Raw genomic sequence first — 144,179 nt, 5'->3', positions numbered from 1 at the left:
TGCTCAATTCAGGTTTCTAATATTTTGAGGATTTTTGCATCTATCTTCATCAGGGGTATTGGGCTATATTTTTCTTTATTTGCAGCGTCTTTATCTGGTTTTGGAATTAGGATAATATTGGCCTTATAAAATGAGCTTTGGAGCCTTCCCACCTCTTGAATTTTTTTGGAATAGTTTGAGAAGGGTAGATGTTATTCTTTCGTTGAATGTTTGGTCAGATTCACCTGTGAAGCCAACTGATCCAGAACTTTTGTTTGTTGGGAGTTTTTTTTATTACTGCTTCAGTTTTGTTGGTTTTAATCAGTCTGTTCAGATTTTGTGTTTCTTCCTTTACTATTTCTTTCCTTTTGCTCACCTTGGGATTTGTCTGTTCTTTTTCTAGTTCATCTAGGAGTAAGGTTAGATGGTTCACTTGAGATTTTTTTTGTTTCTTAAAGTAAGCCTATAATGCTGTAAATTTCCCTTGGAGGACTGCCTTCACTATGTCCCATAGATTTTGGGGTTTTGTGTTTATTTTCATTTGTCTCAAGGTATCTTTTTACTTAATCTCATTGTTAACCCATCTCATTGTTCAGTAACATGTTATTTAGTCTCCATGTGTTTGTGTGTTTTTCAGCTTTTTTTTTTTTTTTTTTGTAATTGATTTATAGTTTCATACCATCGTGGTCAGAGAAGATGCTTGATATGATTTCAATATCCTTAAATCTATAGCGATTTGTTTTATGGTCTAACATCCAGTCTATTCTGAAAAATGTTCCATGTACGCTTGAAAAGAATGTATATTCTGCTGCTTGGGGATGAAATGCTCTGAACAAACCATCAGGTTCTTTAGATCTCAGTCCATTGCTGTGTCAGTCTCCCTCTGTGTCCTTAAAGGACTGTGAAAGGAGTGGATCAACAATGACTGAAGGTTATTACCTAGATTCTTTTTACTGTTGCACATCTCATTCAAGTTACCAGGAAACACTGTGCCCGGCATTTAAATAACTTCCCCAGGCACTATCCCCACGCTATTGTAAGTTTTTTGTTGATTTTGTTTTCTAACTTACATTTCAAAAGATGAAAGGAGCTCTCAGTTGAGGATATTTTATCTATTTTCAAATTTCTGACCAAATCCCTAAAGTGAAATGAAAAAACAAACTACCCTCTCGAATGTACGTAATTGTTAGGAGCAGAAACAACCTAGGAAATGTTTGTTTCTCAGACAGTGTCTCCATAATATAACCTTTTAAGAACTGCTTCAAGGGTAGTATTACTCACTGTGCAAAATGGGGAGCAATTTTGATACTGCTTTCAGTCATGGAAATTGGAGCAAGGAAAGCTTTTAAGGACTATGGTTCCACCTCTTTCCACTGACACTTTGCTCACCAGAACTTCACAAAGGGCCTCTCACCTCGGTGCTGGGTGGTGGAATCATGGGGCTGGGTGCCTGCATTGTTTGTTCTGTGCCTTTGAGCAAATGATTTGATCCCCTTTTTGACTCACTTAGGAAATGAGAAAGAATGAGTGAGTGCTTTATAAACATAGCTCTCTCATGTGACAGGACACGAAGCATCAAAAGATTTTTTAACTCAGAGAATTCACTCAAAATAGTACTGGTTTTATTACTTTTTAATACCTTTACTTAAAAATGGATTAGTTGAAGAGTGTCATTTTTTGATATAGGGTTCTTGGGGTTATTAACATATAAATATATAACACAATATATTTTTACATGTAATGCAATATTAATGTGTTGGTCTTTTCACATCTATCTCTAACCACTACCAAGGTATCATGTTGGTGAGGGCCACTAGTAAAAATACTGCAAATCAGAACAGTGAATGTCAATCGAATCCCCTTCCCTAGAATCGAGCAGGCTGATCAACAGAGTCGGAATGGCATGGACATTTGCTTTACCTACTCAGTTTGTTCCTTCCTCCTCGATTTGACGGAAAAGGTGCAAATAGGGGGTGCTGCCCCCTGGAAAGGGGCCTCCATGTTACCCAGGGCTAACTGGAGAATTTCCTTTTTCAGCATCCACCATGGATTAATAAATAACATTCTGAATCACGCCTAGAGCAAAGTAAGTGATCAATGTTTGTTTTCTTAAAAAGAGAATTCAAGTTTACACAGTTTATTTTACATGTATGTAGGAGTAGAAGGAAAGATTAGGGGAAAGATTAGCTAAAAAGATGTTGTAGTCTGAGGAGTACAAAGTATTATTGAACTAATACTTTCATCATTCATTATACATATAATTAATAAGCACTTCTTGTTTATAAATATATATACCATCAGAAAATTTTCGTATGTCTTTCTGGGTACAGCACAGTAGACAATAGTCGTAGAATGCTGATGTGATGGATATTAATAGATGGCATACATCCCCTAGAATACATCACACACTCCAAAAGTCAGTCATTGTGTTACATGCTTGGCCATTTTAAGGAGGAATCGTTCTTTCATTTAAGAAGGATCTTGGGAAGATTCTAAAATTAAAAGAGCTAATCACTGCCTTTGACCAACTTTCATTTTGGTAGGAAAAACAGTCCTCTCCCAGATTTCTCCACTATGAATTAAATTGAATAAGTTGTCAGTGTTTAAATGTGATTGATGAACCGGAAACTTACTATTCTCATTTTATTGCATTAAGTAGGGTTCCAGCCTCATCTATATAACTACAGGCTCTCTGACTTTAGGCAAGTCATTTAATTTCTTACTTTCCGAAGTTTGCAATGTAGGCGCATGAAGGGTTGGTAGACAGGTTATACAGGGTCAGCAAGAGTGAACTTTGGGAGGTCCACGTGAGTGGATGTCTCTCATCTTTTTTGCTAAGGGCTCAGCAATTTGAGGATTCTGACTTTATGCAAAAGTCTCGGTTCCAGTGCCCTACTTCCTAAAAGACAAAATCACATCTGTATGATACACTCCCATTTCCTTTCTACTGGGGCTTAAATCAGCATCATATTTCTAGTATTGTTGTTGTTGTTGCTGTTGTTTGTAGCTGTAGATTTTTCATTCCATCTGGGGAGTTCAGCTAAAAATATACAGCACACACACACAAACAATTCATGCACATCTATCTATAAACGTCATACATACCATACTTATTAAAAATTCAGTCTCTCTAGGTGCTTGCAAGGAGGATTTCTGTGTTATTAGTCTGCATTTTGCCTGGAACATCAAAAGAATTACTCCTCAAATGAACATTAACATTGATTTGACACTGTTTTTCTTACATCACTATGTAAGGTTTTCTATTGCAACAAGCCAAGGAAATTGTGTATTCAACTTTCATATTACGCCAGATGTTGATACGAGGAAAGGCATTTGTGAAACATGCACAAGAAGTCTTTACCTAACAGAAAACGTCTTTACCTACCAGGGGAGAAAAATGAATTGACTAAAAAATAATCAATTCAATTCTATGAAAAAAATAAACAAAAATACAAACTTTTTCTATTTTGAGGTACAGTTTTCTTTATCTGAATCTTTACTTTAAAAAGTAAAAACAGAATTAAAAATACTTAAATTGAAGAGATATGATAATAAATTTAGTTTGGGCATTAATATACTTTTATCTACTTTTTTAGCTTTCAAATATTTCCGGCATTTCTTAGAATGTGGGGTAATAAATGTGTTCACTAAAATCATCTAAATCAGCAAAAGAAATAGTTAAGCAAAAGAATTGTTGTATAATATCATTGAAAACTCAGTTGACATGGTAAAATGAGAGATAATATAGAAATTTGGAAAAAATAGAAAAGATCAATAGAACTAAAAGCTGATATTTTAAAAAAGATAAAAAATTGTCAAACCTTTAACTAGACTAATTAAAGAACAAGAGAGAGAAGACTCAAAGAAATAAAATTAGAAATGAGAGGGGAGAGAGGAGACATTGCACATGGTACCATAGAAACAGAAAAGATTATACAAGACAACTATGAACAATTATAAGCCAACGAACTGGACAACCTAAAAGAAATAGAAAAATTCCTGAAAACGTACCACTACTGAGACTGAATCATGAAGAAGTAGCAAATCAGAACAGACCAATAATAATAAGTAAGGAGATTGAATTAGTAATCAAAAGTCTTCCAACAAACAAAAGTCCAGGACCATACAGCTTCACTGGTGAATTCTACAAAATATTTAAAGAATTACTACCACCATCCTCTTCAAACTTTTCCAAGAGTATTGAAGAGGAGTGAACACTTCCAAACTCATTTTACAAAGCCAGCTTTACTTTGATAACAAAGCCAGACAAGGACACTACAGGAAAAAAATAAAAAACTACAGACCAGTGTCCCTGATGAGTATAAATACAAAAATTATCAACAAAATATTAACAAACCAAATTCAGTGGCACATTAAAAGGATTGTAAACCATAATCAAGTAGGATTTATTCCTGAGAGGCATGGATGGTTTAACATATGAAATCAAACAATGTGATACATTACTTTAACAAGATAAAGGAAAAAGATCATATGGCATATATAATGAAGGTATTCTTTATTCATTCACCCATCAATGGACACAGGCTGGTTCTGTGTCTTGGCTGTTGTACATAGTGCTGCAGTGAATGTGGGGTGCGTGCATTCTGTAGTGGTATGCTTAGACTCTTTCCTCTTTAGCTTTTGTACATCTACTATAGGTTTTTTGCTTTGTGGTTACCATGAGGCTTACATAAAATAAATTTATACATGTAACAGTCTAATTTAAGTTGATAACTTAAGTTTGGTCACATCCTAGAGCTGTACATTTTTTTGCTCCCTCCTCACATTTTATGTTCTTGATGTCACATTTTACATCTCTTTATCTTGTGTGTCCATTAAAAATTATGGTTGATATAGTTATTTTTACTACTTGTTTCTTTTAACTTTCATACTAGCTTTATAAGTGATTAATCCACCACCTTTAAAAATGATTATTGTGAATCTTTCTATATATTCACCATTACCCATGAGATTTATACTTTCATATATTTTCCTGTTACTAATTAGCACCCCTTATTTCAGCTTCAAGAAGTTTCTTTAACATTTCTTGTAAGACTGGCCTAGTGGTGATAAACTCCTTTAGCTTTTGCTTGTCTGGGTTTCCTTCAGTTCTGAAGGACAACTTTGCTTGGTAAAGTATTTTCAGTTGGCAGGAATGTTTTCTTTCAGCACTTGGAGTATATTATGCACTTTCTGGTGTGCAGAGTTCCTGCTGAAAAATATGCTCATATTCTAATAGGAGTTCCCTAGTAACAAGTTGTTTTTCTCTTGATGCTTTTAAGATTTTCTCCTTGTCGTTAAGTTTTCACACATTAATTATTAATGTGTCTGGTGTGGGTCCTTTGAATTCATCTTATTGGCAACTCTCTGAGCTTCCTGTATTTGGATACTATTTTCTTCCGCAGGTTAGGGAAGTTTTCTGCCTTTTTCTTTCTCCCTTTTCTTTCTGAGATACTTATAATGAAAATGTTGGTCCACTTTATGTTGTTCTATAAAGTTCTTAATCTATCCTCACTCTTTCTTATTCTTTTTTCTTTTTCTTTTTGAAGCACTGATTGGATGAGTTCCAGTGCCCTGTCTTCAAGTTCACTTATTCTTTCTTCCACTTCATCTAGTCTGTTTATTGAACCCATATAGTATATTTTTCAGTTCAGTTGTTACATTCTTCAGAACTATGATCTCCATTTGGTACTTTCTCATGTTTTCTGTTTTCATTTGAAGCTCTTACTTTATGTAGTTTTCTTCTATGTTCAGTGAACATCTTTATAGCTGTTATTTTTTGTACTTTATTGGGTAAATCACTTATCTTCATTTCATAAAGGTATTTTTCTGAGGTTTTAGCTTGGTCTTTTTGTGTGAAATATATTCCTTTATTTCTTCATTTTCCTTGCCTCTCTGTGTTGATTTCTATGCATAAGATAAAGTAGCCACTTCCCCCAGTCCTGAATGAGCGGCCTTGTGGATTAGATAAATCTTATGTTCAACCCTGCTCCCGCTCCTGGTTGTCTCTCAAACATTAGTAAATACCCAAACAGCTTACTCGTTTAGCAGTTCACAGTAGTTGAGGGTGTGCCAAGACCTGTCAGTGTCCCAAAGGGAAGGATTTCAGTTACCACCAAATTCAGGCTGATAGGAAGTTAGACTCTCAGTCAGCAGCTTTTAAAGTATGCAACTATACCTATTTCAGGGGAAGACTGAGAGATTGGTACTTCTGTCTGCTCCCTCTGCAGCGAGCCCCAGGTAATAGTCAGGTAAGGACTATTTCTTTGTTTGTTACTATCCTGTCAAACCCATGAACATAAGCCTTGCTGCCCACCAGAGCCAGGCTATCAAGGGATGTGTCCTCTGAGAGGAAAACACAAAAGCCAGGGCATCAGACGTTTACACAACCTCCTTTCTCAAAGACACTGATGACCTGGGTGGGGCAGAAGGAGAGAACAAAGATGACAGCTGGCAGACTTGCCAGTCTATAGAAAAGATTGTAGCTTGCCCCTATATGTGTGTTCAATTAGAAGTCTGCCCCTCAGACCATAGCTATGAAGATAAACTAATAGATCTCTTTCTCTTTCACAGTAAGACTAGAGATAAATTTCGGTCTGCTCTCTCTGTGCTGTGCTTTTGGAGGAGTAGCTGGTTTAAAACAGTCTCTCTCTTTATAATAGATCTGCAGGACCCACAAACACAAACTCTGCTGGCCACCAGAGTGAAATGACCAAGAGGCATCCCCCCCTGGGTTGCAACTGCAAAAAATTAAGGATCCAGATGAGTATACAAGCTCCCCCCACCAGGAGATACCAGTGACCTGAAATGAGGCAGAGGGAGAGCAAAAAGGTGGTGCCCACCAGTCTCCATCCCCAGAGAGCATCTTAGTAGTTCCTAGAAGTGTGCCAAACCAGAAGCCTGCCCTACAGATTGAAGCTTCAAGATCAGCAAATAGTCCTCTTTCGCAGAAAGACTGGGGAGGCGTTTCAGCCTGCTGTCTCTATACTGTGCCCTGGGGTTGGTAGCCTGCCAAGAACTGTCTCTTTATTTGTAACAGTCCCATGTGATCCCTGAAAGCAAGCCCTGCTGGCCAGGAGAGCCAGGCGATGAAGAGGTATGGGCGGCAGCCACAAAACTGGGTAATAAAATATTTTCTAATTTTCATTATGATTTCCTCTAGACCTATGAATTATTTGGATGTATGTTTCTTAATTTTCAAACATACAGAATTTTTTAGTTATCTTTTCATCATTATTTTCAGACATAAAAACCAGGTAAACAAACACATGCCCATTCTTCCCTCTGGGAGATCCTGACACTCTGGAGAGCCGTAGAGTAGAGCAAAAAGATAGTGCCTGCCCTCTAATGTCTCTGAGGAGGATTACAGTCAGCCCTTAGATGCGCATTTAACCAGAAGCCTGCACCTCAGACTGTAGCTATGAAAATGAGCCAAAAGACTGGGCACCTGTCTTTTGCTTTTCTGTTGGCCCCTGGGAGTGGTAGCTGGTTAAGAACTCTTTCTCTGTTTAGTACCCTCCAGGTGGGGATTGTGTATTCCCTTGCACCCCTGGGTCACTGTGGGGGTGGGTGTATGGCAAGAATGTGAGAATCTGCCTTAACCTCTTCTACCTCTTCGATGTGTTGTGGTTTTTTGTGTGTGTGTTTTTGTGTTTTTGTGTTTTTTTATTCGCCTGTTGCATAGGAGTTGTTCAGCTAGTTTGGGTGGTTTTTTGGTGAGGTTTTTTGGGTTTGTTTTTTTCCAGAGGAAATTGCTCCCTAAGTACCTGTAAATTCTTTGTGTCCTTGGAAGGTGAATTCACAAACCTCCAATGTAGACATCTTGAACTGGTACTGACTTTGCCTTTAATCCCTAAATATTTGAGAGTCTACTGTAAGAAGTGAAGTTCTGTCTCTTTAATTTTGCCTTCTGTATTCTGACAATGGGCTTACTTTTCTATAAATGACTTAAAATTATCTTCTCTCCTGAGCTCTTTGCATTTTCAGTTTTACTCTAATATCCATGTGATTTCACCAGGAAGAGGCAACCATGTGTAGATACATATTCTTCAGGATACACTGGATAATGTTGCTGTCCAAAATTCACATGGCAGAATAATGCATTTCTATTTACTTATTTCTTCATTGTGTACGATTAGACAGGCATGAAAAGGTTCATGTAAAAAAAAAACACACAAGTATTCATGTAAAGTTATTATTCATAGGAAATTCCCTTGAACAATTTCTGTTTTCCTCTTCTGATAAGGTTTATTTTTCAAAATTATTTGGTTAAAAGGATAGAGACTACTCTCTGTTCAGCCTTGTGTTACGCCAGATAAAGCTCTCTAATCTGTAGGTCAAAAGACTGCCTGCCTGCTTTGATTTGGAAGGACTTTTAAGGACATTGTCTTCATATTTGAATCATTTATTCAGTTTACTTGGAGTTGTAATGAATTCTACAAGTGATTCATAAGTTAATAAGGAGAACACATTGAAACCAGGGCTTGTAGGTTATAAGATTGGCATTTCCCAAGTTCCTGCTTTTTAGCTGCATCATAGTCATTGTTGGGCAAGAAAACACACCAACATCCTCATGAGAAACAGCTGAATTATGAGAAAAAAGGTGTCAGATTAAATTCAGTAACACTGATAAATTTCAAATATATATTTTGGGGGTGGGAGGAGTAGGTGATCATATGCACTTTGCCCAGATTTTGTAGGTATTTTTCTGACAACTCAAATTTAACATGTTTGAAATGAAATCTAGAAAAAATATGCATTTTAAATGCAAGACCCAATTGAAATGTCCTTTTATTTATACAAGCCAGCTTTGGGTTACTTAACTCAAATAAAAATATTAACAGGTACAGTTCAATGGTTTGTCGTGAGAATTTTAATAAGACCCAATACATAGAATGGTACAGTGTTGGCTATGTTTGCATTCAACTTCCATTTCCTATACTTGACCAAGCTGTTCATCAGTTCTCAGGGGAAAATAATTTGAATTAATTCCAGAATTGGGAAATAAATACTCACAACCTCTCTTCTATATCAATTAATCCACAGAGATTTTTTTTTTCTGCCTCATAGGATTCTTGATTTAGTCTTTTCTTCATCTCCAATTTTACTAAAGAGCTTTTGTCCAACTAAACATTTCACTAATCTTTAACTGATTTCCCCACATGTACTTTTATTACTTCTTTCTGACTATCCATTTTGGGGGCTTATTTTGCTGTTGTTACTTTTCTAACTTCTGAAGATGGATGGTTAGGTCAATAAATATTAGCCAATTTTATTTTCTAATATAAGCTTTAAGGCTATAAAATTACTTCTTATTTCTTTAACCATGTCACACACATTTTGATATAAAGTGTTTATTGAGTTCTAAATATTTTCTCATTTTCATTTGTATTTCCTTTAAATATATGAATTATTTGGATTTATGTTTCTTAATTTCCAAACATACAGAATTTATTTAGCTATCTTTTTGTCATCATTTTTAGCTTAATGTTATTGATGTCAGAGAAAGATGTCTATGGTCCCCCCCACCTTTTTTAAAAAATACGTCCTGTTTTATTGTCCCTTCTGTGGTCTGTTTTTGTAAATGTTCTATGTAGGCTAGACAAAACAAAAGTATATCCTGTTGTTTTGTGATTCAGTGTTCCGTATGCTGTGTCCATCAAATTTAGTTTATTATTTTATTCAAATCTTCTATACCTCACTGAGTTTTATCTGTTTAATCTTTCAGTTTTGTAGGCAAATATACAATTATATCCTCAACATACACAGAATGAAAATTCACAAAACCGAGGAAATAAATGTGTGTGAAACCTACTGTTTTAAGTGACTGCATTTTTTAAAATAGTTCATTCTTCTTGGTGAATTGAACTTGCAGTTGTTATCAAGTTATTGTCTTCTTTTCTATAAATATTTTTGCTCCAGGTCCAAGTTTACGTAGTTTTTCAACAATTTTCTTTTGAATACTATTTGAGTAAAATATATTTTTTTATTAATTTACTTTTCTATATCATTATCTTTTAAGTATTTTGTTTCTGTGTAGAGTTTATACCTAGGTTTTGTTTTTATATTTTTTAACCTGTATTTTGTTTTGTTTTTAAACTGAGAAATTGAAGTTTTTTATATTTATTGTGATTACTGATTATTTTAGTCTGTATGTTTATCATTTTATGATTTCCATTTGTTCTGTGTGGATTTTTTTTTATGTTTTATTTCCTTTCCGTAATAGTTTCCCTTGGTCTGATTAAATATTATTTTTTCCTGTATCCCTCTGTTTGGAAGTTTGACACTTTTTTTTTACTCTGTGATAGGCTGGCCTAAAAATTATTTCATGCATCTTAAATTTTCAAAATCTAAAATTAGTCAAGGTCCACCCTGGCAGATGTGGTCAGTTGGTTGGAGCATTGTCCTGTACACCAAAAGGTGGCAGGTTCAGTTCCTGGTCAGGGCACATTCCCAGGTTGCAGGTTCAGTCTCTGGTGGTGGTGGGGGGGTGTGTGCAGGAGGCAAACAATTGATGTTTTCAGATTTTACATAAATAATTTTATGTGTTCTTTGGTTTCTCCTTTGTTTTGTTCAATATTATGTCGGCGCAATTCATCCAGGTGTGTAGCAGGAGTTTGGTCGTTTTTGTTGTTCACAGATTACATTGTATGAGTATACTAGAAATTGTTTATCCTTAATGGATATTTGGATTGCTCTAGTTTGGGGCTGTTCCACATAGTATAGTGTGCCATGCTTGTACATGTCTGTCTGTGTCTATTGGTTGTATATCGAGGAATTGGATTCTTGGGCATGTCCTTATAGGTTCTATCAAACAGTTTTCCAGTGTTCGCACCAGTTTGTTCTCCCAGCAACAAAAAACGACAGTTTCACATTTTTGCCAAAACTTGGAATTGTCAGTCTCTTTAATTTTTGGTATTCTGATAGGTATGTGCTGGTATCACATTGTGGTCTTAATGTATGTATCCCTGATGACTAATTTTTTAAAAATTTCCTACATAGAAGACTTACTTTTCTTCTGTCAGGCAGGTAAGGGTAGGACAGATTGTTTCAATTTAATCAGAGATTAAAACTGTTTTCGAACTGGGCTTCGCCATTTGTTTTTATTTCTAATTTACCCTATTCCTAGAGTGTAGGTAGCCCTTTGGGAGCTCCAACTGACAGCCTAGGGTGTTTATCAAGCCCCAGGCTGCTGCTTTTGCCCCTGAGCTCTACTTTTCTCCCAGCCCTATAAGCCCACGGAAAGCTCTGCTCAGCTTCTCAGCCTCTAAGCACCTGCTTCCAAGCAGATGCCTCAGTGAGAAACGTGACAGTGGATGTCAAGATCTCTTCACTGGGCTTGGCCCCTCAATTCTTTGCTGCCTGGGTAAGTCTCTGATATCTTCATACAGATTTTTGTTTTGCTTCGTATTTTGTTCATCCTTTCTAGTGTTTTTGAAAGAAGTATTGCCTTACAACAAGTTGATTTACAATTACCAGAAGCATCTGGTAAACTATTTTGTACTGTTATTTTCTTTCAATATATTGAAGATTTTATTTCACTGTACTTTCTTTTTCTTTCTTTTGAAATTTATCTTTCTGTATGCTAACAAATTGAACAACCTGGGTGAAATGGACAAATTCCTAGGGACATACAATTTTTCAAAACTGAATCAGGAAGAATCAGAAAACCCGAATCTACCAATAACAACTAATGAAATTGAAGCAGTATTTCACTGTATTTTCACTTCCATTGTGTTGCTATTGATAAGTCATTCTCCATATAACTATTATCCTTTCACAGGTTCTATGTTTGCCTGCTCTTAATCTATATCCTTATGTTTGGGTTCAGTACTTTCATTATGACTGCCTGAATATGGACTTGTTTTTATTGTGCTTGGAAATTATTGAACTTCATAGATTTGTGGACTCGTGTCTTTCATTATATTTGGAAAATTTTCAGCAACTGTTGCTTCAAATATTGCTTCAAATTGTCCTATTCTTTTTCTGAGGGTCTGAACTGAGATATATTGAGCTTTCTTAATCTAGCCTCTAGGTATGTTAATACCCAGTGTACCTTTTTCATAAATTTGGCTCTTTCTCTACACTGTAGATTTCTTTGTGTAATATATTTTTCAGTTCACAAATTATTTAGTTGTGCCTAAGTTTGCTGTTAAAACCATCCACTGATTATTTTATTTTTTTAATTAATTTCTTTTAAAAAACATGTCTGTACTGATTTTAGAGAGAGGAAGGGAGAGAGAGAGAGATAGAAACATCAATGATAAAAGAGAGTCATTGATCGGCTGCCTCCTGCATGATCCTGGATTGAGCCAACAACACAGGCGTGTGCCCTGACTGGGAATCGAACTGCAATCTCCTGGATCCTAGGTCGACTCTCAACCGCTGAGCCACACCCGGCCAGGTTCCACTGGTTATTTTGAATATTAGTTATTGATTTTGTTAAAATTTCTACTTGATACTTTTTTTCCTAGATCATTTTCATTTCCTGTCTCCTTCATTGATATTTATTTGTTTTTATTACCTTAAGTATAGTAAACATTATTTTGTATTTGCTGCTGGTCTGTTTCAGTTATTTATCATTACTGCTGGTTTTCATTTAGTGTTTAGTGTTTCATTTTTATCATATTCTTACTTTTAGCTGCATTTTCCCTGTAGGTTCCTTTGTGGGAATTCATTGATGCCTAGGACAAAGGCAATTTTCTTCACTGCAGATTTGCTTTACTTCTCTGGCCTCTTGGGACCACTTTAACTAAAATCAGCACTTAGGATATTTGCATTTGCTTTACCCAGACAATGTGAATTTGAAGTGCAAATCCATGGGGGAGCCAGTTTACTTCACACTTCACAAGGGTGTTTTTCCCCTTTCACTCAATGCTGTGGTTGACAGAGGCAATTTTCCCTGACGAGAGACGGATTAGGAGGTGATGAATTTATTTCTAATTTACTCTAATACTGACAATGTGACTTTTAAGGAACCGGCTTTAAAGGTTGAGTCTCTTGTTATCTTCCTTACTTTGGTTGGCCTTACACTGTGTCTTATTTGGCTTGTACCTCAAAAGAATGAACAAACAAAGCTCAAGTTCTGCAGGTTTAGCTGAACTCAGGCAAAAAGCTGGTTTCTGTGTTTCTTTATCTATATGGGTTCCTGACTTCACGTGGATTTGACCTCAAGGTCCATATATTCCTTTTAGTTCATTGATGACTTTTATACTTTATGTACCACTTTTAGCTGTTCTTAGTGGGCAGTCTGGTTCTGTTCCTAAACCTATCATAACTGGAAATGGGAGATACCTCCACACTAGTTTCTACTGGCAACCATCGTATAATTCGGTTTGATTTATTTTGTTTTTTCATTTGTCATGTTACATCAACCTTTTAACAGATTTCTGTTTCTCTTGGGGTAAAGATAAAATGTTTACTTGGCTTCAAAGCCCTGCATGATCTACTATCCTAACATTCCAGTGTCATCTCATGCAACAATTCCCCTTGACATTTTGTTCTTTTGTCAAACTGCTCTTTCTACATTTCTTTGAGTACCTTGTTCGGACGGTTGGTGACAACTGTGATTTTATCTCTGATTTTGAGAAATTTTGTTTTCCTTTTGGTAGGTGCTGGTTACGATATTATGGTCAAGTATGGAATGTGCCACTAAATCCAGAGTCCCTCAGCTTGACTTCTAGGAGCATGTGATTCCTACCTCGCCAAGAGTCAGAACTTACCAAAGGTTTTCTATGTTGCCCTTCCCAGTCCTGTACCCATGCAGCACTGTAACCTGTGAGCTACTATTGCTGCTACTCATTGCTCAGCTCAAGTCAGGAAGGGCAAGGAGCCACTGGTCCACATATTTTGAACGTAATGACCAAGTTACTAATCCTAGCTATTGCACAAGGGCTTCCTTCTGTTCATTGTATCTTTTGGTGCTATTGTGGAGAAGAAAGTAGATTCTGGAAAAACCCCAGTCTTACTGTTTTTTCCCCTTTATGTTTTGAACCATAATTCTCTATTTTCTGAGTGAATATGATTGCTTTCATTTTTTTTCTAGGAATTCCTCAAATATCATCTGTAATGGTTAATTTTATGTGTTAATGTGGCTATAACACAAAATGCAGATATTTGGTCAAATATTAGTCTAGAAGTTTCTTTTTTTTAATTTATTTTTATTGTTGAAAGTATTACAGGTGTCCCATTTTCCCCCCAATTGACCCCCTCCACCTCACTCTCACCTCCTCCCCAGGCCTTCACCCTGTTATTGACTGTGTCCATGGGTTATGCATATATGCATATAACTTTTTTGGTTAATTTCTTCCCACTCTCCACCCCCCTTCCCTCTTTCCTCTGAAATATGATCATCTGTTATATGCATCAATGTCTCTGGATCTATTTAGTTCATCAGATTCTTTTGTTCATTAGCTTCTTCTTAAAGAAGACCCTTCAACTTTTCCTGTAGTGCTGGTTCAGTGGTGATGAACTCCTTTAGCTTTTTCTTATCTGTGAAACTCTTTATCTTACCTTCAGTTCTAAATGCTAGCTTTGCTGGGGTAGAGTAATCTTGGTTGTAGGGCCTTATTTTTCATCACTTTTAATATTTCTTGCCGCTCCCTTCTGGCCCACAAAGTTTCTGTTGAGAAATCAGCTGAGAGTCGTATGGGTGCTCCCTTGTAGGTAACTAACTGCTTTTCTCTTTCTGCTTTTAAGCTTCTCTCTTTGTCTTTAACCTTTGGCATTTTAATTATGATGTGTCTTGCTGTGGGTCTCTTTGGGTTCCTCTTGTTTGGGACCCTCTGTGCTTCCTGGACTTGTAAGTCTGTTTCTTTCCCCAAGTAGGGGAAGTTTTCTGTAATTATTTTTTCAAATAGGTTTTCAATTTCTTGCTCTCTTTCTTCCCCTTCTGGCACCCCAATAATATGAATGTTGGCCGCTTGAAGTTGTCCGAGAGGCTGCTTATACTATCTTCATATTTCTGGATTCTTTTTTCTTTTTGCTCTTCTGGTTGGGTGTTTTTTATTTCCTCAAGTTCTAAATTGCTGATTTGATTCTCAGTGTCCTCTACTCTAGTGTTGATTCCCTGTAAATTATTCTTCATTTCAGTTCGTATAGCCTTCATTTCAAATTGGTGCTTTATTATATCATTGATTTTCTCAGTTGTTTTTGTCATACTCTTACTAATATGGATGAGCATCCTTATAAACAAAATTTTGAACTCTGTATCTGTTAGCTTGCTTGGATCTATTTCATTTAGTTCCTCTTCTAGAGATTTCTTCTGTTCTTTCCTTTGTGACATGTTTCTTTGCCTCCACATTTTGGCTGCTTCCAGGTGTCTGTTTCTATGTATTCGGTAGAGCTGCTATGTCTCCTGGAATTTGTAGAGTTTTGTGCAGTAGGTGAACTGCAGGGTCCAGTGGTCAGTCTCCCCAGTAACCTGAACTGAGCCTTCTAGACTCCCCCTGTATGAGCTGTGTGCACTGTCCTGCTGTAGTTGAGCCTTGGTTGCTGTTGATGTCACTGGGAGGAATTGATCCCCAGGCCAATCAGCTGTGAGGACCAGCTGCAACTATAGCCAAAGAGCTGCTGTGCTGGAGACACCCCTATGGAGCAGGATTTACTTCAGTGGGGCTTTGGTGTTCACCAAGTGTGCGCCTTGAGTGTGTCACTCGTGGATGTGGTAGGCTTGTAATCCAGCGTGGTCAAGTCTGACCACCAGGTGCACTGTCTCTGGGGCCTCCTGGGAGGTGCAAAGTCAGCCTCTACCAGTGCCTTGCCCAGGGCCACCCAGCATGAGCTACACAGCAAACTGTAGTTGGCTGCTGCTTGTGCTGGGCTTGGAGGTGCCCAGGAGAGGCCAAGCTATGAGCCAACGCAGCTGCCGCTAGTGCCAGGCCTGGGGCCGCTTATCAAGCCGTATGGGGCCCGCTGCTGTTTGTTTGAGAGATTTTAGGAAAGTCCTAAGCATGAGGCTCGAGAGGCCACTTGCACAGAAAAGCCCCTGGAAATGGCCTGGATGAGCCTGCAGATGGGGACGGGCGGGGCCTCCGGGAATCACGGGGCGGGGCCAAAGGTGCTGGCGATTCAAATATGGCGCCTGCCTGCCGGCTGTGTGCGGGGAGGACCCGCCAAAAGAGCAGTGGCCTCCGACAGCCCTTCTGCGTGGGAGGAAGCCGCCCCTGCAGCTCTCGCCCGGATCTCAGGCAGGTTAGTTCCTCCCCGAGTGTCCCGGGTCCTTTCAGGCTGCTGCCCGACGCTGGGCTCAGAGGGAGCGTCCGAGTGAGTCCGTGCGCGGGCCCTTTAGAGGAGCTGCTGGGGCTCCCGCGGCCTCCGCGACCCTCAGCGACAGTCCCCGCTGGTTTCACAGCCCAGAGTTGTGGGGATGTCTGTTCCTGAACCTGGAGCCTTGGGCTGGGGTCTGCTGTGGGGCTGGGACCCCTTGCTCCTCTGGGAAACCTCCACTGAGATGTCCTCCCGGGTTTAACCTGGGGTACCGGGTGTGGGCCTGAGGCCCCATCTCCGAGATCCAGCCCTGATCCAGCCCTGATCCAGCCCTGATCCGCCCGCGTCTCCGCCCCTCCTACCATCTCGGTGCTTCCTCAGTTTCCTGGTTGTGGGGCTTCTGTGCAGCCAGATCTCAGGCGGCTCTGAGTGACGGTGGTTCTGTATTTTAGTTGTAATTCTGACATGGTTGCGGGAGGTGGCGGGTATAGCTGTTACCTACGCCACCATCTTGTTTCCTCTGCTCTAGAAGTTTCTTTAAAGGTAGTTTTCAGATGAGATTATGAGTCAAGGAGGTTATATTTTATAACTTGAGAGGGCCTCATACAATCATTCAAAGGCCTTGATAGAAAAAGACTGACATTTCCCAAAAAAGAGGGAATTCTACCAGCAAACTACCTTCAAACTTGAACTGCAGCAACTCTTCCTGGGTCTCCAGCCTACTGGCCCACTCTGCAGATTCTGGATTGCCAGCCTCCACAGCCACATGAAGCAATCCCTTATACTAAACTTCTCTCTTTGTCTGTGTGTGTGTGAGTCTACATACATCTATTGGTTACATTTCTCTGAAGAACCTTGACTTCATCCATCATTCCACTCGGCATCCCATTTTGTTCTGTACATTTGTTACGGTTTTATTCTTCTTTCTTATTGACAGGTAAAATTGCATATATTTAAAGTACACATCGTGTTCACTTGATTTATCTATACATTGTGAAATGATTACAACAATCAAGCTAATGAACACATTGATCATCTCACATAGATACTTTTTTGTGTGCAGGAGAGAATGCTCAAGATCTGCTCTTAGAAAATATCTAGTATAAAATGTATTATTATTATAGTCACCATGCTCTACTTTAGATCCCCAGAACTTGTTTATCTTACAACTGAAAATTTGTAACCTTTCACCAATATCTCTTCATTTCCCCATCGTCCAGCTGCTGGCAATCACTGTTGAGCTTTTGGTTCTGAGTTTGAGTTTTTTAGATTTCACATATGAGTGAGATCACACAGAATTTGTCTTTTTGTGCCTGGCTTATTTCGCTTAGCATAATGTCCTCAAGGTTCATCTATGTTGCAGCAATTAAAAGGATTTCCTTCCTTTTATGGCTGAATAGTATTCCATTGTATATACAAGGGTTTGGAAAAAGTAGGTTTACAGTTGTGAGTATGCAAAACACAGGGCTTATTCTTGTATTATTATTTATTAATTAATGTATTATTTTTCAATACAAACAACTGTAAACCTACTTTTGCCCCACCCTATATATGTGACATTTTCTTTATCCATTCATCTACAGACACACATTGTTTCTGTATCTTGTTTATTGTGAATAATGCAATTAATACGAGAGTGCAGGTATTTGGTGGAGATTCTGAGTTCGTTTTCTTCAGATATATACCAAGAGGTGGGATTGCTGGATCAGATGGTAGTCCTATTTTTAAGTTTTTTAAGGAAACTCCATACTATTTTCCATAATAGCTACCGCAACTTATATCCCCACCGACAGTACATAAGGGCTCCCTTTCGTCCACTCTTTGGCAACACATTTTATCTCTTGTATTTTTAATAAATAGCCATCCTAACAGATGTCATGTTATAGCTTGTGGTTTTGATTTGCATTTTCCTAATAATTAGTGACGTTGCACAACTTTTTACGTAACTGTGGTCATCTATATGTCTTACTGTTTGGAAAAATATCTATTCATATCTTTGACCCAATTTTATTTTGGACTATTTAGGGTTTTTTGCTATTTAATTGTATGAGTTCCTTGTATATTTCAGATATTCACCTCTTGTTAGATACATAGTTTGCGAATATTTTCTCTCATTCTGTAGGTTGCCTTTTCATTTTGTTGATTTATTTTACTGTGTAGAAGCTTTTTCTTTTGATGTAGTCCTACTTGTTTATTTTTGCTTTAGTTGCCTTTGCTGTGGGTGTCATAGCGAAATAATTGTTGCAAAGATCAACAAAGAAGACTTCGGTTTTCCTTTATAAATAACTAAACCTATGTTTCACAGGAATTCTTGTCCTGCCATTAATCCTTTTGCCATTCTGGATGATTTTTCTTTCCTCTGGATTCACAGTTTTACAGGCCCTCTCAAGTTCGGATGGCAGACTGACTTTTTTCCCTGATTGGTAGAGTCTTCTCATGAAAGTTAGGCTGGAAGACTATAAAAACTCTACCTAGCTCTCCATATACACTTTACATTTAAATGTCTCTGTGGCAATAGTCACTTGCCTTTTCAGAGTAGTCACAAATCAGGTTACCACTTTCAATGATATATTCCAAAAAAACCATTGAAAGTACTCAGATAATGCTGTTTTATTCTTGCACTGTCAGAATTTCTAGCCTGCCCCAAACTTGAAAAGTGATAGACAAGAACACGGTGAACTTTTATCAAATTGCTATACTGGTGACAGCGTGATTTTTCTTCTAAAGGAAGGAATGGTTTCTTTTCCATTTGCTGTAGTGGAATTATCAGAGAGTAAGTTAGCGCACCATTCTCTTGCTAAGACTGAATAATAGATGGCAAGAAAAGCATTTGGACTATATAGAGGTGGATTATAAAATAAAAAATATTCTCTGCTCTGTTTTTGTTTTTTAAAGAGGAATGCCTAGAAGGAAGGATGCTTTCTAAAAATGAAATAATAATAAAAGGAAATATTTACCTGAAAGTGAGAAAAAAAGTAAAAGAAATGAATTCAACAAACATTTATTAAGTGTTTCCTTAGTGTTTGGCATCATGCCAAGTGGTAAGAGCACCAAGATAATAAAATCCGGTCTCTGTCCTTAAAAAGCTCTTGGCTCATTAGTGAAGACACGACACTCAATTTTACTTCAGCTAGTATGTGAATTTGGTATTGCACTTGAACATGTAAATGAAAAATGAGAAAACACAGCAGAAAGAGCGATCATCTCTATTTATCGAGGTGGAAACCAGAAATAGCTTCCAGAAGATGTTATACCTGAGCTACAGTAGAGAGGCTGAATTAAAATTCATGAGGCTGCTACAGTGGGGAATCGGTAACGGTTGAATGAGTATTTTAGGCAAAAATATAGATATGTGCAAAGGCTCAGAATCGCGAGAGCCTGTTGCACTCAGGAGTCCAGAAACAAGCTGGCACTGCTAGAGTATAGACCCTCAGGGGCCCAGGTTGGAGAGGCAAGAGGCTCACTGTTGACACAAGAAGCCGTCAGGTCATGATGAGTCTTATGTTTCAAGATAAAACTTGTGTTTTATTTTTAGGACTATGATTCAAATATTAATATTTGAATAATTAATATTAATCACCTAGGGAAGTTTTTTAAAAACTTTGTATCTCATTTTTCAAATATTTTTATTTAGTTTGTATGAGATAGGGCATGGGCATGAGTATTTTTATAAAGCTTCCAGTGTTTTTGTTTGTTTTATTTTTTGTTTTAATGAACTGCCTAGGTTGAGAACCACTGGTTTCAATTTTGGTTAGTCAATAAAGGGTAGGAAAAAAAATGCATTCACAAATTTATTTAGATAGTTCATTCTGGCCATAGATTTTAAGAGAAAATTTGGGTTTGGGGGTCACATCTAAAAATAAGGGGGATTACTTTATAATTAATTACGATTTCATGCTTCTTTTTTTTTTTTTTTTTTTTAAGTGGAAAGAGCCTGCACTTCAAGCTTTGTTCACCGGGTCAACAATTTCACTATGGACAGATACCCTCTCTGGGCTTCAGTTTCGCATCTGTAGAAATGGGGGTCTAGTAATATCCGTGTAACAGCATTGTTATAAATTTATATATGTGAGAGCTACGGTTAAGTGTAAATTATTTCCTGGGTAGACACATCCTACAAGTTGAAATAGATAATGTTGTTGACTGTTCAATACCCATTACACCGCAACCAATCATGAGATCTCCTACAAGTTTTATTGCTCCTAAGAGAAGTCAATATAGAGATGTCATTTCTCTTCTGCCACTAGACCCTGTTATCTCTGGAGGTGACTCTCGACACTGCTATAGCATTTTGCTACTGAGAGGGAAAGGCATGGAGCCTGTGTACTTGAGCGTGTTGAGGGTGAAACAACCAACCCAGGAGGCCATGCTACTTCTCAGTTTCTTATTATGTGACATAATGCATTTGCTCTTTGTACCAATATGAATGGTCCTTCTCACAGCAAAATGCTGTGCTAACTATGGGTCAAAAAGTAAGAGTATTCATGGAGCAAGTACTCAACTTGTTGAGAGCAGGCTTAATTTTCTCTTGGGCTTGGACAGTTTGGACTGAATGAAAACAGATCTGAGGAGTCTGCCTTGAATCTCATTTGAACTTACTAAGAATGGAAAATTAATTCCAGTTCGTTGGGAGCTGTTCCGGGACTATAATGGGGCATTAAGGACACATGGGGAAACTGTGAAACCCATTTAATTCTAGGTCCCTGGAGCCAATATGACTTTGCTTTTCTGTGTCCCTACATATTCTTGGAACACCATCCTCCAGGGATATCATATGGCGTAATTCAAAGAGCAAAGTGGTTGTTGTTGGGTTTTTTTGGGGGGGGGCGGGGAGGAGGTCATTGACATAGTTTAACTCTATTGCTTTTTAACTATATGACTTCTGACAGGTTACTTAACCTCTTTGAGCCTCATTTTCCTTAACTGTAGCATAAAAAAATACTACCTACCTCAAAGAATCTGCTGAGAATATTAAATAAGGTATAATAAAGTGCTGAGTACAGTACACACAGCACTGGTGGGAATATCCACTTGCTGAATACTTAAATAGAGAGAGAGGAGCCATGTTTGGCAGTGGTGGTTGCACTTGGGTTCTTCCAGACTAAATCTGGTGCCCAGAGCTGTGTCTAAAGAGACTTAGCCCCCAGAAGAGATGGTAGGACACATAAGCTATCTTCTTATTTCTTTAAAAATTGTAAGTAGCTTAAATAAAAGAGCATCTTTTTATTTAGTGTAGAATTTCTACAGGGAGCTTGGGATTTCCACTATTTATACAAAAAACAAATTTCAGTTAGCAGGAGGATAATTTCAGGCAGGAAAAATTTGGTACATAGTTAAAATGCATGAACAATACCTTACAGCTTGCTTTTTGGCCTCCTTCCTGAGACTAACAGCATGAATTTCAGGAATTAAGGAGTTGCCTCATAGTGAGTGATGCCCCACATGCTAAAAAGATGTCCAGATTTTGATAATTCAGTAGAAAGAGGAGACTCCCATGGGAAAACTGAAACATAATTTTCTTTAGGGTAAAATGGCAAAAGTGTAAAATTTGGAAGAATATTAGGGCGGATAATAAAAATATATAAAATAGAAATACTGTTTGGAGTAAGAAAAGGTACTTAAATCCAAGTACCATTACTGAGGAATTAGGCTAGATGATAAATCTTTCAAGAGGGGATGCAATTGAGCTCTAAGTCAAAATAAAGCAAGGTTTCATGAACAGAAAAGTCTGGAATAAGGGTAGGAATGGACTGTTAAAGGAAAATATGAAAGTAGCAGATTTAAGGAATGAACTTCCTTTCAGGATTGTTCCCTATCTTCTTTTTCATTATTATCAGAAATCTAATCTGATCAAAATCTTGACTCAACTAACTCCTGGGTCATGCTACTCAGCCAACTCTATAAAAATTTTCAAATTATGTTAGAATTGTCTTCCTAGCCCTGCCACTGCCTGGCTGTATGTATGGCACTGCACAAACGCTATCCAGCCTCTGTGGAATGTCTTTTACTGTGCTATATATCATAAAAAATCTCATGTATAAAATGAAGGAAACTAATCTGCTGTATTGTCTTTCAAATAGAAAGCAAATATAAAAATACAAGAATTAAAAAATATATATTTGATACACAGTATTATGACTATATTATGGGGTATTTTTTTTACTGTTATACTTTAAAACATTATTTTCATTGTTGGCATAATAGTCAGACATCCTTTAGTAGGACAGTTACACATTTTAGATTTATAACATTTTCAACTGACTATAAGAAGAATGCTGTGATTAAGATGAATATCTATTGAACAATTCTGTATTAAAAGAAACCTATATGACAGTGCATTTTATAAAATCTATGTATTTTATGGACTCATAGTAATATAGATCAGACATTCCCATAATTCCAAAAATTATACATCTAGTTCAACTCCATCATTTTACTAATGAGGAAAAAGACCCAGAGAATTAAAAAATTACTCAAATAGAATCATATAGACAGTGAATTAATGGCCCACATTTTCTAATGCTTCACAACATTTTCAAGATGAAACTTATACTGGCTGAACAAATATGCTTGGTTAGTTCCTAGAAGCAAACTAGGCATTTAGCTTTAGACTTAATTTCATTAAGTTTGTCCTTACCTAAAAGAATGTTTTGTCAGATTTGAAGCAGGTGATTACGAGGTGAGAAAATAGGATCACAACATAGATGAGTTCTTGAAATCTCATCAGTAGTTTTTAATCTTTGCTTGAACCCAGCTAAGTTTAATATACACAAAGTTAAACTTACCTCTTCTGGAATTTTACCATTAGAGAACTATTATTTTGTGAGGCATTGGATAATTCTCCAAAAATGGAAATGTCTTTGGGAGGTATGAAGTGGAATCTCAGTTATTTACGTCTTAGTGTGATACGTTTTAATGAGCCATCTACCATCTACCCACTCCCAGCCCTAACATAACCGTAAGCTAATTTTTTTTTTTTTTCTTTCGGGAAAAGAGATTTGATAGAAATGTGGTTAGTGGGGATGATTATTGCAAATTATTGATAATTGCCTGGTGATGGCAGATTTGATCTAGTAGCAGAGATCAGTAAATCATAGAGTAGGCAAGGAAATTGGGAGCACTTGGAAATAAGGAAAGAACTTCAGGAAGAGAAGATGGACAGCTTGGTCTCCTAGACAACTTTGCAGAAGTAGTCCTTAATACCCTTGCTTTAGGCCCTGCATGGGTAGCTCATTGGTTAGAGGGTCGTCCCGATACACTGAGGTTGCAGGTTCGATCACCAGTCAAGGCACATACAAGAAGACAAAGAAGGAACCAATGAGACATAAGTAGGTGGAACAGCAAATCCATATTTCTCTCTCTCTCTCTCTCTCTCTCTCTCTCTGTCTCAAAGTAAATTAAAAAATACCCTCACTCTGATAAAAGGAGTCCAATATTCCTTCTAAGCCATACTGGTGAATAGCTGCCCAACGCCAAAACATTTTCATTTCATTGCTCATTTCCCCCGACTCAATATCAGCTGTGGTGGAGCTCTGTCGGGCTGAACAGAAGCATCTTCAAGGAGTCAGGCAGGTCTTGCAGATAGAAGGGCTCCTTCAAGGAGTTGAGCAGGGAGTGAAGGCAGCTGACCTCATCCTGCCTTCCCGCTGGCATCTTTAAGGGGAAACTGATGTGGCAGATGGCACTGGAGACCATTAGCCTCTGAAACCCAACGTCAAGACAAGAACAAGATGTCCTGACCTGAGGTTTATGTGAAGATATCCTCATGTATTCTGTTCAATGAAGAAGGGGCAGAGGACTACAAGGCATGTTTTTCTTTCCCTTCACTTCTATTCCCAAACCACCTCTCAGCCTTCTTCCCCAAATGCTCTTCTCCTGGATTACCCACAATCCCCTTGGGTTTCCTCTAAATACACCCAGCTTTTCTTCTTCATCTTTTAACCCATTGGCTCGCCCACCTGGGCTGCTCTTTCTTTAGCCCTTTGTATGACTTTATGTTTTTAGGCTGAGATCTCATTTTTCCTGACTGCCCTATTTAGAAAATGTCTTATGTTTATTTTCTCTCTCAGCCCCTTGCCTCTAATTATTTAAATGCCTTAAAATAATTCCAGGTTCTAATATTTTCTTGTTTATTCTCTGGCCTCCTCTAACTAGAATGTGAGCTACCTGCATGAAAGGCTGTGTCGTGTTTACTACTGCTTCTGTCATACCTACCACATGATTGATTGCTTAAAGCACAGGAAATGTGCTGGTTTTGCAGAGCTGGACGGTGCAGTTCTAAACTCTGGAAGGGCCAGGCTGCCACGACACTGTGGAAGACTGAGAGCATGGTTGGTAGACTTCCCTGATGAAGGGCAGGACACCCCGCCACAGCATGAGGTGGAGGGAAGCTGGAAGCAGGAGGAACCCACAGGCATTGTCCTGGGGAAAGAGCTTTCTTTATCTCCCCTCCCACACTGGCACATTTGCTGGGACTCCAGAATTTTGCACTGTGTGAAGTGAGGAACTTCAGTCTGAAAAATGGAAGGAAACGTGGGTTGATTGATGCTACCCACTGATGATTATGTCTGGAAAAAAACAGACAAGAAACTTTGTCTAGCCTGCGTGAAACCTGAAAATTTAAGAATTGCTATCTAAAGACTGTAATCTCCTTGAAGGAAGGTGCTCTGCCTCATTCATTCATCTCCATAGCATAAAGCCGGGGATTGGGGGATGAGGGGTGGAGGTGGTCCATTGTTTAAAAAATGCTAACTGCTCCTACATACTGGCTGCTAATACTAAATTAACTAAATATTAAAATTAACTAAATACTAGTTGTTGCCTCCAGCATGAGAAGGCTGCCAAGAATACTCCTGGAATATTCCAGCTAACCCAAGAAAGAAGATGTTGGAAGAAGGCATGACTATTCCTAAGGCGACAGCCATTTCTAGTTCCCTATAATCCTTTCTCTTCAGACTCCCTGACATTGAAATTGAATAATCATGGGGAACTAAAGTGGAATAAGGGGACCCAGGAACAATTTGCCAAGTGTTCCTTATACAGGAAACCCAGATCTACAGGCATTCCCTTGAGTATGTTGTGAGCACTGCATGAAATCATCTACAATGTGGTTATTATTTTTACTGTTACATAGAGAAATACACTGAGATACAGAGTGCTTCTAATCACAAACCTAGAAAGCGGCAAGGCTGAAATTGGAAATGAAGGCAGCTATTTTGACTTAGAAACAAGCTCTATTTTTATTACAAGGCACTCTCAGTAAAATAATCTAGAAATAGAAGAAAGCTAGTAGAACCCTGGGACTCCCCTCCATAAGGATGTCTCTTGTAAAAGATAAAGTCAATAAGAAAGTGATGCTTAGACCGAAAAAATGCTCTCTAACAGTAGAATCTCAGCCACTATAATACCTGCACTTGGCAGTTCTAGAGAAAAGACTCTTTTGGTGCCTATGAAATAGCACCCACATGATGGATCTTCACATAGGCCAGGCCTGGAGTTTCATTGTTTCTTTTCAACCATTCTTATTTTAAATCTTATTTCCCTTAGGGGTCAGTCATCTGATGTTTCCAGTGCCTAGTGGTTTCACAGAATCACAGCAGCGCTCAAAGCACCTTAGTATCCAATTTCTTGAAATAGTATTAAATAGCATTACCTTAAGGTCTTTCCACAAATACAGACCTTGACTAGAGCTCCCAGTTTGCTTATACCGTATAACTGCCCATGATAAACACGCCAGGTGTTCTCCCCACCTTTGTTGTTTCCTCTGTAAGGAGCAGAGTGACAGACTGGCTTTTAACCCAGGCTGCCAAAGCCCGTGTCAGGGTGTTTCATTTAAAACTCAACTAGACCACAAAATAACATGTGAACCAAGTTGAGTTTCTAAAAAGATCAAAGCACAAAGATAGAAGACACTCTCTTCAATTCAGTTATTAAAAGCACCTCTTGGAATCCACTTCACGCATCACCATAAGCTCAACACTGCACCACATCCTGTCCTCGCAGGAGTAACGTATCTTCAGATCTAAGTATTTTCCCTTCCACATCCATTACCTCTCTCGTTTCCACAAATAGTCCTTTTTGGTAGATGTTGTGACATATCCTTTAAATGAGTGAAGAAACCAAGGCAAGGAAAGTGAAGTAACAGCTAAATTCCAGAACCTGGACTTATATGAACCGTGGTCGCCTGGAGCCTGAGAGTCTGGGGGTGGAGAACAGAGACACTGGAGTCAGACGGAGCTCTGTTTTAATCATGCCTCCGTTATTTATTAGTTGTTAGATGCTGCGCAAGTTTCTTAACCACTTTATGCTTTGGTTGAAAAAGGGACAATAGCCCGGCTGGGCGTGGCTCAGCGGTTGAGCGTCGACCCAGGATCCAGGCGATCGGGGTTCGATTCCCGGTCAGGGCACATGCCCGGGTTGCGGGCTCGATCCCCAGTCGGGGGCATGCAGGAGGCAGCCAATAAGTGACTCTCTCATCACTGATGTTTCTATCTCTCTCCCTCTCCTTTCCTCTCTGAAATCTATAAAGATGTATTTTTTAAAAAGAAATAGGGACAATAGTTATACCTATTTTAAAAGATTATATGAGAATTTTAGAGGACATTATCTATGGAATTTATTATTATTGCTAGCTTGTCTCTGGATTCTCGTACTTTCCAGTTCATTGCAGCTGTGAGTGAATTGTCCTGCAGCAATAAGTAGCTTCAATAATCCAGCTGCTGGCAAGAGAACATCTCGCCACCTCCAGGGTTCCCGGTACAGACACCTGTATCGTTACTACAGTAAGCATTACAAGGAATGTCAGTGTTTTTCTCCAAATGAGAATGGTACTTGGTTCTTTCTTTAAGCTTAGATCAGTGTGCACACAGCCTTCAGCACCGATGACTATAAAAGCAAGGTGTTCGATTCTTACTGACAGGGGAAAAAGGTATATTTCTGAAGCATACGAGGCCCCATACACATCACAGTTCTTACAAATGCCCCTTTCAAAGGAGCACATTTTCAACCACAAACTGTGGCCCCCTGGGCATGCAGGAAAAGGACACCAGGCTCTTTACACGGGTTTCCATGAGAAGTAAGAGTCATGGTCACGGGGCAGGCAGACAACAGGGACCAGATGGAAGCAGTGTCTGGAGCAGTGGTGGGACTGGGAAGAGTGGGAGCTGGTGGAAGATCCCTGAGTCAGCCTGAGGAAGAAAGAAGGAGACATTGGTAAGGCATCTGCATGAGGCCAGGGTGCAAGGCTGGCAGAAGGGGAGTGGAGAGTCAAGGCCTGAACACTCGGATACTTGTGCAGGGGTGGGTGCTGCTTTTAGCCTATGTATAGCTCCTATCTCAAAGATGATCTTAAATGCTTCTCAGACTCAGAAAAGTCCCAGGGTGGTAAGGCTTCCAGGATTCTGTGTGGGCTGCTTCTAAAACCAGGAAAAAATGCAGCAGGCTTGCCAAGAGATGAGCTGCCCCTGTCTGAAAGTGAGGGAGAGGAGTTCTTTTTTCTTTCTCCCACAGCAAAACACAAGTACACCCAAGGCCATGGAGACCTGTTCTGCAGGACGACGTGACCTTTCATGCTCATGCCCAGGCCAGGAAATGGGGCAGAACCTGCCACTTCAGCTATATATCCATTTGAAAAATTACTTCACATTCAGGTTTCTAGAAGAATGCCATGGCTCACACATGTATTTTATAAAGCTTCTCCTTGTTTTAGACTTGATTGATGCAAACATTTGCAGATGAGACAGATTTTTGAAAGACGAAATTTAAGGGACAGTATTCTTCTGTTTAATAATTCACTGTCTTCTTCAATGACTTGTCCACAAACATAGGTTTAATTCCTTTCCCTAATTCCCTTTTCATATCAAAGTCAAAACTAAAGATGGCTAAAGAATTCTAGAAAATACAGTGTATTTAGGTTCACATCATGACTTTGTCAAATGTTGACTTTGGTGATAAGAAGGTTCCATTTACTCAAAATAAATCTTAACGAGGCAGTGCCTAAATTAAAACTTGACCAAAGAGAACAATTCCATTAAAAGTAATTAAGGCTATCTTCCTATTTGTTTTTAATGGTAACACAAGATAAAGAAGTGAGAGAATCCCAAACACTAAAAACAGGCCATTTAGTTCTTTCCTTCTGCATTGCCAACAATCTTCTGTATTGATATAAACAAATTGTTCTAAAGATGAAGTCAGTTATGATGGCCTTACTTTATTTCCAGGAGGAAACTTAGAAAGCATTATCCACATGTTGATGCAGCCATGGGACGGCAGGCAGGGTGAGCTGTAATGAAACCCTTGCATTGCTAGCAGGCATCTCTTCCTCACTGGGCGCGGGGGTTGACCCTGTGCAGTGACAGCCGGGCTGTGATTTCTGCATGCATTAGATGCAGCAACTGAAATATGGAGAAAGCATTCAGAAAATAGAAACAAGAAATATGAATATTTCTACTAAATCAGCTGAACACATTGTATTGCCAGTTAATTTTTGCAAAATTAGGCATCTTTTCAAAGCCATCCTACATAGGCGTTCAGATTCAACAAGCGTTCCCCAAGGTGTTCTTGCTTATTTTATCATATGCAAATCCCACCACAAACATGTAGAGTTCACTTTATTCCCATTGTAACCCAACCGAAGGTTGGGCTCTGGCTTTCTCACTTTTGAGTCTTGTAATCTTGTACCTACCTGCCTTAGAAAAGAGTTGGTTTTGTTTTGCTCTATTATGTTTTCCTTACTACTTTGTACTATAAAATCCCAGGCAGACATGAGCAATGTTTCTCGGCCTGAGATGGTTTTACCCCACAGGGGAAACTGGCAATGTCTGGAGACATTTTTGATTGTCACAACCGGGAGGGTGCTCTTCACATCTGGCGGGTGAGGCCAAGAATGCTGCTAAACCACCTATAAAGCACAAGGAAGGCTCCACAACAAAGGATTATCCAACTGCCCTGGCGAGATGGCTCAGCTGGTTGGAGCATCGTCCATACACCAAAAGGTTTCGGGTTCAATTCCGAGTCAGGGCAAATACCTTGGTTTCGAGTTAGGTCCCCAGTCAGAGTATATATGGGAGGCAATCGATCAATGTCTCTCTCTCTCCCCCATCCTCTCTTTCTCAAATCAGTAAAAAACATATCCTCTGGTGAGAATTAAAAAACAAAACAAACCAAAAACAAAACTCTCCAACCCAAAATGTGTATGGTGCTGAGATGGAGAAACCCTGGACAAAAATGAAGAAATTAGGTGGCTAACGCATAAGAGAGGAAGCCTTAAACTGGCAGTAGCTCATGATAAAAACAACAGAAGCATTTTTAAACTGCATATCTCTCTCAATTCATCCATTCTTTTGACAAGCCAAAGATATTTGTGGGGAGGGGAGCAGCAAACACAGATTTCCATTTATTCAAAATTTATTAAACATTGCTTGTGTGCCAAATACTATCCATGAGGACATAAAAATAAATAATACACGGTTGCTGTCCTTAGGAAGTTCAAACCCGAATGAAGGGAAGCTGACTAAAAATCCAGTCATTTTTCTGTATTGTGTAAGTGCCCTGATAGTGAAGTGCTCACATGTGAAGGTCAACATGAATCCTGGCTGGGCCCCAGAGAAGGCTTTCAGCTACGAAAATTTAAAAAAAAAAGTTTATGAATTTTGAGTACAGCTTGAGATTTATTGTATCCTGGTAGAATCTCAGTCTATTGGATTTTTAATGTGCTTCCATTATGTACTTTCTCATGTGCTTTTCAAATCCCAGAAATCATTTCAAATTCATTCATATGGGTTTATGCTTTTATCCAGCATGGACTCACGGAAAGATGCTCTCTCCTGTCTTTGTGAATAGGATCCTACATCTGAGTTATTAGCCTTTTTTTCTGTGGAAAATGGCCATCCCCACGCCACCCACACCAAGCAAGTTTTTAGAACCTGACAGTGCATTCACCACAGTCCTTTAATGAAAACTCAAGAGTTGTGGTCTGTTTATTCCAACGCCTTTATTTCCTTAGCAAGTTTTACATTTAGATAAGTTTTATAACCTTTACTGTGTAAGTAGCAACAGCCAGAAAATAAATCAGCATCCCTTCATTGTTATTTGAGAGTAAACAGGGTGAGGGAAAGGTAAGTTTACAGTTGTGAGGACTTGAAACGTGGAGTTTGTTCTTATATTATTATTTATTAGTTATTGTATTATTTTCCATATGGACAACTGTAAGCCTCCTTTTTGCTTTCCCTGTATGTGTTGCAAGAACTGATGAACAGTTCACAAAATACCTGTTATGCAAGAGATGTTATGATAGGTATTGGGGCTATGAAGAAAATTAAAAGCAAGAGATAAGTGAAGAAATGAATATAAGAAGTTTGCTGTGTTGCCCGGCCGGGCGTGGCTCAGTGGTTGAGCGTCGACCTAGGATCCGGGCCATCAGGGTTCGATTCCCGGTCAGGGCACATGCCCAAGTTGCAGCTCGATCAATGACTCTCTCATCGTTGATGTTTCTGTCTCTCTCTCTCCCTCTCCTTTCCTCTCTCTGAAATCAATAAAGATATATTTTAAAAAATTAAAAAAAAAAAAAAATAAGTTTGCTGTGTCACCTGGCCAGCATGGCTCAGGGGTTGAGCATCGACCTATGGCCCAGGCGATTGGGGTTCGATTACCGGTCAGGACACATGCCCAGTTTCAGGCTTGATCCCCAGCAGGGGGCGTGCAGGAGGCAACCGATAAATGACTCTCATCATTGATGTTTCTATATCTCCTTCTCCCTTCCTCCCTCTGAAATCAATAAAAATATATTAAAAAAAAAAAAAAAGAAGTTTGCTGTGGCCCTGGCTGGGTAGCTCAGTTGGTTAGAGCATCATCCCAATATGTCAAGGTTTTGGGTTTAATCCCTGAGAAAAACATATACAAGAACCAACCAATGAATGCGTAAATAAGTGGAACAACAAATCAATGTCTCTCTCTCTCTCTCCAATCAATCAATCAATCAATAACAAGTTCGCCATTTGCAATCTTATCCCTACCCTTCATCCACTCTATCACCAGTCATGTTGATTCTGCTTAATACCTTTTAAATCTGTGCACATCTCTTTAACTTCACGGCCTCTACCCCAGTTGAAGCCACCCGTAGCCTTCTTTCCTGTCTTGCAATAACTCTATTAGCTGTGCGCCAATATGCCCTCTGGCTACAGAAGAAGGAATGGCCTGGATGGAGTGTGGGAGTGAACTTTTATGAATGCAATTCTAATTGTGTCACTCTTCTGCTTAAAACCCTTCAATGGCTATGCAGGCCTTTGATGAGGAATTCACTCTTCAAAAACCTAAACAGATCAATGACTTGGCAAGAAATCAAAAACGTATTAAAATAACCTAACACAAGATAGATCATTTATATTTCCTCATAAGTGTATCCATTTCATTTGCGTATTCAAATCTGTTTGCATGTGTTTCAAAGTAATCTTAATAACTTCTGATAGAATCCATGTTTTTCTTTTAGTGCTCTTTTTTTTTTTGCCTTTACCTTCTTTCTTTTTTTCTCAAATAGCTAGTGTCATATTTATTTTATTGTGTGTACCTCTAAATCATTACTTCTTTCCTTCTTATTTCTTAGATTCATTTTGTTGCTCTTTTCTCTTTAGTTGAATACTTATATCACTAAAAATTATGTAAATAATCCATTTTAAAAGCTATGAATTTTCTCATGGTCTCAGATTTAGTCATATTTAGTAGGTTTTTATATATAGTATATGAATTAATAATATCTGAGATGTTTTGAAATTTTGATTTTGATTTTTTGAAAAAGATATTTAAGAGAGTTTTAAAATTGAATTGATGGGAATTTTTTGTTTGTTTTTATACTTTTCTTTGAAATTATTTTCTAATTTTATTGCATTTAGGTCAGATAATTTCTAGTTTGGTAAATTTATTGAGGGTTTTGTGTGTGTGTGTGTGTGTGTGTGTGTGTGTGTTGGGTTTTTTTGATGATGACCTAATTTTAGTCATTTTTCCTGGAATGTTTCGTGGGCGCTTAACCATCAGTCTCAATCTGATGAGAAAAAGGTCTATACTGTTAGAGGATTTTAAATCATCTTGATGAAGAGAAGCTATACTAGTTGTAAGGTTATGAGAGGATTGCAAAACTCATTGGTGTCTCAGAAGATGATTCAAGGCTTAAAATTTGTGAGTAGAACAATTTCAGAGGGGACCAAGCTCTAACGCGTAACCATGGGAGTGGTTAGTGATAGACAAGTTGTTGAGAAGATACTACGGTCAGGTGTGTGAGCCTCACACATGGTAATGGAACCAGGCGTGAAGCCATCACTGCGGAATTAAGAGGACACTGGCTACGCCTCTGACCTCCTCTTACATAAAATGTCAGAGAATAAGCAGTGCTCCTGAAGGACACCTTCAGAGGAAGCTGCTGTGATTTAGTTAAGGGCACAGAGGGTTAGAAAATGTTCATTGAAAATAGTGAGCATATAGTTGGGATTGAACCTATATTTCTGTTTACCCAGGACAAATCCAGTCTAAAGTGTCTTAGTTTGGAAGAAAAATATGGTCACTCTAGAAAAAAGAATGTTGTTTAAAAAATCCATATAAATTCATAAAGGATTTAATATAAATATTGGGGAAAGGAGGAAAATGGAAGTAATGCTCAAGAGATGGGAGCCACAGAATGATCTAGGAATAGAACGTTCCCTTGTCTCCAACTTTAAAGAGAAAATTGAAGCCAAGAGATGCTAACTCCTTAAATACTCTCCCATCAGACTCACACAGTTATGGATCCACACCTGTGTCCTTCCTTTTGCTTGCCCATTAAATAAAGAGGCATCGTCTTTCTGACCGAGGATAGCTCTCCACCTGTAGTCCTGCATGTCCTCTTATTTCCACAAGTAACTTACTTCCTACTTTACCTATCCCTCTCATCTCTTCAACTTGGGTCTTACCAGCATTTAAATATGCTTAAATTTCTCCTATCTTAAGAATAATAACCTCTCTCCAAAATAATAGCCTTCTATCTACTCTTTTGTGGTTTCCTACACTTATTTTCACTGCTTCATTTTCCATTCACTCATCAACCTCTGTGATATGGCTCCAGTTTCATCAGCTTCGTTGAAATTATAATTTTAAACATCACCAATGATTTCCTCTTTTGCTAAAACTAATGTCACTTGTACATTCAAATGTTATGTGACCATACACTGAAGGTGCTGACCACTCCTTCCTGGTCTTGAAATCATGTCTTCTCTTATGAACAGCACATTCCTTAATGCTCTTCCTAGCTCTCTCAAACTGCTCCTTAGAGTTTCCGTGTCAGCTTCTGTCCACTCTCCACCCTTTCGATACGGGCACTCGTTGGGGTTCTGTCCAGGTATCTTTGGCTTTCTCGCCCTCCCATGCCCATTGTTTTAACTATTCTGCATACGCTGATGACCCTAAGTCTCTCCCCCACCCGATCCTGCTCTTCCCTCCTGAAGTCTATCAGCATAGATAGCCGGTAACTGAACAGCATCTTTCAGTTGCATTTCCCACAAATACTTCAAAGCAGCATGTTTACAACTAAAATAATTATATTTTCCTCAAACATGCTGTTCCCCATGTTCCTCATCTAGGTAAATGTCACTGCCCTCTATGTACTTGCTCAAACTGGAGTTATTCTCACTACTTTTCCTTCCCCCACCCCCAAGTCACCTTAATTCAACTCACATTTCAAGATGCACCTACTGCCTTGGCCCGTTGTGTCTTGCTGGTTAGAGTGCCGGCCCACACACCAAAGGATTCGACTCCGCGGTCAAGGGCACGTAGGTGGGTTGTGGGTTCACTCCTCGCCCTGTCATGGTGTGTGAGGGATGCAACAAGTCTATGTGAGACACATCGGTGTTTCTCTCTCTCTCTCTCTCTCTCTCTGTCCCCCTCCTTCCTGCCCTTCCATTCTCTCTAAAGAGCAATGGAAAAAATATCCTTAGGTGAGGATTAACAACAAAAAAAGTCAAAATGCATCTACTTATTTCTATTGAAACTACTTCATCTACAGCCCATTTTCCATATTGTACCAAGTGATCCCTCTAAATGTGAATATGATCAAACTACCCTCTTTCTTAAAAGAGTTCAATGTTGCCCTGGCTGGTGTGGCTCAGTTGGTTGGAGCATTGTCTCGTGCACCAAAAGGTGGTGGGTTCGAATCCTGGTCAGGGCACATACCCAGGTTGTAGGTTCTGTTTCTGGTCGGGGCGTGTGCAGGAGGCAACCAATTAATGTTTCGCTCTAACATCAATGTTTCTCTCTCTACCTCCCCCCACTTCTTCTCTCTCTAGAATCAATAAACATATCCTAAGGTGAGAATTTTTAAAAATTAAAAAATAAATGAAAAGAGTTCAATGTCCCCTCATTACCCTGAGGAAAATTTCAGATTCTTATAACTAGCTTCTTGGAGTGTCTCAACTTGGGGTATAACCTTGAAATGGATTTCATTTTCTCCATTCACTGCTGGTAGCCCATAATGACTCTCCCTTTCCTGCTGGAAGTAGGGCTCTTCATGACAATTTGGACAGAGTCTTTAACATTCCGGTCATTTTTGTATATTAAAAGCTTATTGACTTTAAAACTCCAGTCTCCTGATAAGGATTAATCTGACCTGCTCTGTTTTTCTTTTTAGTCAAGTGGGTGGAGTAGGGGGTGGGAGCCTCTTCCTTGCCCTTTCAGCTTGGGTTGGACTGAAGAAGCATGATCTGCCTCTGGGATTCCTCCTTCTCTTTTTAAAAAATACTTACCCCCAAGCTATGACAAGGCGGCAGAATAAAGCAGGTATCATTTGTCCTTCCCTAAACTGTGCTGGTGGCTATTACGGTCTTCTATCCACTCATGTTGCTGCTTCTATGGCAAACACTGACTAAGCCTTTTTTCATACTCTGGCTTTTACTTTGCCTTTGGATTTTCATTTTGACAGGGAAGAGGCACTGCTCCATCCTTTGGTTTTGAGTCCCTTCTTCATTCACCACTTTATCCTACGTTCCCCTTCTGCCTGTTGGCTCCCTCCTATCTGTTACCTGGGGAGTCATTAGTAGGAGTCAGTCATAGGGGTAATTTGTTGTTTACAGGATAGGCCTCTTCAAGGTGTACACAGACTTTTCCAGAATGTTGCTTCAATGTCAGGCAGGTCTTAAGGGCAACTACACAGTACCAGAGAGGAGGTGATGCCAGGAAAATGTGCCACTCAGATCTTCGGCTGTGGGCAACATAGTTGACTAGTGGCATCAGCTGCTGCCTTTCTGGGCAGCATGCTAGGACCACCCTTCCCATGGGTTCCTCCCAGCTAACAAACGAGCACAGTCAGAGAACAAAGCAGGACTATTCCTGAAAACATCAGGCTCCTTTAGTAGGCGGCTTGGTTGAGAACTTCCAATTGACTGAAATCCTCTTAGAACTCTGCTGCAGCCTGAGACCCTTACTACTCAATTCCCTTTACTGTCTCCTTGCATTCACAGCTTCAGAATTCCCTTTCATTCTTATTTGGTGTCTTCCTCAATAAAGTGAATCCCATCTTGACATCTTCTTCTCATGGGAACTAAACTAACACAAGTGGAGTCCAGAGTGACCCAAGAAAGAGTCAAGAAGATGGCAATTTGGGACTGACTGACTCGTTGACCAGTGACCAATGAAGTATATGGTGAGTGGTATGTGGCTCAAGGGTAATCCATGGCACACGGTGGTATCTCAGATGCTAAAGATTTCATAAGTAGTGACCTGGAGAAATTCCCCGGTGGAGGGGAGCATCATTGCAGGTACAATGATTCAAGGAGCTTTTGAAGGATATGGAAGTGCAATGCCTATAGGACAAAGGGGCTGGTCAGGGGCTGCTAAGCTATATTGCTGCCTTGAAGAGAGATAATGAAAACCGAGGGCCTTTATCAAGCATTTAAAGGTCAAGTGTGAGAACCAGAGGGCTTCTTTAGTAGCTTATCTTCTGCAGTGGCAAAATTGACACAGCTGAGTAGCTGACTGGATCTCGGAATATGAAAGTCAGAGCTCCTAAGATGTTTAAATATTCAAAAAGCTTGGGAAAGGTGGACAAAATTTGTGACTCTGAAAAATGGGTTTCTTCAGATAAATACCCAGAAGTGGAATCACTGGGTCAGAAGGCAGTTACGTTTTTAATTTGGGGGAGACACCCCATACTGTTTTCCACAGTGGCTACACCAATCTGCATTCCCACCAATAGTGTAGAGGGTTCCCTTTTCTCCACAAGGGTTCCCTTTTCTCCATATCCTCACCAACACTTATTTGTTAATCTATTGATAATAGTCATTCTGACAGGTGTGAGGTAATATCTTACTGTAGTTTTAATTTTCATCTCTCTGATGATAAATGATGTTGAGTATCTTTTCACATGTCTATTGGCCATCTGTATGTCCTCTTTGGAGACATGTTTATTCAGGTCCTTTGCCCATTTTTTAATTTAATTGTTTGTTTTTTTTATGTTCTTTATAAATTTTGGATATTAACCCCTTATCAGATGTATCATTGGGAAATACATTCCCCCATTTAGTGGGTTGTCTTTTCATTTTGTGGATGGTTTCCTTTGCTGCACAAAGACTTTTTTAGTTTGAAGTAGTCCAATGTGTTTATTTTTTATTTTGTTTCCCTTCCCAAGGAGATATATCAGAAAAAATATTGCTATGAGAAAAGTTCTAGATTTTACTGCCTATGTTTTCTTCTAGGATTTTTATGGTTTTGAGTTTTACATTTAAATCTTTAATAAATTTAGAGTTTATTCTTGTGTCTGGTATGAGAAAATGGTCTAGTTTCATCTTTTTTCATTTGTCTGTCCAATTTTCCCAACACTGTTTATTGAATAGACTGTCTTTACTCCATTGTATGTTCTTGCCTCCTTTGTCAGATATTAATTGACCGTAAAGGTGTGGGCTTATTTCTGAGCTCTCTATTTTGTTCCATTGACCTGTGTGTTTGTTTTTATGCCAATATCATGCAGTTTTGATTATTATGACCTTGTAGTATAGTTTGATATCAGGTAGTGTGATACCTACAACTTTATTCTTCTTTCTGAAGATTGCTGAGGTTATTCAGCGTCTTCCATATAAATTTTTGAAATATTTGTTCTAGTTCTATGAAATATGCCATTAGTGTTTTGATAGGAATTGCTTTGAAACTGTAGATTTCTTTGGGTAGCATGGACATCTTAATAATGTTCATTCTTCCTGTCCATTAGCATGGTTTATGTTTTCACTTATTTGTATTTTCCTCAATTTCTTTTCTTAATATCATCATTTTTCAAGTACAGGTCTTTCACCTCTTTGGCCAAATTTATTCCTAGGTATATATTTTATTTTTTGCAATTGTAAATGGGATTGTGTTCTTAGTTTCTCTTATTGATAGTTCATTATTAGTGTATAAAAATGTCACTGATTTCTGAATATTGATTTTATATCCTGCTACTATACTTAATTCATTGATCAGTTGTAGTAGTTTTTTTGGTGGAATCTTTAGGTTTCTCTACATAAAGTATCATCTCATCTGCAAATAATGACAATTTTGCTTCTTCCTTTCCAAATTGGATGCCTTTTATTCTTGTTCTTGTCTGATTGCTGTGGCTAGAACTTTCAGTACTGTGTTAAATAAAAGTGGTGAAAGCAAACATCCCTGTCTTGTTCTTAATCTTAAGGGAAATGCTTGTAGTTTTTGCCCATTGAATATAATGTTGTCTGTGAGTTTGTCATATATGGTCTTTATTACTTTGAGGTATGTTCCTTCTATTCCCACTTTGCTGAGGGATTTTTATCATAAATGGGTGTTATATTTTGTGAAATGCTTTTTCTGCATCTATTAAAATGATCATGTGATTTTTAGCTTTCATTTTGTTTATGTGGGTGTCATATTTATTGACTTGTGAATATTGTATCAACCTTGTATCCCCAGAATAAATCCCACTTGAGCATGGTGCATGATCATTTTAATATATTGCTGGATCCAGCTTGCTAAGATTTTGTTGAGGATTTTAGCATTCATGTTCATCAGGGATATTGGCCTATAATTTTCTTTCTTTGTAATGTCTCTTTCTGGTTTTGGAATTAGAATAATGCTGGCCTCATTAAATGCAGTTGGGAGTCTTCCCTCCCCTTGAATTTTTTGGAATAGTTTGAGAGGGATAGGTGTTAATTCTTCTTTGAATGTTTGGTATAATTCACCTATGAAGCCATCCAGTCTAGGACTTCTATTTGTTGGGAGTTTTTTGATTACTGCTTCAATTTCATTAATTGTAATCAATTTATTCAGATTTTCTGATTCTTCCTGATTCAATTTTGGAAGATAAAATGTGTCTAGAAATTTATCCCTTTTGTCTATGTTGTCCAATTTGTTGGCATATAGTTGTTCATAATATTTTCTTACAATCCTCTGTATTTCTTTGGTGTCAGTTGTTATTTCTCTTTCATTTCTGATTACATATTTTTGTGTCTTCTCTCTCTTTTTTTTTTTTATGAGTCTGGTTAAAGTTTCATCAATCTTGTTTATCTTTTCAAAAAAAACCCAGCTCTTGGTTTCATTGATCTTTTGTACTGCTTTATTTTATTCTCTGTCATTTATTTCCATTCTAAGCTTTATTATTTCCTTCCTTCTATTTAGTTTAGGCTTTGTTTGTTGTTGTTTTTCTAGTTCTTTTAGGTGTAAGGTCAGATTGTTTATTTGAGATTTTTTTGGCTTCTTGAAGTAGACCTGTATTTATTATGTCTTCATTGAATTCACCAGTGTGGCCTCTACAGAAAGAAGAGGGATCCTGGAGATAGACTGCAGAGTGCCAGAAGCCCAGCTGAGTGGCAGACCTCATTACACTGATCCATTACATCAATGCCGTTAGACTGATCAGGCAGGACAGGAAAGAGGTGGCTAGTACAGTGGGTACACATGCACTTCAGAGGGTGGGAGGTAAATCTGGTGAAGATTCAGGGACCTGCCATTTCAGTGACATTTCTGGGAGTCCAATGGTGTGGGGTATACTGAGATATCTCTTTCAAAGTACAAGACAGATTGCATCTTGCCTCCCCTACCACAAGGAAGCAAGCACGGTGCCTAGTGGACATTTCAAGGTCTAGAGACAACGTATTCCACCCATGGGAATGTTGATTTTTCCCAGGTTCTGATCATATAGAAGACTACCAGCCTTGAGAGAGGCTTAGAGCAGTAGGTCCAGGCTCCAGTGCAAGCAGCCCTGACCATTGGGCAATACAATCTAACTGACACTGTGGGCCATGCAATCCACCCAGTGGTGGGAAAAGATTCATTGTGGAGCTTGTGGTAAACCCAGCAGGAGAATCACAGTTCAGACCCTTGGTATTCTGGAGCAATGCCATGGCTTCTACAGCAGAGAATTCATTATATAACTTTTGAAAAACAGCTCCTAGTATGGAACACTTGACCTTGGGACGCCAAATGACCATGCATCCCAAATCTCTCCTTATGCATTGGATCTGTCAAAGCCACCAATAATAAAGTTGGACAGGCCACACTTGTGTGAGGTTGTGCCACTCAATGACTAAGAACAGCGGGGCTAAACTGCAGGTCCATCCTTGTGAGAAACAGGACTCCTACCGGCATCTTTGGCTGGAGCACTGCCCATTGGCCTGGCTGGAACCTTGCTTAGGGCTGTACTGCAGTTTCCTGCAGGCCAAGTCTCCTCCCACCCAACGGTCCTTCTGTCCCCCTTTCCCTCACAGATAGATGCCTGTCTCTGCCCACCTTCTCAGTCCCCTTTCATTTACCGTTACAGGCATTTCCTCCAATGAATCTCTTGAGCAGCTAAGCCCGTCTTAAATCCGCTTTTAAGAGGGTCCAAACTAACACAAAGGAGCCTTTGGGGATAGTAGACAAGGGAAAAAACCAGAAAGAGTAAGAAATTCCATAAGGACTTGTTTTTCTTGAGGATTTTTCTTTCCCCTGGATATTTTCACCAAATCTCCGGTAAACAACTTCAAGTAATGAGTTGTTTGTCCCCAGGCTACCCCTATACTCTCAGGCTCTGAACTCTATTTCCCAAGGCTACTCCCCTCCACAGCAGTGTTATAAATTATAACTCCGACTGAGGCAAGGCCTGAAGAATGTGAGCTCCCCTTCAGGCCGCCCAGGCCAGAGGGCTCTCATTCTACCCTCCGGCCTCCCATTCCAAATCAGCTTTAATTGGTGATCATTAAAACAAAAGCTGATCTTAGTCTTGTGTGGTCTCTCCCTTCATCATTCCCTCCCTCCCTCCCTTTACTTTTATTCTTAATAGTGTTGTAGGTGGCCCATTAGGGAGCCACAAGACCTGCATCCACAGATGGCCACCCTAGACGAATCATTGTGTGGTTCTGATAAGGTTTCAGGATCCATCCTGCCCAGGACTTTTGAGATCTGACAGGAAGAGCCCACTTGGGGGTTGATGGAAAGATCTGGAGGTGAGAGCACCGCGGTGCCAATCACTTTCCATTTGAGCCGAAATTAGCAATGACTTTCACCAAGTACATCCTCACTTGTAAGTAAGGAACCACCTGGCCCTAGGGACAGCCTTTGTCACAGCAATCCCCGACTCTCCAAGAGCATGGCTTTACACAAATATTCCATAAGCCCCCTCCTCACCTGAGAGTAGTTATATATGTTAATTTGCTGTATGAGGCACACTTTACTTTTGTGTGCCTTTTCCAAAATGTGTACTGTCAAACACTGATTCCATGAGATAGTAATAGTTGTTCTGCAAAACTGGTCCATGGGGTTAAATTCATTAAAAAGGAGGCCATTAGACTGAGGTGGCTCTAATGCTGTGTGGGACTAAATAAGCAAATCAAAATCCAAGCCTGTAAACACCTAAAGGTTAAGAAACAGAAACCTAAGGATGACCAATCACAAACAGCCAGCTAGTATTTAAGCTGGCGTATAGCCCATCAGATAATTCCCCCATTTTTCTTTCTCACTTCCCCCTGCCTCCTGCCGGAGTTCTCCTAAGCACCTCAGTTTGTCTTTGCCCAATTCAAATGGATTTTTGCTCAACTATACTCTTAACATTTTTAATAAGCCTTGGTTTATCTTTTAATAATGGTTAAATAAATTTTGAAAATGCTGGACTAAAGAAGTTATGTAATGGAATACAAAAAAATTTTGACTTCAGGACTTCTCAGTGTCTTTAAGATGACGAAGATCATTGTGTATCTTCAAGAGGAAGATAATGGAACATTTGCCAAGGTTATTTACCACAAATCCCAGTTAGTCCATCCTGGTTTCTGCACGGTGACTTTCCACAAGTAATGCCTCAGGGGCTGGCATTTGAAAATTCAAGGCTGAGTGGTGAAGAGAATGGAGGGTGCCATCACCCCCTCTAATAAGGAGTCTCAATTGGAGTCCCTGTTGCCCCTCCATGGAGCTTCCTGCAGAGCCATCAAGACTGGGAACAATTTGACTTTAAAGTCTTAGATGCTTCTCTAGCAACATAAGTGTTCAACTAGAGCCCCTGTCTTTGACCTTACACATTGCAAGATCCAGGCTGTGGGGTGTACAGTTTATTATTTTAATTCCATTTTTCCCAGACACAATTGGATCCCATCAGAAAACAAAGCTCATGGTGGTTGAGAAAAACAGGTCACAGTTTGAATTCATTTGGCAACGAAGGGTAATAGATTATGTCCCTGAACATTCCCTTTGGCAACATTAAAACTTCCAAGCTTTTGCTAAATAAACTGTCCCTGTTTGTGTGACACGCTGTAACAGCCAAGAGCCCAGACTGCCCTTCTGTTTGAAGGCCTTCTACGTTGCGGTTTGTATGCAAACCTATTGCACATCATAACCAATGTTTAGCAACCCCTCTGGGCTGCACATACATTCAGAGGTTTCCTGGATTGCTTTCAAGTGAACACCTTTGCCAGTCCCTCTCTGAAGGTGGGGGCTCATTTTCACATGGACGAGCATGACAGTCCCAAGGAGGGAAGACAGCCTGAATCAAATGGAAGGTTCAAGCACTTGGCTGATACTCAAAGCAAATTCCAGGGATCCAGGCTTTGGGAGGAGTACCCTTGCAGGAGCATTTGTTGTTGGTTCTCTTACAGGGCTGAGACCCAGTCTGACAGTTGGACACCGTTCCATTTTTAAATGCCCCTTGGCTAGCTTGAGGATACTGGCCCCAGGGGAGTGTCCAGGATTGTATGGGAAATTGCTGCCACACAGTGGAATATTCACTGGTTATATGCAATTTCTTTTAAAACCTCCATAAGTTTTCTTCCTATAACACTGAGGATTTATTTCAATATGTTTTATGTTTATCTATTTATCCCTTGCTTTTTTTCACTGGGATCTGAGAGCATGGATTTATTGCAAAATATAAAATTTTTCCAGACACACAAACCTGTTTTCCACCTTATGTTGCTTATCCTGCCTCAGTGCCCAAAAAGTGAACTCCGCCTCTCCTAGAGCAATAAGACACTACAACTTTCCTCTTTGCTATTTTTTTTTTTCTGGAGAAGTATCATGATCTTGATAAAGTGTGGGACGCATGCAATGGAGGTCAACCAGCGGTCCGGCCCATGTCACAAATCTAAACCTAAGTCAGCTGGAATTTTTGCAAAACCCCTCAGTGTCCAGGAAACGTAGGAAACCCCAATCGCAGCCCTCCAGCTCTGCTGTGGCCCTCACCTTGCCCTGGAGAATAGGACCCGCCGGCCTTATAAGGAAATCCCGGCCTCCCGGCCACCCCAGCCCTGCTTCTGCTTTACTGCTGAGGCTACAGAACTGGCTCTTGCCTCAGTCCCTCAGGAAGAATGCTCCACTCGGCTCAGGAGCTGCACTCCCCCACCCCGTGGATTGTTTTCCCTTGAATAATGGACATCAACCTCGTTACTAAATTGTTTAGTTTGTCATCTGACAGTTTATAGGAGGAGGCCTATTTGTTGAGGTATAACAGGCAGGCCGGCGGGGACAGGCCTATAAAACCAGCCCTGGTGGAAGGTGTAGTTAAGAAAGGATCAGGGGAAATGAGGGCAGAATTAATGAGCATGTAAACGACAACTGGAAGATGTCAGGAAACCTTGTGTATTTGGCTATCTAACGCACCCATTTAATCACTCCCTTATCTGCGCAGCATCTCGTAGCTTTTGTGCCTTCGCCTTGTGGGTGAACTACATGGATCTTTGACAGTGGCCTTTCCCTAAGGGAAATGTTGGCACTCTGGCACAAGACAAGGATACTCTAGCTGAAGACATTTTCCGGGATCTTTTTTTTTAATGTCCAAAGGGAATAAAATGAAAATCACAGATGGTTTTGTAGGAGAAAAAAATAATGAAATGAAGTTGGGCGCATAGACCTTACTGGCACCCTCCTGGGGCATGAGTGAAGTGCTGCAAGGGGGCCAGGCAGAACCAGGAGGCATATCCCTTGGCAAGGGGTGGGGGAGTGCTGGGGGCAGGCTGGAAGGCACCTATAGTGAATACATGAGACAGTCCTTATCTCTATCAGCCCTTTTCTAATCAATTTACATGAGGAAAAAATTCTAAATATGTGCTGGAAAGCCATTTGCATTCCTGAGATTGGTGTTCTCATTTTCACAAACTGAGAAGTTTCCTACAATTCTCCTTATTCTACAGCGGTAAAATAAATTATTCTTTTACCTGCATCTTGTAGCTTTTGTACATAGATCTATTATCACAATTACCACCTGATTTGATTACTCGTCTGCCTTCCCTATTAAGCTAATCCTGGAGGCTCAGGTAGCACACACATTTATCTCACCCCCTCAGTGCCTAGCACAGTGCCAGGCATTTAATAAGAGCTCAACTGGTGTTTGTTAGATTCGATCGAATTGAAGGTGGCCGCAGTGGGAGTGGAGAGGGGCAAGGCAGAGGTGTAAAACCTACTTTCTTTTTATACTCAGAAGGAAATTAATAACACAGTTCTTAGAATCATTAAGCTTCATTTTCCCACCTGCAGCCAGAAACCCGTTAACTCCAGCTAAGTTTGTGCAGAAGTGCCAGCATTCACCACACGCCCTACCTCCTCTCGGGCTCAGCCTGAAAGCTGAGGCTCTGTCTCCACAGCTCACAGCCTGAACAAGCCAATCTGAGTTTGTACCAGCTACCAGCTGCTCCCTGTCCTTGTCAGACAGAAAAATAGATACATGACCTATAGCTGTCACAAATTACAGTGCTCATGCCAACCAGAATAGTACAAACTGTTCTTTCTTTTCTCAACAGTCAATCAACCTAGATGTGGAAAACCCATTAGGGCATCTTTGCTGTGCTTCGTCTGCCTTTCTCTCCTGCTCATCGCATCCATGCAAGGAGGCCTCTGGGCCTAACTCTTTCTTTTTCTAAGTTAATTAATGTTGGAGACAGCCACTGCTACTGATGGGAGGCGACTACACACACAAGGAGATTTTATTATTAATCTCTCCCCCTTAAACTGCTTCATACTCAATTTTCCATGGCTTGGTTTCCGCCATTACTCCTAATTAGAGCCAGTTCTTGCCACTCAATTCATCAGGTGTTTAGGAGCATCTTAGAAGCCTAGGGCTGTGTCTATCTATAACCGCTGGCAACAAACGGACAAGTCCAAACGTCATCTATTCCTGATCTTCAGTTCGGTCACTGCTGATGCACACAAGTGGGACAGCTCAAGACCGTGGCAGGAGGGGTAGCTGGGGAAGGGGGTGATTACTTGTTACTCTTGAGGCTATGTAAGCCGAGATTTCATTCATTCATCCATCCATTCACTCAACCAGTAGTTATTAAGTGCTCACTGTGGACAGAAATCCCTGTATCGTCCACTGACCCTGTACTGTTCCATGTTGAGTGAGGTTGCTGGGTGAGAATTATGAGCTGGTGGTGGCGGCAGTGACTGGGGTACAGGATTAGAGCTCATTCTATATCAAAGTTTAAACTCTCTGACTCTCTGCTAAAACTGGGAAAGGCTGATTATTCACTAACTAATCCTCTCTGCTTAAAAAAGGAAAATTAAAGCCATTCCAAGAAAGTCAACATGAGCTATTGTTTTCCCTCCGGAGTCTTATTTATTCATTTTTATGTATTTTCTAGTGAGTTAAAAAAAAAATCCTTTAAAGACAGTTTTAAAGATAAAATTATCTGTACCCGTAGCTCCCATTTGCCGAAAGGTAAAATTTTTTACAGATCTCCTGTATTTCATAGAAAGCAGAGGCAGGGGACTATGTCCTCAGAAGTTTGAGAGCCTCTCACCTGGACCTCTTCTTTCGGGCAAGCTGGGCATTACCACACTACAGAGAGGGGCAATGGCACCCCCTAGTGGCTGACTTTTGTCAAGATACATTTTGCTGCTCTCCTTGCCCGGCACATGGAAAGACTATTTGTTCCTGACCCAGCTTCACTGAGGATAGTCAGGAGCAATTTGACTAGAGTATGATGATTACTTCAACACTCTTTTTGGAGATAGTCTCTTCTTTGACTAGTATGTATTTGCATGCATAAAGTACTGGCCTTGGCATTAACACACACACACACACACACACACACACACAAAGGATTAGAATCCTGGTCTCAAGTGAGAATAATGATTGCTACCTTTTTTCTCTAAATCTCAATATCAGGACTGCTGTGAGGATTAAAATAAGCAAATGTGTTAAGACAGCACAGGAAAATCGTACATTAAACAAGTATTCTCCAAGGGGACTGCTCCCCTATTTTTTTCTTACTCTGGGTATCAGAAATTCGACTTTAATAGTCAAATGGGATCCAAATACATGGAAATAATAAGAAGGGTGCAGTGATTCTTGACAAATATTTTGGTCATTTTTATAAAGTATTGGGTAATTAAACACAACTTGCTCCACACTCTTATTAGAACCTTCTGTGCACATCTTGGATCAGCGGTAGAGCTCAGGTTCCAACTTCATCCTAAGGAGCTGGGTTTGTTTTCACCCATGTGATAAGAAAATGGAAGAGAATTCAAGTGGGATCATCAGCAAAACTGAGTCTCATCAGAACAGGCCACTCTTTGTATGTGAGCCTCCTGTCTCGGGCAGAGCAAGCAGGAGCTCTCTCTGGGGCCTGGGCTTCTGCAGACCTGCTGTCACAACCTCCCCGAGGAACCGGTGTTCCTGACGGGCTGTGATAGTGTGTGGGGGCTGGCAACCGAAGTGGGAGCTGAGAATGTATTTTTTCAATTGTGGAACACTGTTACCTCCCCTTGCAATGCCATTGAACAGGTGCAAACCACCCTCTGTCCACCAAGGTGGCCACAGCTACGTGAATTAAAGGCATTTTAACTCCAACACCCATGCTCTTTCCCCTTCACTGTAGTTTTCACATAGATCTGTATTTAATTCCTGACTCTGCTACACAGTAGCTGCATGGCTTTGGGCAAATTATTTGATCTGAGTTTGAATGTTTTTATCTCTGAAAAAAGGCTAATATCTGGTCGATAGGGTTGTCATGAAGGTTACACGAGATAGTGCAGATAGAGACCTAGAGACATTTATGTGTGTTGAATAGATGACAACTATTGCTGATTAATGTTACTAAATCTTCTACAGGTAATAAAGATTTTTAAATAATAAAAATGTTAAATGATAAAATTTAAAAGTTATCATTAAAAAAATCTTTACAATCTTAGATGTATTTTATGTTATATCTGAACACAGCTACTTGCAAAATCCAAGTATCACAGCACAGCCCCACTCATCGTTGGGGAAGACAATGTAATGGAAAAACTTGTGCCTGGCCATAACTGCATTCACTCTTCACACAGTCTTCAGGGCCCCATCTCAAACGCCACGGTTATGAGCAGGGTTAGTAGAGCCTACCGGTGACCTCATAAAAGCCATCAAGCCCGCCGTGTCAGAGTGCCCCGCGCCTCCTGGCAGGCCGCTCCTGGGACCCCGCCAGCCCGCTGAAGAACTGCGCGCATCGCCCCCTCTCTGCCACAGGGAGGCGCTAGACAGTGACTGGGGAATGTGGCTCGGACTGGCCCAGGCTTCAGTTCCAAAGCGCTTTTCGTTTGCCCTGAAATGCTGGCTCAAGTCAGAGTTTAAAGAAGAGAAAATACGAGATTTTTAATTTCTTTTTAAAAAATCAATCCCCCACTTGGCTTGTAATTCCTGAGGCAAGCACGTGCTGCTTCTATTGTCATCTCTTACAGAAGTGGGTAGAGAGGCGGGCACGGAATCCCACTAACCACCAGGCAGCTTGGTGTCTGTCACTAGCTTCCAGTGGGTATTTAGAAAACCCTGAGCTTGCTGCCAGTTTCAGGGCATGTTAGGGGCCAAATAGTCCATTTCAAGGGAATTATGGGGAAAGGACAGAGGAAAAGAGAGAGAGAAAGAGTCAGCTAGAAGCTTGCAGGGATGAGGGGAAGAGGAGAGAGTGTGTGCTGCCATCAAGAAACTGCAAACGGGCGGTTGGTCCAGTTCCGTTCCTGCAGGTAGGTCCAGAGCAAATGTCTGCAGAGAACATGACCCCGAGGGTCCCTGGCCCAGATGTTGTGACGCTCCTAACATCGCACCAGACTGCCACTTGAGGCTCGTGGTAATGTTAGGGTCCAGAAGGACAAGGCTCAGCTGCTGGGAAATGAGGGAAAGAAAGAGGCCCAGACAGATAACTGGAGCACAGTCCTGCTCCCACGAACTCCAAGGTCCCGCTATGACTCACAGTTTTGCTCCGAGTAAAAGCCACAGCCTTCCAGGCCTCCAAGGCCCTCCGCCGTCAGGCCAGCTCTTGTTTCTTGTGTGACCTCTCCTCTTGCTCCCACCCTCCCTGCCTCTGTCCCAGGCCCACTCTCCTCCTCTTTGCCCCACGATTGCTCGAAGACACCAGGCAGCTCCTGCCTCGACATCTCTGTACTCAGGTTCACCCTGCCTAAAATGTTCTCCCTTACCTCTGTCAGGACTTTTTTTTTTTTTTTTGAGGCCTTTCTTGGCTCTCTATTTAAAATTTCAAGTCCCTCACCTCTTTATTTTTCTTCATAGCACCTATCACCTTCTAACACACTATATGCTTCACTTATTTATTTTGCTTAGTCTGCTTTTCCCCTCCTGAGTGCACGTTCCAGAAGGAGGCAGAGGTTTTCTCTGAGCTCTTCATCACCCAGACAGAGCCCAGCACACGTTAGGCCCCAGGTGCATATTTGCTGTGCAGCGATAAATGCTGGACTTGTTTTTCTCAGCTCCATATCTGTGGGCGTAGAAGCTCCAGGAAGTCGTAAGCCTGAACACAAGGGGCTCACCCATCGAGGTGGGGGTTCGTATCCAGCAGGCTTTTGGAGTGCAAATGTGTTTAAGACTGAGCAATAAGGTCCTTCCCATCTGTGAGGCGGTCACCCAAGTGACTTTGAGGAAGCCAGTGACTAAGCCTCTACCACCAGGACCCTAGGGGTGTCAGCAAATAAAGCCCAGCAGGAAGCTCCATCACCATGACAGGGAGCAGCCATATGTTGAAGGCAACATATGTGTGAAGCTTGGAGGCAAGCCTTGGGATCCTGATTTCCCAAGGACTATAGACATGATGGGGGGGGGCGGGGCGAGATGTCTTGATGTGGTTCTAAACCACTCCCCTCCCCCAATTCCCCAGCAAAAGTCAGCTCACATCTCAGCCTGGTTTTTATTGGCCCAGAGGCACATCCTGAGGCTTGTCCTGGGATTATTTACAGGCACAGATGGCCTCTCAAAATTGAGTTGTGTGTCTGGTGGACAAGAGGGAAAAGTCCAGCTCAGAGGATTGTGTCACCCAATTCCTGATAAAGATGCTCAATTATAAGATCCTCAAAGGCCAAGCGCCTCTTGTACATGTTCTTATGCATCCTCACATTGACCTCATGAGAGAGACAATTTTGGACAGCTGAGGAAAATGGGCCGCAGAAAGGCTCAACGTTGGTCCAAGCTCAAATGGGAGGTGACAAGTGGCAGTATGGGGGTATCCTCCAGACCTGTCTCTGAAGCTATGAGCACTTGTCCGAAGCACAGTGCCACGTGATGGAGGCACCAGCAGACTGGGCCCCTCCTGCCTGGTTCCTCCAGGTCCTGCCATCAGCCTGCCTGAACTGTGCCAGCGTCACCTCCCGGTCCGGAGGGAACACAGTATGGTTTGGCCAGCAGCCAGGCATCCTGGGAAGGAAAAGAGCACGGGTCCGTGTCCATGTAGAGCCTGATGACTGTGGTTAACAATGCCGCGCTGCGTATCTCACAGTTGCTAGGAGAGAAAATTTTAAAAGTTCTCATAAAAAATAAAGTGTAACTATATACAGTGACAGGGGTTCATTAGACATTGTGTGATCATTTCATGGTATATAGGAATATCGAATCATTATATTATACACCTGAAACTAATATAATGTTACATGTCAATTATATTTGGATTTTTAAAATAAAGAATGAAGGAGGAATGAGAGGAAAAGCCCAAGTGGCCAGAGGACCCACAGAGCAGCTCATTCCGGGCTGGGTTGATATTTGCTCTAGTCCCATCATTTGTAAATGAGATATTGGTCGGCGATCGTCTTAATTATTCCATGCAAATGACAACCTTAAGGGGAAGAGTGCCACTCGAATTCCATCGCTGGGTTTGTGTTCAGGGAGGCTGCTTGCTCCGTGGAGCAGCATCGTAGAGACGTCATTTTTGTACCTCACCATAACCTCAGGATGTCCCATGTACAGCAAAGAGGACTCGCCTCCTTTTGTGATGAAGGCGACAAAGGCTGCTTCCTGCTGTCTTTCTCTTCCAGGACATTCTGATCCTGCCGTGTCACCCAGGCTGACCTCTTCTCACCTCCAGTCTGTCTGCCAGGGAGGGTGAAAGGTGATACCCAGAGGACTGGGACCAGAATAAAGTCCTCACAAGATGAAAACAAAGAGCAAAAGTTAAGCCAGATCTTGTGTTCCTTCTGTCCATCTTTGGGTAGATCCAGTGGTAGCCAGACAGAGATAGCTCCCCACGAGTCAGAGACCCGGGCCCTTCACTAGGTCTCCATGCCGACCGAGCCTGAGGAACACTCCTAAGACACCCGTGTCGAAGTGTGTTGCTGGCAAGACTTGAAATGGTTTCCCTCCGGAGTTTCTCTGCCTGGGACCTGCCCTATTTTTCTTCTCCCAGGATGTGGCCACAAGCCCTGCTGGGGTAGCAAGTGCCTCAAATGCAGCATCCATCCAACAAATGTGTTCATTCAGCAAATATTTTTTAAGCATTCAGTATGTTCTGGGAACTCTGAAAATGTGTGTGAAAGAAATCCCTGGGTTGTGGGTCTCCAAGGATCATGTAAAATCTCTTCTTGGTGGTGAAAGAAACTTGAAAATAGTGAGGTGGGCCATATAGAGGAAAATTAGTCATTGGTGCTCCTCGCTGCATTTTATTAAGGCTGCCCTTGGCCTTTGCAGTCCCCATAGCTGCCTATTTCATTTCTGCTGCGTCTTAGGCCAGGAACACTGCTATGGTGTTCTTGGTTATAAAGTAGCCTAATTGAATGTCTCCATTTTCTGGATTTTTTTTCTTCGACCCACCTCATCTAAAGTTAGCAATTCTGGGCCTCATTACTTAGAGGCCCAGATAAATCTATTCAAGTTAATATTCATAATTGGTTACTGTATCACCCTTATTAAAAATACATTCCAAAGCAACGTATTTTACTTCCACTAAAAAAAAAAAAGACAACTGGCAGGCCATTTGAAGGGTCGAGCTGCCACACGAGGTATGTTGGTCCAGGACATATGTGTAAGTCCCAACACATATCATTTAGGTTAATAGAGTAAGCAGCCACCTGTAGAAACAGCCCTGTTTCTGGAGGGCACAGACACCATCTGATTTAACCCCGAGTAACCCAGATGCTCTTAGATTTCAAGAGGATCCCATCCATCTCCCTTGCAGACTCAAAAACACTTACTATTTCTCAGATTTCTCTAAAATGTTATTGGAAAGCCAAATAGCATTTTAGAGTTCTGATGCAACCTGTGGTTACAATGAACACTGTCCTTGGCACTGTGCACTGAGCGAGTGGCACCTGAGGATGCCAGCGATCCCCTTACAGCATGTCCCTCTCTGACATCAGCCTGCTTTTACTTCTAAGTGCCTGCACCCACGGCTCTCTCTGGAGGGTGCCCGGGGCTGCTAGGGCTTTTCCTGAAAGTGCCTGGGAGGTTACATCCCACCCCCGCAGCCCCCAGCCAGACTCAGGTAGCCAAGGACTGATGGGCAATGGGCATGCAAGTCCTGCTCAGAGGCAGAACTTCAGAATTCCTCTGCAGGGCCAGGTTGCAGTGATCCTTAGCAAGGTTTTGCCTGAATCACAGTTGTTTGGCATTGTTCTCCCCAGTTCTGCTTCCCCCAGCTCTTGATCAGGTTTTCCTGGGCCTGGGAGCACTTGCTTCATCAATCACTCGCACACCGTCATCCCAGGTCTCCTTCTGGCTATGTGAAGACAAGCAGCATGCCGAATCGTTGTCCCCAGGGAAAAAGTAACAGTGCTTCAGCCTAAGTGCAGTTTTCTCCAAAATGCATGTTACTTCCCACCGGAGGCCTCTTTCACCTGAACTATATGTGCACCCCCTACCTTGATGCTCCACCTGGGGGCTTGCACAGCATTTAACAGGCTGCATGTCTGACTGAAAACTCCTTGAGGGTAGGAACTGTGTTCTGATTAGTGTTTGAATTTTAAGTGAAATGATTGAATAAATCATGTGTTGCTGGGCAGCCACAAAGTCCCAGGAGCTCCCTTGGGCACAGAGATACATAAAATGCACTGAGGTGAAAGCGACATGAAGTACTCCTCTTGAAAAGCGCAGGTCGAAACCCACTGAGTACTGCATTAATTTTCTGATAATGCATTTGGTATGACTCGTTTTGCAGTTTTGATGAAATATTGTAAAATACTCACAGGCTGCAGGCCTGGTCCCTGCTTGGAGGGGGAGATGGTGCAGATTATCTCCTTGGCTGCTCCCAGCTGCAGGTAGGTTACACTGAAGGTCTACCTTCTTTTTCTAACACTGGGCGTTAGTAAATTGCTGGAAGAAATATTTACTTTCCCATAATGTCACAACCTCAGCCCAGAGTGCTTAGGGGAGACAGTTTAAAAATATATATATATTTGCTGATCCTGTGACATGTTAAATGCTTCCACCAACCGCAAACAATATTTCAGGACTTCTGATTTGTCCTGAGGGATGGTCATTCCAAAGGCCATCAGGCGCCGTAACTGCTCCTCATGGCAAAACCTCTCTGAGCCCGTAAGCCAGAAGCCATTGGTGTAAGAGAGGAAAGCTTTCGTGTATCTCAGGGTCAAGCCAGACTGAGTTGGGGGTTTGTGAGGAAAGGGAATTAGGACTCGGAATGGACAGCGTGGGGCAGAAGCAGCTCCCTGAGACCGTCTGCAGGTACTTTCCTCACTCGTGGGGCTAAAGGAACTGCTGCCAGCAGCCAAGGGGTAACTCTGCCGTTAGCCGTCGGGAAGGACGGCGCATCTCGATGGGCCAGGCCCATAAATGAATTAATAAGAAAAGCCGGCATGCGGTTAACTCATTATTTACTATAACTTCTTGAGTCAAAGGATAAATTTCTTACTCAACAAAAGCGTGAAGTGATTAAGTGAAGGTGCTCCCCCTCCGAGAGGGAGACTGACACCAGTCAGAAAGTACCCAACGACTGGGCAGTGCCCGGACTTCCTTGCGTGGCTTTGATGTATCTCTAAGAAATGAGACCAAACCGCAGCAGGTAACCTAAACCTAGCAAATTGGTCCAGGCTTCATTTTCTAGCTTGCGGATGTTGAAGAATTTCTTCTCAAGCATTGCAGAGCTGTCTGGGGTGAATAAATTAAAATAGGTCTTATGGAACCAGCTTGTATGAATTCGGCCTGTGGCTTATATATTGACTACTTGTATTCTGTTTCTAGTGCTGCTACTGGCATCGCCCAGCACGTTGCAATAACTATAATAGGTTTTAAATAAAAAAATTTATGAGTGGGATCTAATATGGTATCTGCCCTAAACCATCTTGTGATACTATTATAAAATAATACAGAATTATTACGATCAAAAGTAATAAATGTTTCCGAAAATTTTCCCAAATGTTGTTCAAATATAATTTATTTTCTTCAAAGATGATGGCAAATATATGGCCTGAGGACCAACTTTCCATGTTCATGGCAAGCATTGTTAACTGTCTCTGTCATTCTTTCCTACTGATCCTGTGGGAACCCTGGAATCCTTCTTAATACAGGATCCCAGACACTATGTACCAATTAATCAGGGAAACATGAGTTGGAACCTAAATTTCATTAGATTTTATGAGGTTTAAGACAGGGTAGAAAAGGGAATTTGAGAGTCACATCCTGTCTCTACAATTGCTAACATTAACTGGATGCTTATAAATGCCAAGTACTATTTTCTGATCCTAAGATGTATGAACTCATTTCATCCTCACAGAAACTCTATGCAAGAGATGATGTTCATTTTCACCTGCGGAACTGGGCTAACAAGGCACAGAAAGGTTAAGAAACTGAGTGAAGTTTGTGTAGCTAAAAATCGTTAAGAGTTGGGAATCAAACCCACATTTTCTGCCTCCAGAGTCTATAATACTAGGCTTTAAGGAACTCAGCAGAAGAGGTAGATATTATGTAGAGACTAGAAAAACGTGGAAATCATTAAAATTAAAAAAGAAAAATGAAATAGGACAAGTGAGAAACCAAAAAAATATATTTGTAGCATAGTGTTTTTTCCCTAGGACTATAACAATGCTTTGAAGAATATTTTTTATTATATATATTATACTTGCCAGGGGTGGGGAACATCTGGCCCGTGGGCTGTATATGGCCCGTGAAATCCTTCGGTCTGGCCCTGCCAAGGTAACCGCAGGTGGGACTTGAAATTCAATAGATCCAGGAGCTTTTTTCATAGCTAGTTTTTAAGTTGGTCATTTTGTATGGCCTGCAAATGATGTTATAAATACCCAAATGGCAGGAAGGAGTGTCCTCGCCCCTGACACATGCATTATATGGTTATACATTACGCATCCTGACAAACTGTATTTGTATATATTTTTCACATGTGGACGAACAGCAGCAACGATATGACGTAAACACTTTTTGAAATGTAAGGTAACACTAGGGTCTGACCTTTTCCAGATTCTCAGGGATGGTCCCTCTTCTGGAAGAGAGCGAGGGGTAAATGTCAGCGGCTGAATCACTGTCTGAAAAGGTTAAAGCGGCCGCGGTGCGCCGGCCCGTCCTCAGCCTGGGACAGGACGATACGTCACCTGCCTCCTGAGAGTGGCCTGGCGGTGACGACAGTCTGTTTACACGGACAGGGATCGGGACAAAGATGCAGGGCAGTGGAGCTCAAGCCTCTCTCCCTGAAGGTCATCACCAAGGTTTCTGCAATGATTTAGGGAAACAAAATTCACGATGTCCTGTGCTGCCCTGGAGGACACCCGATGTCGCCGCGTCACACGCTGTTCCCACAGCTCCGCAGTGGGCAGTGGAAAAAGCCTCTGGCTCACAGCGTGGGCACTAGGAAAGGGGGGCAGTGAGACCTTTTATCCTACACATACCAATGTTTCTGTTTTCACGTCCATGTCCTACATAACACTATACTTAGGGAATGCTCTGATATTATGAACACATGCCCTGTTGAGTAGATATGATTCCCCTTACTATTGAAGAGCATGGCAACTAGACAAGTCCTTTTCATGAAGAGTTTGAAAGCCATGAATCAATATCCCTGTAAGGAGAGAGAGGGTGGGTGGAGGTGGGAGAGACCACAGAGGGTACAAATGATGAAAAAATTTAAAATAAAATAAAATAATAAAATAAAATAAATAAAATAATAAAATAAATTTTTTAATTTGTTAAAATATCCCTATAATCCGCTCACACTGGATAAACTGATTATTCATCAATTGATACTAATATAAAAACAGAACTATCGCATAGCTGGTCAGGGTCTCTCGCTACTGACTCGGTTGCATAAAAATCTCTGCAAGAACTGATTCCAAAATGAAAGCTTTTGTGGCTTGTGACTAGGCGTTATCATCAAATTCATCCTGGGAGAATGTTTTAAAAAGCGCCTGTGGAAACTTTTATGGCTGTTGCTGTAAATACAGAGTAAAGAAGAAAATTCAAGCAGTCATTCTAATGATTCAAGAAAAAACAGAAAACATTTGCCGGGTCTTTCAGAGAGTGCATGGTGCCTCGTCTCACCCCAGCCAGCCACACACAAAAGTGAAGGACTCAGATTATGAGTCAGTGTTTTGTATGATAACAGATGTTTAACTGAATTTTCAACTGCCATCCACAGGAGGGTGCTGGGTTCCACTCCTACATGAACTTTGATTAATTTGCTCACTTGGAAAGCTAATTAGATGTTTCCTGAGTACAACACAAAGGCCTGGGTGAGGAATTCATATTCTTTCCTGCTCCTCTGGTGATTCAATCTGCACCCTCTCCATCAAGCGGCAGACTCTGGCAGCACAGGAATTCATACCCAGCATTATTCAACAGAGCGGCGGGGACAGCTGGCATGGCTCTCACTAACCCGCCTGGAACATGGTGACAAAGGAAGGTTTCCGAGTAGAACAGATGTAGGCCAGCCTTCGAACGTGGCACGTGGAAAAACATCTCTTCTTTGTCCTGAAGCTGGAAATTGGTCCTGACAGTGATTCCATTCGGGGACTCCTGTCAGTCTACCTGGTTGGCAAATACTCCCATATAGTCTCTCCATTTTAATAGAATGTTTGGTTTGCTTTTACTATTTACATGGTGAAAAAATTCTTTCATACTGGGATAAACTTGGACGGGTGGGCTAAACGTCCCAAATAAAGTCAATCTGTTCTCCTCAGTGAGTCAGTCGTTGAACATACTATCTCTCTCTGAAAAGCTTCCTTAGTGTCCCACACTCATGCCCAACTCTTGGCCTGGCTCGTGCCACTCCTTTATTATACATCTGCATCTTTCATTCTTTTTCATACCTACAATCCTTTTGAAGACAAATCTTCTCTTTATCCAAAGCCTTGGTTAACGTTATTGTCTGTCTCTGGACTGGGTATGTCATGGAACTTGGGGTTTTTAGGTACAGGCCATTTTTCCTCAGAGATTGAAATATAAGTTTCACAATGAGATAACCACACTCCAATATCGTCAGTCAAGACCCCAGGTAAGTGTGAGATCTCTGCTGTGAGGCAGGCCTGGGTTTTGTTCCTGGGCTGACATTTAACTTCCAGTACAAGTTACTTAGCCTCTAAAAGCCTCAGTTTTCTCGATTTGTGGAGATAAACAGTATTCACTTCATTCAGTTGTTGCAAGCATTGGGTTAGATTAAGTTAGATAATGCATGGAAAGCATTTACCACACTGCCTGAGCCAGGGTAGGTGCTCAGAAAATGGTTCTTATAGTTGTATTAACTCCCATTTCTTGACTTGGCGGCCAGTTCATTGAGGTCAGACACTTATTTTCTACTTCCTTCAATCCCTGGCAAAGTTTTAAGCAGACAAGAGATTCTAGTCATTCACTTTATATGCTTAGTATAATCATATTGAATCTGTGTTACTTCTCAGTGTCAGAGTAACGAGATCGGCAGAGAGCAAAAGTAGGCACTGATGTACAAAAACAGGGACGCTGTTTTGTTCACTGGTGGTGGGTCTGTGAGAGGAGGGAACATGGCTTGGCCTCAGAGATCAGCTGTGGGGTCAGTGACAGGCAGCACTGTTCTGTCCTACTTATGGGAGCCAAACCTCCAGAAAGCACCAAATCTGAGAGGAGAAATATGACAAAGACACCAGTTTGCATAAATACATTTCCACACCCTGGCTGGCGTGGCTCAGTGGTGGAGCCTCAGCCTGTGCACCAAAGGGTCACCGGTTCGATTCCTGGTCAAGGGCACATACTTGGGTTGCAGGTTCGTTCCCACCCCGGTCGGGGCACATGTGGGAGGCAACTAATCTTGATGTGTCTCTCTCACATCGATGTTTCTCTCTCTCTCTGCCCCATCCCTCCTTCCCTTACACTCTCTCTAAAAATCAACGGGAAAAAATCCTCAGGTGATGATTAACAAAAAATATTTAAATACATTTGCACTTATTAATCACTTTATTTCAAGAAGTTAAGCTGACTGCAACATGAGTACAGGATTTAAAGCCAGTGGTCTTGAGAGGTATGGAGGATGGTCGTGTTCATGATGACCCCTGGGCATTATGCCTTTAATTAAGCTCTCTAAAAACCTTTCTTAAAACATGGTTGCTTGCTCTTTTCATCTTTCAATCAAAAAGAAATTAGAAGAGGTGCCCATTCAGCCACATTCTGAGGAAAAACCTGCTGACTCCCAGGCACGGGGGCCAGTCTCGCACATGGACGATACACAGGTTTGTGGATGTTGGATTATTTTAATTAGGTGATAATGCATTTGGTATGAGGTTGATGTCTGCGACTTCTGGTTCAAATATTGTGATGAAACATTTGCAAACAGACCTTTTCTGTATCACTAAATAACTTAATAAATAACACCCACAAATACAAAATCACACCGAATACAAAATTTCAGCTATATTTTCTGCTGGTTATGTAAAAACCCTGTGATTTAAATTCAGTCCAATTTGGTGCTGAACTGATATTCTATGACCATTTTATCTTTCAATTGAAGTTAACTTTTTGCACCTGAAGTCCTTCTTCATTGAATTTAAGGCCGCACTTTCAGCGCCTGCCCAGCACCCGCTACGCTGATAGTCTGGGGGAGTTGAACAGGTGACCTTTCATTTCTCTTTTCCTTCTTTAGCTACTGCCTCAGAGCAGCAGCCAGCAGTAACCTCTTGGTGAATGTTCACAAATGCAAATTTCTGTTCTACATATTTTGAGAGGAGCGTAGAACATACTGACAATAAGAGATAAGTATCTGCAAGTTCCCTCAGCCTTTCTTGTCTTTATAGTTGATGCCAAACGTGGGAATCCACCTGTAAAGTCCCTTGGAAATGGTACAAAACTGTGCTATAATTGGACCAAATGACCACAATTGTTTGTCGCTTTGATATTTCTCCAATAAAGGGTCCGTCCTTGGTCAATAATTTTTCAGTCACAATAAAAAACTATAACATAAAGAGCTTTTGAGGGTCTAGATTGGCTGCAAAAGAAAATAGGGCACGCACGTGCACGCGGACACACACACACACACACACACACACACACACACACACACCCCGAAGCATATTTGCAGGGTTCAGTGGCAGAAACACTGTTTCACTGGTAACTGTAATATTTTCAAAGAGATGAATCAAAAAATTTCGGGAAGATTTAACCCCATTTTGCACAGACATTATCAATCACGTTCTGTGGGGGCTAAGCAGGGCAGATGATTAAACATCATTCTCTAAATGGCCACAGATTTTTTTCTTTCGATTTCAGGGGATCCACAGAGCAGGCAAGAAGGTGCCTGAAATCACCCAGGCAAAATACCACAGAACGGTGTGTCCATCCTCTGCAGCTAAGATGACTCCCAGGCAGATGCTGCGCAGCAATCACACCATCGCAATAGTTATATCCAAGAAAGCAGTTTATAAAACAAGCACCAAACGACCGCGCAGAATTTTCATCATAGTCTGAACTCTTTAGCCTGAATGATGACACTTATCCATGAAAAATAGTAAATATTGGGGTTCCAGGTGCTAGTATGACCCACGTTATCTTTGAACATTTTCTTGTTTAAAAGGTAGACACATTGGCACTTAAAAAAATAAATCAGAAAATAATATGGTTTCAAGTGGACAAATAAATACGGATTTTAGGAAAATCTTTGCATTATCTATTGCTTTCCCCTTGATTTGGTTCCACTGGTAATTTCTCCCCAAGTTTTCTAATAAGTTCTGCTAGATCTTCTGAATTCTGAGTTTTTTCTTCCAGGAGTTCATAGCGGAGACTTGAGATGTCCTGTTTAATTTCCTTCAGTTCCCCTTTAAAAACAAAAGTGACAAGAAGTCAACTGTCAGTATGAAATGCAGAGAAACTAGCGATTCTGGGGTTGAGTGAAATCAGGCGTGTCTCCACACAGATCTGTATTTTGAACCCTTCTGTAGGAAATAACTTCCTAATGGGCAGATTTCTATTTTGTCAGCTAAGTATTTCAGTTCATGAAAAGATTATAGAAAAAAATTATAACAAAAGTCCTCTGAAAGGAAATTAAAGGAAAACACTGGTGGCAAATGTTTTGGGGGTTGGGAGGAACAGCCCTTCACCTTTCCCAACCACTTCCTCCTCCCTCCAAGCCCCCCATAGAAACAATAGTTACTTATCTAACTAGTGGTATCTGCCCCCAACTGTGGAGAAATGGCCTGTTTCCTGAGAACGTAATGATACTGACAATTGGTGAGAACCTGTCTTCTCTCCCCCTTGAAGCTCACCCTTCCCATGCCCTCTCTCCGGCCCCCCTTCAGCTCCCCATCAGGCCCACATCCCAGCTCACACTCAGGGGCCGACTTGTCCCCTGTCCCCGTGTTCAACTCACCTTCATTCACTTCGTCACCTTCCTTATCGATCTGGGCCTTTAGTACATATCTTTTAATGAGCCTCTTCATTATTTTCTAGAGAGAGGAAAATATCCACCTCAGTTTTATGTTCATGACAAATCTCTCATTTGGAATAAATCTAAGAGATTCCCTCTGTAGCAAGCACTTTAGACATGATGGTTATCAAAGATGAAGACGGTTTACCTGCCAGGGAATGCATACGATCCCCCAATTTTTTTAAAAAAAATATATCTTATTGATTTCAGAGAGAGGAGGGGAGAGGGAGAGAGATAGAAACATCAATGATGAGAGTCACTGATCAGCTGCCTCCTGTACGCCCCCTGCTGGGGATCAAGCCCACAACCCGGGCATGTGCCCTGACCGGGAATCGAACCCTGATCGCCTGGATCCTAGGTCGACACTCACCTGCTAAGCTATGCCCGGCCGGGCTATCCCTCAATTTTTAAAGCAATTTTCATACCCCTGAACTAATGGCTCAAAAGTTAATACTTCAGAAAAGAGCAAGTTCAGAACAAACACATAATCCTTGACTCATTGCTTGTATTTTATTTGAAAAGCATTAGGGCAAGACACAGCCTTGCAGTTGGACAGGCTAAAGGTATGCAGAGCTGCAGGTGGAAATGGAAAATCAAGCAAACGGGGAAACACTCATATGGTTTTCCCCTCCCTTACTAAGAAACGGGGGATTTGTGCTTTGATTTTGGGCTTGCTAGTAATTTATGAATGGTCAGTTTCAACGTAATACAGTTCCTCCAGTACCAAAGCTTCTCCTGTGAGGATGTGCTTTTACTACATACTTTTCATGAAAAGTAGGAGGCTCAGCACATGCGCAGGGGTCCTGAGTGAAGACAGAGCTAAACCACATCTTACTACCTAAGCCCAAAAGGAAATGGTGGACAGTAAAATTCCGCTTCCAAGAACTTATTCCAAGGATGTAACTGGGTTCATGGACAAATATGTTCATGGTAATACTACACAAGAGTAGAAAAATAAGCCCTTACATGTACATCAATAAGAGATTATATTAATATATTATCATATATTTGAACAAAGGAATAATATATATCCATTAAAATTAATATGAATTTGTTTTGTGAAAATACAATAGTGAAATATTATTGCTCATTATATAAATTTAAGTTGTTTATATATTATATATATTTATATAATAATATTAATATATGTAATATTATACACATACCTAAAATCATCTGGCAGAATAGTCACCAAAAGTAGGCAGTCTTTATTCCTCAGTGGTAGGGTTTAAGGTGAATTTTACTCTCTTCTTTATGTTTTTAGTAAGAATAGACTTTTTACAATGAACACGGAGACTCTAAACTCCACTCCATGATGTCAAAACTTCATCTATTTTGTTTACCTATGTAACTCCAATATTTAGTAAATGCCTAGCACATGGTAGTTACTCAATAAATATTTGTTGAATTAACGCATCATTTTGATATTGAGAAAAATATAACAGTTCAGTTTCATTTAAAGCATTTCATAAATTATAAATAACTAGCCTTATTTCTTTAAAAATTCATGCTTACCTGATACTGTCTTGGAGGATTATTGAAACTATTTAACTGGAAATCTTCTGAGCTTCTTATGCTTGATTCTTTACTCTGCCCAAGCTGTAATTTGAAAAAAAAAAATTAGAAACTGATTCTTATTTAATTTTTTTAAATGTGAAGAGATTTATTAGTTATATAAATGAACTAACTCTTATATATAAATAATCTTATCTATTCATATAGAGCCATTTTCACTTCACTGGCTTAATGTTCTCTCTTCCAAGACAAACCATAGGTGCTTTAGGTGTGTTCAGTCTCTCAATGGCTAGGAGAGGTCCTCTGAGGAGTCTTTTAGACTTTGTGGCATCAATCATGCTGTCATGAGAGTCATGCTTTGACCTTCCCACAGACACTTCAGTGACAGAGGAAGAGGCAAACAAGTTGGGAAAATAATGGTGATGGCTTCAGAAATTCATTGATGAGGCGTCAACAGGCCAGTATGATTGACTACAATATACCATGCTGCAGTCGCATGTGATGGGGATCCAGAAGAAATGCCAGAATGAGACTGTTGTGGGACAAAACTCAGGTGCCAAGAAAACACTAATTAATCCATTTGAATTTTAGGATCTGTATTGTATCCAATTTGGGAAGCACTTTTCAAGGAATACAGGGTGTCACAAAAAATATATACACATTTTGAATAATTATTAATTCCATGGGTTAAATATGAAAAAAAAAGAAACATCCATTGAGTTATCAGCTGTTAAAGTGTGTATACCTTTTTTTTTGTGGGGGGACATCCTGTATATTTGCTTGAACAAGCAAATAACAAAGAATTAAAGCAATTTGCAATAAAGGTTTTAACATACCATGTTAACATGCTAAGAGGATGATTTAAAAACTCTTCAAGTCATTTTCTAAAGGGAAAACATGATTTTACCAAAAAATAAATAAATAAATAATAATAATGATAATGATAACCTGAGTGAAACAGAGCAGCTCCAAATTTGCATGTCTTGGGTACACAACTGTTTACAGGGGTTGAGAAAATTTAAGCCTGTCTTCAAAGATGTTTCCCAATGACATCTAAGTTGCTATAAGTATAGCTCAATGAGACTCAATTAAAATCCTTGACTTCAATACTTTGACCTTTAAATGCCTACATGCTGAGGTAAAACAGCTATGTGCACATTCATCTGTTGAACAAGTATGTATTGAGTGTCTGCTGTATGTAAGGTGCTGTGCTAGGTTATAGGAATTAATGAACATAAATAATTATGTGCTAGCTAAATTATAATAATAGGAAAATATGGCAAGGCTGACAAAATCCATAAAAAACAATATGCAATTTTGATAATACTGTTTACATGGCATCTTTTTTCACATAGCTATTTCCCTTTTTCTTTCACTTTCTCTAAAAATATCAGCGAAATGTACATTATTTTATTTTATATTTGCTTTAAAAAACAATAAGTCCTGGCCAGTGTGGCTGGATTGGAGCATCGTCCTGCACACCAAAAGGTGGCAGGTTTGACTCTGGTTAGGGAACATGCCCAGGTTCGATCCCCAGTCAGGGCTGGTTCAGGACGCAGCCTATTGATGTTTCTCTCTCACATCGATCTTTCTCTCTCTTTCTCTTTCTCTCTCTCTCTCTCCCCCTTCCTCTTTCTAAAACATCAATTTAAAAATGTATTTTTAAAATGAGGACAATAAAATAAAATTATACAACTGACCAAATTAACCAAAGAGAGGCAACTTAGGTTCTTAAGAGCACTTGACAGAAAGCTGAAGACTCAAATCTGTCTCTGCCACAAGTTAGCTATAGAACGCGAGGCAAGAAACTAAAACTCTGTTATCTCTTCTGACAATGAAGGGAGTGGTCTAGTTGACCTCTATAGTCCTTCAAGTTCTTCTAATGCATAAACTTGTGAAATTTATGCACACATAAACATTTTTAATAATATAATTTGTAATACTTAATTTATTTTAAAAGAACATAACTATTCATTTATTCTTATAATGCTATAATTATTTCTGGCTTTTAAACTGTAATTTGTGCCTTAAGGATGTAATGGCCATGTTCAAGCTCCTTTTCATCCCCCAGTTTTTATGATAAAGCGTGGAGGGTGAGGACAAGTTCATAATCAGAAGGAAAAGACCCAGACAAATGGAGTTTTTGCAAATCCTTTACTACCCATTCATGAATTCACAACCTCAACATTGCAAATCATTAATTTGATGTCTCATTTTTTTTCATTAGAGGCTACAAGTACACCCAAAGGCATTCATAGAAATAAGAAAGTGAAAAAATTTGCTTCCTAGGGATTTTTTTGAAGGCAAATGTGTGGTCCTTAATACTCAATATGTCAATCATCCTCAATTAAGGCAGCTCCATGACACACCATGCCTATGAGATAACACTTTTTTTGAAACTTAATATTATAGTAATGTCACACAGGGCTTCTTTCATTTGCTCTTTCCTAATTTAAGGCTTTTGTGTTTGCTGTTTTCAATTCCAGAAGCCCTCATTTCCTGGCTCTTTGCCTGGATGATTACTCTGTCTCACCTTTTGGATTTTTGCTTAAAACATAAGCTTCTCAGAAAAGCTTTTCCTGCACACCCCATGAAAAATAGCTCTCGAGCAAGCTAGGCCCCTTGTTTCCTTCATGATGTGCTTCACGACTGACAATTATTATATTCACTGGCTTAGTCACATGTTTACTGTCTACATTCTCTAGGCTGTATGGAAGGATGGACTTTTTAGTTCATCCCAAAGTCCGTAGTGCTTTGTGGTCACTGGTGGACCTCACTTGGTTTCTAGACACTTCGCTATACGAGTCATGTACAAAACAATCTAGGTTCATGAACCAGTTGGTTGCAGCCCAACTACATGGTAAAGATACATCTGAAACGTGGGGAATTGGTTTTAAGGCATAGGGCAGGTGCCTTACAAAGTAACACACCGGGTGGCCCAGAAGTAACAGTGCCAGGAAAGCCAGAAAATGGTATTCTGTTCATTTGAGAATGCATATGATTGAGCAATTTCCAGAACGTAGATCCTGAAGTGTTAGTGTCCACAGCTACAGTGTGTTCATACAGTTGCAGCCCAACATGCAGCTCTCCTGGGAGGGGATTCAGTGGACAAAATTCAAGATTTCTCAACTGAGACATTTTTCACACTCTGGGCTAGATAATTACAGGGGACAGTGCCTTCTGTGTATTACAGAATGCTTAGCAGCACCCATGCGCTCTACCCACTAGATGCCAGTAACAGCTACCCTCTTTGGTTGTGACAACCGAAAATGTCTCCAGCTATTATAAATGCACCCTGGGGATGGGGGTGAGGGGAGGGCAAAACTACCCCTGGTTGGGAACCACTGCTTATTTAAATGGTATATGACTAAACAATTGTAAAGTTATTTGGAACATTTTTATGTGACTAGTTCTGCTCTAAATCTAAGATATGAATTTGGATGCAAATATAACATTTTGAAAGAAAAATTTCTAATCTGTTTCTAACACATAACAGGTATTCAATAAACACATGTTAAAACTGAGTAATACAAAAGTAGCATGTAAGGAGGAACTCACCCAGTGGTGCAAATAAGCATTATTACCACTTGGTGGCAGAAAATTCTAATATATAATTGTTTCTACGTACACTATGAAAATAGACTGAAAAGTCAAGGGAATTCAATTTGCAACATGAATGATATTGAAACCTTAGGGATCTGGGTAGTTATAGATCATAGTGACAAGTACAATACAATGGGAGTGGGGAGGGGAAGCTGGTTGAGCAGAAGTAGGAAGGATTGGCTATAAGCTTTGTTCCTGATTAACGTACAAATATACACTCCAGCTGTGAATGATCCCTTGCCTATCCTTTCTTTTTACACGCCTTCTACCACATTTCCTGCATTCTTTATGTTTTTTCCCTCTGTTTCATTTTTAATAATTAGTGTGTTGGCATAGCTCATGTGTTTGTAGCTTTGTTGTAGAAGTAGAGTAAGGAACACTCAGTAACTTGCTTGCTGTGCATTAAGGGGAACAAGTCAGCTTCACTCAGCCTTTGGAATTTATTACGCTGTTGGACATAGCGATAGTTCTGAGAGTCTCCCAGTCCCCACAGCATGGGGCGCCTGAGGCCAGGAGCAAACCACAGACTGAAAGGCGTAGGCAAGGCACTGAGTCTGCAGGAGACGCAGGTGTGAAGCGAAGCTATGGGGCACAGAGCACGTAAATCTCTGCCTTTGCAATCAAGAGGATGTGAATTTGAATTCTGGCTTGGTCACCTGTCTGAAACGGGACTTTGGGCAGGTCATTTCACCTTTATTAATCCTCAAATTCCTCATGTATAAAATAGGGAAAACAGTAATCCCAACCTTCTAGAGCTAATGTGAGGATTAAAGAGATGGGGTATGTAGGATATGCAGATTGAGGTACAGTAGGTGTTCTACAAGTGGCAGTAGCTGTTATTATTAAACAAAAGTTAGAAATATCTACTCTGTGGCTTTGGGCTTATTTTATCGTTAGCTTTAATCTAGTTTATTTTTTCTGGAGATACTTTGCAAATATTGCTTTTTACTGACATGTCCAAGCTCATGACGAAGTCATTCAGGGAATGAAATATTCAGCGATTCCCACACCCAGACAAGCATCAGAATCTCCTGAGGTCTTATCAAAATACACATTTCCACGCCTCATTGCCAGAGACTGTAACTCAACAGGCCCAAAGAGGGCTGAGAATTTGTATAAACTCACCCAGAGAAGTGGTCCTGGTGACACTGACAAATTAAAACCACTACTTTATGTGATTGTTTCACCAGAGGATTAAAAAGATAGCCTCTGCCCTAGCTGGTGTTGCTCAATGGTTAGTGCCAGCCAGCTCACGGAAAGGTCATGGGTTCAAATCACAGGTCAAGGGCATGTTCCTGGGTTGCAGGTTTAATCCCAGGCCCCAATCGTGGCACCTGTGGCAGGCAACCAAGCGATCTTGATCTCTCTCTCTTTCTCCCCCTTCCTCTCCCCCACTCTAAAAATCTATGGAAAAAATATCCTTGGGTTAGAATTAACATAAATAAATAAATAAATAAGTAAATAAAAGTCTCTGATTTGCTTAAAAGTTAAAGGATAGAGTTCCTGGATATGCAACTGATTTTTTAAAATTTCCACATCTCACTCAACCCAGTAGAACACACTAACGATGCTAAAATAACACGTCTGTGCTCCATGTTTTCTGCGTAAGGTGTATAAACCGCTCTAACACGGCCAACTGCACAGCGATCTGCTCTGGAGCTGGAACCAGCAGTTATTCCAGCTTCCAAATAGAAGCTATTTGGCATTTTCAGGTTTACACCTATAATACAGCACGGCAGAGGTCAACTTTTAATTTATGCTGCCCTTTCAGACTGCATATCTGAAAAGCTAATGCCAGCAACCACCGAAGTCAGTGACCTTTAAAAGAATATGATCGAAAATAATTAACAGGTCTGCTTACTTTGTTTCAAAAAGCTTATTTATATGGCTCATCCCACCGATTTCCACGGTGTGGTTGAAGCAGATGTGAAGGCCCGGTTTGTGCAGCCTGACCGATTAGCCTTCAAGGAGTCAGAGAAAAGAACCGAGTGAAATACAAACTTAACCGGGTCATTTTGGACGTAGCTTCATGAAAATGAATGAGCGGAAGCCACGTGACTTGGATAAAGAAGAATGAACCGTGAGAGTTTTTCTTAGCATGTATAAGTGCCCATCTCAGTAACAATAGGAAAAAATGTTTGGAAATATATAGGGCTGCTTTAAAAAGAAAACAACAAAAATTTTCTCAGAAAGATGTGTAGTTAATGTATCATGAAAAAGCAAGCTATGGGAAATGTGCCTCAGCTTTTGTTCATCACGAGCTTACACGGCAAGGGAAAATAGACACTGAGGTGACTTGGCCCTCCAGGAATCCACCTCCAAGCCAAAGTTAGAAGTGTGAAATGTATTTAGAATTACGCCTATGAGAGATAATGGGGACTGGGAGCAGGAGAAGGCAGAAAAAGCTTCCAGGCCGTGAGGCTCAGCTCCTCTGTGAAAGAGGGAGAGGTAAACAGATTTTCTGAGAAAGCCAGCCAGCCCGACAGGGAGCTGTTCAAAGACTGCCCCCAAAGGGGTCCTGTGATGGCCAGGACAAGAGCATGGCCACTGTGGGAAAGCCGAGGGGGATCCCAAAGGTGCTGCACTGAAGGCTGTCAGCTGAGCACAGGAAGCAGCTCTTTGCTCAAAGAAGGTATGAATGGCACCTCTCCACGGCTGCCGCGATACACAATTACGCAGAAGGGTCTCTAGATGAGGAACTGATATTGGATCAGCATTTTGTTGATCTACACCAGGGTCAGATACCACATGCTTAGTATTGCTCTTAAAGAGTGTGTTTTAATCTAGGATTAAAATATGTGCTATAGCACCATTAAAATAAAATATATTATTGTTAGTAAAAATATATATCTATGTGCTATAGGAAAGTATAAGGTGATCCAAGCCTTATTTAAAGGACATAAAATGTATTTTTCAGATGATTAAAACAAATTTTCATTTTCTACACCTTTGGAGATACTACAAAGAAAATAATATTATTTCATTTGAGAGATACTACAGTTTCTATCATAAAAAAGGCATTTGATTCCCTTTGGATTTTTTTCATATTTGTCCAATGATTTTTGGTGTCATGCAGTCATTATAATTTCGGCACTAGTAGTTTCTTACATGAAAACTATAAAATCCAACTTACACTGACCTATTTTTGCAAAATTTTTATTGAGATGCTTATACCCAAATAACAAAAAGAGCCACTTCTTTATGACAAGTACTTTACATTTGTGCAGTGTTTGTAATTTACAAAAGACCAATTTAACCCTCCCAGCAGTTTTGTGGGATGGGTTATATAACTTGATCATCCCTACTTCCTAGATGAGGAAATTGAAGTTTGGATAAGTCAAATGAATTGCTAAAAAGGCAGAGATGAGTTGAGATCCCAACCTTCTGAGGACTTAGTTCAATGCTCTTACTAAGTCAGTACTTAAGTATTCTTACTGTGCTGGGGAGGTAACAGAGCTGAAAAACGAAACAAAAAGGCCTCCCTCCTCGGCATTTGTGTGTCCCACGGAGTGACTCTGTAGCACAGTTCTGGCTAATGAGCTAAAACAACAGGAACTGATGGAGGCGCTTCCGAGAGTGTGGCAGAGTTGGCTGGCACACCCCTTTTCCTTTGCCCTTACTCTTTCTCCATGATTAAAAACTGGGTGCAATGGCTGGAGGTGGACCTGTCATCTTGCATCTGACTATCACACCAAAAATCCAAGGAAATCGCCGAGACTCACCCCTGGCAACAGGCCTGTGGTACCCCAGCTGTGGGGGTTAAATGGGAAGGGGAAAGCAACTGTCTTGTAAGACACCGGGATTTGTTTTTTATGTGCAACTGAATACAAGTCCTTCCTCATGCATTGTCTTCTCCTAATTAATTCATGTGTAACTTTTCTGTATCCATAAGCATTTCTTGAGCCTCTATGTGCATGCAATAAGAAGGAAGCAAATGCCCCCATCCCTGGGGATTCGGCTTCTCCAAATTAGGGCGCTGATACATTTCCAAGGCACACTGCTCATTATAAACTATGCCAACTACAACAGCCATTGAATTCTCGTGGTGCCTTTTTTGACAGCTTCTTGATTACTGACAAGTAAGGAGGCTCTCTACCAGCTGTGCATACTCCCCACCTGAGCTGCTGATAGTTTAATGCTATCCCCATCAGCCCCTGACAAGTTCCTCTATTATTTTAATTTTTCCTTCTTTACATCATTATTCCTTTATTACATCATCCATAAGTTCCCCAAAATATGTGTTTAATATATCTTAAATATACTCATAATTTCTCTGCTGACTGTTTGAACATAGCTTTAATTCCAGCTCTCAAAAACAGATTCCTTGCGCTTTGTTAAAATAAATTCTTTAATGTGTATAATTTCTGTTTCTTGAAATTGCTTCTGAACATTTGTTCTTTTCTCTGAAAAGATAAGCCTGGTCATATGCATTACTTCATATTTTCAAAGATAATCTTACCTGTTTTCTGTCAAGTGATAATTTTGGAAGGTCTTCGTGGCTTCCCAAAATTCCAAACTTCTTTTCTTCGTTTCTCTTTTAAAAATAGATAATAAAATGAGTATAATTGCTAATCGTACATTTGGTATTACAAAACAAGTTTTATTCTTTCTTTATTCCATATTTTAAAGGCCATCTGGCCTAAGCCTCCAGCAAGTTTCAATAATAGAAAAATACTCTTATTAGGGTCTTCCCTTTGATAAGTGCTTAGACATTTCCTTTGGACACTGAATTCTCTCAGATTGCAGTTCTAGTCACAACTTAATTTTATTAAGTAAAGTAAGGAAAGTTTTTGCTACTCAGCCCACTGGGTTCTATGTAATACATCTGGAAAGCTGTCTTAAATGGCATATTTTTCCAAAATTCCAACATAAAACAATAATAATAATATTTAAAGAGGGCTTTGGGATTCTCAAAGCACTTTTACATGTTTATTTGATCTTCATAATGTGGACATAATTTTATTCCCATAGTGCAGTTGAGGAAACTAGAGCTCAGAGTTTATCACTCACTTGAGAAGCCCAAGTAGTAAGTGGCAAATGGAGCAGGAATTAGAATGTTTCCCCTTTATTCATGATAGAATCTTATAATTGCAAGGAACTTTTACAATCATTTGGCATAATTGCCCACCCAGTGTAGGAAGATCTTCTATACATATCCTAATGTTGGTCATCCAGCATATTGATTACTTTCAGTGATGAGAGATTATTACATCATAAAACAGCCCACCACCCTGTTGGGAAGATTTTGTTACAAGTTTGTTTTTACATAGAACTAAAATTGAACTTTTCGTAACTTTCACCCATTGCCTCTCTTCCTACTTCTGAAGGGACAAAAAACAATTTTATTTCGTAGTCAACAGTGAGAATCCGAAAGATAGTCATGTTCCCCTTCAATCTTCCTTCTTCAGGTGAAAGAAGCAACTCCTGCAGTTCCCCATCATGAGACCTTTCCACACCTGTCCCCATCTGGGTACACCTCCTCCGGACGCAGCTAAATCCTGGCTGTAGAGTTCTGCACCCAGCAGGGGTTTTGCATAGAGTACCCCCCCCCCCAAGTCCACACAGTTATATACAACATTCCACATGTGCTCTAAACATTTCTGCACATCCTGCGATCACCCTATCCCTTCCTCTAAGCAATGTGCCTCTTTTATGGTTTCTTGAGATTGTGCTGCCTCATTGGATTATTGTTTCCAATTAGTTCCCTCAGATCTTTCTTTCTTGAACCAGCTACTGTCAAGCCTAGGCTCCCACAATGCAGGAGAGCAGTTGATTTCTGAACTTTTCAATATAGAAGCTACTTAAGAGTCAAATTCCTCCGAGGCATAATCAGCTACCGATGCTTTGCCTAGCGGTTTGAAGGTGGAGAGACATGTAGCCACAACAGCAAAAGGGGGTCCCAGAATAGCTCCCCCTTTCACTACCTGCTCCAAGTAATGTATTACATTATTTTAGTTACATTTAATAATTTTTTCTGATATTCCTTTAAGTAAGACATGTCCAATGTGCTCCTGTTATACAGACATAAGCCAAAGGACCAAGCTGAGCAACTGACTACATAAGGAATAAATGGACATGTCATAACGGACCGCTTCTTTTTAAAGGGATATAACAGTACAGCACTTATAACAGCCACAGCATTTAAAAATGTAATAAACAGTTATCAAGTCAAATTACCTTGTTCATCTCTGCATCCTCCTGGAAACCTTTCTTATGACCCTGGAACAGCTCAGAAATCCATTTTTTAAGCTTCAGCAAGACATAAAACAGGGACTTTGGACTTGGCACCAGGTTGAAGGGAACAGGAAGAGTTCTTCCCTCCTCAAAGTAGGAAAACCAAAGTTTGGCCCTTGCAAATTTCCATTCCACATCCGCATCATCCTAAACAGATACACATGGCAGTTCAGCAAGGGAACCCTCAAACAAAGTCACCGGGGCGCGTCCCACGCTGTGTGCCTGCAGCGACGCCTGCAAACACTCGCAGCCCCGAAGGCTGCTCCAAGGTCTTTCCAAAAGGTTGGTTCCACTCACACACTCTCCTAAATCTGTCTAAAATTTCGTCAGGCTTACAGGACTGCAGATCTCAGCAGGCGTGTATTTATAAATACACTGGAAGATATAAATGTATTTTCTTACATCCTAAAAAACACTCTAAAATATTACCCACTCTTTCATTCTGCAAGAGATCTCTTGCTTGATTAACTCAGGACACAGACAGAGGTTTCTGGAATTAAAATTTGTAATCACTCTAAATTTGAGAAAATATCAATTAGGAACCTCACTCAAAAAAGATTTGGAGAACAGTGGTATTCATAAGTAATCTATTTTTGAATAAAATAGAAATTAAAAATGATACAGTATTTTGAATTTTTTTAATAAAAAATCAGACAGCATTTCTCCTCCTCACACTTAACTCTCCCACTACACCCATAGATGTTACATTTGGAAGCAAAGAGTTAAAATTTTCTAGATCACTGGTCAAGCAATTATATAAACAGGGAAAGAACAAAGGAGGGAAAGTTGTCTGTATTTCTATCATCACTGCTGAGTTGATTCCTAGAATAGTTAAACCATTTAGGTACAGATTATACAAATGTATAGGGACTATACCTCAATTTCCTGGAATGAACTGTTGATCATTGCAATTAGCATGTTTAGCAGAACAATAACCATTGTCACGTTATAGACGCCATAAAGAACATAGCCAATGTTTTCAATGAATTTGTGATTATAGTTGATGACCACTGATTTCACTTCAGAAAGTCCAAAGATAGCCCAGAACAATGTCTTAAAACTCTCCTCGACTCTGGGGAAAAATAAAAGAGAGAAAGGAAATAATGAAGTGTATAAAAGAATGACAGTAGTGCCATAATAAAAGTGAGTTAATTTATTGTCTTTGCAAATTACTAGGTATTCATGAGAAAATTCTTTAACTTCCCTGAACCTCAGTTTTTTCTATAAAATAGGTACAATAACTTTTATCTCCAGCACTGCTGCAAGAATGAGGTAATACTGTGCATATGAAGCACATAGCTCAATATCTGGCACATAATAAGCACTCAATAAATGTTATTAAACATAACTTCATAACTACAGATGTTAACATTTAAATAATCTATAGCTTGGCAATGGAAGTATTAAATGTATTACTTAATAAAAATAATATAATATGTTAGAGTCCCTTTAGGTTTCCTGCTCATCTATATTTCTACTTATGTGCAATAAATAGTAGATAACAATAGTATGTGTCTTAAGGAAAATATGACAATATAAACATAGACTGTTATCTATATAAACTGTTACCAAAATCACTGACATGTCTTGGTAGGTATTTCCATGCTTCAGGCATAATTACAGACCAAAGCTCAGCCCCTCTGCTTAACCCAAGTGGTTTTATTTCTCTGATAAACTGCACTTCACAAAAGTATGGGTAACAATAGGTTATGTTTCAGTTGATGCTTCTGATTGTGACACGAGGACCTAATATCTGAGTAATCAATTCTAAACATACTTTATTTAAAAAAACAGGGGTGTCTGTGGTGAACATAAGTCAAAACTCTGGTCCCTGTTGATAAGGCAGATCTTCTCAATAAGATCTGACAAATTAGGAAAGCAGCTGCTCTCATGGCCAGCGCCCCAGGCGTCCTGTAAGCAGTTGAGAGCACAGATCCTGAGGTCCGTGGACAAGGGGTTATGTTCCAGCTTTTCCAAATGCTCGCAGCTGTGCAACAGCATTCAGCAAGGTATTTCACTTTTCTGAACTTCGGCTTCCTCTTTTTGTGAAACGGAAATAATGAAATCATGCATGTGAGGGGTTTATTACAGTACCTGGCTCTAAAAATGTAAGCTATGATCACTTTAAATTAGGAAAGTGCTTATATCTTCGAGTTCTTTCAACTCATCTAAAAATCACCTCATTCTGCTAAAGAGGAACTGGAGATAAATCTTTATCAAAGAATTATCTATCCCATGGACACATACAAACACTGTTCAGCCGACATTTATTTAATCTGCAGCCTTCACCATCAAAACATCTGAGAACATACAAATCATGAGGTTCTCATTTTGTTTTACACAACATTTAGTGACTCTGGAATCATTTCAGTTCATATTTCTTTAACCTGCAATCACCATCGTTAAAACACCCGAGATCACGTACGTTGTGAAGGCCTCGTTTTGTTTGGCACCGATGTAGTAAGAGTAAAGGTTGAACATCCCAATCATGAAGGCCACAAACACCATGATGAATATGACCATGAACTTGAAGATGTCTTTCACTGTCCTTCCAAGCGATATCTGCAGAGGTCCAAAGCTTTCATTTGCTGGTAAGATATAAGCTATTCTGGAGAAACTTAAAACTACAGCAATTGCATAAAGACCTTCAGATATAATTTGAGGATCAGAGGGGTCCCACTTTATCCTGGCTAGGAAAAAGGAAAGATGAAGAGTTATGGTGAGTGTCTTTAAGTTGCTTATTTAGGTAACTTTTTCCGGTTATGAATGCAATTACATTAGCAATCTAGTTCCCATGGAATTCTCTGATCTTAAAGGGCTTCTTTAAGTGTCAGGTATATTTGAGCTTATGAATTTATTGAGAAAATGGCCCTCCTGGCTGGCTTGCTGGCAATTTTCCATGAGAGTATAACATAAAGGTTAAGAGCTCAAGCTAGAGACTCAGTATATGTAAAAATTCCAGTAGATAGGCTGGAAAAACTGGTAAAATTATTTAACTTCTCTTAGTCTTATTTTCCCATCCTTGAAAATGAGATAATACCACTCCTACCTTTCTCATCTGTTGTGAGAATTCAGTAAGTCAACATACCTTCCATGTTTAGAAAGTGCTTGGCACTAAATAAATGGTAGCACTTATTATTTAATCTTAAACTATAACACTATAATGTGATTTTGGGCTTGTGGGATGCTTCTGATTATTTAAACTTATTAAATAATTTTATGAGTCACTCAAGTCTATTTTTATCATAAAAATGAGCAATTATTCATTTATTAATTTTAATGACCTGATATCAGATCATCAAAAAAACCCAATTAAGAAACTATCATGAAGAAAAATGCAAAAACAATGTGTTATTATAAATTTGTTTTTGCTTATTTGCTAAGAAGTCGAACTAGGAAAGGATACAAGAAACTAATAAAAGCAGTTTTCTTTTTTCATAGTGCTTGGAATATAAGAACTACATATAAACAGATAGATAGCTTTGACTTTATAAAATTCTGTATATTAAAAAACTTTAATTAAATGTTAAAATATTAAAAATTAATAATAAAAAAGAAATCCTTATGTGATATAGCCAATAAACCTGCAGAGATGTCAATCGACTGTGTTAACTGATACCTTATCAAAGGGTTTAAAAATAAGTATTCAGAGGGAATCTATTTTTCCCACTCTAGGTTTCTACAAGAAGGGGTTTTCCTAGGCAAATAACTGGACCTATATCCATCCCTTGTCACTTTCCTCCTGGGAGGTAGAGTGACTTTCCAGATTGTTAGCTTGGGATGGATAACTGAGCAAACCTGGTTCAGCTCTGCCCTCTTTTCTTGAGAATTCTCCTGCCCTCCCTGGAGGAATGTCACATGGTCAGGGCATGTGCTGCCATATTCCTCTTAGGACAGGACTTCCCTGTCCATTGCTGCCTGGAAATGGAAGGATACATCTGCCTAATGCAGATCCCACTGAGTAACGGCTCAGAACTATGTCATCTACTCTGAGCTTTATCAGTATTAGGGGTGATGATCTGCCCTCCATATTAACTTTTTGCTTTATTTCTCTACTAGTTCAAAGCCTGGGTGGGAAACAGTGGTGTTATTTACTGGGGGCCCCTTCCAGAGATTCCAACAATTCCCTTGCTTTCAAATAATTTGTATGTTTTAAATGGAAATGATACGCAGATGTGTACTACTTTTAATAGACAAGAGGAAAAAAATAAATCCAAGACATAAGACAGGCATTCTCAATGGAGTTTGGTGGTTAGACAACTGATTCAAGAGACAAGTGAGATAAATCTTATGATTAAGAGATGTTTCCAGCCAAAAGAAAAAAATAGAAGGAAGGAACAAATAACATGCTTCCTCATATACAGATACTCTGAAGAAGCTGGAAAGCTGGAAACTAGCCAGTAATTCAATGGGAATTGATAGTAACCAAACTACTATTGACATGTACTTTTATAAGAAAATTCTACATTTTTATTAACTTATATTGAATGTGTACTGTAAACTCACCCAAATTGTAGTATTTCACATTGTCTCCCAGTGTGACTTTTGTTAAGTCCTTCAAAGTATCATTTGCATCAATGATGCTCTGAGCTTTGGAAGCATGCCAAAATGCCATGAATCTTGCAATAAACGATGCCGCGAAGATCGCTAACATACCAAAATCAAGCATATTCCACAACTCAAACAAATATTCTTTGGGGCCTTGAGTCCAAATTTCTTTACATTCAGCCCATATCATGCCTGCATTGGAAAGGGGTTAAAAAAGCAATTCAATTTCATTCCAGCCTAAGTCCTTCAATAAAACAAAATAAATTTAAAAGGCCTCAGCCTGATATTCAAAATCCTTCAGCATTTGGCTTCAGACCAACCACTCATAAATAATTCCCATGTCCCCCCAAATCCCACAGTCCACCAATATCAGTGCATTACCTGAAAGCAATGTGACAAAGTTCATCGAGGTGCTTAAAAAAATATTTTGATCCATTAGTTCTATACATAAAAAATATGTTTAAAAGATGTTCACTGTAGGATTCTTTATAACCAACACATACACACACACTCAAAATAGAATTATGGGACTTTCACAGATGGAGTAGTATGCAGCCATTTGGTATGAACTTTTAATTGCCACAGGGTAGTGACCAGGAGAATGTACCTCACAGGCCTTCAGCTACAGGAATTTCATTGTCCATGGGCTTCAACTTCTGCAGTCTAAAAACTACAGCCACTTTTGTCCCCCGACCATGCTTCCCTTAGGCTACTCCCAGCCAATGACTGAGGGCACCCCTTCTTGGGAGACATGAGACTCCTCTGATGGCTGATTTTGGCACAAGAATTTCCTGACAGCCTTGCACGGAGCTCTAGGATGCTTATTCCCAAATTTCCTTCCCTCTCTCCATCCCTCAGGATCAGACTTGCATCCCAGCCTGACAGCCCTTGCACCCTTCCTCAGCTCCCTCCCCATTTTATCCCACGTGAAATTTCCCTTAATAGAATTTCAACCTGTCTTCATAAACTTGTCATATATTTAATCCTGTCTTTGCACACGCTTCTTGGAAGACCTGGACTAATGTGGTGGAAAATGTTTCTCAGGAGCATTTAAACGTGTTAAGTAAAAGAGTCAAATATGTAGTGTATTCTAGGACTTTATGTTTTCCTACAGTAAAAGACTAGAAGGAATTCAGGACCCTATTAATAATAGTGGTCTCTTGCTGGTGGAATTATTACTAATACTGCACATTTGCTCGAAAATTTAGTGTAGTACTTAGAAACAGGTTTGGGGATAGATCGCCATGGATTGGAGACCTTGTCCCTCCATTTATTAGCTATGTAATCTTTGGCAAATTACTTAAAACTTTCTAAAACTCAGTCTGTAAAATGGGTATGATGGTAATTTTCAACTATTTCATAGAACTGTTATGAGACAAATAAAATCATACATGTGAACTACATTGCACAGTGTCTGGCACTTGGGCAAAGTAAAGGCTAACATTTATTGAGCACTTACTACTTTTACATTTCTCTGATTGGCACATAATTTCTGTCTTAATTTGAATCTTACTTTATTAAAAAGGAGTGACTTTACCCCTATTGCCTTTTTTTTTGTAATCCTCACCAAGGACTTGCTTAGAAAGAGGAAGGGAGAGAGAGAGAGAGAGAAACATTGATTGGTTGCCTTCTACATGTGCCCTGACCAGGGATCGAACCCACAGCCTAGGTATGTGCCCTGACCAGGAATCAAACCAGCAACCTTTCAGTGCACAGGACAAGGCTCAACCTGAGCCACTCTGGCCAGGCTCCCCCTATTACCTTTAAGGCACCCTACTCTCCGACATCCTGCTTTCTCCTGGAGCCATGTGGAGGAATATAATCTTTAGATTCCAAGAATTGATCAAAACCTACCTCCATCAAGAAGTCTTTCACAGTCCCCGAGTTGAAATTAATCTTCTCCCCTTCCTCCCAACAACCACCTGCCCCAAATTCTCACATCTGTCATGAACCTCTAACGGAGAACCCGCCGTGTGAATGGTCTCTGCTCACTAACCATTTCCTATGCGCTTTTCTCAAAACGAGCAGTCAGTGCAGCACAGACGATGTGCTTTTACGAGAAGCCCACTTCATTACTTTATTTTGAATTTCTCCACATTAAGAGGCGGCTAGGATTAAAGTCATGCACATTTTAGTGGGTCAAATTTAAAACAGGATATACTGCATGTATACACTTACACACACACACCCCTCCTCCAGCCCCCAAAACTACGAGCAGGGATGAAAAAATCTGAAGGCAGCTTTCCTTTTGTGGTCCCTTTGTGGTCCCTGGGTTCCTGCCAGCCTCCTCAATAGGAGACGAGGGTAGTTTAGAGAACTGAACCATAGGGATTAATGGGATATTTAAACTCATATGGTCTAGTTGTTTTCAAAGCTTCCTCTCCTTCCTCCCATTTCTCCATCTTACCCCCCTCTCTCCTTCCCTCTCTCTCTCTCCTAGAATTATTGGTAAAAATATCTTACCAAAGCTTAAAAAACAAAACGAATACAGTGAACTATACTGCCTGAAGAAAGATTCCCTGTCCTGTTTCCCCTGAGAGTCCCTGGGAGCTGCCAAGCATAATTTGAAATCCCCCATCTAGGCCAACTCCTGTTGCAAGTGAGGGACTTCTCCACCGTGACCAAGCCTCTGCTTGAACGTGCCTGGAGATGAGGTGCTTACTACTTCTGAAGGCTATCATCCCATTGCTGAATTTGTAGAAAGTATCCCCTCCATGTGAACTGGTTGGTACTAGAGGGCAGTAGAGGAAAACTCTGATCCCTCTGCTTTAAATTTCTTTAAATTAAATAAAACAAAAATCACCCATGTGCTCATTAAATCTGTTCTTCTGCAGAAGCAGGTTTTACCATGAAGCTAATGAAATTTAAGTTTCAAGTTGCCTTATTCAGCCAGGCTCCTTCTAAAGCCCAGTTTTGACTTCTTTCTCTCTAAATGGGGCTCTCCAACTCATGCACTTCAGGCTCCACAGGCCCTGGGTTCCACTTCTCCCCCCCCCCCCCCCCAGCATAAGCTTCCTCGCGCCCCTCCAGGGCTGTCCTGTGGAGGGGCACTCGCTCATGCTCTTCTGGTTGCTCTCCCTCGGATGCTCCCTAGTGTGCCCATGGCCTGCATGTGGCACCCAGAGCCACTCACAATCCTATGGGCCCCGGGGTGAGGAAGCCAAGAAGACAGCCCCTGCCCTAGAAGTGATATAAAACTGCCTGTGGATGCTTCTCCAGGTCACTGGGGGAGAACCCAGCTCGTGGGTTAATAACTAGAGGTTTGAAAGAAGATTCCTTGAGGCTTCTTCCCTTTACAGCCTATATTTCTCCACCACGGGTCATATCACGCACAGTCAGGGCCTTAACTACCATCTAGGAAATAAAGGGGCTGAAACTTGATGCACAACCCAGGCTCCTCCCAGGGGTTGCATTTTCTATTACCTGGTAGCCATCTTCACATGGAAATCCCATGGGAACTTCAAAGGCCATCACAACCCAAACGTCATTATCATCTTTTTGTTCTCTCGGACCCAAGCACGGCCTTCCTTCTACCTTCTCCCTCTTTCAGAACTGCAGTCACCACCCAGTAACCCCAGGCGGAGTCCACAGCTCTCCCTTTCCGTGTACAAGTCACCAAGTTTTCTGAAGTGGATCTTTTAAGAAGCTCTCACATCCTTTCCCCCACCCCCTGAATCCCAGGGACCTTTCTCAACTGTGAGTGATCTGATCACATCACAAACACTAAAAATCATCTTCTGCCATCTCACCACCCTGGTCTGCCATCAGCCACACCCACAAAAGCACCTGTGCTCCAGCTGGTCCTAACCCATAACACTTTAAGTTCGCCAGGTGCGGTCCCCTTTCCACATTCTCCCGTCTAAGGTTTCCATGTCCTTACTCCCCGCCAGACACCTGATTAGGTTAACATTCCCTTACCTTCGAAGTCTCAGACTGAAGGTGCTGTCCAGGGAGGCCTTCTCTGCCCCTTCCACATTCAAACTCACTCAGCTTGAGTTGCCCAGTTTGTGCAGGGCCACAGTACCCTAACAGCTTCTCCATGACAGTATTCATCACATAGGTTTTAATTACTGATTCACTTATTGACCTGCCCCACACTTAACTTCCTTGAGTGCAAGGACTCCTCACTCCCTAACAAAGGCACTTAACAGCTATTGAATTTATTCATTCATAAATATCCAATTGACATATCTTTTCTATTTGCATTATATTTAATGACAAGTCACACGTGTCATTGATTGACAAATAGTGTGGTAATTAATACTGCACCCCGGTTTCACTTTACCAACTGGGAGCTCTAAAGCAAATTACATAATTCTCACATAAATGCTGTAAGGTAGATGTATTATTAAGTTACAGATTGGAAAATGGAGGCAGAGAGATGGTGAGATTTGATGCATAGAAAGTGCTTTGAGGCCTGACCGGGTAGCTCAGTTGGTGAGAGTGTTGTCCGGATGCACCAAGGCTGCAGGTTTGATCTCCCGTCAGAGCCCATGCAGGCAGCAACCAATGAGTGCATCAGTAAGTGGAACAACAAACTGATGTTTCTCTCTCTCTTTAAAAAAATCAATAAATAAAATGAAGTGCTTTGAACAGTTTCTGGTACATAATATTCCCAAAATGAGTAGATATTCGCTTCAGCTCCTATTAAATCTCATGTGGTTGTTTTTAAGCTTTAAGTCACAGCTCTTCCAAAATATGAGTGGCAGTTTTTCATCCCTGATGGCGTTTGATTAATACTATCCTGTTTATTTTCTTCCTGGGTTTTTCTTGGGGCTTGTCAGAAGACTATGGCACTGATAACGAACCCAAGATAAGCCTGCTTTAAAAACACAAAGAAGATCATGGTGCGCTGCATTGTCCTGTGCTGCATACAGCTGTATGTGTGCAGGGATCAGTGTCATCCAGTCCAACTGCTAAGGCTGCAAAAATAAATGATGATGGAAAATCAGACTTTACCTATTACCCAGGATATGATGAGCATCTCCATCCACGAGAAGCAGGATGTTTTCATCCTGAACAGCTGTTTTGCATTATCTGTGCTGGTTTCATTAGGAAGGAGTTTGGTGCCTTCAAATCTGTCAGCTGCATTCATGACTAGGAGTCCCAGAAAAATGGTGAAGGAAGCTGCGTGTGCTACGAACTTCATGAAGGGTCCACGCATGATCTTCCCCATCTGCCACAACACAGGCCAAAAGAAAATCTTAGCTTTGTTTTGTATGCTTTGCAAAACACACACGCCTATACCCAAGAATAACCACCTGTGTACTCCAATGTTCTCCTAAGAGCAAGATGTATATTTCTATAACTAATGATAAAATAATTATTTATGCTCTTATAAAATTTTAGTCACACTCCTCATCTACATATGTAGATGTTCTGAACTGATAAATAAGTGAGCTTTTCTAGTAAAGGTTATTTAAATTCTTAAAACGTTATATAGCACTGACAAAATAATATTTCATTAATATAATAATGATACAAGACAGAGTATCATCATTATTCATAAAAAGCAAATTAATTTAATGGGCATGAAGTATTGAGGAAGCAGCAATAAAAATATTAAACTGAGACTGCTCTGCAACGCACAGACCCTTGGCTGGATCTTTGCCTTCCTTGTGGTCCTCGTGTATATTTCCCTGACGTGGGCACAGTCAGGCCTCCAGTGATGTTGCTATTTTGGGGATGTTGTAAATGGAGTAGAAGTCATGAGTACCAAGAAAATAACTTCCAACAGAGGAGAGGACTGCAGGGCGGTTCCCATAATGTACAGGAACCATGTTCTGGAATGCAACTGGACTTGAAGTCCCACATTTTAGGTTCAAGTTCCAGTTTCATTCCTTCATTAGCTAAGTGGCAATAAGCGAATTTCCTAAATTATGTGAAAATCAAATTCTTCCTATGAAATATGGAGACAGTAAAAGCTCCTGTGTCTCTATAGTACAGGATTCGTTTCCATCTGAGATGCACTAACTCTATGTGTCCAGGATACATCTCAGGGGCTCTGTGCATCCCCTGAAATGGTCAGCAAACTCAGTGTGTGTGTGCAGTTTTTTTCTTTAGGTGTGTGTAAATTAGGTAAATTAATAATAATACCAACAACATAGCCATATTTGCCACATGCCAAGTACTGTTTTAAGTGCTTTACTTTGTTAACTCATAATTACAATCCAAAGGGGTAGGTGATGTTAAAATGCCTATTTTATAGATTTAAAAAAAACCTGAGGAAGTGAGGCCCAGAAACTTGCTTAAAGGTCGCACAACTCATAAACAGTAGAGTTGGAATTTGAATTCAGGCATTCTTGTTTCAAAGTTCATTTGGTTTGCAAAATAATTTCTTACTTTAACATTAAAGTGCATATAGAGGTACTTGGAAATTCTTAGAGAAAACAAAGAAGGTCCATTTTAAGTCAATCATAGCTATATATGGTGACAGGTAGGTACTAGACTTATTGGGGGAATCACTTCATAAGTTATACAAATGTGTAACCATTATGTTCTACACCTGAAACATAATACTGAATGGCAACTGTAGTTGAAAAATAAGAAAATAAAAATAAATTTTTAAAGACTTGAAAAAACTAAATGCTATTATGGAAGAAATGCAATCAATGTTCTCTTTTCCTATAAGTCTTATTTGCCTATATGATTTTCAAAATCTTAAAAATTAAGGCTAGAATGAATCACCTACTTCAGTTCCTTGTCTCTTGAATTTAAAATCTTAAGCCAGACAGGGCATCAAGATATTTGAGCGAGAGCCTGTGTGTGTGTGTGTGTGTGTGTGTGTGTGTGTCTAATATCTTTCTATATGGTTTTAGGCAAATGGATCCATCTAGTTAGATACATTGCAGAGACAATCCAAAGTTACTTTGTGAAAATCTGCTATAAAAATCCTCTCTAAAAACCATTCTTCCGTAACAATGCTCATTATTTGACTCAAAGAGTATTTGTTTTGTTTTGTTTTCTTAGATCCTGTTTAATAGACCTCTCAAATATCAAATGAAGGCAGGTTAAAATAATGGGAAACAGAGTGGGCTTTATTTTCCTTTGCATGTTGTCCTTAGCTGTGTTTTCAAAAATACAGACTGTTGCCCAGCTGGGCGTGGCTCAGCAGTTGAGCGTCGACCTAGGATCCAGGAGATTGGGGTTCGATTCCCGGTCAGGGCACATGCCCAAGTTGCGGGCTAGACAGCCGATCAATGACTCTCTCATCACTGATGTTTCTATCTCTCTCTCTCCCCCTCCTTTCCTCTCTCTGAAATCAATAAAGATATGTTTAAAAAAAAAAATACAGACTGTTAACAAATCAACATGAATGCATCTTTAATTTTTTTCCCCATGGTGTGCCACATGTATACTTTTAATGCTACCATGTTTTACATGTGATTTATTTTAATTATATATTATAGCAAATGAAAATGTAGCACCAGATTTAATAAGTTCCTCATAGAAAAAACTATTATAAATCTTAAACCAATTTTTTAAAATTTTTGATTTATTTCACTGCTGTGGAAAACTGGGATTGGGGCCATGACTGTTAGTAGCAAAATCCATGGAAAATTTATTTATATTCTGCCTTGTTCCAGAAAGAATCAGAGGCAGCCCTCAAAATACAAAGTTTACCCAGAACACAAGAGAGCACAAATTAAACAGGAGAAGGCAAAGGAGACAGAGAAGGAGAAGAGAAAGGGTGGGGACAGAGAACAGAGTTGAGAATAAAGCCATCTACATTAGAGTGGGCCACAAGCCTGAAAACTCCGGAACTTGAGTTTCGATGTCCTGGACACACCCAGAGTCAATGTTCACTTATTCAGGCAGGATGTCTAATCTGTGCCTCACCCCTGACATGGCTGGCCTGCCTTCTTCATCGAATTACTGGCCTTTATGTAATATTAGTCCTTTAATTTATCCAGAAGGAACAGGAAAATCAAACCAGGTGTTTTAGCTGCTTATTAAACATTCTAGTACAAAGAAAGAAATTAAAGAGGAAAAAAAGCAAATAAAAAATAAAAAGTTGGTTGGCAGGAGACTAAAATGGTGTGCTCAGATATTCCTATTCCCCATTTCCCATTACAAATTGTAGCAGGCAGGCAGATAGACAGACATGAGCAGAGCAGGAAGGATGAGCCAGGGGCAGAACGTCACCAGGATGAACATCTCTGGGTGCCGAGCAACGGGCACAATTACAAGCCCTTGCACTCCACTCCCTTAAGCATTAACCTCTGGAGATGACATCTAGGCCTCAGCTGTGTTTCAGCTGCAGGCCAGAAAAGCAGCCAAACCAGGTGCAGCAAAGCCATGGCTGACATGAGGACCAGCTGCATTGACTGATGACCCCCTACCCTGGCCCTGAGCAATCAGTGGAGACCGCTACTCTGAAGAGACACACCAGGAAAACTGGTGAATATTCTCTTGAGATCCTCACCTGAAACCTCAGATAAAAGCTCTTAGGATGGAGGATCCAGATCAACTCTCTCTATGTAGCATGCCCATGCCTTCTTTCCCCACCCCCTTCTTTCCCCAGGACTCACTCTCTCTCTCTCTCTCTCTCTCTCTCGCTCTTTTTCTCTCTCTCCTAAGCTCCAAGGGCCCTTCTTTCGCTGTAACTTGTTTCCTGAGCCCATTTCTTCTACCTCTGTGACTCTCTAAATAAACTTTCTCTTACAGTTTGAGTCTCATCTCTGAATTCTTTCTTAGCCAGAGCCCAAGAACTGAGGTTGCTGAACCAAGGTTTACACCTGGTGCCATTTTTCCACCACTAACAAAATCACTGAGAGTTGTGTTTTTCTTTAAACTAAAGCAGATTTTGGCACCATTTCAAGGACTTTAGGAATTTAAGTAGTTTTCCATTTTAGTAAAATTTGTCATCTATATCTTCTGAGATGTAAACATATTTCTGAAAAATAACTGTAAAGTCGGGAACTCATCAGTGAACAAGGTAAACAACTGATGTACCTGGCAAGTTAGTGAGTAAAAGCATTGAAAGAAATACTTGCTTTTAAATATTATATTTCATACTACATTCAAGTATTTATTGATGACCAAATACATAACTACCAAATACCAATAGAAACAGAAAAGGTTGACACTAACTTAAACTAAAATAATTTGAAATCACAGCATGACCTATTTTTATTATAATGAACATAAAGCAATTGATATTTGGGGTAGAGTGGAAAAAGAAAACAAGAAAGAACAAAAAAATGTTTCTGAAAGGAGAAAACCAACTTCAAACAAGAACAGGACTCTGTCAAGGTACCTAGGCCTACAATTCCATCTGGCTTAACTTGCATGGATGTATTGGACATTTTTAAATATTCAAAAAAGTACTTTAAATAGAAGCATCAATATAGCTTAAGCAATCTTCCCCCATAAAAAATCAATTCTGTAACCTGCAAATACTGTTTATGTTCATTGCTAAATGGAAAAATTATAAAATTAATTTTATCATCATGCTTTAAAAGCTAAATAACAGTCAGTAAAAGAGGTTTTAATATGAGAAGGAAATACCTTGACAGTGTCCTTTTAATTTGATTATTTGCCTCAGTGTTCATAAATGAGAATGGAAAACAGATGCCAGACAGAACCATGGCCAGGGAAGAAGAAATAGTGAAGGAAATCAGGTTAAGATCCAATCAAAATTTAGGAAATGTGTAACTCTAAGAACTGCCAAAAATAATCGCTGTCGAAACACCGAACACTCTGGAACATATTATGCTTTTGAACTCACTGGATAGGGGGAAGGACAATGATTCAGTTTCGAAAAGATATTAAAATTTAACCGATCACAGAATGATATAATTCAGAAACTCCTCCCCTTTGAATTCATCCTAAATCTCGGAAGACTCAGGAAATGTGAATAGAAGCACAACAGAGACTATATACAAAGATGTAGCCTTTGTTCTATGAAGGACAATTTAGAATTAGTTTTCAAAGTGGAATCTGCATTCCTATGAAAGAGGGAAGAAAAAAATTATAACATTCTAGAAGAAAATCTATGCTATAAATTTCTAATTCTAGTAAATCTCATTATTTTCATCATTGATATTTTAGAGATAAATTTTTGGCCTTATATATTTTAAGGGGAAAAAAATCTGTGGTGATAAATTTTATACTTGTAAGAAAATGCCTAGTTTCGAGCAGTTCCTATCATCACCACAAAGCAATAATGAAGTTCACACTATTTTTAAAAAAAGGCTTTACATCAGCTTTCTCCCAAAAGCTGCTGATAAAGGTCCCTATTAGGCTAAAGCACCAAATATGTGAATAAGTAATAAAACAATATGTTGGTAATGGTGGTATTTGTGTTTGCACCCACGCATTTACCAATGTTTGAAAGTGAGTCATGCCCATGTTTAGGACCAGCAAGGGATTCAGCTGACATTTCTACCAAGCACATAAATAGATGGTCCAGCAGACCTTCGCCATGTAGCTGGAGAATTATTCCAGTCTGACTGTGAGAGTCCTAACTTAAACAGTTCCATGGCTTCAGAAGCATGAGAAATAAGACTGTTGGCAAAGCAGGACAGACAAATGTCTTGCCTGTTAACAGAATTCCAACATTGGAACACTTTTCAAACTTGTTCTGTCACACTAATGAAAGGCTAGGTCCACTGAACATATTTTCACCAAAGCCTGGGCAGATAGATTTTGCTTAAAATAAAAATAAAAATTTTAAAAAGGCTATCTTTGCTGTCAGGTTACAATGTACGCTGTCCCTAAAATAAATATTCTTCATGGAAACTAACATTACATTAGTTTTATATGATTGTCCTTTATTAAATTAAGATTTATGTGGTCATATTAGCTAAAACAAATACAAAACAAAAATTTGCCTCCCAAATTTTGCCAGAGGAAAAATAAAGAGAGGAAGCATGTTTATCTTTAAGATGTTATTTGAAATATCCGCTCAATGCATGCGATAACCTCATTTAAAAATATAAAAATATATGCATGGACATGACTTGAGACAAGACAAACAGAAAATATACTACCGTAGTAACTGAGGTTTCCTTTTACATATTAACAGTGATGATATTACAGGTCAACGTTCCCTTCTTTTTATTTCTTTATCTATTTCCTAGCTAGTATATGTTATTTTTGCAATGTTAAAAACAATAAGATTATTTAAGGCCTTCCTAAAATTTTCATTTGGGAAACAGAATTTTCCTTGCATACGGGCTCTGATATATTCAACTAGACATGCTTCTAGGAGATAAGAGAGGCCCAGGTTTCACAGACGTACCTTGCTGCACGGAGCAAACCAGTAAATGAGCGCCAGGAAGGGCAGTCCCACAGCAACAGCAAGGACCACGAGAAACTTGACCGCCATCGTCTGCTGCCGCAAACCAGACAGGTTCTCATACCATATGGAGAGGAGCTGCTGCTGACAATTTGGATGAGCTACAAACTGGCAAGAAAGTGACACTTAACAGCTTGATTAAAGAGAAGTTCAACATAAACTATTTTCTTCTAAAATTTTGTTCCGTTCTTTCCCATGAAAAATATCGTTAGAATTAAGGAACAAACCTAAAACATCTAGTTGACTGGCACCAAACAAGATAGCATGATGTTCTAGTGAATATAATGTAAATTAGGAGATTCCAACTCATCAAACGTTTCCTTGATAACAAATCAGCTTTCTTTCAAAGCATAAAAATATTTGAAATTTAATATTATAAAAAGATCCATCAGTGTTTTACACAAGGACTTTTTTAAGTGTGTGGGATTTTTTTCATCTAGAAGGAACAATGGAAAAAACCCTGCTGGTCTAGATATTTAAATACTTTTTAAAAAATGTATACCATCTTTCCTGTACTGGCATAAAACACTAAACTTATTTTATACTAAATTCTCATTCATATATATGAGTCTGTTTATGGACAGCCTATTCTATTTCTGCGCCATAAACTCTTTCAATTAAAAAAATTTTATTTTTCAGAATTCTTTATTCTCACATATTCAATTTGTTAAATTAAATTGATGGCGGTAGCATTGGTTAAAACATTATATAAGTTTCAGATGTACAGCTCTATACAATACGTCACCTGCCCATTGCATTGTGTGCTCACCACCCTAAGCCCAGTTTCCTTCTGGCTCTATATTTGACCCTCTTTACCCTCTCCCCACCCCCTTCCCTCTGGTAACCACCACACTGTTATCTGTATTAGTGAATTTGTTCCACGTATTTATTTTTTTAAATGATCTCTACATAGGACCCAGGGCAACATTATTAATGTACAAAAGCAGCAACCTAAAATAAAAGAATTGGTAAAGAATATTAAAAGGTTAGATAAAGGACAGGCTATAAAAGGAACGACAAATGATTCCTAAGGATGGTCAACCTTGGAGATAAAACAAGATACGATGTTTATCTTCTCAGAATGGTAAAGTTTAATAACACTCCTTTTGAGCAGAAGAAATAAACCCTGTCATACACCGCTGGCCTGTGTAAACAAACGGTGCATCTCTTTTTGAAGGGAAACTTAAACAAGTGTTTTGAAATTAAAAGATAAAAGTGTGTTATATTAACTACGCACCTGTAGTTAATATAATTTTGTCTACAAATAAAACTCATGCTAGTAAGCAAACTGTATGAACAAGTGTGTTGACAGTGGCTTCCTGCGGTAACAATAACCAACGTGAAGAAAATAATGGACAGCCTTGAAGGGTGAGCTGCTGAAATGAACCGGATGATATGACAGTGCAACCTTTGAAGTGATGAAGTGGCTGTTTACTGATGTGTGACCATGTCAAAGGCATAGATTTGCGGAGAAAGAGAACAGAGATTCACCACTTTCTGTAAGAATTGGGAAGACAGAGGGGGTAGATCTATCCTGTTTGAAAGCTTGCCACAAGCAGGTATTACATTTATTATAAAACTTAGCTTTAAAACCTTTTTAAAAAAGACATTGTATCTAACCTAAGGAAGCAGTCAAGGATTTGAGGAGGAATGTACTGCATGAAGGCCCAGAGTAAAAATATTCCACAAATAAAGGTACAGTTGGAGGAGACTGAAATGCACTAACGAAGGAATTAGAAGAAAACCGACAAATGAGAAATGGAGTTGGGTCTTAAATAATGATGTTCTTGTCATATGACCAATGCCTTGTGGTGGACACACAAAAGTCATGGCTATGTCACTAGTTACGCACAGGAAGGTGGTGTCACCACATGAGGACGTCTAGATTTTGAAGACCGGCATTCGGGTGGGTCAGAGGCCTCATCACTAGGCTCCTAGGACTCATTAGAGAATCTGCCAAAGCAACTGTTAATTAGAAAAACCCAGCTGAATTCAACGATGCCCAACTCTTCACCCTCATTTAGCACCAATAGGAACTGAAATAATGTAAATAGGCTTCAAGCCTGACCTTACTTTTTTTACTTCATATTTAATGGCAAGTTTTAACCGGCTGAGATTTGGACGGCCGTGATCTCTGCCACTGTGGTGCACTTCAACATCCCCATTCAGAATGGCCTCTACTTCTTCGGTATTTCTGCACAGATCAAGAAGTCCAACAACAAAATCTTTGCACTGCATTGACAGTTTTTTGTAGTCATTCTAGGAAAGACAAAGCAAAAAAACCAATAATAATGTAGAATTAGCATCTTTTACTATGATGCTCAGGAATTTATCAGTAACTTGGTTTGCAGAGAAAACAAAGAGAAATTTTCTTTTAAGTTAACTGTTCTTCTAACATGCTTTAATTGCTGTTCTTTTGAGTGATCTCTGAAATATCTTAGCACCGTGAAGATTTTCTTCATAGCCTAAAAAAGGAAATTTGTCTCAAGCATAATCAAAGTTACCAAAAAGAAGTGTACTGTGCCAAACTCACCTGTTGATTCAGGAGAAATACAAAACAAGCAACTTTTTCCACTACTTTGCATGCATCGTATCTCTTATAGTCATAACTTCATCAGCTAGGCACATAATATACATTTGACAGATCTCTGGAAGACTTTGTAAACTGTGTTGATTAACTTGAGAAACAGGACTTTTGGAGAGGTTCCATAGAAAAGCAAACACATGTCACATTATATATAAAATATAGGGTATCCCAAAAAATGTATATAAATACATTTTTTGATAGCTTAATTGATGTTTCTTTCTTTTCAGTTTTAACCCACTGGAATTAATAATTATTCAAAGTGTGTATACAGTTTTGGGAGACACCTTGTAGTTATTGAGGAACTTTATGTGCCAAACACAGAGTCAAAGGCAAGTCTGATGTAAAGTCTACAAATTGAGATTCTTTTCTTTGGAGAAAAGAATGTTTAATGAAAATGCTTTCATTGTAATCTATCGCTGATGACCTAGAATTATGCCGGCAAGATTTAGAGAATGCAGATCTTAGTTAAGCACCAAAACTAAAGTCAAACTTGTATACAGTATTAACTCACATGTTCATTGAGGTCTTTCTAATATTTCCTACCTCTCTGTTCTCTTACACTGAAATTAGACCATTTATAACCCAATGTTAATCAAGAAAACCTACTAGAGTTTGTTGCATTGTGAGTGAATTATCTCATTTAGTCTTCACAGTCTCTAGCTCTGTTTGGTTAAACAATGCATCCAACACCCTGCAGCCACTAAGTGTCAAAATCAGGCTTTAAATCTAAAGCTGTTTGGACCCAAATTCTTTGCCGTTAAGAATTATGTGACTTTGTCTCTTCTTTGTATAATGCTTTCTATTTTTATCTTGAAGAACTGGGCGGCAAAAAGGGCAAATACTACTCTCATTTTGCACATGAAAAAACGAAAGTGCCCTGAGGTTACACAACCTGCAGCAGTGTTTCCTGTTCCAAGCCAGCTTTGCAGATTCAAAGTTAACTGTCCCCTCCATCCTGAAGCCACCAATATGTTTTGGAATGAAAAGATCCCTTGGAAAGATTAAGAGAGAAATATGATTAGCTCTGGGTGTCAGTCAATAAATAATATTTGGGGGAAGTCTATAGGAAAAGAGCCTTATACTGCATATGTGGAAGGTGCCTACCAGGGCTCCTCTCTGTACATGGTGCCAAGTGGCCTTTCAATGCGTAACTTATAAAGAGGCTACACTTTGCTAACTGCAGGTCCAAACGCTTTCTACAGAAGCAAATTGATAAAACAAATTATGTCTTAGCTGAGAATTGCTCAAGCCAGTTCTAAAAAGGTATCCGGTCGGATAGTATAAACAGAGTTACAAGGAAACAACTTCAGCCTTTCCATGAAAACAGTCAGGGTTGTGGGGACCAACACTGAGGTGTGGATGTGCAGATGTTGCACGTGTCCACTATAGTCTAGTTAGAAACTTGGGCTTTTAAGGCTAAATATACCTTTAATCATATCCCAGGTCTTCTGTTTTTTAGTCACGTGGTCTTACACACGTTAAAAGCGCTCTATGAGGCAGCTTCTATTTTTGCTCTCATTTTACAGATGAGAAAACTGAGGTTTAGTGAAATTAAGTAAATGTTAAAGAGATCACACAAAGTTCATAGTATGGTGATGAGCATTTAGCAAGCATTTGAGAAAACAGAATTATTTTATTTTGTATCATCAAAGTCCAGGTCTGAAAACAGGCCATTTCCTGACATTCTTTAAGAACCATGGAGCTATGACAAAATCTGAGGCACCTCACCTCTATTTTTAGTCATTTTTAAGTAAAAAATGTAGTAGTCAAAATCAATGCTCTGTAAAATTCTAAAAGGGCTCATGGTGAATTTAGACATTTAAAAAGAGAGTATGGCCTGGCCAGCATGGCTCAGTGGTTGAGCACTGACCTATGGGAACCAGGAGGTCACAGTTCAATTCCCAGTCAGGGCACATGCCCAGGGTTTTGGGCTTGATTCCCCAGCGTGCAGGAGGCAGCTGATTGATTCTCTCTCATCATTGATGTTTCTATCTCTCTCTCCCTCTCCCTTCCTCTCTCTGAAATCAATAAAATAAAATTTTTTAAAAAAGAGAGTACAATCCATCAACTGTGGAGTAACACTTCTGAGAAGAAACCACATAGACAAAAAGTAAAGCGTGGGAGCTTTGTGCCATTTTATATTTTGTTTCCAACTTACTGCTAATTCTCAAGACATATTCTCAAGGGGAAAAAAACCAGATCCCCATTTTTAAAAAAATGAAAGAATAATACTCTGCTTTTAGAAATATATGGGTTTTTTTCCTCACCTTGGGGATCCATTTACAAATGTTTTCATATTTTAAGCTCTTGCACATTGACATGTAAACTCACTTATAATGAAATGTTGGCAGCAGTTCATTAGTTGATGCAGCAGGGAATTTGGTTCCTTGAATAGAAAAGTGAAGCTGGAGGGTTAATTCTGGGTCATGCCTTTGGATCGCACACCCGCACCATACACTCTAAATCAGAAGTGGGTGCTCACCTATTAACCTTTGAGTGGAAAAGAGATGACTGACAATGGCTAATAGAACAGAGTTTAGAGATTATAAGACATAAAAATGTCCATGTTAAAATTATCTTTTCAAACGGTCATCTTAGTTGCATGTTACATAGTAGAAGAGATGTTAAGGTCTATAATTTTAGTGTCTGGCTCTTTTTTCTGTGTAAAGAATGAAGCTTGCTTCATAGAAATTAACAGGGAAAAAGCATTCTTTAATTCTCACTAATCAACTCTGTCTGGGCTTTGGAGAAGGGCAGACCTGGGTGTGAAACTAGGAGCAACCAGTTTGAAACTAGCTGCATGGCTTCGGGCAAATCACTTCATCCCCTAAAGCAGGGGAGGGGAACGTCCGGCCCACGGGCTGTATTGGGCCAGGGAAATCATTTGGCCTGGCCCTGCCAAGGCAACCGCAGGTGGGACTCGAAATTCAATAAATCTAGGAGCTTTATTCGGAGTTAATTTTAAGTTGATAATTTTGAATGGCCCTCAAATGATGTTATAAATATCCAAATAGCCTTTGGCAGAAAAAAGGTTCTCCCCCCCAGACCTAAAGCCTCAAAATTCTCATGTGGGAAATGAGGATAATACGAGTACCCACTTTCAGGGTTGCTGGGAAGATTATACCAAATATGAATGCCAACTTCCTGGTAATTATTAGGATTATTATTGTTTTCATTATTTCATAAACAATATTCAGGTGTTCTCATTCCTCCATCACAAAGCTGTATAAAAGCATGTTGGGATTCCGGGCAGCATCTCTGTGCGTTCTTTAACAGGTATTCTAGGCACCAGTTGCATGATAGATACCACAGTCTTTCTAAGACAGGTGTTTTGTAAAATGGCATTATGTCCTTGAAGATTAAGTACAGAATATTATGATCTATTAGCCAGCCATGCTTCTTGGGACCATATGTAACGCTGGGTATTTCCTGTTTTTCGGAATAATTGTCACTAAATGTCACATTGGTCACTGAGCTCTGTTACAGCAGATGTGATTAGAAAGCATTTATACATCACCCACTAGGTGGAAAGAGATAAGATACAATCTCAAATGTGAATTAAAGACGTTGTGTTAGATATGGCAGATGTTACTGATTTGCATGTTGATTGTTGCCATCATGAGTGGCTCCATATTTAACTTAATACAGTGTTTGATAACCAGCTTTTGTTGTTCCCTTTGCATAGAAATTCTCAGGTCCCATTGAAGCTGGCAGAGCAGCAGTGAAGTAAACATGTGGTTTCAGGGCTGAGGCCTCTTAGGACGCAAATTGCTACACTTCAAGTCCCTCCCTCACTGCTGACTTGCCTTAGATCTCCAGAATGAGATTTTCTCTGTCCATCTATTTCTAATTAGGATAGGAAAGCCAAAGGCAAGAACATATGCACACACTCATGCACTCCAGTGCATTTATTCGTTTATGTTTCCCTGACTCAAGTAGATTCAAATATCCTTCAGAGCAAAGACTATGGTAGATCTTACACGGAGTCCTCACATCCTAGCACAGTGTGTGGCACATGAGCGGTAATCAAAAATTTTGCCGAGCGATGTAAAGAAAGGAACATAGCTGGGTACAAAACGTACCTGGGCTTTCATTCTTGCTACTTAATAAACTATGAAATCTTAAAAAGGTTACTTTATTTTCTGGCCTTCTGTTAATTTCTCCTAATTATAGAGAATTTAAATGCTGCTATATCATAAAGTTAGAGTATGAATTACTTAGAATAATTCATAAAGCTCAATGAAGGTACATTTCCTCCTTCCTCTTTGGTCTGGATCCCAACCCTGTGATGCTGTGATTCTGCCTTGTAGGCTACGGAGCACGTTAGCTACACCCAGGGTCACCCTGCTAAGGTCTGATAACAGTCACACTGCCTTTCTGCTAACAAATACTACTTTTCAGTGCAGTGAGTGTCTTAGAAGATATATCTCTTTCAAACAATGCCAGACATTTTTGAACATCAGCACACCAGAACATAGCAACGGTTTAAAAACAGATGAAGCAGGAGTTCCTCTACCTTCCCTGTTCTCAAAGTCAACAGCAGAGGCATGTGGAGGGCCATGTGCATGTGAAGGCACAGGCCCTAGGAAGACATGAAGGATCTGCAAAAGGTCCAGAAAAGCTACTTACCCAGAATGACAGGGAAGATGACAATCCCTGAACTATAAAAGAGGTGATTTTAGGGTAAAGAAAACATTGTTTGTTGCCATAAACAACCTAAAATATAAATAAGTTCAAACAGGGATTAGAGACATAACTCAGAGGTACATATTGAGATGCTAAAAGGAAATTAAAAATTTGGAAGAATGAATTTGCTGAAAAAACCATCCCTCTATTGATCTCCTTGTCTGTAAGATTATTTACCTTATCGGAGCTGAGTCTTGAGTCAAGGAGTGAAGCCAGAAGTCATGTTCTCTTTGATATCAAAAAAGTTAAGTTCTGGCTTTTTTCCCCTTTTTATTGATTTGATATTTGTTGCAAAAATTAGGCTTAGCCCAAGTTCAACGTGGCTGAGGTCTCATGCTCCCAAAGCAAAAAATTATGAATAAAAATTCAATATAAAAATTTATTTCAAATGGTGAAAAACTTTTTTTGTTTCTCCCCATTGTCTTTAAAGACATGCAATTCCTCAGGCCTATTAGTTTTCTTCTCATTCCTGTGGCTTTATCTAACTGCTAGATTTCTCTGCTGTGGTCTGGTTGGTTCTACCTCTGCATCGAGCCAGCTACAGACCTGGTGATATGGGTAACAAATGCAATTTGTTCGATTTAGGAGATTCAAGATGCAAGGCTAGAATTGTCAGTGGAACTCAGTAGCAAGTCCTCTGGCCTCTTTTATTAATGGACTACAGGTTATTATGGGAAAGGAGAGTTTGGGAGGGGCTTAGAGAAGCTCTATGTTACAGCTTACAATAATCTTAGTGAAAGTTCACATTCTCTGACTCACAAAATAGATTAGTTGCCTTCAAACAGATATGCGAAGACTTTCAAAGGAACCATAGAACATTGGTAGCTTTAAGGGAATCGGTTTCCAGATCCTCAGCTTTCCTAAAACTGACTTCCTTAAAAATATATATTTTTCCCTTTTACAAAAGGATTCCCCACTCTTATCCACCCATGAAGCCAGCAATAAGGAATTCTCCTTCAATGATTAATCCGGATACCATAGACCCTGGGGGGCCCTGAATTTCCCTGCCCTCATACACATTTCCGTTGGAGATTAAGCTCAATGATAGAAACCGAACGTGCGGGTTTATGTTAGGTTGTTGCGAATTTAGGAGTATGGTACAATGCGGTCACAGGAACAGTGATGACTATTGTTTAATGTACTTGCCTCTTCATTCTCCAACAATGGTCAAAAAGTACATCCCTCTTGAGTGAGAGTCCAGGGAGAAGATGGCAAAGAAGGCTTTGGTAGGGAATATTGAACACAAAAATAAACCTCATGTACTTAAATGGAAGTGTGATTCTTTTAGACTAGTCTTAACACTCACCTATAGGATGTGTCATTCGCTAGAATGACAGGCATCTCCAATGGCCAAGAAATGGCCAAGGTGGAAAAAAAATTAGGGAAGATGATTCTTTTTAACGTGACTCGGAATGGTTTCCAGGACTCAAAATTTTCATAGGCTAAACACACATGGATAAAGCTTTTATATGACTTCTTTCAGATTCAGTGTGTGTAATTTAGTAAGGCAGTTATCAAATCATGTCCAGAAATATTTATTCCACCTACAGTCAACCCTCTTTTAATTTTATTCCATAAAATCTTTAATAATTTATATAGCTTATTAACAAAAACTAAAGTAACACGCTGGCTTCTTTACTAAGATATTTTTAGCAGGATATACCATTTTCTGTCATTAACCATATAACAAAAGTGTGAACAAGATTAATCCCACTAAAAATTTATTTCCAATATGAATTGTGTCACATATTAAAAATTTACTTTTCAAAATTTGTATATATTTGTTATATTAAATGATGATGTTTAATTTATATAGTTTTTTTCCCAAATGTACAAATAATAGATGTAAAATTAACTCCAGAATATTTTTATACCCAGAGCCTTATGATCAAAGGAAATTAAAAAATCAAAAATGTAATTTATACATATACAGGTGTATACATAACTAAATTTTCACATATATAGTGATTATGAGATACTACAATAAAAAGCTATTACATTAGGAATCACACTTATGGAGGAATTTGGACTGAAAATAGAAGCTCAAGGAAAAAAAAGAAAGATGTAGCTATTCTGAATGTTAAAGAAGAGGTCATTCACTTATTTCTAAAATAGGCGATGAGGGCCGGGCCCGTGTGGCTCAGGTAGTCGTCATCCTGTGCACCAAGAGGTCACTGGTTTGATTCCCAGTCAGGTCACATGTCTGGATTGTGGGCTCGATGCCCAGTGGGGAGGGAGTGCAGGAGGCAGCCGATCAATATTTCTCTCTCATTGATGTTTCTATCTCTCCCTCTCTCTTCCTCTCTCTCTAAAAAATCAATAAAAACCTATTTAAAAAAAATAATTGATGAGGGGCATCAACTCATTATAGCATTTAGAGGCCCCTGGATACATCTGATGGAGCAATTTAAGAATTCTACTTTTAAATGTCCATATTTACACCATGCAGAAGGTATGTATGCATCTGTCTCTCAAGTCAAACTGTCACTTCCTTCAGCTTGTTCATTTTTCTGACCTCAATGGCATTGATCACCATGCTCTGAATACACAAACAGTGTTTTACAGGAGAAGGAACCTGGGTTTTAGAGCACAGCGTACCTAGATTCTAGTCCCAGCTCTGTCATTTACCAGTTGTTGATCTTGGGCCTTACTTAACCTTTCCATACCTTCATTTCTCCATCTGCAAAGGAACTAGTATCTTCTCAAGGTTGTGATAAACATTAGACATAATAACTGTAAAATGTCTAATATATATTAGAATATCTCTAAATGGTAGCAATCATAACTTTTGCTACATATAATTATAAGTGTTGAAAAAATACACATAAAATTGCCTACTAACCAGCACACTAATTAGCACAATGCTGCGCACACAGTGGATGCTTGTATGTATACCTTCCTTGACTTTGATCTGTGGAGGGTGAAGTCCTTATTGTTAAAGACCTACCTTGAACTCTTTCTCAATGTTGGCCAGCACCGCCAGCTCATTACTCAGCTCTAAAGCTGTCATGACCGGATCTTCACTAGACAATGACAGGTAAGCCGGACTTGCCAGGCCTTTATAGGCATTAATCCTAGATCTGGAGTGGCTAAAGGAGTCATGTTTCTGTTTCTGGTTGCACTCGCTGCACTTGCAGAAATAATCATGAGGCCGTTCAATCCGAGCACCCTTCCGCAAGAGAGTGTGCACAATTTCATATTCCTGGCAGTGGGCAGCCAGGATGACTGGAGTCACGTCATGGGAGAACCGCGTCCCATCTTCATCATAGGCATAAAAGTCATCTTGCTGGAGTTCAGACTGGCTGGGGCTGGTTGCTAACCTCTTTCCTTCAGCAAAAGCTGGATGACTGAGAATGGCTTCCACAATCCGAACGTAACCTTTACTGATAGCCAGAAGCAAGGCATCCCCAACACGAGAGAGATTTTCTTTCTTGAGTAGAAGTTCTGTAATTTCCAGATGCTCGTTGGCCACTGCCAGCTGCAGGGCATTCTGGCCCATGTAATCCACACAGTTAACATTGAGTGAGAGGCATTCGTCCAACATCTTTCTCACCACTGGGATGTTGCCATATTCAGCTGCATCTAAAAAGCGTTCCTCCTCAACAGATAGGCTGGTTGAGCGATCATTAAACATATATGCGGGTCCTCGGATAGCTAACCTTCTCCCCTTCTCACGGAGAATTGTCTGCCGCCGGTGGGCCAGTCTGTTGTCGGTGCCTCGGCTATAATAAAATAGAAAAATTGTGAATAAATCATATTAAGATCATTTTAGTGTGCCAAATGACTTGCCATCTAATGCAATCCTCAAGTATATTAGATGTTGTCTTCTTGTCTCTGGACCAACTATAATATAAAATGAAGATGCATTTGTTTGTTAATGGATTCCAAGAACTTCTTTAAGAAAGCCAAGCACTCTGCATATTTTAACATTCCAATTTGGGGTGAAAACTGGCAATTTCCATAATCTCTCTGTGCCATTCACATAGATTAATATGTGGTTTTCAATCACAGATGGTATAGGCATAAAAAGACCCATAATCAGTCACCATTATGATACAGAGTGAGAAAATATTTTTTTAAAAGTAGAAAAATAGCAAATCCATTCTTATTGAGTCCCTCCTATGCCAGGGTCAGGCATTGTATAAGGCCCAGAAAAACCAATATGGGGGGAAAAAGAAACTTTTCTGCCCTTATAACTCTTATAACCTAAAGGGGAAAATGGGCAATGAGCGCAATACATTGTTATTAGCTGTTTAATTGTCTTGATAAATAAACCTATAGCAGGGCCATCTAACCTAGCTTATAGGAGAAAGTGACTTGACAAAAATAGAAGGATGAGTCAGGTGAGAGTGTTTGGGAAGGTGAGACGGGGGTCAGGGTCAGGTGGAGAGCTTTCTCCAGGAGAGGGATGAACTATGTGCTACAGCACAGATTTCATTGACAGGGACCATTAATGCTTGGACTCTACTAGGTGTTCTAAACATTATTGGAAATTTGAGACAACTGTGGTCAAGGTGGCAGGTGGGAAGGAATTCTTCGTGATGGAGACAGTTTTCATAGATGTGGCCAGCCTTCAATGTGGGCCATCAGTCTGTGATATGAAGAGAAAGTGATTCCTCCTTTAATCAAAATTCTACAATGGGGACTTTTTTTTCTTATTGACTCATAACTCTATGTCTTAAGGTCTTTTTGAGCTTTAAAGGCACAAGAATTATCATTATCACTAACTGGAAACCCAAAAAGGACAAGTTCCTGCAGAATTGAAAAGCGTTAGGTTAGAGGGGAGCTTGAAAAGAAGGGAAAAATTGTTTGATTTATTAGTGGTGTGACTGCTGTCCCCTCTCTTTTAAAATGGTCTCAGAGTTCTCCCACTTTAAAGATAATCAAAAGGCTCCTAGTGTGAAAGGAATTTAATAGATCCAAAAACCCCATAGCCCGGCCGGGCGTGGCTCAGCGGTTGAGCATCGACCTAGGATCCAGGAGATCGGGGTTCGACTCCCGGTCGGGGCACATGCCCGGGCTGCGGGCTAGGCAGCCGATCAATGACTCTTTCATCATGGATGTTTCTGTCTCTCTCTCTCCCCCTCCTTTCCTCTCTCTGAAATCAATAAAGATATATCTAAAAAAACAACCCCATAAACCATCTTCCCCTACAATGTGGCCAGGCCTAGAGAACCTAAACCCCTTCCCCTACTAGCCCTGATCCCATCTTGATTACAAATCTCCAGGCAACGTTGTCTAAGATAGTGTACTGCCCAAATAAGTTAGCGAAATTTTAGCAACTCATAAACAGATTATGGTTCTCCAAGCAGCCTGAAGAGTATGCTGCCATATTAACAAATGTTTTTCATAGATTTTCATTCGACACTGAATCCTTTAGCCATCCAAAGCCTGTCCAAAACCAACCAGGCTGATGTTTTATTAGAAACAACTTTACAAATGATGTGAAGGGCCAATAGCTAGACATTAATAACTTTTAAGATGGATCTTTAAATAATGTATATATATATATATAACTTTTATTAAGTAATAAGGTGATAATTTCTGCAACTCTTTTCCTTTCTCTAGCTATTTTTTTTTCAATTTTATCAGTTATGCATGTATTTCAAGGACTCTATAAGCTTGTTACAAAAAACTACTGCCCCACCCGCCTGGCACGGCTCAACGGTTGAACACTGACCTAAGATCCAGGAGATCGTGGTTCAATTCCTGGTCAGGGCACATGCCCAGGGTTGCGGGCTCGATCCCCAGTCGGGGGCATGCAGGAGGCAGCTGATCAGTGATGACTCTCCCATCATTAATGTTTCTATCTCTCTCTCGCTCCCTCTCCCTTCCTCTCTCTGAGATCAATAAATATATTTTTTAAAAATCTGCAGTCCGTTATTCTTCATTTTCCCCATTTCTTGATCCCCAGAGGCAATAAATTTCAAATATATGTGTGCGTGTGTGTTTGTGTGTGTGTGTATATATATATACATGATTATTTGATCATTTTAATCCTTATATCCACATGGTTTGCTAACACTGCTATTTCTTGATTTTCCAGGTTTGGCATTATCCATGGCCTTCCCATTATGAAAGTTCAGGATTTGGCTCACGTTCACAATCTCCCCATCACACCTTCATACCCACATAGACACACAAACAAGCTTCATGGGCCCTTACCATTCCAGTATAGTTACATCATGACTGTTGTTAGATCGCTACTTACATTATGACAATGCTGGTGGTAGTCAGAGCTACACACGTAGTGCGCTATGGTGTCCTTTCTGGTACAGCTTCCCTCTGTCCTAAAACCCAGTCATTAAAAATTCCTTTCTGTATTCACATGCTTAGTGTTCTAGGTACTTATGAGTAATTCAACAGAAGTCTCTTCTTCAATGTAAACCTTCCTTTAATACATTCAACATCTATGTGTTTTTTCAGTTTTAATTTATTGAAAAATCTCTTCTTTAGCCTTCTTATCTGCTGTTAATCTGGACTGGTTGCTGCCCAGATTTGATGAATGTATTGTCCTTAAATCTTCCTTTCAGCATCATCCCAAAGATTCTCTCTGGCTTTGATGTTGGGTTTCTTGTTTTTCATATACCAGACCCTCCTTTTTCTTTATTCCCATGTTCTAATCCAACACATCCTCCAGTAGCTAACTGAGAAAACATACATGGGAGGTAAATATCTTGAGATTTTGCATGTCCAAAAATGACTTTGTACCATTGCCAACCTTAATTAGGAGTTTGGCTGAGTAGAGAATTCTAGGTTGAAAATAATTTTGTAAGTCTTGTTTTATCAGATTCTAGTTTTTGTAGTTACTATTGAGAAATATGATTCTAGATATTCTCTTTGTGTCCACATAAAATTACATGATTTTTTATTGGAGGGAATCTCTTGTGCCCCATAGTTCTGGGCATTCAGTAAATCTTTTAATTTGGAAAAATGTGTCCTTTTCTGATAATTTTGTTTCCTGCTTTCAGTGTTGTTTCTGGAACTCTTTTATGGATGTTGAACATTCTGGATTTATTTTTAAATTTTCTTATCTTTTCTTTCCTATTTTCCAATTAGTTATTGTTTTGCATTATGCTCTGGTATACTTCTTTAAGTTTATGCTCTAATATATCTCTTGACAAGTTTTTCTGCTATTAATTTTTTAATTTTCAAAAACATCTTTTTGTTCTTCAAATGTTTGTTTTTTTATAACACCTTTTCTGCCTTCAAAAGCATACTATCTGTCTTATCTAGTTCTGGAGATGTTGTAATAAAGACTACACAGATCAGAACACTTCAGAGAATTGACTCAAGTTGCTCTTTTATGTTTGTTTGCTTTGTTCTTTATATTTTGTATTAGAGTTTTTCCTCAAATAGCTAGTGGAGTTTTTTTGGTTTTGTTTTTTTGGCAAAAGACCTAAATAGACACTTCTCCAAAGAGGACATACAGATGGTCAAGAGACATATAAAAAAAATGCTCAAAGTCAATAATTATCAGAGATACAAATTAAAACCACAATGAGGTATCACTTCACATCTGTCAGAATGGCTCCATCAACAAGTCAATGAGCTACAAGGGCTGGCGAGGGTGTGGAGAAAGGGGAGGCCTGGTGCACTGCTGGTGGGAACGCAGACTGGGGCAGCCACTATGGAAAACAGTATGGAGGTTCCTCAAAAGATTAAAAATGGACCTGCCATTGACCCAGTGATTCCACTTCTAGGAACATGTCCTAAGGAACCTGAAACACCAATCAGAAAAAATATACGCACCCCTATGTTCATGGCAGCACAATTTACAATAGCTGAGATCTGGAAACAGCCCAAGTGCCCATCAGTAGATGAGTGGATAAAAAAGCCGTGGGACATTCACACCATGGAGTACCATGCAGCTATAAAAGAAGGATCTTTTATCCTTTGGAACAGCATGGAGGGAAGTAGAAAGTATTATGCTGAGTGAAATAAGCCAGTCAGAGAAAGACAAGTACCCTATTATCTCACTCATATGTGGAATGTAATAAACAAAATAAACTGATGAACAAAATGGATCCAGAGACATAGAAGCATGGAACAGATTGAGGGATCTCAGAGGGAAGGTGGGGAGGGGGAGTGGATGGGGAGAGATCAATCAAAGAACTTATATGTTTATAAGCATAACCCATGGTCACAGACATTGGTCTGGGGAAGGCCTGGGGGTGGGGTGGATGTGGGATGGAGGGGATCAATGGGGGGAAAAAAGGGGACATCTGTAATATTTTCAACAATAGAGATAAAAAACAACAACAACAAAATACTATCTGTCTTATCTAATTCTGGAGATACTGTGATAAAGACTACACAGATCAGAACACTTCAGAGAATTTACTCTTAAGTTGCTCTTTTATGTTTGTTTGCTTTGTTTTTTATATTTTGTACTACAGTTCTTCCTCAAATAGCTAGTGATTTTTAGATATTGTTTTCCATTAAAAAGTAATTATTAATTCTAACGTGTGTGTGTTTTCAAGAACAGTGGCATTTTCCCTCAGAATTAGCCAGACTCTAATGCTGATTTTAGCAGAAGGTGATTCTTGAAGGTGAGTTTCTAGAACAAAAGCATTATTTCTGAGTTAACAGGATGGGTGAGGTAGAAGAGATGAGAGGTCACCCAAGACCTGTTACATGAGCAACCATCTATCATCTTCCTCCTGAAATTCTGAGCTCTCTTCCTTTCTCTCTGTCATTTTCCTCGCTTCTAAAAACCATTTTAGCCTTTCACTTCCTCTCTTGTCTTCTGTATATATTCTATAGTTTCTGTTGTACAAAGAGTAAGTTCAATAATCAGGAGAAGGGGAGGTGTCTGCTGAACACAGATAATGCTTTGGGAAGAAACTATACAAAAAATTAAGGGAAAAAAGAGCAGGCATTAGGGGATTTATAAAAGTGAGAAAAAAGTACTGGGAATGAGAACTTGCAAGAAAAGTTCTCATGTAATAAAATAAAAAAAAAGACATAGAATTGACACAAAATAGTACTAAGTACCAAAAGACCAAGAACCAAGCCTCTTTGCTCTCTTTTTTTCCTAAAAAGGGAAGAAATAATTATTCCAGCTTATGTCGCAGGACTATTTCCAGGGTCAATTGAAATTATAATATGGAAAAATGCTTAAAATGGGGTTTCATTGTTTTTTATGGCTAAGGGAATGTGCATTTATATGAACAAGAAGATGCTGACTTTATCATTTTTCAGCTGTTATTCAATTAAAAGACCCACGAAAAGGCAAGAACTGCAATTGTAATTGATGTAAACGATCTTTGTTTTCTTATAGAAAGAACAAATATAATCAGCAGCTTTACTCATATCTCCATTTTTAATCTGGTTTCCAAAATTCTGTTTGTTCATATAACACCTCTACATTTACGCCGAGGTAGAATAAGCCTAAATTGTGACATCTTTAATTCTAAAACCTTAAAAATAGCAATTTATGATTTAAATGCCTATTTATTTGAATAATGGCAAGTTCTACTTTAGCGAGTCACTAATCTCATGATATTCCCTATTTCCTTCTAAACCATCATGGCTTTCATACCCATAATGTCCATCCTTCTGAAGGAACAGCAAAGACATTTCCCCAGAAAACGCTCTCTTCCATTTTAAAGCATCTCCTATCTCTCTCATTGGAACCACAGATATTAATCATAGGCAGTGACATGATTTTTTTTTTAAAAAAAAGACCTAGAGTATCATCATCTCTTTAGCACTCTGTCAACAGAAAAGCCAGATGCAGAATGTTTACAAAGGCATTTACGGCTGCATTAGGAAGATGACTACCGCTGGCTCAAGGCAGGCAGTGCCCCTCGCATGGGCAGTCAGAGAACAGGGAAGCCGCCTACATGTTGCCCAAACAAAATACATGCTTTGCTGCCTCCTTCCCGACGAAGAGAAAAAGGCTCTATGGATACTATTTTGTCACCGGTGTTGCTGCTTAATCCCCGACTTTCAGATGCAAAAGCAAAATAGGTAAAACAACTTTTCAAATAACAAACATTTGAAGCCTCTCAAGAAAAAGATGCCAGGTGTTGCTAGGATATAGTACCTCTCTGCGAATGGAGTGTTAAAGGCTATATGTTACAGAATTCTACAGTAATTGCATATGTAACCTAGAAAAATGCTCTACTAAGAAAAGGAACAGCCCAAAGCACTACGTCAGCAGAAGAGATAGTTTCATTCCAGCTAAAGGGCACACTTTTGAAAAATTGGCTCTTTTATTTGAGAAAAATATTTATTAAGAACATTTCTTCATCCATTTAGTCATATTTAGCATGGTTGACTATTTAGTTATCTACATTTTTGTGTCTGTGTTTTTAAAATTTGTTTAATCACACAAAATATACATATAAATACCAGTTCAAGAACATTGTGTAACTAGCTACTGCCCCCCTGGTACTCAAATACCGATTAGGTCATGAAAATCAACCGTTTTTACATACCTCATTTTCCTGAATCTCTTTGCTGGTGAAATAGCGCCTGTTGCCCTGGGTAGTGAGAGAGAGAATAATCCATCTCTCCTGAAAATGCCAGCAACACAAATTAGCTTCTGAGTCGAATGGACTGTGAGCTTGAGTCCAGAGCATGTGCAGTGATTTCCTGAACTTCCTGCCCGAATATGATGCACTCCTACCAAATACATCCGCTCCTACACAGGCTCAGCTCTACATGAAGTATCTAGCTTAACTTTCATTCTTTGCTTCAAGAATACTTAGAAATATTTGAATTACAGCACAGTTCCACTAAAGCAGACGTGTTAGAAATGTAAGTGGCATGTAACTATTCCAGGCAGCGTGGAAGAGCCCAAAGAGTCAATTTTAAATCATCTTGGGAAGGTGAAAATAAAGGAAATTCCAGAATATGCATTTTACAACATACAAAGGGAAACACTGGACTTGGGCACTTAAAAATTAGCAGTCGACACAACTACCAATTTTGTAGACTACTTTAGGCAGATGAAAGATAAAAGGAGTTTTATTCTAATTTTATAAAAATGAGATTGTTATTACTGTCTAATCTCTGCCCACATACCCCTCTTCCTTCCTCCAGGGCTGAAGGAGCACTAACCAATTAAAGTGGTTTTCCTTCATCTCAGAGAGCAAGGACTACTTTGCTTCATTCGCCACTGGATTCCCAGTGCTCAGCGGATAGGCACAGTGCAAGCACTTTGAACAGAACTGTCAGATGCATGAAAATCCCTCTTGTCAAAGGAATCAAGTTCAAAGCCTGTTTGTTCCCTATGAAGCCAACAGCAAATCACTGCAATGCACAACCCTACAAACAAAAAAGAAACAAACGTAAAGGCTCAACCCCAGTGTTTCCTAGTGTATACACAGTATTTTATATTCACTTCCAATAAGCAGCAAGCTCCACAGGGAACAAAGAAAGTTAAAAGGAATATTTTTTAATGACATCCTTGTGACTTGTTTTTGATCCAGAAGTGGAGATTTTCTTGTCCTTAAAGGCAGGACTAATATCTTCTCATCTCTCCTGTGCTCTCTTCCTACCCTTGATATTGCACATAGAGCATAGTAGCCACCCATCTCCACAATGAATTACTAAACCCTTTACCCTCCAGATAGTTTCCTTGATAGCAATTCTTTACTGTGATTCAGTCAGCTCTGATTTTCCCCACGGACTCCTCTCATTTCATCAAATACTAACTTTCCACTTGATCGGTCACACATCACACCACTGCCTTATTAATTCGCAGGCCTAGGAGCCTCGACTGTTTGTCACTTTTAGTTGGGAACGAGCAAAAGTGTGACTGAAAATGTCTTGTGCATATTACATATTTTTGTTTGTTTATTTTTATCACCAATTTGTGTGTAAATTAGAAACCTAACTACACAAAATAATAAAAACATGAGTAAATAATGAAACAGTTATAGAAACTTGATTTTTATAAAACAACTGAGTCTGAAATCATTGTTTCTTTTTTCAGTATATCTTTATTGATTTCAGAGAGAAGGGAGAGAGAGAGATAGAAACATCAATGATGAGAGAGTCATCATTGATTGGCTGCCTCCTGCACACCCCCGACTGGGGATTGAGCCCACAACCTGGGCATGTGCCCTGACTGGGAATCAAACCATGATCTCCTGGATCCTAGGTTGATGCTCAACCGCTGAGCCATGCCTGGGGGGGCTGAAATCATTGTTTCTTTTCAGCCTGTTTGTGGTTTAATTTATTTCATGTGTCATATCTTCATTCCTTGAAATGTTCTTGAGTAGATCTCTGGGTGCATGAATTTATTTTTATCTATTTTAATAGAGTACTCTTGGGAATATTAAAAAGTTTATGTGTAATACAAGCTAAATATATCCCAACTATCTCATCAAAGAAAGAGGTTGAAGCCCTTTGCTTCTATTATCAACAGCTGTCATAAAGCATATTTTCCCATTCCACAGATAACTTCTGCATAAGACAGATTCCAGGAAAGAAAAAGATAGTATACTTTAATTGGGTAATCTGGGGAGTTTAATGAAGAGATTCTAGGAATGTGTGGGCAGGAGTTAGGGAAGTTCAACATGGTAGCCTGCAATACCCAGGTCTCGGCCAGTGTAAGCTTAGACCTAAAGGGGCAGTTACCAGAATTTAAACAAGGTAACTGTCTGACACTTAATAGAGGGTAGCAGCCAACCTGCAAGGAGAGAGCCAGGGAAACTGATACCTTTACCACACTCTTCTGCCCTCTGCTTTCCCATAGTGGCCTCTGGTGAGCTGCATCCAACCAAAAGTCTGCGTCCACACAGGTCTGCTATCCCCCCAGGCAGGCACAGCATGCAAATGGTGGAGAGTGGACCACGAAGCCAAGAAAACAACACCTAGCACACACTCTACAAGGGAATCTGACTGCCATGATGAATTCCTTCAGAAACCGCTGAAAAAACCACCCGCACAGAGAGGATGGTAAATGTATAATTTTTTATTATGAGTCACTGGTGCATCATCAGTTCTCACCTTTCTGAGCTTATTTTTTCCTTCTATAAGCTGTCAGGAAAGACACCCACATCCAATTCCAGGCAGTCCATTATCTTTTAAAATGAGCCTTTAAGATTCATCCATCTGCATTTTAAGTTGATGCTCATGTGAGACTTAGAATGAACAACTCTGATTCTGAGGGTGGGGAGGAGGGTGTGATGTCATAGAAACACTCAGAAGTACTAAAATTGTACGTACAGCACAAGCCACAGATGCTGACTGTCAGAGACAACGGTGCTAATATGAATGGAGTTTAATAACAGCTCCGGAACATGCTCTCAACCTCTACCACAGGGGCTAGCTCCACTGTCCACAGGGCAGGTGTAAGTCTAGATGAGCCGGGTGTGTTTAACAGAGAACAAATGTAGAGAAAGAGAAGGTGGGACAATGCAGTGACTGCATCATTTAATTTATTCAGAAATAAAAATTGTGGAATGTCTTTCTTTGCTGATGAAACATGATTTTAGATACCATTAACAGTTCATTCACACATTCATGTATTCATTCATTAGTTCAAATATTTACAGTTCCAGGCACGGCGCCAGGCACATGAGGGACACAGCAGGAAAAGACACAAGTATGGCAGAAAAGGGAGAAGTAAACAAAAGATTAGAGGGCAATAAATGTTATCAAAGGAAAGTTGTGATGTACTATATGAATGAATAACAAATACTTTTCAACTCAGTCTATAAGTCAGGGACAGCCTTCTGAAGAGATATCTCTTATTCCAAGAACAAGGGAGAAGCGAGCAGAAGAAGCCCTCCAGGCAAAGAGAACCACACTTGTGTAAGTCAATAGTCCAGAGAAAACAGAAAGATGCCCATTGTAGCTGGAACGCTCAGGAGTTCCCTCTCCCAAGGGACTTCTGACTCCTGGCTCAGTTTAACGGAAGGTTGAGGGCTCAGGGTTAGGGTGGGAGTCTGGGTTCCATTGCTGTTCTCAGTTCAGCACTTAGGACTTATACCTTAGGGCTAAAATGTGAAAATTTAGGTAACTCTCCAAGAGCTAAAGATTCCAATTTAGGAGATTCAAGCTTCAGAACTCAAGTACTGGGTCTTCCACTCAGGGAGTTTTGTGCTGAGGCTTTTGGAGCTTATATAATTCAAGGTCCCAAGTTCAGCAAAATTAAGAACAAATTTAGGGTTGCTGAGAACTGAGTCCTTAGGGATCTGGACTTTAGGCAACTCTGGGGAGCCATGGGAAATAGTGGGAGGAACATAGCTTTGAAGAAAGACAGGCTTTCTGGGAACCCTGACTGCCACTGATAGCTGTGTCATCCCTCCGAGCCTCAGGTTTCTTAGCTATACAATGGACGGGTAGGCAGGGAGGGGATTGTAGTTACTTTGCAGGGTTACTGTGAATGAAATTGGTGATTTGTGAAATCAGCTTAAAGTAATTCGATTCCTCGTCAATTATGGATTTCAAATCCTTCTTAATCACAATTGTTCAATGCTTTCGGATTTGAAGAGGTTCTGTTTAATAAACAAAATGAGAGTTAAGTAGCCATTAAATAGCTTCTCTTTCCTCAGAGCTATCTCTTGCTTTTGTACCATGTGCCCAAAACAACAGATTGACCCTTTCTTGTGTTTTTTTTCTTGCTCTGTCCATCAGTATGGCTAAAAAGGCACTTCCATTGCCTTAGTGTCTTTGTTACAATTTCCAGAACGCCAGGCCGGGTCAGGGTTGAGCACTGACCTATGATCCAGGAGGTCTTGGTTCAATTCCCAGTCAGGGCACATGCCCGGGTTGCGGGCTTGACCACCGGTGGGGGCCGTGCAGGAGGCAGCCGATCAATGACTCTCTCATCACTGATCTTTCTATGTCTCTCCCTCTCTCTTCCTCTCTCTGAAATCAATAAAGATATATTTTTTTAAATTTCCAGCATATTCTGTGTTTTGGCCTTGCTCATTAATCACACACCAGATTTTAGATCATGGGTCTGTGGGAACAAGAGAATTTTATATTTCAATATGAAAATGGTCATAAGACTAAATCAACCAATTTTTACAACTAACTTGATACAACTAAAATATTTCAGTAATTCTCAAAACCCTCTTTTAAATGGGCTGGCACCTTTGAAACAAAGGGCAAAGGGTTCGAAAACATCATCAGTAGTAAATGTTGCCCAATGACTTTCAAAAGTCATCTATATTCTATAAATTTGTCCTTTATATCATTCCTAGCATAATAATGTCAGACATTTTAAAGCTAAACAACCTTTTTCTCATCTAGTGCCCAACTTCATAAATTTCCATCAAACATCCCAGATTCACAGTGGTTAAAAGCACAAATGCTGGAGTAACAAGACATGGGGTCAAGTTCTGGCCAGTTGTTGACCCTCTGGCTTCCTCCAAATAAGGATTATAATGTTTCTCTTTCACAGGATTGGTGGGAGGGTTACAATAGTATGTGTATTTTATTTGGAAAATATTACTTATAGACCTCACATAATACTACGTGCTTAATCCAGTTAATCTTTTAAACAACCTTATGTAGTATGTACTTTTATTACTCTTATTGGGGTAAAGATAATGTAAAGCACTTACTACTTGATAATAGTAAGTATTCAATAAAGTCATAATAATACTGTTATTATTTTACAGTATTTTAATTTTCTTGCTATAAATTCAAAATATTAATCCACCCTCAGTAAAAATAAAACATGGCAATTTCATAGTTTGATTTTGAACACACTGATTTGTGTTAAGTAAACTGTAAGTTCACTATATATACGTCCATAGTTGTCTAGTTTTATAAATAAAATTATTGGATAAACTCTCAGGAACCTTCATTAACTTAATTTGACTAGAGCTGGGAGAATGGGAACTGACATTTACCGAAATGTCACTTTATTATTGTTTTAATTTTCACTATAGTTGGTAAAGTTGGCTTTGTTACTTCTACTTCAAGTATGAAAAAAATATTTGGGGACTGACTTGAAACAGGGATGGTACACATAAGGAAAAGTGTACTTTTTCCTAATACATCTGAAAAAAAAACTAATATTGAATACTCTAAAAAACGAACTCTCTACCATGCCTAGGACTAATTATGATATACATAGAAAATTCTTTCTTAAGTTCATACTTGTAAAAAGTGGTAAAACAAGATTGTAAACTTAGATTTGCAGATGTCGTATTTCATTTTTAAATCTTGTTTTTATTATTGTGAAACACACATGCTGAAGAGAGCTACAATTTTAAGCTTAGTAATAAAATTAACACCATCTGCCTCCCTCTACCCCCCAAACCCCACTCTCACCCCGCAACCTGTCTAAGGACACTTTCGACCAGCCGATCGCTGAAGACCTCTGCGTGCCCATTTCAAATTACCATCTCCCCCTGCAAGGCAGCAGGTGGCCACTGCACCACTATCTGGTTTTTGTATTAAATGTTCTCTTAACTTTATTTTTATAGCTTCTCCATCTTTGCATGCCTTGAACAAGAGAGATTAGTTTGGAAAAAGTAAATAATAAGAGCAAACCTGGCACAATCAGGAAAGGAAATATTACCACTGTTAGAAGCTCTGCTAACAAGACAAGCAGAGTAGGGCTCCGGGCTCCAGCCGCCCCGAGGTTTCCAAGGGCGCCCGTGGGCTAGGCAGAGGCTGACCTCGGGTGCGGGGCACCCTCCTCTGTCAGGCCTGCAAAGTTCGGTTCCCTAGTGGACTGTTGGCTGGTTTGCTGGTGGGGGATGGGGCTGCCCCTCCAATTTTTTGGTTATCTGCTACTGTCTTCCAGGACAAAGACTCTTCCCCTTTGCTTTTCTCTCTCACTACCTAACACTTTCCACGTGATTTTCACCTTTCCCCCTAGAAGGTACACGTTTTGAAGAATGCCCTTTCAAACTGTGCATACTTTTAAGCCCTTTCCCTGTAGTTCAAGCTCTGTTCTACCAGAATGCCTTTTTAAGCTATTCTTCAGCCTTAGGGTAGGTGTAGTTTTCCCAGCAGTAGTTTCAGATCCACTTGAGGCTCTTCACTAGCTTTCTTCCCTCTTCCCTCTAGTTTTCCTTGGTACATCTTTTGCTCCAAAGTAGGCCAGACTAGAAGAGGAGGGGCAGCAGGGTGAGAGATCCTGCATTAGGATTGTTAAGGAGAAAACACAGGCCCAAAATAATTTCTTTTTGTTCACTTCCAGCGACATATTCATTTCCCCCTGAAATGTGCGCTTCCCTTGAGAGTGCCAAATGGGGTTTTTGGATTTTACAAGGCTCTGTTGAATTACTATCTCTAAGTCTTGGTCAAGCATGTTTTCACCAATTACTCTCACGTCTGAAAAACAACACTTAAAACTGCTAAATTCAATTAAATAGAAGCCTCTAGGACACTCAAAAAAGTTAAGAAGCAAAGTCTTTTGGCTTTTTATTACTCTGTGTTCATAATAATTGGACCAAGAAAGAAAGTGTTCTTATAAAACATTGAGAGAAAACATGGATTTCACAATTTACATATTTTTCATGACAGAGTCCCAGTGCTACATACTAGGTTAAGTGGAGGGCTGGAGAATCACAGAGCTGGAAGGACAATGGTGCCCCTTAAAGCTCATGTGTTATCCAGGGGCTATATCCTTCAGGCCACTGTAGCCATTCTTAGGACTCTGGGAAGCCACTGGAGTGGTGTCATGATATGTGTTTCATAGAGATGACTTTGCAGTATAAGGAATGGATTGGAGGGTGGCAAGGAGACCAGCTGGGACACTGCTGTAATACTCCAGGTGAGAGGCAGTGATGTCATTAGGATGGAGAGGAGTAGGTGGACTTGAGAAATACTTGAAAGGTAGAACTGATAGGATTTGCAGACTGATTGGCTTAACTGTGGATGGAGGGATGAAGGATTTTAGGGATAAGATGCTTATCCCTAACATCCAGGGCAAAAGTGGTGCAATACACTTGGAGAAGTAGGACTCGCAGTCACTCCTTTTAGGAAATCTTTTTAGATTATTACATACTTTAAGATAAAAATCATACTGATAATTCGAATTCAAATCCAAACTTAGGACTACAGAGTTTCTCACTTAACCTCTCATATTACATCCATCTCTTTCATCTATACCAACGTCTCAAGGAAACAAGGAATGACAGAATATCCCAAATATATTCATTTACTTTACCCCGAATTACACACAAAATGGTTTCAGATAAACAATACTAATACTACTGTCACTTATAGAGTAATTACTGGGGATGAGTTCATTGTTTTTGCACATGTGCTTTGCATCCTGCTTCTATTTTCTGGTAGTTGGACTATATTCTTTCTGAGCAAATAGCCATTAGGTACCATAATGTATGCTCTCTCCAACATCATTTAGCCTGAGTTCTTTAAGTAACTATATATTTAATGCCACCACATGACCTTATGTTGATGTTTCTCTGTCATTCTGGTAGTTAAAAAGACATTCAGGGAGGAATCTTTAGAACTATTTCCCTGAGTTCTTATATATTGTTCACAGTTTGTCTATAGTATTTATATTTGAAGGTTAGTTTGTTAAATATAAAATCCCTGGATAACATTTCTTTCCTTGAGTATCTTAAATATATTACTCCATTTTCTGCTAGCATAAAATATTGCTATAAAAAAAAAAGTCTGATGGAAATCTAATTTTCTTTCCCTTATTAATCACTTGCTGGTTTTGCCCAGATGCTTAATTAGTTTTTATTTAAAGTGCAGTAATTTTACTAGAATATACCCTGATGTTGGTCATTCTGGATTGGTATTCTTAGATACTCAGGGTGCTCTCAATATAGAATTTCAAATATTCATATTTTTAGAATTTTTTTAAAGTTACTGTTGTTAGTGGGGGATTTTTCTGTTCCTTTGCTTTGTTTTTAATTTTTTCCAGTAACTTTAATCACCTTTTTGTTGACACATTTGTCCTTGTAGCATCCCCAGTGCCATTAAACTTCCACATAGAAGGGACCCCCATTTATCTGTTTTGTCTGGGACTATTTGTTTGTTCCAACTATGAAAAGGGCAATAAACAAGAGGAGAAAGTGAAGACAAATTGAGTTCACAGGAAATAGAAAAGTGATGGATTTAGGATCACATTTTAGAACTCAATATTCAGGCTCAGGTGATAAAAAGAGAAAGGTAGCAACTACAAAGATTTCAAGGGAATACCAGCGTTCCTCAATAACAACTTATTGAATAAATACATGCATAAGTTAATGAAAGAGTGAATGAAAGAAGTGGCCAGAGAAACCTAAGTTTGAATCCTAGCTCTTCCACTGAGTACCTGAAAATTGGGGCAAGCTACTTAGCCTTTCTGAGCTTTGCTTTTTCACTTACAAGATGGAAATAATAATACTTACTTTGCAAAACTGATTTGAAGATTAGACATGATATATATAAAGCATCTAGCTCATCATTTGGGAAATAGGGGATTTTCAAAAAGTCCAGTGCAGCTGCAGGAAAAATGTTTGATAAAATTCAACTTCTATTTATGATTTATAAAAAGAAATCTCTTAGCAAACCAGGAATAGAAGGGAACTTAGTCGGACAAAACATAGCTATAAAAAACTAGGAGATGCAAAGGGCCAATTGTAGCTGAGAAACTCTTGAAGAAAAAAAGAACAAGTGAGAAAGCCTTGCCCTATCAAATGACACTTATTATAGGCATTGGACATAAAGAAAGCATAACAGTGGCTTAGTGGTAGGTAAATGGAACCAAATTTAAAAATGAAGTTGCATAAATAAACCTATGGGCACTTTTTTATATAGGCAGGGATGACATTACAGATATTTGGAGAAGAAATAAAATTTTCAATAAATGATGTTGAGAAAATTGGCTTTCTTTATTGAAAAAAATATTTTACCCCTATCTAACATAAAAAACAATCCCAAGCAGAAAATGATCTAAATGAGAAAAAAAACAAAACTACAAGGCTATCGGAAAACAATATAGAAAAAAATCTTCATACCCTCAGAATAAGGAAGGATTTCTTAACAAAATTTTAAAAAGTGCCAATCATAAAGAAAATGTTTATTAAATCAGATATGTTAAATTTAAGAACAATTAAAAATAAGTAAAAAGCAAACCTCAGAATAGAACATAATTGCAACAACTGCAATCAAAATACACCAGTGTCCAAAATAGTAAAAGAACTATAAATCAATATGAAAAAAGTAGGCAGCCTAATCAAAGAAAAAGGTAAAAATATTGACCAGGCACTTTAAAAAAAGGACTACCAAGTAGGCAATAAATATGTGAAAAATGTGTTTGAACTCGTTAGCAATTAAGGGAAATACAATTACACTGCAATACTATTATGCTTGTTCAGATTCACACATATTAAGACATCTAAATTGTCTGTTATTGGCTGAACTGTATCCCTCCATTCCAAACTCCAATGTTGAGGTTCTAAACCCCAGTACCTCAAAATGTGACCTTATTTGGAGACAGGGTTTTTACAAAGGTAATCAAGTCAAAATGATGTCATTAAGGTGGGTTCTAATCCAATATGATGGTGTCCTTATTAAAAGGGAGAATTTGGACCCAAAAACACAGAAAAAGGGAAGACAATGTGAAGACACAGAGAGCAGACAGCCATCAACAAGCCGAGGAGAGGAGCCTGGAACGGAACCTTCCTTCACAACTCTGCAAAGGAACTAGGCCTTCTGATGATCTAGCTCAGATTTCTAGCCTCTAGAATTGGGAGACAATATATTTCTGTTGTTTCCACAACCCAGTCTGTGGTACTTGAGTACAGCAGCCCTAGCTAACTAACACAGCATCTAAGCCAAGAGCTGCTGCGGACGTAGAAGAGTTAGGAGAGGGATTCTCATGTACCGTTGAGTGGAACATAAACTACTACAACCCCTGTGAAAACCAGTTTGCCCTTAGCTGTCTGGTAGGGTTGAAGATACGTCTATCCCAGGTCCTAACAATTCCACTCCTAGGTACGTACCCTAGAGCAGGGCTGTTAAATAAACTTTCTGGAGTGATGGAAATGTTCTATAACTAGTGCCGCCCAACACTATTGCTACAAATCACATGTGGCTTTTGAACCCTTGAAGTGTGGCTAACACAATTGAGGACCTGAATTTTTAATTTAATTTAATCGTAACTCATTTAAATAAATAGTCACTGTCTAGTTCTTGCAATGGTTGACAGTGTAGCCTTACAGCAACTCAAATAAGCACACACTAAGATATATATATATATGTATATATATGTAAATGTTTATAGTAGCACTGACTATAATAGTCCAAACCTAGAAAGAACACAAATATCTAGTAATACTGTAATGGTAAAAGAAATTATGGACTATTTATACAATAAGATGCTGTACAGTAATGAAAATGAATGATCTAGAGCTACATACTAAACTGATGAATCTCAAAATTATAATATGATTAAGTAAAGCAAGAAACTAATACAAATGGCACAAAGTTCACACAGTATATTGTTTAAAGATAAATACATAAAGAAAAACAAAAAATGGTAATTACAAAAGTCAGGTTGGGAAGAAGCCCGTGGGAGTCTGCTGGGTTGTGCAAATGTATTTCTTGACCTTAGCATTGAGCACGTAGAGTTCATTTTACAATTATTAGTTAAGTTGTACATGTGTGTTTTATTTATTTTTCTATATATGTGATATGTCTCTCAATAAAGAATGAGAACAAGATTATAGCTATTATCATTACTCTTAGACATTGTTTTTAACTAATGTTGCTTTTCTTTCACAAACATATTTAATCTATGTACGTGAAACCATAGTCAGAGATTTCTAGTAGAAATCCAGATGCTTAAGTTCTTTAATATATCTAAATTCTTCAATTTAAAGGCACAATACAAGACCATAAACAACATACTTTCCTAATTCACCTCTTCTTATCTAACCCCTGGATTAACCAATGTTGCATATTTGGAAAACAAACCACCTGATGCTCTTACCACAATGCATGCTCGTGGCTAATGTATATGACACTACTGCTCCAACAACTCGAACAAAAATCAGTTGTGTATTTTAATTAAAAGAGTAGGAATGCATGGGATTTGTCAATTCTGTGAAAAGCAATTTGCATTCTTTGGGAAGATTTGATAAAGATGAGTCTATTGAGAAAAAATGCTCTGTAATTAGGCTGAGCAAAGCAACTATAAAGATGAAATCTTAAAAATACTATACTCCGATTGCTTTGGAGTTTTTACCTCCTCATTTTACATTAAAGAAGTGACACTGTAAATCAAATGCATGCAGCTTACTATGGTTGATAGGAGAAAGACATGAAGCACCAGTCAGTGGCCCTGAGTCTTGAATATGCTCAAGGAAAAACCTTGGCACTACATTAAAATATTGGTGACTGTACAATCCTAATGTAAGTTTTACCTTAAAGTATTAAGCTATGGATAAAGCATTTTTCATAGCTCTCTGCTTCAAGTCACTCTTCCAATTAAACTATTAACTACTCATTGCAATAAGGTCAGATAAGAGGGCATTTGTATCGTATTTTCAACAGGTTAGCGTATGAAAAAAGGGGCAAGAGGAGGGCATTGGAAGTTTGGTTTTAAAAATAACTCCCCCCAGATACCAAAAGTTTTCAAAATTTTTGTACGGACCTGTTGTCTCGATCTTCTCAACCCTATACTCTCCTCAGCTTATTCTAATCAGGATTTTACATCCAGTATTCTCAATATCCTCAAACTATCTTTATACCTAGGATTTAGGTGGGCCCTAAGATTCCCAGGTGCTTACAAACGTTGATATAGTAAAATTTTCTTTGTTATATTGGAAAAAACAAAGCACTCAAGTGTGCATAGGATGAATGGCATAGAGCAAAAAAACCTCCGCTGCCAAAAACATTTTTTAGGATTCCAGTACATATTTAGAAATTCCCAAAGTCTCCTTGGTTCAAACTACAAACTTATGATCCCTGTGGGTTGTGCCAAGCATACCTCAAGGGAACCATCAATTTCTGTTACAGTTTAGACTTCTATCTCTTTCCACCTGTAATTCAGAAAGCAGTGAGCTTGTACTGAAACTTTGCACAAAAAACAGACTATCCTAACAGGCTTCCAGGTGGTAATCTTTCTGTGAGTGTTTCAGACTTGGGTCCTAACAAACTGCCCAGAGGCCAGAAATACACTAACAAAGGAGCACGAAGAATGAAACAGGTATATACACGGTTATATTTCCTTTGGTCTCAGTGGGCATTAAATGGTCCTAGCCTGCTGCCTTTCTTCTCCTACTCATTAATTTCCAATATTCAGGATTATAAGCAAACTAAGGGGCACTAAAATGAGACTCCTAGCCAATTCTGACACCAATATGTAGCTACTATGTCAATAAATAGGCTACACTCAAATATATTCACACATACTTCTCACATATAAACCGTCATTCGGAGATGCTGATTATGACTTTAAGATTGCTTAAAGCTGTTCAGAGTGTGAAAGTCTTGCCACATACACTGGAGCTATTATTAGTCCCAATAATGGGACTAGAATAGGATTTCTATAAATCCAACCATAGTTCCAAGTAAATTTCAACAAAGTAGCCTTTCTGTAATACAGTTCTCTCCTTTCTAGTACTATATTCCAGGCATTTAAAATGTACTTCCTCATTTAATCTTCCCAACAGTCTAAAAAATAGGTATTATACTTATATCACAGGTGAGAGCAGTGAAATTTAAATCGGTTAAGTAGCTTGTCCCAAGACGGGACAAGTCATTTAATCAAGGATAGACTTCGGTTCTGTGTAACAGCAAAGCCAGGACTCTTTCTATTGCAAAAAAATGCTGCATCTGTAAACAATTATGCTTACTTAGATAAAGACTGAGGTGAAATAACTGTTCAAACTTTTTAGAAATTATTTCCATACAATGAATATAATGCAGCTACTAGAAAGAATGGAATAAATTTATAGTTGCTAAAATGCAAGATTCTACAACATATACAATTGAGTAAAAAAATTATGGTGCAGAAAAGTATGAAGAAATAATTTGATTATGCTTTATAACAAAAAAAGCAGTCAATATTTATCAATAATACATTATTGTGCTAGTAATTATAAACTCTGATAAGATAGAAGAGACTGTAATGAAAAGAAAGTTTTAAATGTTTATAATAAAAGAATTTCAATAAAGAGCAAGTGGCAGAGAGAAAACCTCGATATTAATAAGATAGCAAAGGATTAGTTCATATATTTTGCAAAGAGCTTTTATAAAAGCTAATAAATAGTCAAAGTTCATGGAAATATAATTCACACAATATAAAATATAATTAGCAAAGTAACACTTGGAAAAATACTCAATCAACTAATAAAGAAATGCAAATTAAAACTAATAGGAGATGTCATTTTTCATATACTTAATTAGCAATATAAAGTATATCACCCGAATTATACAAGACTGAAGCGTAATTTATATCTGCTCTTTTTACTGATGACACAGAAATTGGAACAGCGTTCTTGGGAAGTAATTTAATAATATGATCTGAGAACTATGAAAATATATTAAGCTTTTGTGCTTCAGAAATTCTCCTATTTGGAATTTAGTCAAAAAAAATCTAAAGGAAAGAAATATATATGTAAGATGTTTTTGGAAACATAGTGTATAAGAACACAAGCCTAGAATCAGAAATTTTTATTCATCTAATAATTCCTTTGTAAAAAGTTCTTAAATAGAATTTTATGTGGATTTTAACATGATTACTATGAAGAATACATACAACATGTAAAAAACAGTTGTAATATTTTATAACATTTTAAAAGTACAGAGATATATGCTATGATATAAAATCAAGCATAGGATGGGTCCTATATACAATTAAATGTGTTAGAGTTCAAGTGTATTGATACTTTTTAAATATTAATTGAATTTCTGTTAATGCTCTTATGAAAATATTTGTGTAACTAATAACAATAATTTTTATAACCCTAAAACACACTGCAGTACTTTTAAGCAACAAAAAGGAAAAAGAAAATTTAATTTCCATTGAAAATTTTATAGTATTTGTTATAGGCATTAATAAATAGAGACAGAGTAGTTGAATAACTACATTATTGTTTATATACAAATGTTTCTTAGAGGCTTTGTAAGGTATATATCATAAAGCACCAACGGATTAAGTATAAATATATGTGATACATGCAGACCAGGTGACCTAACTGCTGGACATTTGAAAAAATGTGTTTGCATTAAATGTAATACTTTTTGTTGTTGTTAATGCTCACCCTAGGATACTTTTTCCATTGATTTTTAGATAGAGTGGAAGGGAGGGAGGGGAGAGACACACACACACATACATTGATCAGTTGCCTCCCACATGTGCCCCAACCAGGCCAGGGATCCAGGCCTGGGATTGAACCTGGAACCCAGGTATGTGCCCCTGACCACAAATCGAACCCGAGACCCTTCAGACTGTGGGCCGATGCTCCAACCACTGAGCCACACCAGGACATCAAATGTAGTACTTTTTAATATTGCACACAGATGTATTTCATTTTTATTTAGAAAATAATATACATGCTTAATTATATTCATTAGGTTCACTTAATATTGTTGTGGGATGAGAGATGATTCCTATATTTTATTCAATTGTAATATTTAAAAGAAACTGAACTATATAATTTTAAAATAGGACATTTTATTTGGGTGCTGCATTAACCAAACTTAAAACAATCATTCCATTAAGGGCAGTTATATGACTACACATACATAAGTATTTCGGACAAAGTCAGTATCTATAGTCTAGTTTGTGTGAAGAAAATGCTTCTGGACTCTAGTAATCAGAAATTAGTTTCTCAAAGGGGGGACATCTCCAATACCTTCAACAATAAAGATAAATTTTAAAATAAGAAAAGAAATTAGTATCTTCATATAGGAACATATATTCATGTCAATATTCTTCTCTAAAAAAAATAGTTCAATTTTAAACTTACTGGAAATGAACATTTAGCATTTAATCAGTAAATACATTCAGCAAAACTACTAAATGAATTAAAGGGACTAAATGAATATCATGAATTGGCACTCATTAAGCATGGCATACTTTTAAACATTAAAGAGTAAACTGTATTTATGGCCAATTTAGAGTGGCAACCTTAATAAAATAATATTTTTATAAACAGTTTATCAAAAAGTAAGCCAAAAATATGTTATATTTGACCATTTACACTATTTTTTTGGCATAACTTCTCTTCCTTTAAAAAAATAAGTAATGTTATTCATATTACTCTCCCAAGAAATAACATTTAGAAAAACCTAATTTACCATTTTCAAACTTAAGTTAAATTCCTTTTCACTACTTCCTCATACAGTCATAGTCTGCAATTTTCCTATATTTGTAAATAATTTTCTTTTTAATCCCCATCTAAGGACATTTTCTCCATGATTTCTAGATAGAGTAGAAGGGAGGTAGAGGGGGGAGAGAGAGAGAGAAACATCAAGGTGAGAGAGACACATCGATTGGCTCCCTCCCACAGATACCTTGACCTACGGGGGAACCTGCAACCAAGGTATGTGCCCTTGACCAGGAATTGAACCCGAGACCCTTCAGCTGAAGCTCCAACCACTGAGCCAAACCGGCCAGGGTTGTAGTTGTAAATAATTTTTAAACCAACTTTTCCCTCAATATATTGTCTCTACCAATTACTGACTCAGAAAGACTTCTACAATCCAGTTGTTCACAGATGGGTCTAAAGTTTCTTGTGTGCAAGGCAATGATGATCCTTTTGTTCCAAATCATAATTTCAAAGATGTCAGTATAGAAACCAGCCCTGGAAGACAGAGACAGTGTCTCCTTCCAGAGCACAGGGGCAGTCATGGTTATTGTCCATCACAAAAAATTTAGGTTCCCTGAACTCCGAGATCCTCCCCTATAACACAATTCACTGTGAGTGCAGTGCCATCTTGTGCTCTCTTGTCTCTTTGTGCAAACGGTGACTTGGGGAACTGATCCAAAAATGAGAATACACTAGCTACTGTTACTGCTAAGGTAATAAACCGTCCTTTATCTCTGACCCAGGAAGTTTGTGTCTTCCATCAGCATCCATGAAACTGACAGGCTACCTTGTAATTGTGCAAGTGCAGTAAAAATCTCTGACCCTTCACAGTTCTGGATATCAATAAGATCTTATAATTTATTTACAATTTATAAATTATTTCTAGGACCTAGAGGTCATGATTTTCTTTTACTAAGTGGAGCCAGGGCCGCTCAGTGCACATTTTCCATTGTGCATGAGGTCCCCCTTAGCTGTAAGAGACAAGAGAAACAGATAGTGAAATCTACATAACCCACATTTGAAACACACAATGACCTATATTTGAAAAAAAATAATAACAAAGCCCCATGAGGCAGAATTTTCTAATTATCCAAAATTACTTGGCTTGAAATATTTTTATCACTGTCTGTCTGGCTCTATGATTTATACATCAAAAACCAAAATGGTCCAGGAAGCATTTGGACCAAATAATAAAACTTTAGTCAATCCATTCTGGCACAAAACAGCAGCTAAGGAGTTGAGCCAGAAATATCAATTTTTGCTTTTGAGACATCTTGTCTTCTTTACATTTAGGTTTGTTTGTTTTTTGTCCCAAGCAAAAAAGGGAGTGGTGGTCGATAATCCAACAACAAATTCTAAAAAAAAAATCAGTCTTAGCTATCAGATTACCTAATTTTAAAAAATCTGCCTAAGGAAGATTATAAATGTCTCAAACTCCACACATGTTCTCTACAATTCCTGCATTATTATTTTTCTATTCCTACTGAGTATCTTACCCCAGTGAATGACGATCAGACCTAACTCTGGGTTCTGGGCAGCGCCTAGAAAAACATATGTGTAAGTGCTATGGTGTGAACATAAATGATAGTTATAAATATTGTTGGACTAGATCCAGTATGGTTTTCTGTTTTGAGTGGCAAAACTGAAATGAAAATATCAGGACTGGGAAATTACTCTTTCCTCCCCAAATGGAAAACAAACTAAGTTGTGTTCAGTTAATATGAAAAGAGAAGTCTGGGTTTGCAGAAATTCAGGAAGTAGGGTATATTAATGGGAAGTAAGATAAGGGCTTTAGGGTTAAGCATAATCCAAAAGAGGCAGCCAGTCCCTTCTTCCCGTGCCTAACTCAGCAGCTGGTGCTCAAGACCAAGAACGAGAGCTAGTCTTGACCAATGCATTTGTGCTCGCCCCTGAAGGCCTAGTGCAGAAACGAAGCCCCCCCAAGCTGTGCTCTTCCTTATAACCTATCTCAAATCTGCCACCCCTGAAACCAGCCTTTTATTTTTGCTTTTGTTTCTCCCTGACTAGGCTTTGTAATCCTCTCCCCAAATCTTTATTATAGTTGGTATCCTATTTCAAACTGGATAAAAAATAATAATTTAGATAGCACCATAGGATGAATCTCAGTATCTCACTACCAGTTAATTCTTACTGTCTTGCCACCCATCAGATCAGACCTTTTGCATGCCAATGGTAGCCTAAGCCAAGTAATGTTAGTCTCATGTCTTTGGACATGATCATCTAGATAGCTGATCGATACCTTAGAATCCCCCAGATCATGTTCCTAATAGTTTCCAGCTTTCTTCCTTTCTCAACCAGCTTGACTGCTGAGATCTCAGCTTACAGTGTATCAGGTCCACTAAGGGTTATAAAATAGTCCACCACATATATAGGATAAACGTCCTTTATTTTACCCATATCTCCTTTGGCTCCTGTAGTAAGTTCTAGAAGAGTAAATGCACCCACACATCATTCTCTCCGTAAAAATTTACTTAACATTTATCATGTTCCAGATGCCAAGCCCATAGCAACCGGATATAAACAAAGGAAAACAAAGCACTTCCAAAAAGAAGCATTTTGAAAATCCCTGCCCTATGCTAGATGCTGTTGTAAATATTCATAGTTTGGCAGGAGAAACATTCCTTTGAACACTGCACATTTGGTTTAAATGCTATACTAGAGGAATGTACAATGCACATAAAAATATAGAAACACACACTGAACTGGATCTGAGTTGGATCTGAATCCACAAGGAGATGATTTTAAAGTACACTGAAAGATGGAATACTATGCAGCTATAAAAAGGGATTTCTTACCCTTTAAGACAGCATGAAGGGACCTGGAGAGTATTATGCTAAGTGAAAATAAGCCAGTCAGAGAAAGACAAGTATCACGTGATCTCATTTATATGTGGAATCTAATGAACAAAATAAACTGACAAACAAAATAGACCCGGAGACATAGAAGCATGGAACAGACTGAGGGATCTCAGAGGGAAGGTGGGGGGAGGTGGGAAGGAAAAGATTAACCAAAGAGCTTATATGCATATATGCATAACTTGTGGACACAGACAATAGTGCCGTGAAGGCCTGGGGAGGGGGAGCAGGAACTGGGTGGAGGGAGTCAATGGGGGGGGGTAAAAGGGGGACACCTGCAATACTTTCAACAATAAAGATTATTAATATATTCAGAATTTTTTTTTTTTAAAGTACATTGATAGGAGGCAAAGGGTTCTGTAAGTGAAGAGGAAGGAATAATCTGCATTCCAGGCAGATTCCAGGCAGACAGACCAGTACGTGCAGTGAAGAGAATGTATGAGACTAGACTGTGTCACTTCAATAGCAAGAACTGGAAGTGGCAGCTGTTCCCATTTACTTCTGCTTTTTTTTTTTATTAGGGGGCCAGTTTCAGAGACGCCATATAGAAAAGTTTTTACTTGCATATATTCCTATTTTAAAACATTTGTTTTCACTTATGTTATGTTTGTTGCATTAACTAGACGCTTCATCTTATTCAAAAGTCGAGCAAGAAAACAATAAAAAAATTAACCTATTGAGAGACTGAGCAATAGCCCGAATGTTCTGTATACCCTTCATGTTCCCCATGCTTGCATGACTCTAGGGGTAAGATATATATGGACTGGGAGCACCGCGGACTTCCTGGCTCCAAGGAGAGACTGGCCCCTACAGGGCCCCTCAGAGTCCAGGCCAGGGAACGAGGAGAGGCAACGTAGCCATCTCGCTGCCTCCCTTTTTCTGCCTCATCCAAACAATGAGGAAAAATATTAAAACCAAAATCGAAATACAACCAGCAACAAAATTCTTTATTAGCTAAAAATTAAAGAGTTGTTCTACTCTCCAAGCTCAGACAGACAGCAGCTGGTCCAGCTGTCAGAGCTGGGTGCCCCCTCAATACATCCCAGCCCTACTTCTTCACCCCAGGTGTGGGCACCAGCCCCCCGGCTCCCTTCCCTCGCTGCCCCCCCTAAGGTGGCCATGTTCTCTGTACTTCAGTGTCTTAGGCCACAAAGATTCTATTCTACAAGTTCAGGTTGCTCCAGGTTTTATCAGTGTTTACTCCCTGTCGTTTCCCACTGTTTATGATTTTTATTGCTGGGACAGTGTGGCCTGATAGTCACCGAGACCTCGCTCTATGCCAACCCCTGTGCCAGGCCACGGAGATTCTACTGAGCTCTCTATTGCTTTATGGTTATAGATCGTATTTCAAAGGACAAGGCACTAGGATTCTCCCCGAATTCTAAACCACTACATATGTATAAGAAATCATGATATCACATGAATAAGCTTAGGACCTTATGACTCGTTCCCGATGTGAAGTGTGCGTCCGCTGGGTGATGCAACTGACCCATTTTTGGGAAATCAGCTTTCTTCACCTATTATTCAAAGGCAAGATGCTTTAGGCCTGGTGTCAACTGGTCATGGAACATATGGGGGCTCCATCTCATTTCTTCCATTCCAAATACTTCTCTTTTCAACATTGACACCTGACATCCTACTCTTTCACCATCCCGAAATGAACCTTCCGTTTAGTCCATTGTTTCACAAAATCTTCCTCTTGGCTCCCCGACCTTTTCCTGTCTAGGAAGGACCCATATGCCATATGCTCAGTGTATTTGCTCGTAATCTGAGAGTGAGGAGTGGTTGAGTTGATATTTTCTGCCCATAATCATTGATGTGAATCATTGTTTTTCCCCATCCTGTTATGAGTACCCCTAAGAATGTGGTGAGGTCTAATGGCATAAAAAGTTATGAATAAACATATTACATGTTTTTGGGAAAAGGGGTGGTGGGAAACTATTTTCTTTTTAGATGAACATGGAAAATTATGGAGTAGGATGCAAACTTTTAATGCAAAAACGGATGTCAAGGAATATTTATGTTTACAGTGGGCTATATCAGATTTCTATGAGAACCAGCCATATTTTTTTTTCTGTGGTCAGCATATGAAATGCTGAAAATTTTATATAAATAGAATTTTATTTATAAAACTTTGAGGATCACTATCCCAGCTTCCTATTCCTTAGAAAGTGATCTCTTTAGATCTTTAACAGAGTAAATACTTTAAGCCTTAATAATCATGACATATCATGGATATACCTCTAAATAAAGGTGAATTGTTTTTTAAGAGAATTAACAACATTTTTTGATAATTTGAAATGATTTTTATTGCAGTGATTTTTTTCAAGATTTATTTCTTTATAAACATGCCAATACCTACTATCAATTCCATGTCTTTACAGTTCTTTTGTAAAAATCTAACATCTGCCAGCCTGTTGAGAAATAAAATTAGTACCTGTATGACAAAGATGATAACATTCTCTCTCTCTCTTTTGGATTAATAGAGTGGTAGGTTTCATTATAATGATGTATTAGTGAGCAAAACTTGTTCAACCTGTAATTAGGAAAGAAGTTCTTTCCTTTTAAGGAAACTGTCCTTTGTATGCTTTCTAAATCTTTAAAAATGGTTAGCATGAGACTTAGATCCGGCCTATAGTCCTTTTAGACCATTTGATGTTTTAAAGATCAGAACATTTCACATATAAAATATTTCTTCTGTCTTTTCATTTAAAAAAATCAGAGGATTTAGGAACACAGCTGAATAATGCCTCCCTCCTGGTAATAACTGACCAGGGCTAAGTGGAGACTGCCTTTTTTTTGGTAGGGCATCCTCTCAAGGTCACTGCATCCCCAACTTACCCTGCCTTTACATCACACATGTTTTATTTATTTTTATTACTAGCCTAGGCATTTGAGTTGGCAAGATTGATTCATTCAGACATCCTTCCACACAGCTGGCATTTTCAGATGTTGTGTATGACACACTGTTCTGCAACTCACAAGAATATTACTAAGCCCTAGTCCCTGCCCTGGAACACCAGAAAGCTTCATACAACAGATACAGAAATAAATCACTTAACTACAGTGTTGTTAAGAGCAATGAAAGAAATCTGCTCATAACATGGGGAGAGCTCTAAGGCAGAGCTACTCCAGCTGGAGTGGTGGGGAGGGTGCAGGGAAGGATGCCCTGAATAAGTGTGTCTGATTTAAAAGAAAGAGAAAGAGAAGGGAGGGAGGGAGGGAGAGAAGGGGGGAGGGAGAATAATTAAGGCAAAGTGAGTAGACAAGAAAAGCACAGCAATGAAAAGCACCCGTTTGTCTATTGTGAGGACACAAAGATCAGGAGGAAGGTGAGGGGCGGTGACGTTGGAAAGAGGGAAGGGAGATTGCAGAAGGCAGTATACTATCGCGCAACAGGGCCTCAGGTTATATTTGATTGTTGTCAATAAATTAATCCACACAAAGGAAGTTTGCAGTTTACTACGGTGCCTTACAGCAGGAACAGTTTTGTTAACTATATCGAATTTAAAATCTTTCTAGAATGCGTTGTATAAATCTCTTTTGATGACTCAAGGGCACCGTAATGTCAATCCTCATACCACGTTGCCAATAAAATATCAATGCTCTGGGTAGGATTGAAGGTTATGGGGCTTCTCCTCTTACACTAATAATAATCTATTTGAGCATCTCATCTTTTTGATATAAAGCTCTTAGGTAAATTGACAGCAACTGACAGGAAAGTAAAACATCTCAAGTACCATCTGCCACTTCTCATTTGTTGTTTCTGTTACGCTGTAGGTTAAAAGTAAAGGATTGCGCTCATTAGAAATACACAGTAATTCTTTTATTTAGGTTGGGATGAGCACTCATAAATCGTATTCATGAGCTCCACGTCAGCTCAAAAGCCGCCCCTCTCCACACACACACACACACACACACACACACACACACACACACACACTCCCTCTCTCTCTCTCTCTCTCTCTTTCTCTCTTGTTTAACCCACATGAAAGCTCTTGAGTACTCTGGAGAACAGTGGCTCTCATCTGACCTGGTGAGCAACATCAGGGAGAGAAGCTCCCTTAGGCTCAATACAGCTGGTACAGGTGCCCCACTCCCCTCTCTCTTCCACTTGGGAAAACATATAGAAAGGCATATCAATATCAGGGGATCCTAGGGATTATATTAAATTCCCTGACATTTAATTCTTAAGAAAAGTAAATTCCTTTGCAAGTTTGGTTCTGTAACTCTAGTTATTAATGAATTGCCTGGGGCACACGTCGTCAGTGCCTAAGATACACCATGGCATCACAAAAAGATGGTCCAGCTGCCCGGATGAGTGAAGTGAACCCGTGGTAAAATAAATATTTTGATAAACTAAAAATCCAAACCTGTTTTGACTATGAGTGGTTCCTGATTCTGATACCTATACCTCCTCCCACCCTCCTGAAAATGGGTAGGCCAGGACACAGAAAGGAAGACAAAGAAACGTAAGGGTTTTAAAAATAAACATTGCAACTGAAGAAAGAAGGGAATGCACAGAGGAAGGGAAATGGGGGAAATCACCTAATTTCAATGGGACTTGTAAGGATCTGAATGAGCAGTTATATATTTAGTGCTTATGAATTTGGGGCAGTCCCTAAATTCAAGAAGCTTATGACTTCATCCCGAGTCCCAAAATCCTGCAGGGTAATTCTATTTGCAAGTCACATCTTTAAAATTCCTTCCCTATTCTCTTTCCTTTTTATTCCTTTCATTGTATAGTTTTCGTGATTCCCAAATATGGCGCATGGCACATCAAAGGAGCTTATATGTTGCTGAAAGCAATTAACGCATCCCTCAAGATGGCCCTAAATGCCCCTCAAAGAAAAGGGATCCTGCAGAAAACATTCTCCTGAGTAGTAGTGGGGATTCTCACACTGCTCAGGGATCACCTTTTCGTAGTCACCCTTCAACCTATTCAATGCAAAATTCTGTCTCAAGGAGGTTAACTTAGTAATAATAAAAGCACATTTTATCTAGAACAGTTAATCGGCTGAAAAGAACTTTCAAAAGAGATTTAGAAATCATGTCTTTTCCAATTCTTATTATAACTGTCAAGACAATTTTATTAGTAATTCCCAGGAAGAGAAGTCTTTCCAGTTTTGTGCTGACTCACTACATGTCAGGTCAAAATGCTTTCTGTGCTGCAAAACCAGAGCTGCTGTAATTGAAACACGAAATCTGCCTTGAATAGGCAATCAGTCTTAACATGACTATCCACATTGGAATTGATGTCTGGCAATATACACTTTCAGATAAATACCATGTAAGATGCTTTAGAAATTATGCAAATCCTCCTGTTTCACACTACCATTTGAGTCTGGTCCATTTTTTTGATACAACTGCATTATGGCCATAGAAGCAATTTCCTCCACGTGATAGAGAGAAATCAACAAAGAAAGCTTCATCATTTTATAATCTTTAAAGAGTCATAAAAGTTTGTGGACCACTTGGTAAAATAATCTACAGATTACCTGGTTTCATTACATTCTTAATCTTCCTTTGGTGACAAAGATTGGCAGTTTTTCAAAACCTATCACTGTTCAGATAGATAGGGGACAAAACAGGATCTTCTGCTGCTTTCTTTCTCCCCATTTCTGTCAACTACTAGTCCTGTAATCTTTGGCAAGTCACTTAACCTCCCATCGCTGTGGTATTTTTTTCTTTCTTATCAGTAAAATACCTCATAGGTCTGTCATAAACATTAAATGAGTTACTACCTATAAAACATTTAGAGGAGGGCCTGATACATAGAAGCCCCTAATAAATCTGGCTATTATTTTTATTACTACTGGACATAATAATATGAAAGATGATTAATAGATTAATGAATTAGCTTGACCTTCAACGATAGTTAAGATTTCAATAGAAAGAGAAGGTGGAGGTTAAACATCCTTATTACTACTGTTCATAACCTCTCTTCCTGTCTTCTCCCTTCACCCAGAATATAACTTAGATGCAACGAGTACAGAGCAAAAAACCTTGGTTCAACAGATCAGAGCCAACCTGTGGCTTCCCAGGTAGCTATGGAAAGAGAGGAAAAGAAATGATGACTATGCTCTCCAAGAGCACAGCCCCCCAAGTATCCAGCTGTGCCAGGGGCAAGCATGGTTGCAGGGAATGCTGAAACAGGGGACTCTGCAACCCGCCCGCGTCCAGCCTGTGCTAAGATGCATTGCTTTTTGTCCATTTGACAACAACGTAACAGCTGTATAATTTTCTGAACATTGCTTAACATCTCTAAATTTCAGTATTGACATTTATAAAATAAACATTTAACCTAGCCAAGGGTCTGCTCTAAAGAGCAAATTGCATTTGTATGACAGCTAGAAAAGGACCTGCTACAGAGTCAGTATTCAAAAGATATCAGTCCCCCCAAATATATGGAAAGATTTTAGGTTAGTCCTCTACAGAAACAGCAATTTGTATTGAACTGTAGGTTACTCTCGTTAACATCATTTCTACTCTTGGTCCTGGCTGAATCATCTGAAATAGGTAGAGAACAGTTACACCACACTCATATGTGCTATATGGGTATCTGTAACATTCATTTCTATACCCTATCCCAAACAGACGTTCTATAAGAAGTGTGAGTCAATCAGTTCCAGTGGATTAAGAGTCTTGAGCCACATGCCAAATTTTAGATGTCAGAGTTTAATTGAAATCTGGCATAGAGATGAGCACTTCCCCATGTACTAAGAGCAAGCAGAAGATTCCTAAACAAAGAGCAATCAGATGGTAATTTTATCCAACTGGATCCACTTATATTTAGCATTTTTTATGGTAGAAGGAGAAAAATAAGAATGAACTTAAAATGTTTTCCTTTTATGATTTACTCTCTAAAAAACAGAGATGAATTGCCTTATGAAGTTACTTCTTATAACTCAAGGAGCACAACTGTCTAGAGAAAAAAATATGCAATGTCTTCTTAGAGGTAAACAACAACTTTGTTACAGAATATATGTAGGCATTTCAGCCTACTGGCAATAACTCCACAACCTACAGTGCCTGTCCCCCTGAAAAAAGGTTTCCTGATAATGATTTGTTAGCAGCAGCTGTTGATTACTTCAAGAAGGCAGGGGAGGTTTGGAAACAAAATAGGTGGCTTCTGTCATGCAGAACACACACCTCCAAAGTGGTCAATTAAAAGAGACCCCCATTAATCCAAGTGCCTCAGGGAGGTGCTGATTCCTACATGAAGAAGGGGAAGCAGACCCAAAGGTGATTGTTACACTTGGCTTTTCCCCTGGGAGCAGCTTTGAAAATGCAAACTCTTAAGGAAGGCCCAGGTCTTTGCTTTATGGTTATAGATCTTATTTCAAAGGACAAGGCACTAAGATTCTCCCTGAATTCTAAACCACTACATATGCAAAAGAAATCATGATACCACACATGCTCCCTTTGATTGCTTTTGTTTATCTTCTGATAAGTATGTTCTTGTAAGGAAATGAGCCGCTTGATTTTATTCTTGTACTGCTGCTGGGTGGTTGTGTTCACACGTGTCTGCCCCTTTGCAGGTCAGAGAGTGAAGCCACACCTTTGTGGTTAGGTGGTGGAGGCTTTGTTTAAATGGGTGAACATATCTGCTGTCAATGATTCAGGAAAGAAGGCGATGCTAGGAAAAGAAATGGAGTTTGAAAAGCATTATCTTACACTGACTAAAAAGGAGGGGTGTGGATCTTTGTCTGTCTGGACCAAGACTTATTAAGGTCTAGACTGTTTGAGGATGGTCTGAGGAGAGGAGGGAAGAATGTTCTTGGCCAGTTGGATGGAGCTTGGTGCTTGGCAGGGGTCAGTCCTTAGGAGACTCTGTATATGAGCTGGAAGAACAGTTATAGCCAGCAAAGAGTTCTCTGTTTATTAATTCTCTTTTGTTATCCCTGAGCATTTGACAGGTCTTGAGAAAGATACAGCCTAGCTCAGCCGGTGCAGCTCACTGGTTGAGCCCATGGACCAGGAGATCACCATTCAATTCCCGGTTGGGGCACATGCCCGGGTTGTGGGCTTTTGCCCACACGTGGGGGGGGTGCAGGGGGCAGCTGATCGATGATTCTCTCTCATCATTGATGTTTCTCTCTCTCTCTCCCTCTCCCTTCCTCTCTCTGAAATCAATAAAAAACATATTTTAAAACAATGATACAGCCTCATCTCAGGTGAGCAGAAGGAACTTGAAGGGAAGAGCCTGGGGCTAAAGAGGTGGAAGGAGCACAGCATGGTAGTGGAAGCGTGATCAGCAGCCAGCTCTCCAGCAGGTGAATTCCAGTGGCCAGGCAGCTGGAACCTAGGATACGGGTATCACCTTCTATGTGGACATTCATTCTTCCGCCTAACCTCGGGGACTCAGACGCTGTTTTATGAAAAGAGCTGAATCGCTTCATTCCTTCTAAGAACAAATACAGAGGTTGGCAAAAGTAGGTTTATAGTTGTGAGTACACAAAACACCAAGTTTATTCTTTTGTTATTATTTATCAATTATTGTATTATTTGTTATTATTATTAACCTAGTTTTGCCCACCTCTGTATTGAGGAGAGGATCATATTTTTGTTAATAAATAAATTAATTTGTAGATTCTCTTTGTTATCCAAACTGTGTTAAATGTAGAGAGATGGAGGATGGCCCCACCTCTAGAGGCTCACAGCCTAGCAGAAGGAAAGAGATATATGAACGAATAAGTGTAAAAAATGTAACGGCTGTTTGAACAGACATACTTCTCATACATATGGAGGCAAAATGAGGGAGAAGCATGGAAATTTAATATGATTCATAGGCCTGAGTCCATATTCTAATTTCAATCTAAACTTCTTCAAGAGAGTAGTGTGTGGCCTATCAGCAATTAATGTCACAAAACATTCCACAGCAGGCAATCTGAATTTTTTCATTAGCTTATTTATACATAAATGAGTTGAAGACACTTTTTTTTTCTTTGAGGAAAATGGCCTGTGTTTAGGGATTTTATTTATCTGTGCTCTCTGACATTAGGTTTCCTTTCTCAAACCAGAAATTAAAAGTATGGATTCTAAGGTTAACAATGAGATCAAGGAATAAATCAACAGATACCTTGAAACAAATAAAAATGAGAACACAACAACCCAAAATCTATGAGACACAGAGAAACCAGTCCTACAAAGGAAATTCATAGCATTATAGAAACAGAAAATCTAAACAGACAAATTACAACTAATGAAATTGAAGCAGTAATAAAAAGACTTCCAACAAACAAAAGTCCTGGACTGGATGGTTTTACAGGTAAATTTTACCAACCATTCAAAGATGAACTAACACACATCCTTCTCAAACTATTCCAAAAAATTCAAGAGGAGGGAAAACTCCGAAGCTCATTTTATGAGGCCAGCGTTATCCTACTTTCAAAACCGGATAAAGACACTACAAAGAAAGAAAATTATGGGCCAATATCCCTGATGAACACAGATGCTAAAATCCTCAACAAAATATTAGCAAACTGGATTTAGCAATACATTAAAAAGATCATACACCACGACCAAGTGGAATTTATTCCTAGGACACAAGGTTGGTAAGTATCAACAAATTCATTAACGTGATACACCACATAACAAAATGAAGGACAGAAGTCATACGATCATATCAATAGATGCAGAAAAAGCATTCGAAAAAATTCAGCACCCATTGATGATAAAAACTCTCAGCAAACTGGAAATTATCTCAACATAATAAAGGCCATATATGACAAACCCACAACTAACATCAGACTCAGTGGGGAAAAACTAAAAGTGTTTCTCTTAAAGCAGGAACAAGGCAGGGATGTCCACTTTCACCACTCTTATTCAACATAGTACTGGAAGTCCTAGCACAGCCATCAGACAAGAACAAGAAATAAAACCAGCAGAATCGCATACATCTCTCGTAGCAATATGTTTGCCGATACATCTCCTAAGGCAAGAGAAACAAAGGAGAAAATAAACAAATGGGACTACATCAAAATAAAAAGCTTCTGCACAGCAAAAGAAACCATCAACAAAATGAAAAGGGAGCCCACAGTATGGGAGAACATATCTGCCAATGACACATCGGATAAAGGGTTAATATCCAAAATATATAAGGAACTCATACAACTTAACAAAAGGAAGACAAACAATCTAATTTTAAAAATGAGCGAAGAACCTAAACAGACACTTCTCCAAAGAGGACATACAGATAGCCAAGAGACATATGAAAAAAATGCTCAAAAATCGCTAATCATCAGAGAGATGCAAATTAAAACCACAGTGAGGTATCACTTCACACCTGTCAGAATGGCACCATCAGCAAATCAATGAACTACAAGTGCTGGCGAGGGTGTGGAGAAAGGGGAGGCCTGGTGCACTGCTGGTGGGAATGCAGACTGGTGCAGCCACCATGGAAAACCGTATGGAGGTTCCTCAAAAGATTAAAAATGAAACTGTCTTATGACCCAGTGGTTCCACTTTTGGGTATATATCCAAAGAAGCCCAAAACACTAATTCGAAAGAATATATGCACCCTTATATTCATTGCAGCGATATACACAATAGCCAAGTTTTGGAAGCAACCCAAGTGCCCATCAATAGTCAAGTGGATTAAAAAGCAGTGGTACATATATACAATGGAATATTAGTCAGCCATAAAAAATAACAAAATCTTACCATTTGTGACAGCACGGATGGACCTAGAGGGCATTATGCTAAGTGAAATAAGTCGTTCAGAGAAAGGCAAATACCATATGATTTCACTTATATGTGGAATATACAGAACAATATAAACAAACAGAAAGACTCACAGATACAGAAAACAGACTGATGGTTGCCAGAGGGGTGGGGACTTAGGGAACTGGGTAAAAAGGTGAAGGATTGAGAAGTACAGATTGGTAGTTAAAAAATAGTCATGGGGATGTAAAATACAATTTAGGAAATATAGTCAATAATATTGTAATAACTATGTATTGTGCCAGTTGCATACTGGAAACATCAGGGAGAACACTCTGTAAAGTATGTGATTGCCTAACCACTATGCTGTACACCTGAAACTAACACAAAATAATATTAAATGTAAACTGTAACTGAAAAAAATTGAAAAATTAAAAAAAAAATTTATTCTACTTCCTTGTATTTTGGTTCATTTTAATATTTCCTCTTGTCTTTAGTGTTCTGCAATTTCAGTAAGACATGTTTAAATGGATTTATTTCTATGTGTTGCACTAATATGGCTGTATTTCATGAACATGAGAATTTATCATTTCTGGAAAATTATCACCCATTATCTATTCAAATGTTGCCTTTCCCCTATTCTCTGTATTTTCTCCTTCTGGAACTCCTACCTTCTTATTCCATGACTCAATAATGTTTATATTTTTAATTTCTTTATGTCTCTGCATGCTGGGTAGTATCATCAATTATGCTATGGCTAATCTGCATTTTAACCCTTTCACTGAGTTTTTTATTTCAAAATTGAATTTTCATTTATATATTTTCTATTTTTTTTAAAGTAAGTCTTATTCTTTCCTTAGAGTTTGATTTCTTCTTATACAGTCAACATTTTATTTTTATATTCTGTATTTTATATTTTTTTTCACGTTGTTACATTATCTCAAGTTCCTAAGATCCAACAAGGCTGTTGTATCCCATGCTGACTCTCCCTCAGGGACTGCATCATCTGCTGACTCTCATTCTTGGTTGACTAGTTCCTTGTGTGTTTTGTCACATATTATAGTGAGCACATCTTTAGCAGTGCTCTTCTATCTTTTGCCATTTTCTTGAAAATCCTTAGTAGTTGAGATGGTTGGTACTATTCTTTCAAAATGGTTTTCTGCTTTACTCTTCTAGGAACCCTAAGGATATTTTTCAGCTTGAAGATCTCCAGGTCAGCTAAGTAGTGTAAAAAATAAAAGCAAAAACAAAAACTCACATGACATGCGGGCCCACAGAATAAAATTTTTAAGGAAAGATTTATTTTCCTCTTACTAATAAAGTTTCTTGTTCTCAGTTGGTGCCGGTGGGTATATTATTCTAGCCTAAACTTCTCATAAAAATAAGGGTCTTGGATTTATGCAGGGGCAGAGATGTCTCAGTCTTAACTCTCAGCCTCATCTGGATCCAAGGTCTTACCTCCTCTCCATTTCATATGGACACTGGACTCTAACCTCCTGGTCACTCAGATCCATTATCCCTGAGTCAGCCACAGCATCAATTTATAGGCTATACTCTGCCTTTTAATTTCTTTGCTTTTGGCACATGGTAATCCCTTTTACTTTTTGCAAGACTGGGTAATGTTTTAAAATAATTTAAATGTTTTATCCAGTATTGCTAGGTATTAATAACCATACATTTTTTTATTATCTCAGTCTACTGTATCGTCAGAGCTTTAGTTTACAGACAGCTTACTATGTCATTATGCTTAATTAGTCAGTCTTTACCAAATAGAACGTTTAATTGGACTGTGTTTCGGATCTTGAGAATTTAGAAACCCTTAACGTGACTTTTTATGTCCATAATTCTTCCTCATGTTCAGATGTTATGTACAAGAGACATGTTTTTAAGTTCTAAATAATACACGTCCTAGGATTCTGGCAGAACATGAACCATTTCTTGCTAATCACTATTACAAAATCACCAAAACAGAGTGTATTAATTGCTTACCAATTAACAGGTAGAAAAAGGAAGAATTTGAGTCTTTTTCTTCTAAACACCATTTCAAAATGTTACTACTTACACTTAGTAAGGTCTGAGAACTGCTTTCAAGCAAGATACTTTGCCCCAATTTTTAGTAGCAAAGCCTTATAAATACATGTAAAAATTGTTCTATATAAGTGAAGTATGAAACAGAATTTTTTAGCAAGGGTCACTGAATTTATCCTACAGAAATGACAACTTGCAAAAATTTGTGATCTTAAAAGGGGAAAATCTCAATGATTTGAGAAGACAGTAATACCCATATTTGAAGTATACTAATGACTGCCACTTTCAAAAATAATATACCTCCCTCTCTTGGAAAATACATGAAATTGTTTAAATTACAGGTCAAAACCATATGGAAGGGTATTTTGTACTCTCTACCAAAGGGAAATCATTTTCTTTAGCTCTTTAACACTACAGGTGTGAAGAAGTACTGTTGTTTATTGGTTAAAATTTTTCAGCTACTTGACTTTTTTAACTGGAAAAAAATGAAAACCTTGCAGAGTAAATAGTAATAAAAAGTAATTGTAAAATCTTTGGGGAATTATAGATTTAGACAAGGCCCAAGTCTAATTCTGGAACAAGGTTCACTTAAATTTATCACAGTACGTCTGGCGTGACTTGCGGGGGTGCTCCTTATGAACTAAAGCACATTCACATCTTTCTGTTCCTCTCTCTGCGGCCCAGGTCTAGCCAGTAAGAGTGATCTGGAATTCCTGATCTAAGGGAGGAAGATACTTACTCTCTAAATAGTACATAATGTAAGAACTAGGTAAATCAGTAAGGCAGTAAACTACATTTGAAGAAAACATTAGGGAAAGCTTTCAGGACATGATATTATTGCTTTATTTAGTCTCTCTCACTACTAATATATTACCACAAGTTTTTAAAATCTAATTATTTTTCCCACAGACAGTAACAAGTGATCACAGGCTAATCAAGTGATGAAAAGCAAAAAGAAAAGACTTTGTCTATGAAACAGTCTAATTTTTAATTCCTTAACTTAGCCACCGGTAGCATTACCCTCTTAGTAGATCTCAAGTCTGAGCCAATAAAAATAAAAGTCCATCTATGTTTTAAACATATGCTCTCAAATCAAATTTGAAAATAGCTGTATTCACAATATCCAGGATTGGTCTATTTATCTTTCTATTTTTTTTCTTCACATACATCTCCTTGCTACTCAGAGTGTGGTCCATGGACCAGCAGCCTCCACATTTCTCAGCGATTGTTAGAAATGCAGAATCTTGGGCTGTACCTAGAGCCTACTGAATCAGAATCTGCATTTTAACAAGATTGCTAGGTAATTCATAGGTCCATTAAAGATTGAGAAGCTCTGTATTGTAAGGAATAGGAATTTCTATAATTTAAAGTCCAATACAAAATTTCTTTTAGGGGTAATGACAATGTCCTGTAATTAGACAGTAGTGACGATTTCACAACTTTGTGGATACAATAAACACCACTGAACTGTGCAACTTAAAATGAATTGTATAGTATGTGAAATATACCCTAATTTTTTAAAAAGAAAAAAAGTACATACACACAGAGAAAGGAAAAAAATACACTAGGCATTTCCTACAAACCAATACCCCTACATAAAATGTCCCATCTTAAAAAAAAAACAAAAACGATAATAGTAAATGCTTTCAAACTGCAGAGTACACAGATAAATGCAACCAGTTCCAACTTTTTTTCTTTTATCTTGGGGAAAAATTAGATGCTCCATTTCCTAGGGTTCACCTCCTGTTATGAAAAGGAACCGCACAGGCCCTGACTGTGGGCAGCCCTGACCACAGCCTGGAGAGCACGCTCGTTTTTCAGGAGGCGGCCCAGGGAGGCAGAAGTGCGCCCCCCACCCCCCACCCCCCCCACACACTTCTAGAGCTGCTCACGGAACTGCTGCTGAGAACTGCTTTCCTGGGAGGAAAACCGCACACGGATGGACGTGACATGGCAGGAAACCAGACCACTCGGTCAAGTTAGGGAGCGAGAGGCAGAGACTATCTACCAGCTGCACGAGCGGCCCAGGCGCGCGGAGGCCTGGACACGTTTCCTTCATTCCGCCCTCTGCGCGCCTCGGCCACCCCCCGCCCCCCCAAAAAAAGAAACTGCCCAAATTCTTCAATAAAATCTCTTCGTTACGCAGAAGGCACTCCAAACGACCCGACCCTCTCGCTTCTACAGCTCTCCTGTCTCCCGGCCAGCACCCCAGCAGGCCCCCCAGCCGCCTTCGGTAAAAGCTCCGCGCTGGGAGGGAGGCAGCCTCAAAGTTCCTTTTCCCAGACTTAGGCGGTGACCCGCGGGCCGGGAAGACGATGCCCCAGGGCGAGTCCACCCCCTCCCAGGCGCACCGTCGAACTTCCCGGCCCTCGGGGTCCCGGGGACCCGCGCGCGCCACCCGAAGGCAGGGCGCGTAGCCCACCCGGCGCCCCAAGGACCCTTCGTGCTCTGCTCATCTCTCCCACTCGGGCTGTGCGAGGGGCGCAAATCTGAGTCCGTCCCCTGCCCAGACCATCCTTTGGCGCGGCGACCCTGGCTCTCTTTGAGGGCGCCAGCTGACACCCGAACCGGAGGAACCGACGAGACCTGTTCGCCCGCAGCGGTCTTGGTGGCCAGCGGTCTCACTCTCGCGGGCACATGTACCTGTGCTTGCTCCCCAGGACCAAACCGGGGTTCCCACGCGCCCCTCCGCTCCTGGGGCCCCAGGCCAGCCTCGCGCGGCCCTCGGAGGGCCACGCACGTTGGGACGCGCGTGTTCAGACGCGCGCGGGGCCGCTTCGCACACTCCGGCGAGCGCACAGCCCGCGCCCGGCCCGCCCGCGCGCCCGGGGCGCCCGCACTCACATGCCGGGGTAGTAGCCGGAGGGAGGCAGCGGGGGCTGCGCGCCGTCGTCGCCCAGCTCCGCGTCCATGAGCAGGTAGTCCTGGCTCTCGTTGCGCCGCGCGCCGACCCCGACCCCGGCCGCCAGCGGGGGGGAGCCGCCCCGCCGGGCCCCGAACGCCGGGCTCTGGCTCATGGCGGGACCGCGGGGCTGGCCGGCTCCCGGCACCGGGACGCGGCGCGCACGGCCCCGCACTCGCCGGCGGGCCCGCGGCACACGGGGGCCCCGCGCACGAGGGTGAGGCGGGGGCGCGGACGCCCGGCGGCCTGAGCAGCTCCGAGGGCGGCTTTGCTGCTAGTGGGGGAAGTCACCAGTTAGGGGGGCCACAAAGGGGACCCCGCAGGGAAGCGGCCCGGCTCCCGGGGTGAGTGAGTGCAGGCGGGAGGCGGCGGCGGCGGAGCCGGGGAGCCGGAGCGAGGGAGACGGAGCTGGAGAGTTACTATGTCAACCGAGACTCTCCAGCCCTGGGCTCCCGCCTGCTTCCCCCGCGTCCTTCGTCACGGTCCCCACCTTTAAAGGGATCGGAATGACGTTCCAGAGAGCAGGCAAAGCCTGTCCTGGAACCACAACTTTCTGGGCCGGGATGGACCTCAACTAGGTGGAGCTACGCACGCACTTTTTTTCTTTCTTTCTTTCTTTTTTTTTTTTTTGGCCCTAAGAGTCTGCTTATTTAGAAACCATACAAATTAAGAACTTTCTAGGAAGCTTCCCTTCAGTAAGACTCTTGAAGAACCAAGGAAACCTGTTTTTTAAAAAGAGATACATGGGAAACCTGTTTTTTAAAAAGAGATACATGTAATGGCTATGTAACTATGTACGGGGCCAGGGGGGTACTTGAAACATCTGGGGGACACATTGTAAAGGACACGATTGTCTAACTATTACGCTGTACACCTGGAACTCATACAAAATAATATTGAATGTAACCTGTAATTCAAAAACAGATTTTAAATTTTAAAGCAACACGAGCCTCTCCTTTCTCTAGACTGCTTTCATTTTCTTAAGGCATTTTCTCTCCCATTCCCAACCCCCCAACGTCTCTCAACTCTTCACTTTAAAATGAACAACTTCTATGATCCCGGTGCCAGATGTTCCCAGTTCCTGAGCAAACCAACAAAAATAGGCAAGCATCTTCCGACGATAGCGATAGAGGCCAACAACCTGCTTACTTCAGAGAAAAACTTTCCTTCTATCGCTGCAAATGCCGCAGTTATTTCTCTGCCAGATGTTTCCCACATTTCCAAACTGTTTTTAATTTTAAGACTTAGTTTTAAATTCTGATTTAATCTTCATAAACATGAGAATTAAAAACTTCTCAACACTGATGAATAAGTATCTGTATACCAGCAGTCGTCAATTAGGAATCCATTCATTCAACAAATATTTAATCAATGCCAACTGTGTGCCAAGCACCATTTTAGGATTCAGAGGCAAACTAGCCAGATAAGGCTCTGCCTTCAGAGTCTTCACAGAAGAGAGGGAGACAACGATTAAGCGAGCAAATGAGAAAATATCAGAGACAAAGGCTGCAATGAAAATAAGAGAGGTTGATGTGATGGTAACTGGAGACTGACTACTTAAGAGGCCTTTCCAACAAGGTGCTAGTTAAGCGAGGTTGGTTGGCAAAGGACCAGACATGAAAAGATCAGAAGCCCCTTACGAATGGATTGAAGAAAACCAGACTGTCTGAAATCCTGTCCCTAAAGGTACCTTTGCTTGGGTGGACAATAAAATGGATGTTGGAAGTGTGAGCAACAGCAATTAACTAGATAGAGGGGGAAAGATGTCCCATATTTAGGCCTTGTGACTTAACCAGTGTACTAAGAACTAAACTCAGAGAATAACAGAAATCATTGTATTCTGAGAGCCTCGTTCTATATTTGGCACAGGTACGTGGAAAGAATGAGTGGATGGAAGGATGGATGAAGTATAAAAAAGAGAGAGAGAGAGAACATTCTTGGCCACTAAAAGAACATCCCTGAAAAACTAACTGATCATTCTGAAGTATGTTATTGCTGATTTGAGAATATGCTCTTTTGAGCTCTCTTTTTCTGTTCTTCTCTCACAGAAGTCATTTATTGGCACACCAGAAATATCACTTTTTTTCTAGTACAGTAGCTGTATGCATCTATGAGTGCAATTCTGTGTAATCTACTGTGCTACAAGTCAATAGAAATCTAATTAGCAGGAGGAATTTTATACGGAGAGAGAGTTTAACTATGAATCTACAGCGGCCTAGCCGTCGAGTCTCACTGGAGAGTAAATCAAATACCAAACTAGTGTTGCCCTGCAATAGAGTTTTTCTGTAGCCAAGAGAAACCAGGACGGACATAAACAAGATAGCACCCATTCCATAACTTAGGTACACACAACTAGAAAAACTATAACTGATAGATAGAACTAATTTATATAGAGCTAATCTAAATCAAGGAAGCACAAAACTAAATAATTAGCTATTTACATATATTATTTTTTGTCAGAACTCTAATGTGTTAGCTTTCGCATCCTACCTCTTCCCTTTTATTTCTTTTTCTTGTTTTTTTGTTCATGGAAAATTTCTTGGCTCACTGGCAAATATTTAGACGACTAATCAGAACCTCTTTCTAGGTCCTACATTTTCTAAAATGTCATGTCAGACTAAAGAATCTGAAGGGTAGCTTACATGTCAGTATCTCTATCTAGAAGTAATAAGCATTAATATTTTGCTGTCACTCATGGCAATGACATGCAATTTCATTCTCTTCCAAATATGACTTGAACTACTCCAGAAAGTCAGGTGGTAAATGGCAGCCGAGTGGATGGACTTTTCACATCTGAGCAGGCACAGAGAGTCCCTGGAGAGGAGCATGTTTATCCTGAGGAGGTGAAAGCCACGGGCTGCAACTTAAGATCCCCCATGACTGAGGGTGGGTCCACCTCCCTCTGGCTACTAATTGTTTCCACATTCATTTTTAAGGCTTAGTATCATTGCAGCACTGACAAATAAGAACGCTGACACCATGTCTGCAAAGAAGGGCTCTGCACCGTAATTAAAACAGTCGAACGGTTGAAAGGCATTCAGTTGGTATGTTTATGAATTTGTCGCGTCATTCTAGGGGATTTAAAAGATCTTGCCAATGAGTCCCTCTCCCCCTTGGTTATTTCCTTTCTAGTTATAACAATGTTATTAATTTATTTTTGGCTTGTCCTCCTAAGAGAATATAATCTCCGGGAGGGCAGAGATGACACCTGTGTATTCACCACTGTGTCTCCAGAGTCTAGAACAGTGCCTGGTCCATAGCAGGCTCTCAATGAAAAACTTGTATTAAATAAATGAATCAAATTATTAGGTCCCCTGGTCTGCTTACTTCTGGAGACCTAATTTCATTCAATGACCAGGGTTTCTGGCCTGTCCTAATGACCCGGCTACCCTAACGATTCTGCCCACTGTGAACCCTTGGGTAGCTGTGTAGCTGATATTTTTGTGCTTCAATGGATAGTAAAACTTTATTTTAAAAAATATTTATTGTTGAAAGTAACACAGTTGTCCCCTTTTGACCTCTTCACATGTGGAGCCATGATTTTAAAACATTATTTCTTAGTAATTATATATAGCAATAAGATACTCCGCTTGAAATTTGTTTGTTTATAGCAATTTCTACCCATCAAAACCCAACAGCTTTGATGCTTGAGTGAATTAGTTAATAAATGTTTAATGTAAATAGCACCAAGCTAATCATTTGGGGAAAATCAAGTGCAAGAAACAATTTAGTGGGGAAAGTAACAATTCATATGTGTATGTTTTTTATCTGATTCAAATTCTATGAGTTAAAGTAGTTAGAAAGGACCTGTAGTGTTAGTTGAAGTGTTAGTCTTTAACGTAGAAAATAAAAATCAAGACAATTTATTTTGTTGTTATTAGTTAATTGAACTGTTTGTGCATTTTCTCATAACACTGCTTTTCATTCTCAGGTAGCAACATTTACACTGAAAAAATTATTACAGCAAACTTATAATGTGACACCAGTTTATCATTTTGCAAGATAAGACATGCTTTTTTCTATTATTTGAAATATAGTTAGTACTGAACCAATAAATCCCAGGGACATTTCCCCCCAGGAGGGAGAAGGTGGTATACAAATAATTAGAAGATTCTGAAAGCTTATGCTGTGATGAAGTGGAGAGACCATTAGGCTGGAAGTCTGAAAGCCTGAATTCTTATTCTAACCATTGAAAGAGGGCACGTAAGCTTCCTCTGCCTCATTTATTCAGCAGTAAGTGGATATATAATTACTAGGATGCCTCAATTTCTAGCTTTCTGCATTTTATGATTATACAGTTTTTATCTTTTCAATTACATTTTAAAACAGTGAAACAATCAGACAACTTTTCAACCGATTAACATATTTTTAATTCAAGTACAGTAGTGTTGAGGAGATCTGGAGTAATGAAAAAATAGGTGAATGAAGAAATGATGGTTCTCTGAGTAAAACATAGTGGATGAGTGAAGAAATCATAATATTCTCAGAGTTAAAAATTGTTAGGTAATTTTGTTATTTATGTTTATGCAGTGTGTTTATGGGACTGATAAAAGAGCTCTCAGTTGTAACTAAGATGTGGGGACGAAGGTGGGCTATGGGTCTCTTTGGAGGGAGGAAGGGATTCCATTAAGAAGACTGCACAATATACACATCTGTACTGTTTGAGTTTACAAAAACTGGCTTATTATTGTAACACAGTATTTTGAAAAGTCGGTTGGGACAAAATGAGTAAAGAGAAAGGGCTGGCCTCCAGAAGGTCTCACGCTAGGAGCCCAAAGGGACAAAAGGTTGAGAAAACATTATTAGATGCTTGGTGACTCAAGAAGAGGCTAAGAAGGCATAGCATGGGAGCCTGGGGCAACTGCAGTTCATGAGATGCTGTTGCTGATGGGAAACCACTGACACAGGGCTTTTCTGGGAACTGCCATTTGGGGTTAGCTGGCTGACAGCTACAAATAGTAGTTTAGTCAGGAATTCATCTGGATTATTTAAAGCATGGATACCCTGAGCCCTGACTCTTGGTGCATGTAGAATCCACAGGAGAAAAAATAACCAAAAACCCCCTAGAAGCTTGAGAAGGCCTGATCTATGAGTGAAGGTCCCCTGTAAATTCTGGTTTGAGTGAAATAGTTGCAGGTGCTACTAGATCTTTGAACCTCAGTTTCTTAATTTTTAAAGTAAAGGGGTTGTAATAATTACATTTAATATCCCTGTTGCAGCTTTGTTAAATATTAGAAATATAAAAATGTAACTGTTTAATTTAAATATAGCTATTTAATTTTTGTTTTAATTTGAACTTAACATTGATGTTCAGAATTCTAACATTATCATATGAGTACTTTGTA

General features: G+C 39.4%; 1 protein-coding gene across 1 annotated transcript; it reads right to left on the bottom strand.

The window, feature by feature from the left end:
- Window positions 1-58,328: 58,328 nt before the first annotated feature.
- On the bottom strand, window positions 58,329-135,418 carry TRPC6 (transient receptor potential cation channel subfamily C member 6). The gene is made up of 13 exons (XM_087822150.1): window positions 135,363-135,418; window positions 97,104-97,878; window positions 88,957-89,142; window positions 86,827-86,991; window positions 80,541-80,757; window positions 75,540-75,773; window positions 73,459-73,723; window positions 71,910-72,105; window positions 70,977-71,180; window positions 69,259-69,333; window positions 61,197-61,280; window positions 59,625-59,700; window positions 58,329-59,073 (listed from the first exon to the last, which is right to left on the bottom strand). Exons 1-13 carry the CDS (start codon window positions 135,416-135,418, stop codon window positions 58,922-58,924), a joined length of 2,685 nt encoding a protein of 894 aa, XP_087678276.1. The 3' UTR covers window positions 58,329-58,921.
- Between the last annotated feature and the right edge of the window lie 8,761 nt (window positions 135,419-144,179).

Source organism: Miniopterus natalensis, chromosome 11, assembly GCF_054644295.1.
Source record: "Miniopterus natalensis isolate mMinNat1 chromosome 11, mMinNat1.hap1, whole genome shotgun sequence".
Classification (NCBI taxonomy): domain Eukaryota; kingdom Metazoa; phylum Chordata; class Mammalia; order Chiroptera; family Miniopteridae; genus Miniopterus; species Miniopterus natalensis.
This window is presented reverse-complemented; position numbering and strand designations above follow the sequence as displayed.

Excerpts from the sequence above, each read along its gene's own strand:
- TRPC6 (XM_087822150.1), bottom strand. The coding sequence starts at position 135,418 with ATGGATCTGAGTGACCAGGAGGTTAGAGTCCAGTGTCCATATGAAATG. Across the intron at positions 72,106-73,458 it reads CAAAACGAGGCCTTCACAAC|AGTCGAGGAGAGTTTTAAGA; the intron begins GTACGTGATCTC and ends ATTTTTCCCCAG. Across the intron at positions 59,701-61,196 it reads ATCCTCCAAGACAGTATCAG|AAAATAATGAAGAGGCTCAT; the intron begins GTAAGCATGAAT and ends TCCTCTCTCTAG.